The sequence below is a fragment of the Rhinoraja longicauda genome, chromosome 1 (genome assembly GCF_053455715.1).
Source record: "Rhinoraja longicauda isolate Sanriku21f chromosome 1, sRhiLon1.1, whole genome shotgun sequence".
Lineage (NCBI taxonomy): Eukaryota > Metazoa > Chordata > Chondrichthyes > Rajiformes > Arhynchobatidae > Rhinoraja > Rhinoraja longicauda.
The window spans coordinates 96,599,966-96,721,861 of NC_135953.1; the positions used below are offsets into that span (position 1 = coordinate 96,599,966).

The 121,896-nt window shown below is 44.8% G+C and overlaps 3 protein-coding genes across 5 annotated transcripts; 2 read left to right on the forward strand and 1 right to left on the reverse strand.

The window, feature by feature from the left end:
* Window positions 1-8,972: 8,972 nt before the first annotated feature.
* On the forward strand, window positions 8,973-47,631 carry LOC144600068 (uncharacterized protein C4orf54 homolog). Of its 2 annotated transcripts, none has more exons than XM_078411442.1 (2): window positions 8,973-13,048; window positions 47,223-47,631. In XM_078411442.1, exon 1 carries the CDS (start codon window positions 8,973-8,975, stop codon window positions 13,026-13,028), a length of 4,056 nt encoding a protein of 1,351 aa, XP_078267568.1. In that variant the 3' UTR covers window positions 13,029-13,048; window positions 47,223-47,631. The 2 variants fall into 2 exon arrangements, with proteins under 2 accessions (XP_078267568.1, XP_078267575.1); XM_078411449.1 differs by lacking the exon at window positions 47,223-47,631 and adding an exon at window positions 41,896-41,946.
* Window positions 47,632-55,888: 8,257 nt separating this feature from the next.
* mttp (microsomal triglyceride transfer protein) lies at window positions 55,889-96,392 on the reverse strand. Its single transcript, XM_078411464.1, has 18 exons — window positions 96,231-96,392; window positions 91,768-91,955; window positions 89,606-89,749; window positions 79,797-79,904; window positions 78,384-78,500; window positions 77,554-77,693; window positions 76,570-76,720; window positions 76,244-76,401; window positions 73,409-73,577; window positions 71,120-71,227; window positions 69,419-69,631; window positions 68,125-68,336; window positions 66,775-66,872; window positions 65,870-65,991; window positions 64,771-64,998; window positions 62,942-63,066; window positions 58,038-58,208; window positions 55,889-56,063 (listed from the first exon to the last, which is right to left on the reverse strand). The coding sequence occupies exons 1-18, from the start codon at window positions 96,304-96,306 to the stop codon at window positions 55,898-55,900; spliced, it is 2,694 nt and encodes an 897-aa protein (XP_078267590.1). The 5' UTR covers window positions 96,307-96,392; the 3' UTR covers window positions 55,889-55,897.
* A 12,656-nt stretch (window positions 96,393-109,048) lies between these two features.
* On the forward strand, window positions 109,049-121,230 carry LOC144600085 (tRNA methyltransferase 10 homolog A-like). 2 transcript variants are annotated; one of them, XM_078411476.1, is made up of 9 exons: window positions 109,049-109,286; window positions 111,084-111,346; window positions 112,937-113,099; window positions 114,347-114,418; window positions 116,517-116,591; window positions 117,133-117,282; window positions 117,463-117,568; window positions 119,389-119,622; window positions 120,091-121,230. In XM_078411476.1, exons 1-9 carry the CDS (start codon window positions 109,260-109,262, stop codon window positions 120,162-120,164), a joined length of 1,164 nt encoding a protein of 387 aa, XP_078267602.1. In that variant the 5' UTR covers window positions 109,049-109,259; the 3' UTR covers window positions 120,165-121,230. The 2 variants fall into 2 exon arrangements, with proteins under 2 accessions (XP_078267602.1, XP_078267610.1); XM_078411484.1 differs by lacking the exon at window positions 109,049-109,286 and adding an exon at window positions 110,026-110,338.
* Window positions 121,231-121,896: the final 666 nt, after the last annotated feature.

The following is a 121,896-nucleotide window of genomic DNA, read 5'->3' on the forward strand; positions in this document are numbered from 1 at the left end:
CTGAAGCACCATAGAAACTGCTTTATCCAGCTGCATCACAGCTTGGTATGGCTACCACTCTGTCCAAGACCACTAGAGAATGCAAAGAGTTGTGGATGAATCCCAGTCTATCACACAAACCAGCTTCACCAGACCACCATCCCAACCCCCCCCCACCTTGTCGATTCCATCTGTACTTCACGCTGCCTTGAGAAAGCAGGCAACCTAATCAAGGACCCATGCCCAGTCACTCTCAGTTCTCCCCTCTCCCATCAGACAGAAGATGCAAAAACGTTAAACTTTTAGAGATAAACGTGGAAACAGGCCATTTGGCCCACCGAGTTCATGCCGACCAGAAATCCTACACACTAGGGACAATCTTTTTTTTTTTTTACCGTAGCCAATTAACCTACAAACTTGTACTTCTTTGGAGTGTGGGAAGAAACCAGAGCACCCGGGGAAAACCCACGTGGTCACAGGGAGAACGTGGAAACTCCGTACAGACAGCATCCCCTGACCTTCTCTGCAATTTACTTGCTTTTTCACTTTCCCAATTCTGATGATGGATCTTATACCTGAATCATTAACTATTTTTCTCTCTTTCCAGATGCTGCCTAGCCTGCTGCCTAGTCTTTCCAGCTTTTAATGTGTTTTTATTTTAAATTACAAATTTTAACCTTTGTTAACAACTGTTTTCAATATTTGACATTTGGAAAGCTTCTTTTCTGGAGTTGAGATGATTTAGTTTGATTTTAGAATAACCCAGCTTTTGCGCTCAATACTTCAGGTTCATCAATTCCTGAACTCCCCAACCAGTTCCAACTCTTCTCTACCCTTCAAGCACCCTCTCCTACCCTTTCCCTCACCTTGCCCTCATCCACGACACCCTTCCTCACCTCCTCCGTACCCCCTCAAGCCACATCCTTCCTCAACCCCTCCCTCACCCCACTGCCTTCCTCTCCCTCCCTTACCACAATGCCCCAACTTTCCCCCCAAATTCCTTACCCTCCTTCCGATTCCATCCCAGGTTTTTGTTAAACTGACAGAACATTTTTCGCCCGTTCTATTTCGATGTTATTAATATATTCGGCTGCCCAGTTGGGCACTCAGAAATACTGGTTGCTGGTGGGAAGAGTCGGGTTGTGCTCCTATGGGAAAAAAACACACCTGTTGTCAGCCTTGTCACTAACCCATCATGTAACTAGCAAAAAAAACTAACTTGCAATCCACATCCACCCACACTGATACTGAGGATTGGGACTACACAGTTAGCGCAGATCCTTATCCAGGTCAGATTTCTCCCTCATAACTACGGCCCATATTTTTATCTGGTATGACGATTATGCGTCTGCAAATGCATCTATTGCTAGAGAAGGGATCACTGTACTTGTTTAACTGTGGGTCTCACTGACTTTACCGATGAGAGTGGACGAGGTTATATTCTTGGCACCCGACTGTCTCTGTTCCCCATAAAACTGATCCTCAACCCTGTTAAATTATTTCTAATTTATCTATTTTGGGAAATGATGAAGTTAATGCTGAAATTACATCGCCTAGTGCCCAAAAAAATACCTCAGATCTGCAGACTTCCCAAGTGACACGTTCTCTAACATCAGGGGACAACTGCATATGTTTAGAAAAATAATATTAGTATGATTAACAAGTATATATCAGATATTTTATGTATATATATAGAGGCTGCCTGACCCGCAGAGTTACTCCACTGCTATTGTGTTTTTGCAGTAGTGATCAAATAAATGCATGCTAATTTATAAGCAATGAATGGCGGTGCTAGCTCGAAGGGTCAAATGGCCTCCTCCTGCACCTATTTTATATGTCTGTCTATATGTGGTCTATGATATGTGTGTGTGTGTGTGTGTGTGTCTATATGTCTATGATATGTGTGTGTGCGTGTGTCTGTGTGTGTGGGTGTTGTGTGTCTGTGCTTATTATAAATTAGCATGCATATATTTGATTACTGCTGCAAAAACATAATAGCAATAGAGTAACTCTGCGGGTCAGGCAGCGTCTCTGGAGAACATGGATAGGCAAAGTAGTATAAGAAAATAACTGCAGATGCTGGTACAAATCGAAGGTATTTATTCACAAAATGCTGGAGTAACTCAGCAGGTCAGGCAGCATCTCGGGAGAGAAGGAATGGGTAATGTTTTGGGTCGAGACCCTTCTTCAGACCGAAGAAGGGTCTTGACCCGAAACGTCACCCATTCCTTCTCTCCCGAGATGCTGCCTGACCTGCTGAGTTACTCCAGCATTTTGTGAATGGATAGGCAAAGTTTCAGGTCAGGACCCTCCTTTGGACTTCAATTACTGCTTCCAACTAATTTTAATCGCACATATAATGTAAAATGTCTGGATATTTGCTAACAAAATTTAAGGTGAGAGGGGCAAAGTTTAATGGAAATGTGCAGGGCATTTTTTTACACAAAGGGTGATGGGTGCCTGGAATGCGCTGCCAGGGGTGGTGGTGGAGGCAGATACAATAGTGGCATTTAAAAGACTTTTAGATATCCACATGGATATGTAGGGAATGGTGGGATATGGATCACATGCAGGCAGAGGATATTCGTTTAACTTGGCAGCATCTTCTTACACAGAGAACGTGGGCTGAAGGACCAGTTCCTGTGTATTGTCCTGTACTTTATATTACTTTGCTGCAATAGGCATTCCAGTTCTGTAGTTGAATTATACAGAGCAACCACGCAAAAGAAAGGTTTTATTTATATTGAACATTAACTGTGGCACTGGAATAATCCCTTGGTCACAGAACTCAAAGTCCAGTGGCATGACTGGTGACTTTTTTGGCTGCAATGGATAACGAGGTCTTCTATTCTGGCCATTTGGTCCACCTGCCTTGTGCAAAGGTTTCTGCTTGATGGGAATTCTACCCCTGTGTACTTCTCTCCACCTGTGCTTATCCAGCTTATTCTAAAGTCCATCTTTCCTGTTCACATCGACCTCTCCCAATGGGAGTTAGTCCTACATTTCCTCCACTCTCTGGCGGAAAGGGGTTCTTCCAAATTCCCTGCAATATTCATTAGTGACCATCTGATATTAGTGGTCCCAGATTCAGAAGAACCCGGGGACATTGGTTTAAGGTAAGAAGAGAACCCGAGGGGTAACATTTTCACACAGAGGGTGGTAGGTATATGGAATGATCTGCCAGAGGAGATGGTTCAAGCAGGTACAATAATAACATTGAAAAGACATTTCGACAGGTAAATGAAAGGGAAGTTTTTTGGGGAATGCAGTTACAGGTACTACCATGATGTTTAAGAGGCATCTGGATAGGGACATGGATCGGATAGGTTTAGAAGATTAGTAGGCAGGTGGGACTAGTGTAGTTGGGGATGTTTCGTGGGCAAGTTGGGTCGAACGGCCTGTTTCCACGCTGTATGACACTATGAATTGTGGCCGAACATGGGCAAATGGGACTAGCTTAGATGGAGCATCTTGGTCAGCATAGACAAATTAGGCCAAAGGTCTGTGCTCTGACTTTCTCTCTTTGACACGCCCTACGCATTCCTCAGTGCACAGCTGAATAGCCTTCCTGGATGTCGAGCAAAACACAAAGTGCTGGAGGAATTTAGCAGGTCTGGCATCTGTGGAGGGAAATGGACAGACCACATTTTAGGTCTGGACCTTTCTTCAAATTCCTGGTTGTTGAATCACGCTGTTGATTTCCTCCATCTAGCCCAACAGAACATTCTTTGTACATTAGGGTGAACAAGCCCGTATCTTACTGAGGGTCGGAGATTCGTGGGTGACTCTCACCACGATTAGCCAACCTGGTACATGATGCTGGCTAACACAAGAATGCTGAAAATCAAATGGGGACCTATAATGGACAAGCAGCCTGACAGGGACTTGTCAAGTACCCCTCCCCTACCAGAGATAGTACCTTGAGAAGATTGGGTAGCTTGCAACCCAATGGTATGAACATTGAAAGACACAAAGTGCTGGAGTAACTCAGCGGGTCAGGCAGAATGAGATGGTCTTGAGATCGTGGATAGGTGACGTTTTCGATCGGGACCCTTCTTCAGATTGATTGTGAGGTGGGGGGAGAAAGCGGGAAGAAATGAGTAGCAGGGCCAAGCCTGGCAGGTTATAGGTGGAAGATAGACACAAAAAGCTGGAATAACAGCAGGATAGGCAGCATCTCTGCAAAGAAGGAATGGGGTGACGTTTCGGGTTGAGACCCTTCTGGATACAGGTGAAGGTGGGTTTTGTCAGGCAGATGGTTAGACAAAGGCCAGAGGTGAAAATCATATTCTCCAATATTTGGTAAATTAAACCTTCCCCCACATCCCCGTACCCCACCTGACTGCATCTATTTCTCCCTCCCGCTCCCCTTACATTCCTTTCACTAGCTTCATAATTTGCAACTCTGTAATCCTTTCTCCTTTCGCCTTGTTTTCATCTCTGGTCTTTATCAAATTACCTGTCTATCAAAAGAGCCCCTTCACCTATTACCTGGCAGCTTTGTTGTGCCTCCCTCCCCACAGTTAATCTGCAGAAGGGTCCTAAGCAGAACTATCACCTATCAATGTTGTTCGGAGGTGCTGCCTGAGTTACTCCAGCATTTTATTTCCTTTTACGATGCCAAGGCTGGCTATTGGACATAATCCATATGCCACCTTATCCACACGTCTCAGGCATGCTAATTGGCCACTGTGAAATTTTACCTCGTGCAGGGAGTAGATGAGAAAGTGGGATAACATAGAACTAGTGTGAAAGGGTGATCAATGGTTGGCGTGGATTCAATGGGCCGAAGGGCTTGTTTCCATGCTGTATCTCTAAACTTCATTGGTTCTTTAGTGCTTTGGGGTGTCCTCTGTTAAGATGGGAACACAAGGTTGCCAATTTCAAAACAAAACCTAGTTATCTGAAGAAGGATCTTAACTCTAAATGTCTCTCCATGTTCTCCAGAAATGCTGCCCGCACTGAGTTACCAATGTATGAGAAGCTTTTGAAGACTCTGGGTCTGTACTCACTGGAGTTTAGAGAATGAGGGGGGGATATCATTGAAACCCAGGGAATAATGAAGACCTGACATGGATAGAAAATTGGTTGACAGACAGAAAGCAAAGAGTGGGGATAAATGGGTCCCTTTCAGAATGGCAGGCAGTAACTAGTGGGGTACCGCAAGGCTCGGTGCTGGGACCGCAGCTATTTACAATACACATTAATGACTTGGATGAAGGGATTAAAAGTACCATTAGCAAATTTGCAGATGATACAAAGCTGGGTGGTAGTGTGAACTGTGAGGAAGATGCTATGAGGTTGCAGGGTGACTTGGACAGGTTGTGTGAGTGGGCGGATGCATGGCAGATGCAGTTTAATGTGGATAAGTGTGAGGTTATCCACTTTGGTGGTTAGAATAGGAAGGCAGAGTATTATCTGAATGGTGTCAAGTTAGGAACAGGGGACGTACAACGAGATCTGGGTGTCCTAGTGTATCAGTCACTGAAAGGATGCATGCAGGTACAGCCTCAGAATACCTTCAAAATGGAGATGAGGAAGAATTTATTTGACCAAAACTGGTGAAACTGTGGAATTCATTACCACAGATGGCTGTGGAGGCTAAGACATTGGGTATTTTAAGGCAGGGATTGATAGGTTCTTGATTAGGAAAGGCGTGAAAGGTTACGGGGAGAAGGCAGGAGAATGGGGTTGAAAGGGATAGACCAGCCATGATTGAATGGACAGAATGGCCTAATTCTGCTACTGTGTTTTATGGTCTTACTCTAGCAGTTTGTGCCTTTGCTGGTCATTCCTCCCCTGGTTGCTTTCCCGTGTATTGTTGCGGAGTTTCAGATGTCTATATACTAAAACTCTCGTTTGCCATCTTGTTTGTGACTGAACTTCAGCCAAAACGGTACACGATAGCGCGACAATTTTAGGCCCACCTCACTTTAGTGATAATACAAGTAGTTTCATTGAAATCCGTGTTATATATTTAAAGTTATTCACATTTTAAAGTTTAAAAGAAGGGGAGGGGAGGGGAGGGGCGGGGCCTTCCATCGCCCGGCTCGGCCGCGGGATGTTTCAGCGCCCGGTGCGACTCGGCCGCGGGGACTTCCATCCTCTTGCGGGGACTGTGGGGGTCGGTCGGGGACGAGCTGTCTGTCCGTGGGCGTGGGGAAGAGAGCAGAAGTTTTGTTGCCTCCATCACAGTGAGGGGGTGTTTGGAATCACTGTGATGGATGTTTGTGTTGGGGTTGTGTGTCTTGTGTTCTTTTTTTTTGTGTGACTGCTGGAAATGTAATTTCGTTCGGTACCTCGGTACCGAATGACAAATAAAGCTCTATATTCTGTATAGAAGGGGGTGGGGGAGAAGGGAGTTGTGGAAAGAGGGGAGGGGGTTGAGGAGAGAGGGGAGGGGGTTGAGGAGAGAGGGGAGGGGGGGGGTGACGACAGGGTGCTGCAGGAGAGGTTTGGGCCCAACGGGTCCACTTGGTCTAGTCAGATGTTAAAAGTCGGCTTCATCCGTGACTTCCGTTTCTCATTGGCCGCGACCCTCCTCGGCGACCCCTCCCTTCCCGATCTCATTCTCATAATGAGCGAGTGTAGTGGCCAGTTTAAAATAGTACTTTATTCAATCGGCATAACTGACGCATAGCCTATGAATAGTTATAGTTCTGACCCAGTGAGGCTTGTTCAATGAAGCGCCGCGAACAAAAAGCAAGCGAAACTCCAAGTGCAATTTATTTGACTACCCACCTCAACCCGCATCCGCCGGAGTCAATGGATTCACACCCAACCACAAGCGAACGGCGCTCGGTTTTGGCATTGTGAGTTTGTTTCTCCCTCGATCAGCAATGGTGTGTATCTCTGGTTATGTGTATCTGATTGGTGTCCATCCAGAATAGCAGTCCGTTACTGCTGTTAATCGAAGGTAAAACACCTCTTGCTGTACACAATTAAATATTAATCGGGGTTAAATTAATCATTTGCACTGTTCCATTAATGCACTGCAGGATTTAGATTATTGTAGGTTACTGTATATTGCAATTGGAAACTTTGAATTAAAATCGCATCAACGCCTTTGAGATGGTATCGACAATAAACGTTTGAATAGGCATGTAGAAGTGCAGGGAACGGCGGATGGTAGGTTATATGCAGGTAGATATGTGATGGTCTTGGTATCATGTTCGGCACAGACATCGTGGGCCGAAAGGCCTGTTCTTGTACTGTACTGATCTATTAACTCATCAGTCGGAAGGGCTCCGACCCGAGATGTCGTCTGTCCATTTTCTCCACAAATGCTGCCTGACCCGCAGAGCTCCTCCAGCACTTTGTGTTTTGATCATGATTCCAGCATCTGCAGTTTTTTGTATCTGCAAAAGATAAATTGCTTAGGCTACAGACCCCGCGGGTGGTATAGTGGAGGCACAAGGAACTGCAGATGCTGGAATCGTAAGCAATACGCAAAGTGCTGGAGGAACTCAGCGGGTCAAGCAGCATCTGTGGACTGAATGGACAGGCGATGTCTCGGACAGGACCCTAACTTTCAGGGTCAGATTGATCAGTCTGAAGAAGGGTCCCGGCCAGAAACATTGTCCATTCCCTGCATAGACGCTGCTTGACCCGCTGAATTCCTCCACCACGTTGTGTTCTGTTGGTTAGTGGTATAATTTAGTTCTAACATACTGCGAATCAAAACTTAATCGTTAAATGCCCGCCACAGCTTTGATTACCCATGTTTAAAAAGTGGTAATCAAACAGGTTTACTTTGTATAAGCGGCTCTTCTATAATTCCGCTCATTCGGTTGGCGAAAGGCTTTCTTTCGGGCGCTCCTACACTCTCCCCTTTGAAAGTGCAGGGAAAACGTAATAAAACTCTGGAATCTGTTCCCAATGGATTCAATCAGTGCAGACCGAAGTCTGAAGAAGGGTCTCGACCCGAAACGTCACTCATTCCTTCTCTCCAGAGATGCTGCCTGTCCAGCTGAGTTACTCCAGCATGTTGTGTCTAGGTACATGGATAGAACAGGTTTGGAGGGATATGGACCAAAAGCGGGCAGGTGGGACTAGCGTAGGAGGGACATGTTGGCCGGTGTGGGCAAGTTGGGCTGAAGGGCTTGTTTCCACACTGTATCACTGTCTGACTTTAATGGGAGCAGCTGCAAAACTTTGGAGACACACGAAACAGAAGATGTTAGACTCTTGAGCAAAAGGCCAAGTGCTGGAGGAACCCAGCGGACCAGGCAGTATCTGTGGAGGAAAATAGACAGACCACGTTTCGAGTCGGGTCCCTTCCGACTGCTGTGGTGGGGATGGGGCGGAGGGCGGGGGCTGGAAAAGAGAGATGGGCGGGACAAACCCTGGCAAGTGATAGGTCAATGCAGGTAAGGTGTGTGTGTGTGTGGTGTGGAGGGGGGCTGACTAACTGATAGGTGGACAAAGGCCAGAGACGAAAAGCAGACTAAAGGGTGACAATGAAATGTAAAGCCAGATGAAGGGATATAGGTGGAGGGGGCGGGGTGAAATGGGGGGGGGTGGGTAGATGGGCATGGGGTAGGAAGGACGTGAAGATAGGGGTGGGGAGGGAACTAGAATGGGGTGGGGATTGGGGTACGGAAGGATGATTGCTGGAGGAACTCAGCTGATCGAGCAGCAACTGTGGTGGGAATAGATCGGCGTTGATTCGAATCGGGACCCCCCCCCCCCCCCCCCCCGACTGGTTCAAAATCACAAAGCTTTCTGTATACCGACTCCCCAAAATTGTGTTTTGTAAATGTACGGTTGAGATTTTTTTTTAAAGTTCTTCTAAACAATGCATGTAGGACTTTAACATAAAATATCTGGTGAGTTGTTTGTGACAAGGGGTTCATCCCTATTCTTACATTCTCCTTCCACGGCCCGCAGGGAGTGGTGCGTTGGCTGGGATGTCGGCTCGGGGTGTGGACACATTTGACCAAATGTTTGGGCTGTGACCCGACTGTTGGAACCGTGCAGCCCACGACTGCCTCATGCTCCGCCTTCACTTGTCGCTGGCGGCGGCTCGGAGCGCCGCTGGGAATGCCTCGATGCCTGGCACTGCCGAGAATTTGCCCGGGGCACCGGGTGATCCGCCGCCCGCCCGGGTCAATCCGACTTCTGACCGTCTGAGCACAAACGGTGGCGGCCAACCAAGGTTACGGCGAGGGTCTCGGAGCGGTGAACCAGCGGGGGAGTGTGTGCGAAACGGCGGAGAGGGCTTGGTCCCCAGGGCAAAGAGTGAAGCGGACAGCATGGTGAAGAAGGAGCAAAGCCGCAGCTGCGCCGTCGCTGCAGAAACCCAGGCTGACGAGAGTGACCATTCGGGTTACGACACCGCCGCCGGTTACTCGGATTTTTACGAGAGCTTCGGGGAGTGTGCGGATTCACCGCCCAGTAACGGCGATGCAGGTGCCGGTGATTTGCGCCCTAGCCTGCGAGCACAAGTGGGGCGTGAGGAGCCGGCGTTGTGCTCGGAGCGAGGTGCCAGCTCCTCCTCCAGCGTGTTGTTGTGGGATCGCTCGCCTTGTGGAGACGACGAAGCGCATTATATCACCACCCATGAGATCCAACTCTACGAATTGGATAACGATGGCGAACGCGAACTGGACGCCGGATGGGACGCCGAGGAGAGCAGCGCCAGTTATTCCTGCAGGGATAGCAGCTCTTTGGGGAGCGATGCATCCGAGGGAAATTCCCGGACTCCTCTGGGCATAAGTTACGCCGGAGATCCGCCGCCGGCTGTCTGCACTGCCATCAATCCGCTGGAGAACCTACCTGAGAACGGAAATTCTGGCGGTCAGCCACAACTGTCCAGCGAAGGAAGCAGCGCCCAGGAACCGCGAAACCCGCCCACCGCCAATTCCCAGGGGTCGGGGAACCAGGGAGATATGACCAAACTGGCGGGAGACGTTTGCAAGGATGCAAAATCTCGCCGCAATATCCCTCTTTGCGCTGTGGCTAAATACAAATGGAAAGCTTTCGGAAATTCCAGCGGGACTTCGAGCGCTGTCAGCGAGTTGGACGACGCCGATAAGGAAGTGCGCTCGTTGACCGCTCGGACTTTCCGCAGCCTGGCTTGTGCCGGTGACGAATATTTGGACACTTTCAGTGTAGGTTGCAGGACCTCAACCGACCTGTCGGCGGATGAGACGGTTGCGCTGAACCGCTGCGCCACTTACATCGACCTCAAGTGCCACAATACCACGGGCAAGAGTGGGCAGATCGGATTTCCAACCAAAAGTGGAAAATCAGGCGCTGGGCAAGGCGCGGAATCCACACAAAAGAGGCAACAACTCCCGGTGGATAAGCAAACGGCCAAAAGGCAACTCCATCTGTCTGGGAAATTTGAACAGAGTGGGTCCAGGGTTATAACTTTAACTGAGACCTTAAACTTCAGATACGATATCAGGGAACAGCTCTCGGCCAGGCGAGAGGGCGAAAGGCGAGCGCAGTTGGCCCGAGGTGCGGTCGGATCGCGTTGCACCGATGAGGTTACGGAGCCAAGGGAGCAGGGAGGGGAGAACTGCAGAGAGATCGGCAGGACGGCTGAGGCCATGGATGGCGTGCAGAAAAAATCCAAATTCGCCTCCAATCTTTTGCAAAATGTTATCTGGAAGAAAATGCAGTTCGAGCAGGAGTTGAAGATGGAGCGTGGGGAGATCAGCGACACCACCTTCGCCGCAGCCCCCACCAGCCCTCCCGCCGCCGCCACCACCACCACCGACTCGCCCAAGGGGCGTGATGTACTGGAACCGAATTGCAACAGGCTTTCCGGCGGAAGCCCGGACACTTCCCCCCTCCCCGGGGAAGCCGCGCCCTGCCAGACCCTCCCGGCGAGCAGCAACGCCCGGGCGGCAGCGGCGGGAGAGCCGCCCAGCGACGGGTGCAAGGGCACCCTGCCCCGCAGTCAGCGCAGTGCCTTCCGCTCCTGGAAGGACAACGTCAACGAGCCCCCGCAGACGGACAGCAAGCGGGCGCAGAGGGTCCGGGCTGACATCGGCGGGCACCCGCTTTGCAAAGAGACCAAGATGTCTCAGCTCTTCGTGCCCGGCATCCAGAAGGCGCCTGGAAAGAAGAAGCACGCCCAGGAGGAGAGGGAAGGAGGAGCCAGGGCGCCTTCCAAGCCGAGCGACCGGACGGCAACGATACAGGGTGAGCGGGCAGCCTCCAAACCAGGAGTCCCAGCGACGTCCTGCTCCCCCGAGATACAGATCCGGCTGCAGGGCGGCCTGCCCAGCCCGTTCAGCATCGCGAAGTTGTTGACTCCTAATATAAGCGGCGGCCCGGGCAAGGGTGCGGCGGGAGAGGGCAGTGGCGGGCCCGGGGCGGGCCAGGAAGTGGGCGGTCGGGCCCGGGCTCCCCCCTTCGCCGTGCGCGATGTCCGCGACAACATGCAGCGGCTGCAGGCGCCCATCCACCAGGTGAGGGACGTGAGGAAGTTGGTCAAGAGCTCTTACCATGTGCTGACGGTGGAGGGCGGCCCCAGGCCGGGGCCGGGCGTCGAGCAGCCGGGCGGCAGAGGCTCGGTGCAGCCCATCGTCATCAAGTGCCAGGCGGTGAGTCGCAAGGAGGCGAGGCCGGGGGAGGAGCGGGTCTCGGCCTTGGCGCAGCGGGCGTCGGGCCGCTCCCCGGCCAGAGTGCCGGGCAACGAGGCCGAGCAGCGAGGCAACCGGCTGGCGCTGGAGAAGCTGACGGCGGCGGTCAAAACGATGGAGCAGCTCTACGTCTTCGACAACCACGAGTGGCGGAGGAGAAGCGACGCCAGCGCGGAGGCGGCTGCGACGACGGCAGCCGCCCGGTCGGGCCCGAGTCCGGGCCTCGGGCCGCTGGCGGGCAGCCGGCTTCTGTCGCTGATCGCCAGCGAGGAGGCCTCCGGCGGCAGCGCCAGGGTTGCGGGCGGCGGCGACGGGCGGCAGCTTCAGGAGGCGGGGGAGGGGCGGGCGGTCCCCGCCAGGGAGAGCGCACGCGCCGGGGCCCGACTCCTGCCCCCCGGGCCCGCGCACGTTCACGCGCTGCTGCCGCCGCGCGCGCCCCCCGCTCACAAACCGCCGGCGGCGGCGGGCGGAGCGGCCCCCGCGGCCCCCCCACTCTTCGCCGTCGCCCCGCAGCCCTCGGCCATCGTCCCCGCCATCAGGACGACGCCCGCCGCCGCCGTAGGAGGAGGACGAAGATCTCCTCAGCAGCCACCTCCGCCACCGCCCGATCTCCGCCCGTTCCGCAGCCAGACGGAGGAGAGCAACGAGAAGCAGGCGGCGGCGGCAACAGCAGGGTGGCAGCAGAAGCCTCCGCCCGCCCCCGCTCCTCCTCCGCCCTTCGAGCATGAGAATTACCTGACCATCCCGGTGAAGAGGCTCCCCGCCGCCCCCCGGGACCCGACGCCACCAGTCGTCTACCAGCACCAGCAGGCTCAGCTCATCCGCCTGACTCCGCCCGCCATGGACCCCTTCAGCCCGGGCAGGGTGCAGCCGGTGCCGCCTGTGATGGTGGACAGCCCATCCGTGCCTTGTTCCCCGATGCCTTTTTACCCGGTGCCCCAGACCCAGCGGAGGATGTTAATGGACCCCGCCACCGGCCAATGTTATCTGGTGGACACGCCCGTTCAGCCCGCCCGAAGGCGGCTCTATGACCCCGAGACCGGACAGTATGTTGACGTCCCGGTGCCTCAGCAACCGATGGCCCCCATGCCGGTGCCAATGTCGCCCATTGCTATCAACCCTGCTGGCGCATACGGCCACACCTACATGATCTACCCGGGATTCATGCCGCCACCGACCATGCTACCGACTCTGCCGCCCGCTCCGGATCCGGAATACAGCGACTCGGGCAAAGGCAGCATCGTTGCCAGATTACATCCCGAGCCGCAGTACCTGGAGAGTTCCTATAACTTCTCAACCGGGACCGTCGGCCAGACCACGACAAGCAGGCTGGGCAAAGGGCTGTCGGAGGGGAAGCCCATCATCAGCATCACATCCCAGCAGGGACCTCGAATCATCGCCCCTCCATCCTTTGACGGAACCACCATGAGTTTTGTGGTCGAGCACAGATGAGAACCTTTCTCACGCCACATGTAAGTAGGCAGTTGTGGACAGCCGTTAGGGATGGGTACCTTGCTCCAGCTTTCGTTATACAGTGTGTTTTGTTCTGTGGTCAGGGTGTTTTAGCTTCAAAAAAGCATCAAATTAAATTTAAAAATCTGTGTATAATCACGGGAGAAATTTATACCGCGAGAGTAAATTTTAAAATAAATGTGCTCCCGTGTAAGTTTATGTTATATTCAACATGTTTACCATTAGAATTGCAAGTTCAGATATAAAAAAACCCATGGAACCACCATGAGTTTTATGGTGTAGCACAAATTAGAATTCCTACCATATGTAAATGGACAGATGTGGACAGCTATGTAGGAAGGAACTGCAGATGCTGGTTTAAACCGAACATAAACACAAAAAGCTGAACTCAGCAGGTCAGACAGCATGATGTTTTGGGTCAAGACCCTTCTTTAGACTGATAGTCAGGGGAAAGGGAAACCAGAGATATAGACGGTGATGTCGAGAGATATAGAATGAAAGATATATGCAAAAAAATAACGACCATAAAGGAAAAAGGCCATTGTTGGCAGTGTGCTACGTGTGAACGAGTTCAGACAATGAGACTTAACAAGACGATTTTGAAGCTGGTACGACTTGGAAGGGGGAGGGGTGTAGAGAGAGGGAATGCAGGGGTTATTTGAAATCAGAAAAATCAATATTCACACCACTGGGTTGTAAGCTACCCAAGCAAAATATGAGCTGTTGTTCCTCCAATTTCCATTTAGCCTCACTCTGACAATGGAGGAGGCCTAGGACCGAAAGGTCAGTGTGGGAACGGGAATGGGGAATTAAAGTGTTTGGCAACCGGGAGATCAGGTAGATCCAGGCAAACTGAGTAAAGATGATCAGGTAGGTAGGTCTGCAACTCCCCGATTAACTCATCCCTTCCCAAACCACCCACTACCCAGGTACTTTCCACTGCAACCGCAGGAGACGCAGCACCTGTCCCTATACCTCCTCCCTTGACTCTGTCCAGGGACCCCAACATTCCTTTCAGGTTAGGCAGAGGTTCACTTGTACCTCCTCCAACCTTGTCTATTGCATTCGTTATTCAAGATGTGGACTCTTGTACATCGGCGAGACCAAACGTAGAATGGGCGATAGTTTCACTGAACATCTTACCTCAGTCCGCCTGGACCTACCTGATCTCCCAGTAGGCAATGGGGATAGTCAGCATGTTTTGTACATGGGAGGTCGTGTCTCACAAATCTGATTGAGTTTTTTGAAGACGTGACCAATAAGTTGATGAGGGCAGAGCTGCAGATGTATATATGGACTTCAGCAAACCATTTGATAAGATTCCGCATGGTAGGCTGCTCTGAAAGGTTAGATTGCATGGGATCAAAGGAGAGATAGCTGAATGGATAGAAAATTGGCTTCATGGAAGGAAGCAGAGGATGATGGAAGGTTCCTTCTTGGACTGGAGGCCTGTGACTAGTGATGTGCCTTTGGGTTCGATATTGGGCCCGTTACTGTTTGTCATCTGTATCAATGATTTGGATGAGAATATACATGGCAAGATTAGTAAATTTACAGGTGATACAAAAGTGGGTGGTTTTGGAGATAGTGAAGATGGTTGTGATAAATTGCAGCAGGATCTTGATCGATTGGCCAGGTGGGCTGAGGGATGGTTGTTGGAATTTAATACAGGGAAATGTGAGGTGTTGCATTTTGGGAAGTCTAACATGGGCAGGGCCTACACAGTGAATGGTAAGGCTCTGGGGAGTGTTGTAGAGCAGAGGGATCCAGGAGTACAGGTACAAGGTTCCTTGAAGATGGAGTCAGGGAGAAAGGATAGTCAAAAAGGGTGTTGGCACATTGGCCTTCATCTGTCAGAATATTGCGTATAGAAGTTGGGAGTTTAGGTTGCAGTTGTATAAGACGTTGGTGAGGCCGCATTTAGAGTATTGTGTGCAGTTCAGGGGCACCATGTTATAGGAAAGATGTTGACAAGCTGGAAAGGGTATAGAGAAGATTTACAAGGATGTTTCCAGGACTAGCGGTTCTGAGCTAAAGGGAGAGGTTGAGTAGGCTGGCACTCTATTCCTTGGAGTGCGTGAGGATGAGTGGTGATCTTATAATAATAATAATAATAATGCATTACATTTATATAGCGCTTTTCATACACTCAGACGCTTTACAGGGATTTAAAGAACATAGGGAAGTGAATAAATAGATAAATAAGTAAACGAATAGAGAAAGGAGACAGAAGGTGAGGTGACCTTCAGTGGTTGAAGGCAGTACTGAACAGGTGAGACTTCAGTGATGTTTTGAATGTGGTGAGTGAGGAGGAGTCTCTGACGGTTTGGGGTAGTGAGTTCCATAGGGTGGGAGCAGCGATGGAGAAAGCCCTGTCCCCCCAGGATCTGAGTTTGGTCCGGATGGGGGGGGGGGGGGGGGGATAGGAGATTGGCAGCAGCCGAGCGGAGGGTGCAGGTGGGAGTGTGCCTGTGGAGGAGGTCAGTCAGGTAGGATGGGGCCAGGTTATGGAGGGCTTTGTAGGTCATGAGGAGGATTTTGTACTGGATTCTCTGGGGGATGGGGAGCCAGTGGAGTTTGTAAAGGACGGGGGTGATATGGTCACGGATCGGGGTGTGGGTGAGTAGACGGGCAGCGGAGTTTTGAATGTATTGAAGTTTACTGATGATTTTTGAGGGTGCACCATAGAGGAGGCTGTTGCAGTAGTCCAGACGGGAGGTGATGAAGGCATGGATGAGGGTTTCTGCAGCTGTGGAGGAGAGGGATGGACGGAGACGGGCAATGTTTTTGAGGTGGAAGAAGGCTGTCTTTGTGATGTGTTTGTCGAAGGAGAGGATTTGATTAAAGATGATTCCAAGATTCCGGATGTGAGGGGAGGTGGATACTGGGAGACCATCAATATTGAGGATGAAGTTTTGGGTGGATTTAATGAGCGTTTTTGGACCAATGATGATGATTTCAGATTTGTTGCAGTTGAGTTTGAGGAAATTTGATTGAAGCCAAGATTTATTTTTCAGTGATGCAGTTTGTCAGTGTAGAGTGTGTGGTGGTGGAGATTGACTTGGTGGAGATAAGGAGCTGGATATCATCGGCGAAGCAGTGGAAGTTGAGACCATGACGGCGGATTAATTGACCAAGGGGGAACAGGTAGAGGATGAAGAGGAGGGGGCCAAGGACTGAGCCTTGGGGGACACCTTGGGGGAGGGGAGCGGTGGGGGATTTACAGTTGTTAATGGAGATGAACTGGTGCCTGTCAGAGAGGTAAGATTTGAACCAGGATAGGGCTGTGCCGGTGATGTTAAAGGAGGTTTCAAGTCGGTTGAGAAGAATGGAGTGATTTATGGTGTCAAAGGCGGCGCTGAGGTCAAGTAAGATGAGGATGTTGAGGTTGCCAGCGTCGGAGGAGAGGAAAAGGTCGTTTGTGATTTTGAGGAGCGCAGTTTCAGTACAGTGGTTGGAGCGGAATCCGGATTGGAAAGTTTCATACAGGTTATTGGTAGAGAGGTGGTTTTTGATTTGGGAAGCTACAGCACGTAACAAAACTTTGGACAGAAAGGGTAGGTTGGAGATTGGTCTGAAGTTGTTTGGGGTGTCAGGGTTGAGACCAGGTTTTTTCAGAATGGGGGTGACAGCAGCGATTTTGAGGGATGGCGGGACGATGCCAGTGGACAGGGAGGAGTTTATAGAGGTATATAAAATCATGAGAGGAATAGATCGGGTAGATGCATAGAATCTCTTGCCCAGAATAGGTGAATTGAGGACCAGAGGACATAGGTTAACAGTGACGGGGAAAAGATTTAATAAGAATCTGAGGGCTAACTTTTTCACACAAAGGGTTTTGGGTGTATGGAGCAAGCTGCCAGAGGTAGTTGAGGCAGGGAGCATCCCAACGTTTAAGAAACAGTTATACAAGTACATGGATAGGACATGGTTTGGAAGGATATTGCCAAACGCAGGTAGGTGGGATGAGTGTAGCTGGGATATGTTGGCCGGTGTGGACACATTGGGCCAAAGGGCCTGTTTCCTTGCTGTATTACTCTGACTATTTCACGCTAAATTAACCAGGAGAATTGCAAGTTTAGTTATCAAAAATATTCAGGGAACCACCATGAGGTTTGTGGTCCAGCACAAATTAGAATTCTTCCCATGCCACATGTAAGTAGACAGATGTGGGGGGCTGTTGGGATGGGCTCCTTGCCCCAGCCTTTATTATGCAGAATGACACAAAGTGCTGGAATAACTTAGCAGGTTAGACAGTATCTCAGGAGAACATGGGTAGGTTACACTTTCGACCGAGACCCTTCTTCAGACAATTCAACCAGAAACGTCACCTATTCATGTTCTCCAAAGATGCTGTCTGACCTGCTGAGTTACTCCAGCACTTTGTGTCCTTTAGTATATTAACCTCACCTACAGTTTCTGGTGTCTTCATTATGCAGAGTGTTTTGTTCTCTGGTGTCCTGAGTCAGAATGTTTTGGCTTCTAACAACTTCAAAGTGAAATAAAGTGAGAAAAACAAATCTCAGAGTGCATCACTGATTTACCATTAGATTTGCAGGTCTAATCCATAAACCGATGGAACTGCCATACATTTTGTGGTTGAGCACAGATAACAACTCTTCTCACTCCACGTGCAAGTCGGCAGATATGGACGGCTGTTGGGATGGGCTCCAAGCTCCAGCTTTCGTTGTATAAAATGCAGAGTGATTTGTTCTGTCGAGTCTTGAATCAGAATGTTTTGGCTACAATGGTTCAATTATGGTCACATCTTCCGAGGTACAGTGTAAATTCTTTTTGTGCATACAGTTCAGTAAAATAAGTGTAAGAATAGCATATCACACTGAGGCAATACAGAAGAGTCTCCATGATTCCGCACCATCATGTACCCTTCAGGTTCAAAGTTGTTAAACATGTAGAATCTTAATGGCCAAAAGGGGCCATTTTCCATCTTTGAATGAAATAATATCTTTAATGTGGCAAAAATAAATCTTCAGCTAAATCACAGAGGTGTTATCAAAATAAATTTGCCATTAGACACCAGGCAACCTTACTGAGGTATTAATAAGCTATTTTGCTGATTTGTTGGAACCCAGGGTCCAATACTGAAGTTTATGAATTGGCCTGTTAATTTTTTTTTTAATTGTCAGGGAGAGGACTAGAGCTGGTAGCTAAGGAACAGAGTTTGCAACCAACGCCATGAACAATGAATTTAGTCTCCCCAATGTTTAAGTGGAACATTTTTTTCCGCACACAGTCAAGATATTAGACTAATGGTCTGAGATTTTAGAGACAACGGAAGGGATCTAGAATTATAGACAATAGACAATAGGAATGTACTCCTGTAGGCCATTCAGCCCTTCGAGCCAGCACCGCCATTTAATGCGATCATGGCTGATCACTCTCAATCAGTACCCCGTTCCTGCCTTCTCCCCATACCCCCTCACTCCGCTATCCTTAAGAGCTCTATCTAGCTCTCTCTTGAAAGCATCCAACGAACTGGCCTCCACTGCCTTCTGAGGCAGAGAATTCCACACCTTCACCACTCTGACTGAAAAAGTTCTTCCTCATCTCCGTTCTAAATGGCCTACCCCTTATTCTTAAACTGTGGCCCCTTGTTCTGGACTCCCCCAACATTGGGAACATGTTTCCTGCCTCTAATGTGTCCAATCCCCTAATTTCATATTTTTATATTTCAGATACAGCGCGGAAACAGGCCTTTTCGGCCCACCGAGTCCGCACCGCCCAGTGATCCCCGCACATTAACACTATCCTGCACACACTAGGGACAATTTTTAACATTTACTCAGTCAATTAACCTACATACCTGTACGTCTTTGGAGTGTGGGAGGAAACCGAAGATCTCGGAGAAAACCCACGCAGGTCACGGGGAGAACGTACAAACTCCTTACAGCACCCGTAGTCAGGATCGAACCTGAGTCTCCGGCGCTGCATTCGCTGTAAAGCAGCAACTCTACCGCTGCGCTACCGTGCCGCCCATCTTATCTTATCTTATATGTTTCAATAAGATCCCCCCTCATCCTTCTAAATTCCAGTGTATACAAGCCTAATTGCTCCAGCCTTTCAACATACGACAGTCCCGCCATTCCGGGAATTAACCTAGTGAACCTACGCTGCACGCCCTCAATAGCAAGAATATCCTTCCTCAAATTTGGAGACCAAAACTGCACACAGTACTCCAGGTGCGGTCTCACCAGGGCCCGGTACAACTGTAGAAGGACCTCTTTGCTCCTATACTCAACTCCTCTTGTTATGAAGGCCAACATTCCATTGGCTTTCTTCACTGCCTGCTGTACCTGCATGCTTCCTTTCAGTGACTGATGCACTAGGACACCCAGATCTCGTTGAACATCCCCTCTTCCTAACTTGACACCATTCAGATAATAATCTGCCTTTCTATTCTTACTTCCAAAGTGAATAACCTCACACTTATCTACATTAAACTGCATCTGCCATGTATCTGCCCACTCACACAACCTGTCCAAGTCACCCTGCAGCCTTATTGCATCTTCCTCACAATTCACACTACCCCCCAGCTTAGTATCATCTGCAAATTTGCTAATGGTACTTTTAATCCCTTCATCTAAGTCATTAATGTATATCGTAAATAGCTGGGGTCCCAGCACCGAACCTTGCGGTGCCCCACTGGTCACTGCCTGCCATTCCGAAAGGGACCCATTTATCCCCACTCTTTGCTTTCTGTCTGTCAACCAATTTTCTATCCATGTCAGTACCCTACCCCCAATACCATGTGCTCTAATTTTGCCCACTAATCTCCTATGTGGGACCTTGTCGAAGGCTTTCTGAAAGTCGAGGTACACCACATCCACCGACTCTCCCCTGTCAATTTTCCTAGTTACATCCTCAAAAGATTCCAGTAGATTTGTCAAGCATGATTTCCCCTTCGTAAATTCATGCTGACTCGGAATGATTCTGTTACTGCTATCCAAATGCTCAGCAATTTCGTCTTTTATAATTGACTGCAGCATCTTCCCCACCACTGATGTCAGACTAACTGGTCTATAATTACCTGTTTTCTCTCTCCCTCCTTTCTTAAAAAGTGGGATAACATTTGCTATCCTCCAATCCACAGGAACTGATCCTGAATCTATAAAACATTGAAAAATGATCTCCAATGCTTCCACTATTTCTAGAGCCACCTCCTTAAGTACTCTGGGATGCAGACCATCAGGCCCTGGGGATTTATCAGCCTTCAGTCCCATCAGTCTACCCAAAACCATTTCCTGCCTAATGTGGATTTCCTTCAGTTCCTCCATCACCCTAGGTTCTCCGGCCCCTAGAACATTTGGGAGATTGTGTGTATCTTCCTCAGTGAAGACAGATCCAAAGTAACGGTTTAACTCGTCTGCCATTTCTTTGTTCCCCATAATAAATTCCCCTGCTTCTGTCTTCAAGGGACCCACATTTGCCTTGACTATTTTTTTCCTCTTCACGTACCTAAAAAAACTTTTGCTATCCTCCTTTATATTATTGGCTACAGAGTTCAACAGAGTGTCAACATACACGCAATAACCGACCTTGTGTTTTGGGGTGACGTCAAAAGCCTGCATCTGGGGCTGACACAGGCGAGGCCAATGGTTCTTTATTATCATATACCAAGGTTTAGTCAAAAAAAATTGTTGTTGCATATAGTTCAGTGAATTATTATTGTACAGAAGCACAATCCCTGATTAATTACAGTGTATAGAAATGGCCCATTGAGACCTTATCCAAGTTGCCAGGTGTTGACACCATTTTCAAAGTCCCAGCTACAGATGGCCATAAAGGCCTATTGCAGCCTATGCTTCCATCCGATTGTCCAGCGAACCGTCGTCCCTCTCCTCGCCTAGCCACTATTAAGCCTTTGTGCCCCGGGGGTATCTCCCGCAGTCGACCTTGATGGCGCGGAAGGTAAGACCCTGGTTCTTCTTACTGGCCCTTTGTTCTTGTGTCTGCCCCCATTGCCAACTCCCTCCACCCTCCACTCTGGTTCTCGGGAGCGAGCAGGGGCCGGGCCCGGCGGCTTCCCTCTTCAGTCATCCCTCTTCACGGTTACCTGGTTCTGCAACGGGTGAGCCAAGCCTGCGGCGCAGCTGGAAAGTCCTTGTGCCCTGTGGTGCGACTGTCCTTCGCGGCCACCGTGACCACTTTGTGAAAGTGTTGCTCCAGGATGGGTGTATCACTCTAGGCGGATGCTCTTGCACTGAGGGAGTGTGACATTGCCACAGGTGCAACCATTATGGCTGAGGCATTAAACCACGGCCTTGTTTATTGTTTAGAGATACAGCATGGAAACAGGTCCTTCGGCCCATCAAGACTATGCTGACCATCGAGGGATTCCTGACAAAACTCAGATCAGTCTCTAATTTTAAATGGTTTTCCCCTCCAATCTGCCCCTCTGAAGAAATATTTTCTTCATATTGCTATCAATTTTTTTTAAAGCCACTTAAACATATCAATCAAATTATTATTGCCTTCTCAAGGGAACACCATAACATTTATAGGGAAATAATGCTTGATCATCATTGCTGTTCATCCAGTCCACAAGCTTGGTATCATTGGTGAACGTAAAGGTTGAGCTGGTGTTGTACTATGCCACACAGTCATGGGTGCAGAAGGGTGTAACGGAATGAGCACATAACCTTCTGGGGCACTACTGTTGAACGTTAGGGTGGAGGAGATGATATGACCAAATCTAATCGACTGAGAAGCCGTTCAAGAAGTCCAGAAGCCAGTTGCAGATTGAGGCTTCAATCGCATGGCCCAGAAGTTTAGGGGTGAGCTTATACAATATTGAAATAGTCACTGGGTAGCATCTTGACCTAAACATTCTTAGAGTCAAGCTGATCCAGAGCCGAATGTAGGCAGGTGAGATGGCACTTTCCATAGACCTATTCTTGTGTGCAAATTGCTGTGGACTAGATTGTCTGGAAATGTGGCCCATTACCTGTCTTTGAAAGCATTTCATTGTGCTGGATGTTAGAGCTACTGGATGGTAGTTATTCAGACAGGTCACTTTAATTTTCTTGGAGATTGGAATGATGGAGGTTTTCTTGAAGTAGATGGGAACAGTAGACTGTTAAAGTGAGCAGTTGTAGATGTCAATGATGAGAGTGGCCATTTTATTGGTGCATAATTTCAGCTACCAAGATGTACAGAACAGAGCTGCTGGGGGAGGGTGGCACTTTGCCTGTTCAAGCAGCCATAAAGGGCATTGAACTCATCCAGTGGAGATGCATTGTTGCTAGTGATTACCCCCAATTTCGGCTTATAACCTATGATGGTATTTGTGCCCTGCCACAGTTGCCTGGCATCTGAGTCTCCAGTTTGTTTTTTGAATTCTCTCTTAGTTTATTTAGTTTAGTTTATTGTACTAAGGTACAGTGAAAAGCTTTTGTTGTGTGCTAACCAGCCAGCGGAAAGACAGTACATGATTACAATCGAGCCATCCACAGTGTACAGTGTCACGATAAAGGGAATAACATTTAATGTAAGATAATGTTTGAATAAAGATAGTCCGAGGGTCTCCAATGTGGTAGATGGTAGCTAAGGACCGCTCTCTAGTTGTTGATGGAATGGTTCAGTTGCCTGATAATAGCTGGGAAGAAACTGTTCCTGAATCTCTAAATCTAAAAAAAAAATCTAAATCTAAAAATCTGGAGGTGTGCGTTTTTCACACATTTTTGCCTGATGGGAGAGGGGAGAAGAGGGGGTGACTGGAGTGAAATGCATCCTTGATTATGCTGGTGGCCTTGCCAAGGCTGTATGAGGTGTAAATGGAGTAAATGGAAAGGAGGTTGACTTGGGTGCTGGTCTGGGCTGTGTCCACAATTCTCTGCAATTTCCTGCGGTCTTGGAGGAGCTGTTCCCAAACCTTGCAGTGATGCATCCTAATAAAATGCTTTCTACAGCACATCTGTAGAAATTGATGAGAGTTGTTGAGGACATGCTGAATTTCCTAAGCCTTCTAATGAAGTAGAGGCATTGGTATGCTTTCTTGGCCATTGCTTTGTAATGTGTGGTCCACGTTCCACGTCAGGTTGCTGGAGATATTTACTGCTAGGAATTTGAAGCTTTCAACCATCTCTACTTTGATGTTGTCGAAGCATATGTACCGCTTTGCATCCTGAAGTCGATCACTATTTCCTATGTCTTGCTGACATTGAGAGATACCTCCTCCCTCGACTCTGTCCAAAGACCCCGACTGTCCATTCAGTTCACTTGCACCTCCTCCAACCTCATCTACTGGTGCTGTTCCTGGTGTGGACTCCTTTATATTGGCGAGGCAAAGTGCAGACTCGGCGATCGTTTCACTGAACACTTCCGTTCTGTCCGCCTAGGCCTACGCAATCTCCTGGTTGCTAAATACTTTACCTCCCCCTCCCATTCCCATACTGATCTTTCTGTCCTGGGTCTCCTTCACTGTCAGAATGAGGTAAAAACCAAATTGGAGGAACAGCACCTCGTATTTCACTTGAGCATCTTACAACCCAGTGTTTTGAATATTGCTTCTCTAACATCAAGTAACCCTTGCTTTCCCTCTCTCTCCGTCCCTCCCTATCCTAGTTCTCCGACTAATTTCACTGTCCTTCTGATTAAATTTACTGTTTGTATGCCTCATTGTCATCTTCCCCTCAGCCAACAATGAACCATTCTATATTTCCTTGATCATCATCTGTTGTTTTCACACTTTCCATATCTGTAGTTTCCCTCTCCCCTGACTCTCAGTCTGAAGAAAGGTCTCGACCCGAAACATCACCAATTCCATCTCTCCAGAGATGCTGCCTGTCCCGTTGAGTTACTCCAGCATTTTGTGTCTATCTTCGGTGTAAACCAACACCTGCAGTTCTTTCCTACGCATTGAGAGAGGGTTGTTGTCTTAAGAAGAGGTTCTCAATCTCCTTCCTGTACTCCCGTCTCGTCATTATTTGATATTCGGCCTACGACTGTGGAGTCGTCCATAAATTTGTACATTGAATTGGATTTGTACATGGCCGCACAGTCGTGGGTGTACAAGAAGTAAAGAAGGGGGCTGAGAAACACATTCTTGTAGAGCACCAGTGTTGAGGATAATCGTAGAGGATGATTTGTCCCTTATCCTGACAGATTTGGATGTGTTGGTCAGGAGGTTGAGGATCCAGTTGCAGAGATGAGTGCTGACTCCAAGTTCCATGAGTTTGGTGATGAGCTTGGATGGGATAATGGTGTTAAAAGCAGAGCTGTCGTCTATGAATAGAAGCCTGATGTAGGTGTCACTCCTATCCAGATGTTCCAGGGATGAGTATACGGCCAGGGACCTGGCATCAGCTGTGAACCTGTTGTGGCGGTAGTCGAACTGCTGCTTGGTAGCCTGAATTTAATGTGTTCCATTAGTAGCCTCTCAAAGCATTTCATGATGGTCGATGTCAAGTCCACTGGATGGTAGTTGTTAAGCTATGAGATCTTGCTTCACTTTGGCATCGGAATGATAGTGGTCTTCTTGAAGATGGGGTACCTCAGAATGGAGTTGGGGGAGATAAAGATGTCCATGAATACTCCCGCTAGTTGGTCCATGCAGCTTCCAAGGATACAGCTAGGGTGTCTGTCTGGGACAGTTACTTTCCGTGAGTTCATCATCAGGCAGGCCAAACTAACTTCAGCTTCTTCTTAGAGGTGCTTTTTACGTAATGCAATGCATTTGTAATTCAATGCATTTGGGACTTTTGAAAGATGGCAAGATTGTACAGCTAAAATGGTTGAATTGGAATTGAGGTATGATGTATCTCAGTGTGTAGAACTTAGCGCTGATACAGATATAATCAGAGAAAAATACAACACGTTGAATAGATCTCTATCAAATTATGGCTGTTCCAATGTTCACATCTTTCAATCAGGTGATTTTGATCCTTCAGCCTCAAACAAAAATCAAGCAGCCTCCATTTTAAAATTGCCCCCACCATCAACAGGTTTTGGGAGCAGAGTGGCACAGAGTAGAAACAGAATCTTTGACTTTAATCCAAGAGGCATGGAATTTAAAAGCAAATTAGGTAACATCACATTGAGGTGAAAGCAAAACATTGAGGATGTTGGAAATAAGAAATTAAAAACAAAAACTGCTGGAATCTCAGCAGATCAGGTAGCACCCATGGAGAGGGAAATGTTTCAGGCTAATGACTACCATCAGAATATTGCTCACATTTAGATCTTCAAAATTATTGGGGGATTCGATAAGGTAGAAATAAAGATTTTTTTTCCCTATTGTGGGAGAGATTGAAACCATAAGACCATTAAAATAAAACAGTCACTGACAAATCCAATTGGCAATTAAGGGGAAACCTCTCAAACCAGAGAATAGGAAGAATGTAAAATTTGCTACCCAATGGAATATCGTGGACAAAGGTGCCTTTAAGGGGAATCTGGATATTAAAATGTGGTGGGAATGCAAAAATATGCTGAGAGAGTGAGATGAGAAAGTGAGGAGAATAGGCACCAGCATAGCATGTTTGCATTGAAACAAACTAGATGGGAATGTAATTATTTAGCAGAATGTAAAGACAGAGATATACAGCACAGAAGCAGTCTCTTCAGCTCAACTTGTCCATGCCAAACAAAATGCCTAACCTATTCAATGGGATATGGACAAGCGGAATGAGTCAAGTCAAGTCAAGTCAATTTATTTGTATAGCACATTTAAAAACAACCCACGTTGACCAAAGTGCTGCACATCTGACCAGGAAAAAAAAAGAAACATACAGTGGCAGGCAGCCAAACAAAACGGCGTGGCCATCTTGAACAAAATGTTAATTCAATGGTTGTAGCAAATAGAAGAACAGAGCACAGGCACTCACTGACTTATGCAAAAGGTGACTTATGTTAGCTCACATGTACGTAAGCAATTCGTTGAGCCCACTACCACCCACACGGTCTCCGCCTCGGAGCTGTCCCGTGGTCTCCGCCTCGGAGCTGCCCCGTGGTCTCCGCCTCGGAGCTGCCCCGTGGTCTCCGCCTCGGAGCTGCCCCGTGGTCTCCGCCTCGGAGCTGCCCCGTGGTCTCCGCCTCGGAGCTGCCCCGTGGTCTCCGCCTCGGAGCTGCCCCGTGGTCTCCGCCTCGGAGCTCCCGTGTGGTATCCCACGATTGGTACTATACCTAGAGTGTCGAAGAATGTGGGGAGATCTGACTAAAACATAGAAAACTCTTGAAGAGATTCACAGGCTAGATGCTGAAGAATGTTTGCAAGGTTGTGGAGTCTAAAACCAGGGACACCATTTTAATCAGGTGGCTGACCTTTTAGATTAAAGAAAGGAGAAACCTCTTTATCCAGAGACTGGTGAACCTTTGAAATTTTCTACCCCAGAAATCAATTGATGTGTTGTGTTCATACAAAATAGAAATCTATGTGTGTCTGGAAATTGAGGGTAATGGAGTTAGAACAGGAAAATAGAGCCAGCTAGAAGATCAGCTGTGATCTTAAATAAATAAAGTTCATTAACAAATGAATAAAGGGCTGGATGGCTTACTTCTTCTTCTATGAGTTCTTCTTTTATGAGTTTCTGATTAGAATTGTATATAACGTGTAGTTTGAGGCCTCCTATGCTAGGGGCAGAAAGATAATAGGAAAGGTGAAGGCTAGCAGTGAAATAAAATCATACAGCTATACAGTGTGGAAATAGATCATTTGGCTCACCTTGTCCATGCCGACCAAGTTTGCATACTGGGCTGGTCTCATTTAGAGTCATAGAGTGATACTGCGTGGAAAAAGGCCCTTTGACCCAACTTGCCCACACAGGCCAACATGTCCCAGCTACACTCGTCCCACCTGCCCGCAGTTGGTCCATATCCCTCCAAACCTGTCCTATCCATGTACTTGTCCAACTGTTTCTTAACTGTTGGGATAGTCCCAGCCTCAACTATGTCCTCTGGCAGCTTGTTTCATACACCCACTACTCTGTGTAGAAAAAGTTACCTCAGATTCCTATTAAATCCTTTCACCTTCACCTTAAACCTATGTCCTCTGGTACTCAATTCACCTACTCTTACACAGAGATGCAAAAGACTCGGTGCATCTACCCGATCTATTCTTCTCATGATTTCATACACCTCCATAAGATCATTCCTCATCCTCCTGCTCTCCAAGGAATAGAGTCCCAGCCTACTCAGCCTCTCCCTTTAGACCTTCTAGTCCTGGCAACATCCTCGTAAATCTTCTCTATACCCTTTCCTCTGGTCCTCAATTCACCTCAGGGCAAGAGACTCTGTGCATCCATCCAATCTATTCCTCACATGATGCAGGCAACAAAAGCTTTTCACTGTAACTCTGTACAAGTGACAATAACTAAACTGAAACCTAATTATTGTAAATAAGCAATTGGCTGCAGTAAGGGGGCTTAACGTGCTACAGATGAGAATAGTTTACGTAGCAATAATGTGTGATAGTGTATTTCAAGGAAGAGAGCACAACACTGGCACCACCTAACACCACTGACGAGTGAAAATGGAGGCCTGTAAGCTTACAGATCAAAAGTCAAGAACAGCTGAGAATTGCTCTTTGACAGAAACTTATACATGGGCAGCACGAATATGTAATGACTCGCCTTTCTAATTTTTCTTTGTTTTTATTCACCATTTGAGTAGTGACATTTGAAGATTGCCCCTTTCAAAACCTCTATTTTCACAAATAATGAAATGGAACAGATTTATTCGTTGTTATGAGGGCTAGTTTAGTGGTAGTTTAGTTTGTCCGTTACAATTGTGGTGCTCCAGGAAATATATCAGAGAATTTTGTTTTTGTGTAATTTAAGCAGTAAGTTTATTGTAAATAATCTAAAGGGAAAGTCATATTTAGGGCCGTTGTGTTGCTATAAATAACTACAAGCTATTTGCCCTTTTGAATATCATGTGCATTGGAATATGTGCCAAGTATCCAGTTGTTGACATTTGAAATAAAGTTGTTGATCACGTGTGAATCACAAAGTATTTACTGCAAAGAAGCAGGCCATTCAGCCTGTTGCGCTTGTACTGTATAAGGAGATGTCAGTCATTTTCCATGCGAGTTGTCTGGTCTTTTGGCATGACGTGTTGGCACAGAAGCAGGCCATTCTGCTTGAAGGACCCGTTCAATCTGTAAACATAGAAACATAGAAAATAGGTGCAGGAGGAGGCCCTTCGAGCCAGCACCGCCATTCATTGTGATCATGGCTGATCGTCCCCAATCAATAACCCGTGCCTGCCTTTTCCCCATATCCCTTGATTCTATCTAACTCCCTCTTAAATCAATCCAGCGATTTGGCTTCTACTGCCCTCTGTGGCAGAGAATTCCACAAATTCACAACTCTCTGGGTGAAAAGGTTTTTTTCTCACCTCAGTTTTAAATGGCCTCCCCTTTATTCGACAAGGTCCCACATAGGAGATTGGTGGGCAAAATTCGAGCACATGGTATTGGAGGTAGGGTACTGACATGGATAGAAAGTTGGTTGACGGACAGAAAGCAAAGAGTGGGGATACAATATACATCAATGACTTGGATGAAGGGATTAAAAGTACCATTAGCAAATTTGCCGATGATACAAAGCTAGGTGGCAGTGTGAACTGTGAGGAAGATGCTATGAGGTTGCAGGGTGACTTGGACAGGTTGTGTGAGTGGGCGGATGCATGGCAGATGCAGTTTAATGTAGATAAGTGTGAGGTTATCCACTTTGGTGGTAAGAATAGGAAGGCAGATTATTATCTGAATGGTGTCAAGTTAGGAAAAGGGGAGGTACAACGTGATCTGGGTGTCTTAGTGCATCAGTCACTGAAAGGAAGCATGCAGGTACAGCAGGCAGTGAAGAAAGCCAATGGAATGTTGGCCATCATAACAAGAGGAGTTGAGTATAGGAGCAAAGAGGTCCTGCTGCAGTTGTACAGGGCCCTAGTGAGACCGCACCTGGAGTACTGTGTGCAGTTTTGGTCTCCAAATTTGAGGAAGGATATTCTTGCTATTGAGGGCGTGCAGCGTAGGTTTACTAGGTTAATTCCCGGAATGGCGGGACTGTCATATGTTGAAAGACTGGAGCGACTAGGTTTGTATAGACTGGAATTTAGAAGGATGAGAGGGGATCTTATCGAAACGTATAAAATTATTAAGGGGTTGGACACGTTGGAGGCAGGAAACATGTTCCCAATGTTGGGGGAGTCCAGAACCAGGGGCTACAGTTTAAGAATAAGGGGTAGGCCATTTAGAACAGAGATGAGGAAAAACTTTTTTAATCAGAGAGTTGTGAATCTGTGGAATTCTCTGCCTCAGAGGGCAGTGGAGGCCAATTCTCTGAATACATTCACGAGAGAGCTAGATAGAGCTCTTAAGGATAGCGGAGTCAGGGGGAATGGGGAAAAAGCAGGAACGGGGTACTGATTGAGAATGATCAGCCATGATCACATTGAATGGCGGTGCTGGCTCGAAGGGCCGAATGGCCTTCTCCTGCACCTATTTTCTATTGTCTATTGCCCCTGGTTCTGGACTCGCCCAACATTGGGAACATTTTTCCTGCATCTAGCTTGTCCAGTCCTTTTATAATTTTATATGTTTCTATAACATCCCCTCTCATCCTTCTAAACTCCAGTGAATACAAGCCTAGTCTTTTCAATCTTTCCTCATATGTAAGTCCCGCCATCCCAGGGATCAATCTCGTGAACCTACGCTGTACTGCCTCAATTACAAGGATGTCCTTCCTCAAATTAGGAGACCAAAACTGTACACAATACTCCAGATGTGGTCTTACCAGCGCCCTATGCAACTGCAGAAGAACCTCTTTACTCCTATATTGAAATCCTCTTGTTATAAATGCCAACATTCCATCAGCTTTCTTCACTGCCTGCTGTACCTGCACGCCAACTTTCAGTGACTGGTGTACAAGGACACCCAGGTCTCGCTGCACCTCCCCCTTGCCCAACCTAACTCCATTGAGATAATAATCTGCCTCCTTGTTTCTGCTGCCAAAGTGGATAACCTATCATTTATCTATATTATACTGCATCTGCCACGCATCTGCCCACTCACTCAACCTGTCCAGGTCACCCTGCAACCTCCTAACATCCTCTTCACAGTTTACAATGCCACCCAACATTGTGCCATCCACAAACTTGCTAGTGTTGCTTCTAATTCCCTCTTCCAAATCATTAATATTGTAGTTAGATCGTTGCCAGTTATTCATTATCACTGGGTCAAAATCGTGAAATCTACACCCTCAACAGCATTATGGAAGCAACTTAACCAGAAAGACTGCAGTGGTTCAAGCGGTTCTCAAAAGGCAGGTAGGAACGGGCAATAAAAGCCCAGCCTTGTCAATCACATCAAAACAAAAGAAATAATAAAACTAATGATAGAGAGGTGGTTTGATAGATGTTACAAGCTAGGTCCCATAATTTCTGGTAATCCAGAACTCTACTGCATAACAAATCCAGAAAGAAAAGACTCAGTTCCATAATCAGGCCATTCATAGGCTGTGGCCATGTACCAACAGGATGGAGGGTAGAGGGGCAGGCAATGGGGGAAGAGGCTGGTCTGTGTCATACATCTACAACTCTGCAATTTCCTACGGTCTTGAGCAGAGACATTGTCAAACTAAGCTGCAATGCATCTCAATTGGATACTTTCTGAAGTGCAACTTAGAAGTTTATAAGAGTTGTTGGAGAGATGTGAACTTCCTAGGTTTTCTAAGAAAGTAAATTGTAGTGATATCTGCTGCTGAAGATGAATGTTCAGTGTCTGATGGATGGCCGGTTTTGAATTGGCAAATCTGCTCTGAGTCTCTCCCATTTAGTACAATGGTAACACGCCACACAACGGAAAAAGTCCTTGGTGTGAAGATAGCACCATTACTCCACAGGACTGTTCTGTGATTGTTTTAGTAGTGTATATCTGGAACAGTTGCATTTGGCACAGAGAGATTGGTGAGGAGCAGGTCAGTTAAGGTCTCGTCTCTGTCCTCTCACTACAACTTGCATTAAATCCAAACCAATTGCTCTGTCCTTCAGCTTGCCAACTGGTGATGCTGCCAAGCATGTTGGCCCCAACCACACTACATTCTGTGTCTTTGCTACTTCCAGTGCTTAGCCAAGTGTTTTTAAATATAGAGTCCAGCCCAGGGAGGACAGTAGTTGGAGATCATGACAAAGGTTCCTTGCCCACTTTTGACCCAATTCCAAGAGATATCATTGAAACTGGAGTCTTACTCTCCATTCAACTACAGATGACTCCCTCCCATTGTCCTGCCCGTCACTGGGTTGTCAGATTTACTGGTTGGACAAGGCACACCCAGGGATTATGATGGAAAAGTATGGCACACCGTCTGTGAGGTGAGATTTAATGAGCATCACCATGTCAGACTGTTGCAATGACTAGGCTGTGGACAGCTCTCCCCATCTTGGGGGGGGAGGGGGATTGGGAGGTGGAATGTGGGAGTGGGAGGGTTGATTGAGTTAGCTCTCCAATGTTCCAACCATTTTTATCCTTCTGCTTTTGTATCCCATTCGTGACTCAACTGGCTGTTTTGCTGTGCCCATGTAGAGGTATTTAATAGTCTGAAGAAGGGTCTCGACCCGAAACGGCCCTATTCCTTCTCTCCCGAGATGCTGCCTGACCTGCTAAGTTACTCCAGCATTTTGTGAATAAATACCTTCAATTTGTACCAGCATCTGCAGTTATCTTCTTATACTATTTAACAGTCAGGCCAGTCTGGCTTGTAGATGACTCCAGACCTGCAACCATTGGTGAAGTTCTGGAGTAATATACCAGCCAGACCAGGAAACGACAGCAGGTTTCCCTGACAGCAACCTGATCAATTTTTTAGTTCAGTTTAGTTTATTGTCACATGTGCCGAGGTGCAGTGAAAAACATTTGTTGCATGCTATTCAGTCAGCAGAAAGACAATACATGATTATAATCGAGCCATTTACAGTATATAGATACACGTTAAGGGAATAACGTTTGGTGCAAGGTAAAGGCAGTAAAGTCCGATCAAAGGTAGCCTGAGGGTCACCAATGAGGTAGATAGTAGTTCAGGACTGCTCTCTAGTTGTGGTAGGATGATTCAGTTACCTGATAATAACTGGGAAGAAACTGTCCCTGAATCTGGAGGTGTGCGTTTTCATAAATCTATGCCATCTGCCCGATGGGGGAATGGAAAAGAAGGAGTAGCCAGGGTGCGACATGTCCTTGATATTTATTTTTAATTGTGTACTTTGAATGCCCCTCCCAGTTCTGCAGTAGTTATTCCCACAATAATCTTAGTGGTCAAAGGTGAAGACAGGTGAGGAGAGGACATGCATTGGTTTGTAATGCCCTGGATCTAATGGAACGGATTGGGATGTATCCAGATGAGTGGGGAAGTTAATTTGTCATCTCTGACTGGATATATATTGTTCTATACAAATTGTACATTGCATATAAACCCTCAAACATGTGCATTAATGCACACTCCAACATGTGGTTAAAAAAGGAAAGGTGGTAATATGTGTACATGTAAAAGTTGGAGTTGTTTTCTTTGTGGCTAAGGAGGTGACAGCTCTCACTGATGACTGGGAGGGATAAATCAAGGTAAGCTGCTCCTAATCAATGACCAAAGGACAAGCTTTTCACTGTACCTCGGTACACATGACAATAAACTAAACTATCAGATTAAAAGTCCTGGATAGAAGGCACAGGAGAAATATGAGAAAGAACATGTTTACACAGCCAGTGCTTTTGAGGTGGTAGAAACAGTCTTCAAAAGAAGAGGAACTTGAGAGGAAAATAATACCAGAAAAAACTGCTGTGGGGAACACAGCAGATCAGGCAGCATCTGTGGAGAGAAATGTATAGAAGGTATTTCGAGTTGGGACTTCTTTAGACTGATGGAGGTGAGAGGTGAGGGGAAGGATTGGGACAAGAATTGGCAAGTGATAGTTGGATCCAGGGAAGGAGGGGTTGATTGGCAGATGTGTCAGGTGGGTAGAGAAGGATGGAGATAGTGACCATGGCTGTAGGTAATAAGTAGAGAAGACAAGAGGGTGCTGATGATGGAATCTGCTAAGAAAGGAAGATGGGAGTAAAATGGGGAGGGGAAGACATGACAGGTGTGGGATCATGTTGAAGCTGGTGGAAATATCAGAGAATTATGCTGTTGGATACAGAGGCTGATGGGGTGAAAGGTAAGGACCAGGGGTACCCTATTCATGTTCTGCCTGGGGAAAGAGGATTGAGAGCAGAACTATGGAGAATGGAGGAGACATGGAATGGAATGGAATACTTTATTGTCACATGTGACAAGGCACAGTGAAATTATTTGCTTGCATACCCAATGTATACAAGGCCACCTACGGCACAGACAAAGTTATAAAGTACGCCGGCTCCACCTTTGTTTCCCCCCCACAGGTTCCCCCACGCGGGGTCCCCATTGTCCTTTGTTCTCCCCCTCCCCCCATTGTCCGGTGAGAGCTCCATTCACAACCACAATGCGGGGGGGGGTGGGGGTAGGGTAGGTGAGATGAAGCTATGTTTCCTGAAGAAAGAGAACATCTCGGATGTCCTGCAGTGGAAAGCCTCATCTTGAGAGGAATGGCTTTCTTGTAAGAGACAGAGTGGGAGGAGTTACAGTCCAGCTAACAGTGAGAGTCAGTGGGTTTGTAGTACCAAGGCAATCCTGTTTGTGGATCTTGGTTAGAAGACGGAAATGGGCAGAATTTGGATTGGGGATCAGGTTGGAGGGACATATTGTCGGATGTGATGAGATCGAAGATGTTTTGGGAGACAGTGACCTGGTGTTCATTTGTGGGGTCATGGTTGAGGGGTAGGTACAAGGAGGTGTCTGAGAGCTGTCTGAATAGATGTTTCTCCAAAGAGTCGGTATTGTACCGATGGGCCAAAAGGCCTCTATCCATGCTGTTGTGATTCTCTGCAGTTCCATAGCTAACCATCGTACCTGTGAGTTGGATCCAGTGACTGTTCCTGCAATAGGATTAGGATAAACTGCAATACTGATTTGGGTCGGCACAGTGGCGCAGCGGGTAGAGCTACTACCTCACAGCGCCAGAGACCAAGATTTGATCCTCACCTCCAGTGCTGTCTGTGGAGTTTTCACATTCTTCTGTAACCACATGGGTTTCCTCCTGGTGCTTTGGTTTCATCCTACATCCAAAAGACATATGGGTTTGTCGGATAATTGATCTCTGTAAATTGCCTTGAGTGGATGAGAAAGTGGGATAACATAGAGTTTGTGTGAATGGGTGATCAATGATTGGCGTGGACTTAGTGAGCCGTAGGGCCTGTCTCCCTGCTGTATCTCTGTGGCTCTTGGGCGCAACAGTGGCGCTGCGGTAGAGTTGCTGCATTACAGCACCAGAGACCTGGGTTTGATTCTGACCTCGGTTGCTACCTGTATGGATTTTGTACGTTCTCCCTGTGGCTGCGTGGGTTTTCTCCGGGTGTTCCAGTTTCCTGCAACACTCCAAAGACATACAAGTATGTAGGTTAATTTGCTTCTGTAAATTGTTCCTGGTGTGTAGAATAGTGCTAGTGTACGGGGTGATCGATGGTCTGCGTGTGCTTGGTTGGCTGAAGGGCCTGTTTCCACGTTGTATCTCTAAAGTCTAAAGTCTATTCTGGTAACATTGGGGCGAGGAGCCACGTGGACATGCAGCTATCAGGAGTAGTAGTTAAGAACCACAAACAAAAAAGTTTTATTTAGTCCCTTTCATGGATGTACCCAGCTGGATTTACAGTCAGTAATGTTCTGCTTCAGCTCCAGACGCTCTACTAATGTTGGACATGGATGGCCAATTTAAGCATAGCAAGATATCATAAACATTGTGGTAATTGAAAGATAATCTGTTTTAATAATATTGGCTGAGAGATAAACATTTGTCAAGTACACTGGGGAGGAACTGTTCTTGTTTATTCATCCAAGCAACCCAGCGTCACTGGCAAAGTCAGCGTTCAATGCCCATTCATAGTAGCATTGAGAAAAGTTGAGAGATATGAGCCACACATGGTAAAATGGGACTAGTTTAGATGGGGCATCTTGGTCGACATGGACAAATTGGGTCGAAGGGACAGTGTTTGTGCTGTATAACTATGACTCTATCCTTAATTGGCTATGAGAAAGCAGTCGAGATTTCCACCTGTTGTTCTAATGAAGGTGCTCCCACAGCGGTGTTAGGAATTCCAGGATTGAATCAGCAACAATTAAGGAATTTCCTAGTCAGGATAATATGCGAGACGTTGTAATGTTCTCTGGCACCAGCTGCTCTTGTCCTCACCAGGTGGAAGGTGCTATTGGAGTGACTACAGTACATCTTATAGACTGCACATACTGCAGCCACTGCTTTATTTTAAAACCACACCACCATGATACAAGTCAAACAGATATACTAAATAAACTATTATACAACTACACCACCATCCTTATTAATACCTAATAGATGATATAAAGGCTTTGGGGTATCAACTGATAAAGCTGAAAGCTCTTGAATTCTCTGCCAAATCTCTCCTCTGTAAACCTTCCAATCTTTCATAATCTGAATCAACATCTCCTTTTGAGGATCTTCCTACTGACCCCTGTTGAAAAGTCCTGGGATTGCTTGCTCTATTAGTGGCACTGTGTTACTGTTATCTTTGTCTGAATGCTAAGCAAAGCTATCTTTATCTGCTCTCAGTGACAAAGTGAGGTTTGTTTACTTTACCATGGAAACCCGTGCCTCTGGCAAAGTGCTTGCTGACGATCATTCAATATTTAATGGACTTACTCAGCTTCCGAGTAAAGCAGATGAAGGTCACTGTGGCGATCATAGTCAAAGATAGCAGCAACCCCAGGTCTCTACATAACACTGGTCACTGTCAAAAAGTTCAAAATCAACAAAGGGGAAAGGGCAGTCAGAAAAGGTTGGCCCTGGTAAATGAACAAATAAAAAAAATATCGAATTACAGACAGGTGGCTGGACAAGTTGGTGAGGCTTTGTGTTTTAAGCCCATTGTGGATTCTGAACTTTATAAATAGACTACAAGTAGGTTGCTCTAAACCTTTATATATCAGTAGTTTGGCTCTGGCAGGGTCATCGCATCCAATTAGTTATGAATCTCATCAAGGTTTTCGAGAGGGTGTGATGGAGATTGACTGCAATGGACCCATGGATATTCGATTTCCTGACGGGCAGGCCCCAGGTGGTAAGAATTGGCAGCCACACCTCTTCCTCACTGATCCTCAACACAGGCGCACCACAGGGCTGTGTGCTCAGTCCTCTCCTGTACTCCCTGTTCACGCACGACTACTGCTAAGCACAGCTCAAACAGCATCCTAAAGTTTGCTGACGACACGACCATCTTGGGCCTCATCACAGACAACAATGAGACGGCTTACAGAGAGGAGGTAAAGGCACTAAACAGCTGGTGCCAGGAAAATAACCTCTACCTCAATGTCAGCAAAACTAAAGAGATGATCGTGGACTACAGGAGACAGCGGGGGAGTGGACACCTCCCCATCCACATCGGTGATGCTGAGCTTGAAAGGGTCAGCAGCTTTAAGTTCCTCGGTGTGCACATCACTGAGGACCTTTCCTGGACACTGCACACGGACACAATAACAAAGAAGGCTCTTTTTCCTGAGAAGACTGAGGAAGTTTGGCATGAACGCCACAATCCTCACAAACTTCTACAGATGCACCATCGAGAGCCTGCTGACAGGCTGCATTACAGTCTGGTACGGGAACTGTTCTGCCCACAACCACAAATCACTACAGAGAGTGGTGAAGACGGCACAGTACATCACTGGCAACTGTCTCCCGGCCATTCAGGACACTTTCTACCGGCGGTACCTGTGGAAGGCACGCAGCATCATCAAGGACCACAGCCACCCAGCACGCAGGATGTTCTCCTTGTTACCGTCAGGCAGACGATACAGGAGTATGGCTGCGTGTGCCACCAGACTTAAGAACAGTTTCTACCATCAGGCCATCAGGCTTCTGAACTCATAAACACATTTCAAATCATATATGTTGATTTTTTTAATATTGTCTTTTTACCTTACTAATGTCATTTTTAAAATCTTATTTATCCTTAGAATATTACTGCTGAGGTGACCCGTTGTCTTGTCAAATACATTTCATTGTACCGTTGACCCTGTGCCAACCTACATATGACAAATAAAATTTATTATTATTAAGTTAATGGGAAGTGCATGGAGAAGTCGGAGTTGTACTCCTTGGTGCAGAGAAGGTCAAGGTGAGATTTAGTGTAGGTGTACAAAATAATGAGGTTTTACTAAATAGGGAGAGTGCTTCTTCATTGAACATCAAAAACCAGATGCTGCAAATCTGAAATAAAAACAAAATGCAGGAACCACTCAGCAGGTCAAGCAGCATCTTTGGAAAGAGAATCCAAGTTAGTGTTTCAAGTTGGAGACTGTAGTCAGAACTGGCCTTTCACCTGAAACTTTAATATTATTTCTCTTACCACATAGGCTGCTTGCCCTGCTAAGTTTTAAAAACATTTTGTTTTTATCAGTTGGAAAGCCTGAGAGAGATGTAAAATAAATTTAAAACTTTTTTGAAGAAAAAGAAATTGAATTTGAGGGATATTTGAGGAATTTGAGATATATCAATCATTAGTCTCACATGAGGTGCTGGATGACTGGAAGGTGGCAGATAAGACCAGAAGAGAGGTAGAATTAGGCCATTCGGCCCATCATGTTTGCACCACCCTTCGATCCATCAAGTCGTCTCTGCCATCCGATCATGGACGATATATTTTTCCCTCTCAACCCCGTTCTCCTGCCTTCTCCTCATCACCTTTGACTTGGCCTCCACCACTGTCTGTGGCAATGAATTCTACAGATTCACCACCCTCTGGTTAAATAGATTCCTCCCCATCTCCATTCTAAAGGTAAGTCCTTTTATTTTGAGGCGATGCCTTCTGGTCCTAGACTCTCCAATAACTGGAGCTGTACACTCCATACCCAAATCCACATCAAAACTCCCTACAACCAAATGTTATGCCTCTATTTAAGACGGGTTGCAAGAAAAAGACTAGGAACTATACACCAGTGAGGCAAACATCCAAGGTAGATAAGTTACTGAAGAGGATGCAAAGGGATAAAATATAAATGCATTTAAATGCATAAGAGACAGAGGCTGATTAGGGGTAGTTAGCATGGTTTTTTATGTGGGAGATTGTGTCTTAAGAATTTGTTTGAGTTACAGTGCATAATGTTGTGATAATAATAATTATGAGTTACATAATGTTTGGGACAAAGACCCATCATTTATTTATTTGCCTCTGTACTCCACAATTTGAGATTTGTCATAGAAAAAATCACATTTGGTTAAAGTGCACATTGTCAGATTTTATTAAAGGGTATTTTGATATATTTTGGTTTCACCATGTAGAAATTATAGCTGTGTTTCTACATGGTCCCCCCATTTCAGGGCACCATAATGTTTGGGACACATGGCTTCACAGGCATTTGTAAATGCTCAGGTGTGTTTAATTGTCTCATTGCAGGTATAAGAGAGCTTATTAATTAAGACCTCCTTAATGTAGGTATAAGAGTGCTCTCAGCACCCAGTGTTTCCTCCAGTCTTTCCATCACCTTTGGAAACCTTTATTGCTGTCTATCAACATGAGGACCAAAGTTGTGCCAATGAAAGTTAAAGAAGCCATTATGAGACTGAGAAACAAGAATAAAACTGTTAGACATCAGCCAAACCTGAGCCTTACCAAAATCAACTGTTTGGAACATCATTAAGAAGAAAGAGAGCACTGGTGAGCTTACTAATCGCAAAGGGATTGACAGGCCAAGGAAGACCTCCACAGCTGATGACAGAAGAATTCTCTCTACAATAAAGAAAAAACCCCAAACACCTGTCCAACAGATCAGAAACACTCTTCAGCAGTCAGGTGTGGATTTGTCAATGACCACTGTCCGCAGAAGACTTCATGACCAGAAATACAGAGGCTACACTGCAAGATGCAAACCACTGGTTAGCCGCAAAAATAGGATGGCCGGGTTACAGTTTGCCAAGAAGCACTTAAAAGAGCAACAACAGTTCTGGAAAAAGGTCTTGTGGACAGATGAGACAAAGATTAATTTATATCAGAGTGATGGCAAGAGCAAAGTATAGAGGAGAGAAGGAACTGCCCAAGATCCAAACCATACCACCTCATCTGTGAAACACGGTGGTGGGGGTGTTATGGCCTTGGCATGTATGGCTGCTGAAGGTACTGGCTCACTTATCTTCATTGATGATACAACTGCTGATGGTAGTAGCATAATGAATTCTGAAGTGTATAGACACATTCTATCTGCGCAAGTTCAAACAAATGCCTCAAAACTTATTGGCCGGCGGTTCATTTTACAGCAAGACCATGATCCCAAACATACTGCTAAAGCAACAAAGGAGTTTTTCAAAGCTAAAAATGGCCAATTCTTGAGTGGCCAAGTCAATCACCTGATCTGAACTCAATTGAGCATGTCTTTTATATGCTGAAGAGAAAACTGAAAGGGACTAGCCCCCAAAATAAGCATAAGCTAAAGATGGCTGCAATACAGGCCTGGCAGAGCATCACTAGAGAAGACACCCAGCCACTGGTGATGTCCTTGAATCGCAAACTTCAAGCAGTCATTGCATGCAAAGGATATGCAACAAAATACTAAACATGACTACTTTCATTTACATGACATTGCTGTGTCCCAAACATTATGGTGTCCTGAAATGGGGGGACAATGTATAAACGCTGCTATGGTTTCTACATGGTGAAACCAAAATGTATAAAAATGGCCTTTATTAAAATCTGACAATGAGCACTTTAACCACATGTGATTTTTTCTATAACAAATCTCAAATTGTGGAGTACAGAAGCAAATAAATAAATGATGGGTCTTTGTCCCAAACATGGAGGGCGCTGTATTTGAAGATGTGTCTATATGTTGCTTGTATGGACTTTAGTAAAACCTTTAATAATATTATGGATAATCCCAAGAGATTTTATAACTACATTAAGGGAAAATGGTAACCAGAGAGAGAATGTGCCCCTCAGGAATCAAAACAGTCAACTCTGTGTGGAGCGTCAGGAGATGGGCAAGGTCCTCAATGTGTATTATTCCTCTTTTTACTGTGGAGAGAGACACGAGGACCAGGGAACTTGGGACAGTCAATGGAAGTATTGTTTTTCGACCTGGTGGCCTGTAACTAGTGGTGTACCTCAGGGATTGGTGCTGGGCCAATTGCTGTTTGCGGTTTATGTCAACAATTTAGATGAGAATGTTCAAGGCATGACTAGTAAGTTTGCAGATGACACAAAAAAGGTGGTATCGTAGATAGTGAAGATGGCTTTCAAAAATTACAGCAGGCTCTTGATCAGTTGGGCAGTGGGTTGAGAAATGGTTAATGGAGTTTAGTGCATATATGTGAGATCTTGCATTTTGGGAAGTCAATCCAGGGCAGGACTTTTACAGTGAATGGTAGGGCCATGGGGGGTGTTGTAGAACAAAGGAATCTAGGGGTGCAGGTACATAGTTCTCTGAATGTGGAGTCACAGGAAGATAGGGTGGGAAATAAGGCTTTTGGTGCATTGGGCTTTATCAGTCAAGGTATTGTGTTGAGACGTTATGTTACAGTTGTATAACATGTTGGTGAGGCTGTACTTGGAGTATTGCAATCAGTTTTTGTCACTTTCTAGGAAGGATATTATTTAAGTTGGAAAGTGTGCAGAGAAGATTTTTGAGACTATTGCTAGGACTCAAGGACCTGAACTATAAGGAGAGACTGGGCAAGTTAGGACTTTATTCCTTGGAGCAGAGGAGGAGGGGTGATCTTAGAGATGTATAAAACGATGAGGAGAATTGATAGGATGATTGCACATAGTCTTTTACCCAGAGTAGGAGAATCAAGTACCAGAGGACGTAGGTTTAAGGCGTGAGGCGAAAGATTTAATAGGAACCTGAGGGGCAACCTTTCCACAAAGAGGGTGGTGGATGTATGAAACCAGTTGCAGAAGATGTAGTTAAGGCAGGTACTATAACGTAACAACAATTAAAAGACACTTGAACAGGTAGAAGGAAGGGATTGGAGGGATCCGAGCTAAGTGTAGACAAATGGAGCTAGCTTAGATGGGGCATCTTGCTCAGCATTGATTAGATGGGCTGAAGGGCATGTTTCCATGCTCCATGACCAGATTTGGTGAACACATTTTTCTTCACACACAAAGTCTTTGGTAGACAGTCAAAACCTTTATCCCCCAGGGTGAAAATGTCAAAGACGAGAAGGCATAGCTGTAACGTCAGAGGGACAAAGTTGAAAGGATATGTGTGGGACAGGTTTTTTACACAAAGAATGGTGGGTGTCTGGAACACGCTAGTGATGGAGGAAGTAGGGCTGGTGGTGAAGGAAGTAAATCCAATCATGATGTTTAAAAGGCTTTTGGAAAGACATGTGGATTTGCAGGGAATGGAGGGATATGGATCACATGCAGGCAGAGGAGATTTGCCTGTTCCTGTGCTGAACTATTGTACTATGTTAGTACTTCCTGTGCTTTGTTGTACTGTTTTATGTCCAATGGAACTTGCTGCTAGAAAGGCCAGTGGGATTAGATTAAATTACAACTTTCAAATCAGTATTGGATAAAAATATGAAATGAGTGCAAGACCATGAGGAATTTGTTGAATTACTTGCTCAAAGAGCTGACCCAGGTGTAGGGTGCTGCATGTTCTCCTTTAGTGGTAGAATAATCTATAGCATTTATCAGCGGATAGTTTCTATCTATAAGGTTTAAATGGAATGGCAGATTATACATGTCGCCATGCAATCTTTGAGACTAATTATGGTATTATCTATGTTTATCCAGGAGAAGATATGGAAGAAGAAAGTTGTCAGAAGACTGCTTTACAAAGCAAGAAAACTATTTAAACCTTCCTTAGATTTTCCTACTCTAAAATGTAGTAATGTGTGTTTACTATAATTGCATTATTGTTCAGAATAAAATTAAGTACCATGCTTTTTGGAAGTATATACAAGTATTATTTTATGCCAGAGTATCGATGCCCTGTTATTAATTACAACCAACACGGTCTACATCTGTGTTTTTGCTCAACATTACAAATGGTTGTTAATGTAGTAACCTTGTGCATGACAGCACTTGGCTTGGATGATGCAATGAGCCCTCGATAAGCCACTATCCTGCTTGTGATACTGAATGATCCTAGCCAAATGTGTGCTTGTTTTATATTTGTAATGTCAGAACGCTGAAGAAGATTTTTCATTTTCTCTGGGATTAACTGTGAGAAACAAAAAAGTAAAGGACAAAATTCCCCAGGAGTATCCCTCAACCAGGAAAGCTTTTATGAAGGTTTCAAAGCTTCAACTAGCTTTTTATTAATAGTACTCCATATCTATAGAGCTCCATATCTATCTTTAGATTTTAAACAAAATGTTTGATCCAAGTTCTCTAGATTTTAAAAAAAAGAACTAGATGCCTACCTGCTCATTCTGCCACCATTTGGGGATTACTTCACTTCATTGTCCGATAGTATTTTGTTTGAAGCTGCTTAATTTTATTTTAAACAAAAATATTCATTGATTACAGCGTTTGATTTCCTTGAACAAATCAGTGTTAATTTTCCAGCACTTAAACAGTCCGTAAAATGCACGGGTCCCTAGCAGAGATGATAATACGGTGGAACACATTAATCACGATCATAGTACTGATAGAAAATTGTAGACCTTGCTGTTTTAGTGTGTACTCTTCTCTCCCTTGCATTGTGCTATTTAAGTGTTATAGAATTAGTTTTACAGCTTGCTTTCTCACGAGGGAACCACTCCTCTGGGTGCACATAGACATTGTGATGAACTGTGCTGGAAGTGTAAATTAATTCTCATTTATACATATGCCTTTACCAAGCTGCATTGTTTTCAATCAGATTTGGATACAAATCACAGTCACAACTTAGTGGTATGCCGTTCAGTTTAAAATGTCAAATTACCTTGTGACTGTGCTCTGCGTGGAGTGTTGCTCCTGGTCCAGAGCAGTATTGATGTGCACGGCGATCCTTTTAGCTTATCAGGGAAAGTGTGGGTGCTACGTCAGATTCAGAGCCTTTCTGTTTACACGTTTTCCAACATTTCTCAGGGTTTCTATCAATATCGTTTGCACTACTGTAGTATCAGGTGAGAAACATTGGTTACATACTGTGTCACCCATTAGGCAATAGCATGCTTATTTTTTTGACAAATATTGGAAATACTCAGCTGCATTGCCTGGCTAGGATCCTCCTTATTGTAGCTGCAGGTTCTCCTGCAGACGTTCCACTTGCCTCCATGGTGGGGTTAGGGACAGTCAGTGCGAGGCAGAGGTTGCGTTGGGATGTTACCTTGGAACAGACGCACCAGTTTCACTGCACGCTTTATGGTGATGCAGAGCAGGATGGTATGTAACATGGGGCTTGCCCTCCCAGGCAGGCATTCCCAACAATCTGAGGGTTTGCCTCACAGCCTCGGCTCACAGTTGGGTGATTTCTAATTTGTTTTTTGAGACGATTCCCAACAACCCTTCCCAGAAGCATCAACATTTCTGCAGGAGAAACCCATTATTGTTGAATACAACATATTTTTTTAAAAGCTTTTGGGTAACTCATAAAATTGCTTTGGCCATTCAGTCCAATGAACCTGTGCCAGCTCGAAGTGAAACTTCCAGCCTGTACATCTCATTCACCTTTACTGTAGCCCTGAGAATTATTCCCTGTAAAATATATACCTTAGTCTAGAGACAACATTTAGTAAAGGTGCAAGAGAGATGAACATGCTTTGTGCAGGTGGTGGGTATATGGAACAAGCTTCCAGAAGATAGACACAAAAAGCTAGAGTAACTCAGAAGATCAGGTGGCATCGCTGGAGAAAAAAAAATAGGTGATGTTTCAGGTTAAGACCCTTCCTCAGAACGCAAGAAGGGTTTCTACCCAAAATATCACCTATTCATTTTCTCCAGAGATGCTACCTGACCCGCTGAGTTACTCTGGCTTTTATCTTCAGTTTAAACCAGCATCTCCAGTTCCTTCCTACACATTTTGCAAGCTACCAGAAGAGGTAGTTGAGGCAGGTACTGTAACAGAATTTAAAAGGCATTTGGGCAGATACATGAATAGGAAAGGTTCAGAGGGCTATGGGCCAAACACAGGCAAATGGGACGAGCTTAGGTGGGGCATTTTGGCAGGCATGGATTCAGTGGGCCGAAGGGCCTGTTTCCATGCTGTACCTCTAACTAAAACAGACCTGAAAGACAAATGCAGAGAACCCGGAGTGCTACACGGGTTTATACCGGTTCCATGTCATCCCCCTTTCACATCCACTCCCTACACACTAACATTTAAGAGACATTTGGACAGGTACATGGTTCAGAGGGTTATGGGCCAAGCATGAGCAGGTAGACGTGTAGATGGGGCATGTTGGTTGGCGTGGGCAAGTTGGGCCGAAGGGCCTGTTTCCACGCTGTATGGTTCTATGACTAGGAGGCAATTTGCAGAGTACCAAATAACCCACAAACCCGCATGTGTTTGGGATGTGGGAGGAAGCCCATGCAGTTACAGAGAGAACGTACAAAATCAACATAGACAGCACCCTAGGTCAGAATTGAACCCTGATGCTGTGAGGCAGCAGTTCTACCAGCTGCACTACTCTGCCACCTGTTGGTTATCTCTGATTTTAAATTCCTAACCACTGATGAACTTCAGTTGTCAAGTCCTAAGCTGTGGAATTTCCTCCCTAACATCTCTGCTCTTTCCAGATGCTATTTTAATGCCCCTCTCTGACCTAGTTCCTCAGCACTTGTCTCCTTGTCTCTCCTTATGTCTATGTTGGGCTTTGTTTAATCAAGATCGAACAGGACATTTTATTTTTTCAGAGGTGTTTTTGAGTACGTTGTTCCAAAATGTGTGCATTTTCAGATTACGAGTTCATAAGCAACTCAGATGACAAAAACTAACTTTTGCATATTCGAACACCAAATTCAATATTGCACCCCACTCAGCTAATATAAACCACAGTGCTGCAAAGTTACAACAAAGCATCTGGGAGTGAAGTCAGGAAATTCTATGCAAAAGGGCCAGTAAAGATTCAGAGCTGTCATTGGAAAATCTTATTTGGCTGCAGTGGTTTCTTCGGTATAGGATTTGGTCAGTCTTAAAGTGTTTACTGTCAAACAGTGACCAGGGTAGATTCCTACTAAAGTTTGACTGTAACTCGACAATCTGATATTTTCGCTCCTTTTCACACGCAAAGAGAATGAAAGGTGGATAATGGTCGGCTTTTGTGGTGCTTGGTAGAGATCATTCATCATTGGATACCCACCTCAGGCCAGGTCCTATACCCATGGTACTTGGTGGCTGCTTCAGTTAATTCTCTGGTTAATAGTGATGTCTAGGACATAGATGGTTGCGGATTGGGTGATCGTACTGTTGTTGAATGTCAAGGGTTGGTATTTAGATTTTTGTCTCCTACCACAATACATTTCCTTTGTAAAAATCGTCATGGCTCAGGACAAGATGCTTTAAGCCTAGCAGGGTGAAGTTAAACATTCATGGAGACACAAGAGACTGCAGATGTTGGAATCTTGAGCAAAACACAAAATGATGGGGGAACTCAGCGGGTCAGGCAGCATCTGTGGAGGGAAATGGATAAGCAATGTTTTGGGTCGGGACCCTTCTTAAGACTTTTTGGGTTGGGCTTCACACTCGAGTCTGAAGAAGGGTCTTGACCCAAAACATCATCTGTCCATTCCCTCCACAGACGTTGCATGGCCTGCTGAGTTCCTGAAGCACTTTGTTTTGTTAAACGTTCATGCTATGTATCTACATTAATTACTATAATTCATTTTGGATAATAGCATTGTGCTTCAACATGTTTAAATACAACTCAGTAATTGTGTTTTTGAAAAAGATGGAAGGAAAGAGAATAAGTTTGGGTTTATTTTTGTCACGTGCACCGAGGTCCAATGAAAAGTTTTGTTTTGCATGCTATTCAGTCGGATGAGATAATATACATAAATGCAATCAAGCCAAACTCTAGTGCTGTAGATAGAGTAATAACAATAGGAAGATACAGAGTGCTGAATATAGTTCTCAGCATTGTAGCGCACCAGTTCTAGAGACAATGTCCGCATTGAGGTAGAGGTGAATCGGACGGTACCCTAGCTTATGGATGTCAGTTACATTCACTTTATCTGTTTTTTGGGGAGTCCAAAGAGAGGCAAACTGGTTGAAGGTTACTGACCCACAGTCATCAGCTCTGTTTGTCTCTCCACAGGTGCCGCCTGAGTATTTCCAACGTTCTCAATTCTATATTCACATTTCCAGCATCTGCCGCGTTCCTTATGCTTTTTATGTCCACAAAATTAAAGCAGGGCTGTTTAAAGAGAGTTCCCATAAGGATGGGGCCTCATCTTGTTTCCCATCCCCTCTCCCCTCCCCCCCCCCCCCCCCCATAATTATTAGTGATTCATGTGTGTGTATGTGTATAATACATGTTTAAAGCACCTCTCCAAAAGTAGCAAAATTTACAAACATACTCATGTCTGCTTCATAGAAAATATGGAAAGGGTTTCATTAGAGTTGATGTCCTGACGCTCCTGGCAGTCCAGAAAGCCGTAACGGAGGGCCAGGAAAAATCCCCTTGATGTTTTTGTGACTAAAAGGGTTATGGAAGTGTACATGGGGGTGAAGGTTTACAGGGTTACAACTTCAGGAAAAAGATCTAAACTGTATATTTTAAAAAACACATTGTTTTGGCCACAGCATTGGAGCATTCCTTTCCACATTTGTTGACACCACTGAGGTATTTGTAAAATGATCGGACAAGCAGCTCGAATGCCAGTGGTGTCAGTTGAGTAAGGAGGGGGTTCCAGTCTGCACTGTTCATGTCTGATTTAAGATGTTACATTATTTGTCTGGAATGTGTCCTGTTCACAACTGTTGTCAAATTTCAGAACCTGCTGCAAACTGTAAAAGCTGCCAGTTTTTTCTTTTTGTTTTAATTATTTTCTTCCTTTCTATCACATTGGTTGGTGCTTTCATTGACTAGAGAGAAATTACTTAAAAATATTGTCAAGTATGATAAGATGCCCTGGGTGGGCTGTGATCCCTTTCCCACCGTCCACCCAGCTGACTTTTGTCTTGAATGTTTCAGTACACGGAGTGTTTGGAGCTTGTCATTGTCTAGAATGTACACTGTTTACACATGCCAAGTGTGCAGTGGCAGAGAGAAGAATGTGAAAGCATGTGCGAAGATTGTATGAGGTGCAAGGTGGATGGACTGCACTGACTGAAGTCACGATAGTTTCACCGGGGTTGGTGGAAGATGGAAGTTGACCGATTGGTTGAGAGCAAGGATCAGGAGGTGACATTGAAGAGGAATTTAACAGCACTAATGAACAGAGAGAAATCAACTTGAAAAGTTCTCATAGTTAAAGATGAAGCAATGTAAAGACATTGTTACAAATTTGGAAATTGCACTTGTCCGGTATTGCACAAACGGAAAGTATTTTTTAGTGTTAATAGATGGATTGTTTCTTATTTCTTTATAAAAAATAAATAATATGTGAGCCAATGATTTGTATGTATTGGATTTGCCTAATAAAGATCATGTCATTTTCCAATGACTACTTTAGTTTGTTTTTTCTCTCCACAGGTTTTGGTTGATAGATGGAATATTGAAATCAGTTCTACTAACTTGTACTCGTATAGAAAAACGTGTGGGTTTGTAGGTTAATTGGCCTCTGTAAAATTGTCAATAGTGTGTAAGGAGTGGATGTGGAAGTGGGGTAACATAGAAGTAATGTAAACGTGTGATCAATGGTTGACATGGACTCAGTGGGCTGTAGGGCCTGTTTCAAAGCTATATCTCTAAACTAAACTAAAAAAACCTTTGAGCAGTTTACAACCCAGCAGCATGGACATTGATTCATCTAATTTCAAGTAACCCCTACATTTCCTCTCTCCTCTCCCCTTCCCCACCCTAGTCATCCTACTAGTTCCACTGTTTGCATCTGTATATCCCTTCGTTATCACCTCTTCCCCAGCCAACAATGGACCATTATGGGCCCTTCCTTGGTCATCTAGTGCTGGCCCTGATTTGTGCTGGTCTTTTCCTACCTCCAGTTCCCCCACTCTAATTTCAGTCTGAAGAAGGGTTCGACCCAAAACGTCACCCGTCCTTTTTCTTCAGAGATGCTGCCTAACACACTGAGTTGCTCCAGCACTTTGTGTTTATTTTCGGTAAAAAACCTCACTACATTTCTTTAAGTTATAATAATGACTTGTGTTAGACATAGTGTTTGCATTAAAATTTGTCCTCAGACGAATTACACAGGAAGTGTAGGAAAGAACTGCAGATGCTGGTTTAAATCGAAGGTAGACACAAAATGCTGGAGCAACTCTCCAGAGATTTGTGAATTACACAGGAATTTGGTTTTGCACTAATTACAAATTAAATATTCAAAATGAATATTCATAATTTAATGCTGAAATATTGTTTAAATTACTTAACAATAAATTAAAATTTAAAGTAAAATTAAAAGTATTGAATTATTAAATAATTTGTTTGGAACTTCTCATGAACAGATAAAAGTTATGCATTCCTGTTACATATCATGATTTTCCAAAGCACTTGACAATAAAGTAATGGTGAAGTCAGTCACTGATGCTGCTGTACTGTGTTCTTCTAGCTTTTTAACCCACTGATGATTATTCTTAACATGGGCTCTCCATCAATACCATGCGGTCATAGTGAGAACGTACAAACTCTGTACAGACAGCACCTGTAGTCAGCTTAGTTGAGTTTTAATTTTTTTTCACTTCATCCTATCTTACATTTCTTTGTCAAGATGTTTCGTGACAGATGCCAACAAGTTGACCTAATTACAGTCGGTTCAACAAGGTTGACTTGTCTTTAAGCTTTTGATCCAAAGCAGAAACAGAATGATGTAATCACAGTGCACTGCAGGACAAGCCAGCTTGTGGCTGCAGGCTTCACTTCAGCAGTAATACCATAGCCACGCACTCTTTCGAGTGAAGCTAAATGAATTACGGGAAGAATGTGGGTGACAGTCTAGGCAGACTGAAAATGATATTTAAGGTACCGAGCCATGCTGCCAGGGACCGTCAGCAGTCAAAGCCTGAGCAGGTGCTTGTGGAATTGGCATGTAAACTGAAAGAGAGCGACAGGAGGCAAGTTGAAATCTGAACTCGCTGAACTACGATTTCTTCCTTGCAGTGGGTCTGCAGAACAAGCAGATGGAAATAAATGGTCGATGAAGAGAAATGACCACCTTTCTCTCCCATCTTCCACATCCATTTCAGGACCTTACAAAGTGCTTTACAGCCAAAATCAGCCTTCACTAGTACCTCTAGTGGTCCCTTCCAATGTAGAACATAACCAGTTGTTACGTTAAAAAAATTATTCATTCAACTTCGGCACTGTGGCGCAGCTGGTAGAACTGCTGCCCTACAGCAGCAGAGACCCGGGTTCGATCGTGATCTCGGGAGCTGGCCGTGTGGAGTTTGCACGCTCTCCCTGTGTGTTTCCTCTGGGTGCCACGGTTTCCTCCCACATCCCAAAGACGTGCAGGTTTGTAGGTTAATTGGCCTCTGTAAATTGCCCCCTGGAGTGTAGGGAGTCGGTGAGAAAGTGGGATAACCTAGAACTGGTGTGAACGGCGAATCAGTGGTCAGTATGGGCAGAAAGGCCTGTTTCCATGTTGTATCGCCAAACTGAGCTTTCTTTTGGAATAGAACGAAGAACAGCACATGAACATGTTGGTTCTTGAACCGTCCTCGAATGGGAACAGCGTAACTCTATATACTCTGAACAATTCATGACTTTATGTACCCCCATTGGATCATGCTCCAATCTCCTTTGTTTTTGAAGAACAACTAGCTTCAGTTTATTCACAACTAGTGAACATCTAAGTAAATTTCTCTTAAACCCTCTCGAAGTTTGCTCCCAGAGTGGGTCACAATATCTCACATGCAGCAGGTGCATGATAACGGTTAATCATGAATTATTGTTCTTGATTTCTACTGCAAAACACAATGTGCTGGAAGAACTCAGCAAGTCAGGCAACATCTGTGGAGGGAATGGCAGACGATGGTCTGTTCATTCAGGTCAAGAGTTTAGAAGGATGACAGGGGGATCTCATTGGAACATCAGATAATGAAAGGCCTCGACAGTGGATGTGGAAAGGATGTTTCCACAAATGGGAGAGTCTAGAACCAGAGGACACAGCCTCAAAATAAAAGGATGACGTACCTTCAAAATAGGAGGATTTTCTATAGTCAGAGGGTGATGAATATATCGAATTCATTGCCACAGGCAACTGTGGAGGCCAAGACATTGAGTATTTTTAAGTTGAAGATTGATAGGTCTTGATCAAAGAGGGAAAATTAGATCAGCCATGATTGAATGGTGGAGTAGTCTCGATGGGATGAATGGCCTAATTCTGCTCCTATGTCTTGTGGACCCTTCATCAGTGTAAGAAGGATCTCAACCTCAATCATCATCTATCCATTGCCCCCACAAATGCTGCCTAACCCACTGAGTTCCTCCAGCACTTTGTATTTTGCCCAAGATTCCAGCATTTGCCGTTTCTAGTAAACCACATTGTCAAGTTTTCAAGTACAATTGTGCAAAGGTGGGAGTTCCAGGATTTACACGAGGGTCTGAGCTACAGGGAGAATTTGGGCAGGCTAGGACTTTATTCCTTGGAGTGCTGGAGGCTGAGGGGTGATCTTATAGAGGTGTATAAGATTATGAGGGGAATAGATAGGATGAATGTACAGTGTAGGGGTATCAAGAGGGTATATGTTTAAGGTGAGAGGGAAAAAATTTAATAGACACCTGAGAAGCAACTTTCCCACACAGTGGGTATATGGAAGGAAATGCCAGAGGAAGTAGTTGAGGCAGCTACATAACGACATTTAAACGACATTTGGACAGGTATATAAGGTTTAGAGGGATATGGGCTAAACGAGGGCAAATGCGACAAGCTTTGATGGGGCATGTTGATTGGCATGGATGAGTTGGGCCGAAGGGCCTGTTTCCATGCTGTATGACTGAGTCAATCGATGGTAATAAGATAGCAATGTGTTTACAAGTCACCACACCATGCAACTTTCAGAGGAACCTGCAGATGTCAGTGTGTCAACTACCATTGATCTTGCCAACAAAGGTTGCAAGTTTGGGAGAAACTACCAATTATGAGAGCCATACGTATCTTCTATTGAACCCTTGTCTTTAATCCCTGGGAGAATTGCAGCAAATAGCTCAATGGCAACCTGCGACAGTGATTAATACCAACAAGGAAAAGAAAATGGGATATTGTAAAACTTCCGGATCCGCTGATTAACAAATCATTGGTTTCTGCTCAGTCTGAAGAAGGATCTCTAATCTGAAATGTCATCAGTTCATTCCCTTCACAGAGGCTGCCTGATCTGATTTCCTCCAGCATTTTGTTTTTTTACTCGGGATTCCAGCATCTGCAGTCTCTTGTGTCTCCAGGTGTTGTATCTGTTGCGGTTACAGGGGAGAGTGGTGAGAGAAGAGGAGTTGTTGTTGCAGATGGAAGAATGGGACCAGGAGATCACAAAGGCAATGTCCCAAGGCAGGCCTTGCTCACTGCTGTGAAGGACCCGGCAGGCCACTGCCTGCAGGGGGGGGGGCTCGGAAGCCGCTGAGCTCAGCCTTGAAGACTAGATAGTAGAGGAGGAGGGAGCCGGTAATAATGATGGACACGAGGAGTGGGCCGGTAGGATAGGGACCGGGGATTGGCTCCAGCACCTTCAAGGTCGGCTGCAGGACACAGAGGCGGTCGGCTGAGGACAGGAACATTGGTTCATGGGCCGAGCCGGTCAAGGGCAACGGAGGCCCTGCAGCAGCCTGGGCCTTACCTGGATCGGGAGCCGCTCCAGTACATTGAGCGCCTGGACTGAACTGTGTACTCTAGTAAATGAAAATATGGCGACCTGTGCATATGTGAGCTATGCAAAAAGAATTTCACCTGGCAGTTTGTACGTGACAAGAAAGAACCATTGGACCGTTGAAACTGTGGGAAATTACAAAAATGATCCATTGAAAATGAAGGCTGGTAGGGTACAAGCTGAGGATCAAAGGAGCTCTGTATTTACCATAACCTATGAAAGGAGATTCACTATTGACCATCAGTCTGAGGAGAGGTCCCGACCTTGTTTGTCCATTCCCTTCATAGATGCCTCCTGACCCGCTGAGTTCCTCCAGCAGTTTGTGTTTTGCTCATTCATGTCCCCAGATGGCCAGAGGCAACAAGGATATTTAATGCAATGGTATCTGTGTCAAAGATGCTGGCACAACCCTGCAGCAGGAAACTTTCCACTGACTGCCACTGAAATCATCTGGGTTAGCTATGCCAAAATGCTAAATGATTTTCCTGAACTCCCTTTTCCAATCAACTCTTTGTTCCAAGAATAAGACTGAAGATGAGGGGTGATCTTATTGAGTTTTTAGTGTGCACAACTATAATTCCTGATAACTTCAGGTGACAAATTGCTGGAGGTTGCCAATGCCTCCAGGAACTAAAGATGTATTTACAGGCCTCTATTGGAACAGAAAACATACAGAGAACAGACAAGCGTTATTCTTATTTTCATTGATTTCTTTTTATTATTAGTCGTTATAAAAATATTGATGATGGGCTGCATGATTGAGAATCACCCAATTGGATAACAAATTGGATTAGTTTCAGTGGAACCCTTTGGCTGTGGGTGGTGGGTCATCGATGGAAGAGCAGAGGTGAGAATGTGAGCTTGGAGGTTATATGAATATGCCTGGCCACAATTAGCCACATCAAACCAGATGCCCAAATGGCTGGTTGTGTCGGTTCTGTGTCTTGGTGCGGAAATGTTCGCAGGAACTCCTGGCTCAGAAAGCACAGACTCACAGTTGTGATCTTTTAAAAAATGATATTCCAGTAAATGTCACAGGACAATTGTAAACAACACTTTTCACAAACATCACTATGGTACAAGAGCCCAAATATTGCTGAAAAATTACCTCTCTGTACAAACCATGCTCTTTCCCCAACTTATTTTATTTTCAATTACATAATTGGCTGTGTCTGAATTTACAACAGTTTTAACCCCTGAATTGGAAGCTGTTCAATTTCCACCTACATTAAAAAAACTTTAAATACACAATAAAAAAGTAAACATCACAAAAGTATTAAATTAACACATACAGCCTTGAAGGGAAAGTGAATTCATCCAAATTGAAAAATAATTCTAAACGTCAGCCTGGGAGTTATAAGACGATTCTCCTCTGAAGAAGGGTCTTGACTTGAAACGTCATCTGTCTATTCCTTGCATAGTTGTTGCCTGACCAGCTGAGTTCCTTCAGCACTTTGTGTCTTGCAGGGAGGTACAAGTATGGTGAGTTAATTTTCTATTTAAATCTTCGTCTATGTTGGATCTTGATTACCATGGCTCAGAGACCCTTTCCATCCAAAGAGAAACCCAGAGTCATCATCCATAATGCTGTGCTGCATGTGGCTGGAGAGAGTCTGGAAAAGTTCACCCCATTACCCGACTGGTGTTAGTTTTTAGTTTTAGAGATACAGCGTGGAAACAGGCTCTTCAGCCCACCAAGTCCATGCCACCCATCGCTCACCACGTGCAGTGGTTCTATCCAACACATTAGGGACAATTTACAGAAGCAAATTAAACCTGCGTTTGTTTGGAACGTGGGAGGCAACTGTAGTACCCGGAGAAGACCCATGCGGTCACAGGAAGAAAGTACAAATTCCGCACAGACAGCACCCGTAGTCAAGATCAAACCCGGGTCTTTGGTACCATAAGGCAGCAACTCTACTGCTGCGCCACCGTGCCGCCCTGTTGCTGCCCATCTTTCAGTAACACGTTCCCTGGAACCCTGGGCATTTCTCCAGATGACTGACCCTCGGCCGTAGCCTCTGGCTGGCGCATGCCCGTACTCAACTTCAGGTGGACAGGTGTGGGAGGAGACACCAGGAACTGCAGGTGCTGGAATCTTGAGCAAAACATAAAGTGCTGGAGGAACTCAACAGGTTTGTGGTAGGAATGGACAGACTAGTTTCTGTCTGGAACTCTTCTTCAGACTCTTTAGAAGGGGAAGACCTTCCTTTCTTCAGAACAGAGTTTTGGCAGTGTTCACTCTTTGCAAAAGACTCTTGGATCAACTCTACACAGTTCCCAGGGTTGTGAAACCAGCCCTGAAAAGGAAATGGAAGCTCGTTGCTCTGGAAGGCACATCACTCATTCAGCATGTGTAAACCGATGTGTTCCTTCTGTGCCATGTTTTCATGATTCCATGGTCCAGAAAGGGTTCCACTGAAACTAATTAAACATCATTTCTGGCAAAACACAATGTTCTGGAGGAACTCAGCAGGCCTGTAGAGGGAATGGACAAGCGATATTTTGGGTCGGGATCCTTTCTCAGACGATTCAATCCGAATTAGGGTCCACAACAAAAATGCCACCTGAAAACCAGACTGAAGGGTCCCGACCAGAAACGTAGTCCTCCACAGATGCTGCCTGACTCGCTGAGTTCCTCCACCAATTTGTGTTATGCTCACGGTTCCAGCATCTGCAGTTCTTTGTGCTCCATTTCCAACATTCTCGTTTCAGCAAGATTTGACCAGCATTTCACAGCTTTTGCCCTTCCCTCACTTGTTTCCTAGCTCTCTAGCTGCTCGTATTAATGTATTGCTGAATAGCTCTGTAAACGTTGAGATTACCTTAGCAACCAAGACCCAACCTATCAGAGAGGCTTCCTTTCTCAGCTCCCACCCTCTAAATTAAGACTAACTACCAGTTCTACTGAAGATCTCTAACCAGAAGCATCCAACTTTTTCTCCCTCCACCGGTGCTGCAGGACCTGCTGAGTGTTCCTGCCATGATCTGTTCTTGCTCTACTCAAACTAATTGCTATACTGCTCTCTTGACAGTCTGCTGGTGGTAGGGAAGGAGGGGGAGAAGAGAGGAACAATGGGCAAAAGATTTAACAGCAAATAAATCCACGTGAAGTGTAAAAGAAACAAAATCTTGGACATCATCTGGCCAATAGTTTTTTTAGTTTTAGTGAGACACGTGCCTTCGGACCACTAAGTCCACTCCGACCATTGTTCACCTGTTCACACTAGGCCTATGTTATTCTATTTTCATCCACTTCCTACACACTAGAGACGATTTTAGAGGCCAATTAACCTACAAACCCACCCGTCTTTGGGATGAGGAGAAAACACGCACGGTCACAGGGAGAACATGCAATCTTAACACAGACAGCATCCAAGGTAACAATTGACCCAGGTCTTTGGCGCTGTGACCAGTTCAACCAGCTGTACCTCGCCTTCAACATTACTAAAGCAGGCTATCACGGGGTTACCTCAGCGCTTGTTTGTGGGAACTTGCTATGGACAAATTGGCTGTTGTGTTACCTACATTACAAGGATTCATTTAACTGCAAACCACTTTTGAATTCTGTGAAAGAGATACGAAATGCACAATAAAAATGCAAGTGTTTCTTGTTTTGACTGTTTCCTACAGTCAGCTTTGATTAAAATTATTCATTTCATAAGGGCTTCAAAAATCGCAGCAACAGACAGGCAGACAGAGAGACCACTTTTCACATTTAGAATGATTCCCCTAGTTACTGGGTATCTGATGCCAGCTTCTTCTAATCTCTGGTTTAGTTTTATTTCTGCATCTTCCCTTTGCAGCATTTGTGTTGAGTGACAGATTGCTTCCTTTTATCACCCCCTCCCCCCCCCCACATCCATCCCCCTTCTCACAAATCACATCTCAGAACCATTCTGATGAGTCCGACTCTGTTGCAAACACCCTTCTGCACATGTCCGAGTTTTCCTGGTGGAGAGGGAATTCTGATCCAGGTATCACCGATTTCCTGCCTTTCCGAGAGGTGTAGGATTTTCCTGATGATAAGCTTTCATACTTGGTCACAAATTGCCTGTAAAAGTCAAAAGTACATTAGCAGAGTTCCCTGGCGTCCACATTTCAGAAGTGCATCAACACCCGCTTGCTTCAAAATATTCAATCAAGACCTGTATTCTGGAATTCTAAAAGATCCATACAGCATTGAAACAGGCCCTTCGGCCCAACGTGTCCATGCCAACCGAGGTACTCCATCTAAGCTGGTCAAACCCATGTTTGGCCCATATGTTCTAAACCTTTCCTAACCATGTACCTGTCCAAATGTCTTACATATTGTTATAATACCTGCCTCAACTTGTTCCATATATCCAACCCCCTCTGAATGAAAAGTTCTTATTAAATCTCATAGAGAACTATGCCCTCTAGTTCTTGATTCCCCTACTCTGGAGGAAAAAAAGAGTCTGTGCAAACACCCTGTCTAATCCCCTCATGATTTTATACACCACTATAAGATCACCCCTCAGCCTCCTGCATACCAAGGAATATAGTCATATCTGTCCAACTTCTCCCTGTAACTTAAACCCTTGAGTCCTGGCAGCATCCCTATAAATTTTCTCTGCACCTTTTCCATCCTATTTAATCCTTCCTAGAGAAACATAGAAAATAGGTGCAGGAGGAGGCCATTCGGCCCTTCGAGCCAGCACCGCCATTCATCGTGATCATGGCTGAACGTCCCTAATCAGTAACCCGTGCCTGCCTTCTCCCCATATCCCTTGATTCCACTAGCCCCTAGAGCTCTATCTAACTCTCTCTTAAATCCACCCAGTGATGTGGCTTCCACTGCCCTCTGTGGCAGAGAATTCCACAAATTCACAACTCTCTGGGTGAAATTTTTTTTTCTCACCTCAGTTTTAAATGGCCTCCCCTTTATTCTAAGACTGTGACCCCTGGTTCTGGACTCGCCCAACATTGGGAACATTTTTCCTGCATCTAGCTTGTCCAGTCCTTTTATAATTTTATATGTTTCTATAACATCCCCTCTCATCCTTCTAAACTCCAGTGAATACAAGCCTAGTCTTTTCAATCTTTCCTCATATGTAAGTCCCGCCATCCCAGGGATCAATCTCGTGAACCTACGCTGTACTGCTTCAATTACAAGGATGTCCTTCCTCAAATTACGAGACCAAAACTGTACACAATACTCCAGATGTGGTCTTACCAGGGCCCTATACAACTGCAGAAGAACCTCTTTACTCCTAAACTGAAATCCTCTTGTTATGAAGGCCAACATTCCATTAGCTTTCTTCACTGCCTGCTGTACCTGCACACCAACCTTCAGTGACTGGTGTACAAAGACACCCAGGTCTCGCTGCACCTCCCCCTTACCTAACCTAACTCCATTGAGATAATAATCTGCCTCCTTGTTTCTGCCGCCAAAGTGGATAACCTCACATTTATCTATATTATACTGCATCTGCCACGCATCTGCCCACTCACACAACCTGTCCAGGTCACCCTGCAACCTCCTAACATCCTCTTCACAGTTTACATTGCCACCCAGCTTTGTGTCATCCGCAAACTTGCTAGTGTTGCTTCTAATTCCCTCTTCCAAATCATTAAAATATATGGTAAACAGTTGCGGCCCCAACACCGAGCCTTGCGGCACTCCACTCGCCACTGCCTGCCATTCTGAAAAGGACCCATCAACTCCTACTCTTTGCTTCCTGTCTGCCAACCAATTTTCTGTCCATGTCAACACCCTACCCCCAATACCATGTGCTCTAATTTTAGTCACCAATCTCCTGTTCTCATCCAAAACAAAGCTTTTCACTGTACCTCGCTCGGTACACGTGACAGTAATAAACCTAAACTGCTGGAAAATAATTTCGTATGCATTCACTTTTGGATTTACTTGATTTTAAGTTCGTAGCTCCAGTCCCATCAACAAGTTTAAAGACAGTTTTCCCTCGAGCTACCCGACTGAACCTCTTCGTAACTTTAAAATGTTCCTCTTCATTCATTGACAAAATGGAATTAACTTGCTTCGCACCTGAAAGGAAACTGATCTTTGACCATCTGCATACAGACAAGGAACGGGTACTCAGAGAACTTCACGGTGGAGACAAAATCGAGCAAAGCCTCCGTTTCCACACTCACTTCCAGCCCGCTCTGTACAAACAATGAGTCCACCGTGACGTTGCCAACTACAACCATTGCACCCCTTGAGAGAAAATAGAAAAATAAAAGTTACTCCCTGAACAATGGAACATTATGCTCATTAACATCTTATTCATTTATATTTTATGCTGGATTCATAAGATCATAAGACATGGGTGCTGAATTCGGCCATTCGGCCCATCAATTCTGCTCTACCATTCGATCATGGCTGATCTATTTTTCTCCCTCAACCCTGTTCTCCTGCTTTCTTCCCACGATCTTTGATGCCCTTGCTAAACAAGAACCTGTCAATCTCCATTTTAAAAATACCCAATGACAGATTCACCCACCCTCTAGCTAAAGAAATTCCTCCTCATCTCCATTCTAAAATGATGTCATTGTGTTCTTTTATGTTAACATCGAAGCTTCTCATGTTTCTGAGCTGAAGAGGTGTTTCCTGATGTATAAAGAATTGCAAGATGGTAGAAAGAGGTAGAACCATGAGAATGTTGAAATCGGCTTTGATCTCGTAAAAATTTGCAAACATGGGGCTCAATGTCGGCTCGAGTGGGATTTGAGTGAGGTTGGAAACTGACCGGTGGAGTTTGAATTAAATTAATGAAGGATTGAAGATTAAAGAAAGGCTGGAGGAGAATGTTACGGTGGCCAGGGATAACAAAATCAAGGATGAAGGTTTCAGCAGATGGGCAGAGGAAGTCCCGGTTGTAGAGATGAGTTTGGTCTTAGCAATGGGGACGCTGAACTGAAGCTCATCTCTAGTCAAAGAGAGTACTGGCATTGCAGCCAACTGCATTGCAAGAAGGCAGATTATTATCTGAATGGTGTTGGATTAGGAAAAGGGGAGGTGCAACGGGACCTGGGTGTGCTTGTACATCAGTCACCGAAAGTAAGCATGCAGGTACAGCAGGCAGTGAAGAAAGCAAATGGCATGTTGACCTTCATAGCGAGAGGATTTGAGTAAAGGAGCAAGGAGCTCCTACTGCAGTTGTACAGGGTCCTGGTGAGATCACACCTGGAGTATTGTGTGCAGTTTTGGTCTCCTAATTTGAGGAAGGACATTCTTGCTATTGAGGGAGTGCAGCGTAGGTTCACCAGGTTAATTCCCGGGATAGCTAGACTGACGTATGATGAAAGAATAGATCGACTGGGCTTATATTCACTGGAATTTAGAAGGATGAGAGGGGATCTTATAAAACATTAAAAATTCTTAAGGGATTGGACAGGCTAGATGCATGAAAAATGTTCCTGATGTTGGGGGAGTCCAGAACCAGAGGTCACAGAATAAGGGATAGGTCATTTAGGACTGAGATGCGGAAAAACGTTTTCACCCAGAGAGTTGTGAATCTGTTGAATTCTCTACCACAGGCGGCCGTGGGGGCCAATTCACTGGATGTTTTCAAGAGAGAGTTAGATATAGCTCTTTGGGCTAACGGAATCAAGGATATGGGGAGAAAGCAGGAACAGGGTACTGATTTAGGATGATCAGCCATGATCATATTGAATGGTGGTGCTTGCTCGAAGGGCTGAATGGCCTACTCCTGCACCTATTTTTTGTGTTTCTATGTTTACATCCCTATTGTGTTGATTGCCACATTTTGAGTATTGTGCCCTGTTATGGTTCATCCATCACAGGAAGGACATAGAGGCTTTGGAGAGGGTGCAGAGGAGGTTTACCAGAATGCTGCCTGGATTAGGGGTACTGGGAGAGCATGGATAGCCTTGGAGTGTTTTTCTCGAAGGCCGGAGGGTGCGCGGAGACCTGGTAGAAGTATATATAATTATGGGAGGCATAGATTGGGTAGACAGTAAGAACCTTTCTCCGAGGATGGAAATATCAAATACGAGAGTGCATAGCTTTAAGGTGAGAGAGACGAAATTTAAAGATGCGCGGGGCAAGTTTTTTTACACAAAGGTTAATGCGCTGCCAGGGGTGGTGGTGGAGGCAGGTACATGAGTGGCATTTACTTTTAGATAGGCACATGGATAAGCAGGGAATGGAGGATATGGGTTATGTGCAGGAACATAAGTTATGGTCTTGGCATTATGTTCAGCACATTATTGTGGGCCAAAGGGCCTGTTCTTGTGCTGTAATGTTCTATGTTCTAAGGAATTTGGTGCTCTCAATGTGGCCTCTACACCAGCGAGACCAGAGTTGGCAAATGCTTTGCCAAGTAACTGTACTAGCCACTGTAACCATCTGAATCTCCTGGTTCCCAGCCATTTTAATTCATCTCTCCCTTCCTACACCACCCTGTCTGTCCTCTGCCTCTTCCACGTCAAGGTGAGGCAAAACTAGAGGAACAGTACCTCATATGCCACCTAGTAGTCTACAACCCAACAGCATGTACATTATATTCTCCAATTTCAAATAATCCACACCCCCTCTGTCCTTTTCTCTCTCTTTTCCCTGTTCCTTTTTTACATACCTTTCTTCCCGTCTTACTATCATCCTGCCCCTGCCCCACACACTCCTCCCACTGGATCCCCTTCCTTCCCTATGACTCAGCACTCCCTCTGTTGGTCCCACCTGTCGCAACCCCTCATTCAGTTCCATTCATCATCTTCCCTTCCTATCATATTCCAAACTCTGCAGCCTTTTGTCCTCCCCTTATCACTTCCAGCCTCTGGAGCTATCTGCACCCTTCCCTCCCACACCTCACCGTTCTCTGCCAATCAATCTCCTCTATCGCTTGCTTGTTCTTGCACCATCTCTCTTCACCCCTTTGCCCTGGCTACTTCCCTGCTCATTCATCCTGAATGAAGGGTCTTGTCCCAAAATGTTGACTGTCCACTTCCCTCCGCAGTTGCTGAGTGACCTGCTGAGTGCCTCCAGCTGCTCTCCTGTTTGTGCTGCATTACATCCCTCGCAAGTTAGACTGACATCAGTGCAGATTCCGATGGAAAGTAAACCGAGAAACACTGATAGTACGTAGCAACCATTGTACAGCTGCTTTAAAATGCATCAGTTACCTGTCTCACCAAGCAAGCATACACACCAAGAACAAACAAGTGTGGAGCACAGGTTCCAAGTATTCTCTCTATTCCAAGCACATTTACTAAATATACCAACATCTACAGCTTGCCCCTCTCTTCATCTTGAGTGTTGGAGGTTGAGGGGTATCCTGAGGAAGTTTCTAAAATTATGAGAGGCATTGATCGGGTAGACGATCAGAACTTTTTTATCCAGGGTGGAAATGTCAAAGACTAGGTGGCATGGCTTTAAGGTCAGAGGAAAGAAGTTTAAAGGCGATGTGTGGAATGTGTTGCCTAGGGCGGTGGTGGAGGCAGATGCAATAGCGGTATTTAAATGGTTTTTAGATGGGCACATGAACATGTAGGGAACGGAGTGTTATGGATCACATGCAGGTAGAGATTAGTTGAATTTAGCATCATGTTCAGCATGGATTCGTGGGCCGAAGGGCCTGTTCGTGCTGTACTGTTTCATGTTCTATGTTCCACAGGGTTAGATTATGAGAACAAGGTGGATAAACTAAACTGGCATTTGTCTGAGTGTACATTAAGATATAATCCAATAAAAACGATGAAGTTATTTGATACGCTAGATATAACTTCTTTCCTCTGGTGGTGCGGACGGAGTCTGCATAGAACAGGACGTAGACGCTCAAAATGGGAGCAATGTCATTTGGGGATGATGTTGGGAACCTCTCTAACACAAGGGCAGTGGGAGTTAAATGTAAATACATCGGTGAGCTTAATATCCCTCTGAACCTTTCTTATCCATGTACCTGTCCAAGTGTTCAAACAATGAAATTCTTACTTGCAGCAGCAGCAGCACAACAGGTGTGTAAACACAGTACTCAATAGATAATATAATAGTGCCTGCCTCAACTACCTCATCTGGTGGCTCATTCTATATACTCATCATGTGGAAAAGTTGTCCCTCAGATTTGTATTAAATCTTGTCCCACTCACCTTATGTCAAGGGTTCCCAACCTGGGGTAAATCTACCCCCAAGAGGGTATCTTTTGCCTACCCAGGAAGTGGATTTGTACATATTGACTGACTGTGTGTGGTTCTGGTGTACCGGTATCTGTTCATCATTAGTTGTTCATAAATAAGTGAAATAACATTGTTATGTGCTATTATTATTGATATTTGAACTTAAAATAATAATGTTAAAAACAGTATTTTAAAATTTCCCCTTTGTCGGTTGCTTTATTATGGTAGAAGTGTAAACTCAAATTACTGAACAAAACAGGATGGGGGTAAATTTACTTTCGAAAAGTTCCAAAGGGGTAAAAAGGGACGAAAAAGGTTGGGAACCCCTGCCTTATGTCCTCTCATTTTTGATTCCCCTGCCCTGGGTAACAGACTCTGTGCATTCATCCTATCTGTTCCCCTCATGATTTTATATACCTCTATAAGATCACCCATCAGCCTCCCGTGCTCAAAGGAATAACGTCCTAGCTTGCCCAAGCTCTCCCTATAGCTCAGTCCCCCGAGTCCTGGCAACATCCTTGTAAATCTTCTCTGCATTCTTTCCAGCTTAATGTCATGTTTCTTATAGATGACCAAAACTGAACAGAGTACTCCAAGTGTAGCCTTACCAATATCATGTGCAAATGTAACATAATGTCCTGGTGGGCCAAAGGGCCTGTTTCCACGCTGTATCCCTAAAGTCTAAAGTCTAGATATGAACTGCTTAAAAGGTAGAACAGATTGGAGGGAGCCACACAACTGCCTTCTGTTCCTGTACTATTCCAATAAGCACCACCTGATGTTAAGCAGGCCACAGGGAGGAGTGAAGCCTCGTACCTGTTGCTGACGGTGGTTTTAGACTCTCGGTACCATAGGCTGAACTCCATTCCACCTGAGATATCAATGGCCAAACCCCCTTGGAAATCCACGGCTGCTCTCAGTCCTGACTGTAATGGAAGGACCTGAAACAAAAAGAAATTGAGCCTTTACTTTAGATTTTAGAGATACAGCGTGAAGACAGGCCCTTCGGCCCACCGAGTCCATGGCCAGCGATCACACCGTGCACTATCCCACACACCAGGGACAATTTACAATTTTACCAAAGCCAATTAATCTAGAAACCTGTACATCTTAGAAGTGTGGAAAGAAACTGGAGCATCCAGAGAAAACCCATGGCCTAACGGACAGCACCCATAGTCAGAATCAAACCCAGGTCTCTGGTGCTGCAAGGCAGTAACTCTACCACTGTGCCACCCGGGGTTCAATTTTGCCTCAAATCTGTCAAAACTAACTTGACACCAATGATGGTGACTCCAGGGACTGCAGGTGATGTAATCTAGAGGGAAAGATTAACTGCTGGAGAAACCAGCAGGTTGGGCAGCATCTGTGAAGGCAAAGAGTCAAGAATCAAGAGAGTCTAGAGTGTTTTATTGTCGTATGTCCTGAAATTGAACAATTAAATTCTTACTTGCAGCAGCAGCAGGAGCACTACAGGTTTGTAAACACAGTGCTCAATAGATAATATAATGAACAAAACCAAAAAAAGTTTGATAAATAAAAAACCCAATATCATGTCAAATCAAAACAAAGCCCAAAAACCTTAATGCAACCCAGGCAGTTTGTAGTTTGGAGTTTAGTTGGACTTTGTAGTGTTCAATATGGTTGTTGGGAAGAAGCTGTTCCTGAACCTGGACATCACAGTTTTCAGACTCCTGAAACGTCATCGTTTTCAGGGTCCTGAGGTTGAGTCTTGACTAAGACAGCAACGATCCCTTTGCTTCCTCAGATGGATTCCTTTGGACCAAGCTGCCAGAGAAAGTGGTAGAGGAGTCAAGCTTCCTTGTGATTTTCTCTGGTCTTTCAAAGTCAGAGGGGAGACCTGATAGACATTTAAGACATATTTGATTGGAATTGTTTAGATGGATATGGACAGGTAAATTGATCTAACCTGGGTGGATATTCCTTTATGTGGGTGATTGTTATGGGAAGAGTCACATAGAGTCTTTTTGCCACGAGCCAACGTTAATTAAAAAATATATATATACAGATTAAGATCTATATTAAAAGAAAGTATTGTGGATATTTCTTGATAATTAAAACAGAACCTTAGTTTAGTTTAGAGGTACAGCATGGAAGAATAAAGAATAAAGAGTGAAGAAGATTGGACTTTATTGCCATCCATCACAGTGAGGAATGTGGGGATCCGTTGTGGTGGATGTTTATGTTGACTTTTATGTAGTTGTGTGCTTTGTTGCTTTTTCTGATATGACTATTGTAAATCGAGTTTCACTGTACCTTAATTGGAACACGTGACAATAAAATACCTTTGAACCTTTGAAGCAGGCCCTTCGGCCCACCAAGTCCATGCCGACCAATGATCATCTGTTCACACTAGTTCCATGTTATTCCACTTTCATCCACTCCCCACACATTCAGAGCAATTTACAGAGGACAACTAACTTACAAACCTGTATATCTTTGGGATGTGGGAGGAAACTGGAACACCCAAAGGAAACCCACGCATTCACAGGGAACATGCAAACTCCACACAGTCAGTACGTGAGGTGAGGATCGAACCTCAGTCTCTGATGCTGTGAGGCAGCGGCTGTACCAGGTGCACCAGTGTGTCGCCCTAAAATGAAAGACTTTGTGAGACAGACAGATACCTGGGAATGATCGATGAGCAGGATGAGCCCTTTGACCACACTCATTGGCTCACCGGTCGTGGTGAACATCTTGGCCATTAAGTCACTGTAGCCTCGAAAGAAGTTGACAGGCCTGAGCTGGACATCAAACAGCACAGCAGACATACCGGCCAGGGACTCGAGATTCTCCTCCCCTTCATCTGGGGCGGCAGCTATTAAACTCTCTAATCCCTGAGCTTCAATCACAACCTGGGGAAGAAAATCACAGTAAATCATCACTGGATAACTCACACCGTTTGAATGGAATGACGACAAAGTTTATCACCGCATGAACTCCGTTTAACTTGGCATCATGTTCAGCACAAACATTATGGGCCGTAGGGCTGTGCTGTGCTGTACTGTTCTACGTAGAAACAAATAACTGCCAATGCTTCTTAATACACAAAAGGACACAAAGTGCTGGAGGAATTCAATGGCTCAGAATGAGGCCGCACATAAACTGAAGGAATAGCACCTCATATTCTGCTTGGGTAGTTGAATTCTCCAATTTTAAAGAACCTCTAACTAACACTCCCCCCCCCCCCCACGTTCTCCCCCAAACAGCCCCCCCCCCCCCCCCCCCACCCCTTTCCCTCCCGTGCCCCACCTGGACTCACACTTATTTCTCCCCTCCACCTCCCTCCCTGTTACTTTCCTCTCTCCGGCATTACAATCTGCAACTCTTCAATCCTGTCTCATACCTTTTCCTGCCCTTTGTTCCAACCATCTGCCTATCAACACGCCTCCCCTCCCCCTCGTCTATATCCACCTATTATTTGCCATTCTTTGTCCTGCCTCTCCACTTTTCCAGCTTTCTTCTCCCCCTCCCCCCCTACAATCAGTCTGTCGAAGGGTCCCGACCTGAAACGTCACCTCTCCATGTTCTCCACAGATGCTGCCTGACCTGCTGAGTGACTCCAGCACTTTGTGGCCTGTGCTGTTCTAGGTTCTCTGTGCAGGCTTCCAATTCCTCGGCCACCCCATGGGAGGACTGCCTTGTCCCCGGTCAACAAAAGGGGTTCCAGCCATTATGGGTGAACAACTCCACCCAGTGAGAACCAGAGCGTGCAGTTCCACGTACCTGGGTAGCATGCAGTTGTGATTCCTGGCTGAGGACAAAGATGTTCATGTTGCTCTTTCTCAGGATGCCCGAGCCCGAGTACAAGATGTCCAGGCTGTAGGTGGATGCAGAGTCAGTGCCCTCTGAAACACAAGGAATCCCCAGTGAATCATCCCACAGACAATGTGCAAACTGCCATGGAACAGTTATGCAACATGATACCATGACATGCAACATGATACCATGCAACATGACATGCAACAGACATGCAACATGATACCATGCTTCCAGAAGCTAATGGATTTTCTCTTAAGGAGTTCACTCGGTCTTTAGTTTTCTTGCGTTGCTGACTTATGTTGCTCCAAGGGTGACAGCATAAGAGTCCCGCCCTCTCGCCCTCCCATCCCAACCTGCTCATACTCTTGTGTGGGACCTAATGCAGCGCAGGCAGGAGCTGTGATGTTGTCCAGTGCGAGTGAATCACCTCAATTTGCTGATTGATTCTTCTGACCATACTTTAACTCGCCTCCAACCGTGCCTGCCGACTTCCCTCTTTCTGGCCTGGCCAGAAGCCAACTAAAATATTCTCACCCTCCCAACTTGTCCCTCTGTATCATCACAATTTCCTTGATCCCATAACTCAACAAGATCTCCATTCTCCTCTGGCTCTGGTCTCTTTGTATCCTAAATTTAATCGATCCAACTACAATGGACAGGCCTTCAAGTGCCAAAGCCATTGTCTCTAAATTACCCTCTTAAACCCCACCATCTTCATTTATTGCTGTCCTCCTTTAAGGTGATCTTTGAACCCTTTCAGACAGGCTAAACTCTTCGTCATTTGTATGAATTTCAGTACCAAATGGACAATGATCCTGTCAGGCATCAATGGATGTTTTATTATGCCAGCAATAGAAGGCTTAACATACGTTTCATGTATCCCGAGTAGGCTGATGAGGAACCAATCTTGGAGAAACGGTCGTAGTTGTGGACAACGGTGTCTTTCAGAACCTTCCACACCATGTCACTGCAAACAATAGAGTAAGAAACAGGTAGTCTTTACATTTTAGCCGAATGCAAGATCTCGAGAGGCCTCCAGAATTAGTTCTACTGACCATACTCAAAAACAAACTTTGAGCTAAAGAAAAGTAAAAATAAACTATGATAAGTTTTAAGGTAACCTGTATAGTTTTCGAGCACGTAATCCTCATGATTTTCTTTTGTCTGAATGGACTCAAGGAAATGATCACAGCCTAATCACATGAAGTCTAGAAATTGTGGACGCATTGGTGATCATTTTCCAATGTTCTATAGATTCAGGATCAGTTCCTGTGGATTGGAGGGTAGCTAATGTTGTCCCACTTTTTAAGAAAGGAGAGAGAGAGAAAACGGAATTCTCTGAATGCATTCAAGAGAGAGCTAGATAGAGCTCTTAAGGATAGTGGAGTCAGGGGGTATGGGGAGAAGGTAGGAACGGGGTACTGATTGAGAATGATCAGCCATGATCACATTGAATGGCGGTGCTGGCTCGAAGGACCGAATGGCCTACTCCTGCACCTATTGTCTATTGTCTATAAGTCTCCAGCTTAGCTTCCTCCTTAGATCTTATTTACCGTATAAGGAAGGATCCTGACATCAACTCTGAGGAGAATCCCACCACTAATGAGAAAGAAGGCAGTGGGTGATCCATGATGACGAGGCGTGCTTTAAAGTGTCAAGGTACTGGCAACTTTAATAGCAGCCTCAGAAAAGTGTTACTAAATTAATTTAGACATGATATTCCTTTGTAGAGTCGTTAATATACAAAAGTGTCCCAAGTTGTTCATGGAGATATAATAGAGTTATATAGGAATGGCACAGTGGCATAGTGGTGGAGTTGCTGCCTTACAGCACCAGAGACCTGGGTTCAATCTTTTTCTCAAATATTTGCTCATCTCAGGCGCCAGTTCGCTGATGGAGAGGAGAATGTCCATTCCATTGACGTACAAATTTGTAGGTTAATTGGCTTCGGTAAAATTGTAAATTGTCCCTAGTGTTTAGGATAGTGCAAGTGTAGAGGGTGATCATTGGTCGGCACGGACGCAAAAGGTCTGTTTCCACACTATATCTCTAAAGTAAACAAAGGAGGCCAGTGTCATGTTCCTGTCCTTTGGAGAGCTTGTCAATTAATCCTTTCTACAGGTCCCCCCAATCCTCCCTTTAAGTGTTGAATCTGTTTCTGCCAAGCTTTCATATCACAAAAACTCACTGCTATGTTAAAACACAAAATTTCCATTTACCTGCCCGGAAGTTTAAAGCGGAGAATGTCCTGAATCTTTGCGAGTAAATATTTGCTCATCTCAGGCGCCAGTTCGCTGATGGAGAGGAGAATGTTTTTAACCTCCATGTACGAGGGGTTGTTGTTGAAGATGACATCTGCAGCAGCCACACGCACTGTCTTCTCATGGATCCCCTGGGTTTGATGGTAGATCCTGTTCATTACCTTTTTCACCTGGTCAGAAACAAAACATGACTGAGAGTTCCTCCAACAACACCTTCTAAGCACACGACACCCGATACCAAAAAGGTGTATAAAAATCATGAGAGGATTTGTGAGGATTTTGCCAGGACCTGTGGGCCTAAGCTATCGGGAGAGGCTATTCCTTGGAGATCAGGCGGCTGAGGGGTAATCTTATAGAGATGTACAAAATCATCATGAAGGGAACAGTCAATGAGAATGCACAGAGTCTTTTATCCAGCGCAGGGGAATCAAGAATTTGAGGATATAGGTTTAAGGTGAAGAGGGGAAAGATTTAACAGGAACCTTAGAGACAACTTTTTCCACTCAGAAGGTGGTGGGTATGAGCTGCCAGCAGATAGTTGAGCCAGGTACTATAACAACATTTAAAAGACTTGGATAGGTACATGGGTAGGAAAGGTTCAGACGGATATGGGCCTAACGCAAGCAAATAAGACTATCTGAGATGTGGCATCTTGGTCAGCATGGATGGGTCAGGCCGAGGGGTCTATTCCCTTGCTGTAGGACTCTGAAAAAGGACAAGAACAGCAAGTGTACGCAAGGACCACAAAAGTGCAAATTAATCTTGACTTGGAAATATATCACTATTCTTTCAATGTCAACAGATCAAATTTCGAGATTGATCTAATTGGCAATTCTTCACTGGAAAGATTCAAGTTGTTCAAGACAAGGACAGGTCACCACCCTCCCATGGGCAAATCTATCCCCCTCACCTTAGACCTATGTCCTCTGGTTCTCGATCCCCCTACTCTAGGCATAAGACTGTGCATTTACCCAATCCTTTCCCCCCCATGATTTTATATCCCTCACCTTCCTGCCCTCCAAGGAATAAAGTCAGAGCCTGCCCTCTTCCTACAGCTTAGCCCCTTGAGTCCTGGCAACATCCTCATAAATCTTCTCTGCATCCTTTCCAGCTTAACATCTTTCCTATAACATGGTGACCAAAACTGAACAAGATTCTAAATGTGGCCTCACCAACGTCTGTAACTAATGGTCCACCAATGGTCTTCTTAGTGTTAAAATTCGATGAGCGTGATAGTGATGTGGAATCTCACCTCATCTGTGATGAATTGCTGCTCATATATCTGGATAGCAGAGACTGCAATGTTACTGTCAGGTCCAGAGCCAGCCTCTGCATGTTTCAGTAAAATGGGAACTGCGTTAGGAAGGAGGGCGTTCTTCAAAGCAAGAAGGTACATCAGAATCTCAGATTCCTTTGTCGCTGCTTTTGCCCCTTCCAGTATCATTTCCTTTGCTTTAATCACTATCTGAAATGAAAAAAGTTACAATGTCAGATACTGAAATTTAAAATACATTATGCAATATAAGTTCCATTTGCTTAAGAAAGGTCATGTGATAAGAGCAGAATTAGGCCATTTGGCCCATCAAGTCTACTCCGTCATTCAATCATGGCTGATCTATCTCTTTCTCGTAACCCCATTCTCCTGCCTTGTCCCCATTACCCTTGACATCCATACTAATCAAGAATCTATCTATCTCTGCCTTAAAAAAATCCATTGACTTGGTCTCCACAGGTTTCTGTGGCAGAATTCCACGGATTCACCACCCTCTGACTAAAGAAATTCCTCCTCATCTCTTTCTTAAAGGAAACTCCTTTTAATTTTGCAACTATTACCTCTAGTCCTAGACTCTCCCACTAGTGGAAACATCCTCTCCACATCCATTCTATCCAAGCCTTTCACTATTCGAAAAGTTCCAATTAGGTCCCCCCTCATCCTTCTAAACTCCAGCTAGTACAGGCCCAGTGCCGTCAAACGCTCATCATATGTTAACCCACTCATTTCTGGGATCATTCTTGTAAACCTCCTTTGGACCCTCTCCAGAGCCAGCACATCCTTCCTCAGATATGGTGCCCAAAATTGCTCACAATACTCCAAATGTGGCCTGACCAGCGCCTTACAGAGCATCAGCATTACATCCCTGTTTTTATATTCTAGTATTCTAGCCCTCTTGAAATCAATGCAAGCATTGTGTTTGCCTTCCTTACTACTGATTCGACTTGCAAATTAACTTTTTGAGAGGACTGGTTAACTCCCTAAACTCTCTACTCCTCCTTTCCTACAAGGTGGAACTTCAATCTTACCCCTTAGACAGTCATATTGATCATTTCCCAATCAATAGTTTAGTTTTTTTGTCACGTGTACCGATGTACAGTGAAAAGCTTTATTGTTGTCGGCAGAAAGACTATACATGATTGCAACAAGTTGACCATAGTGTACAGATACAGGATAAAGGGAATAACATTCAGTGCAAGATAAAGTCCAGTAAAGTCTGATTAAAGATAGTCCGAGGGTCTCCAATGAGCTAGATGATAATCCTTTATGCTGTTGATCGTGTTTCGGTAGAACCACTTGTGATTTTCACTGTTTAAATGCCCTTTGTTGGGTTGTGCTCATCCAGAGATGGCAAAGATTGTGAAAGAACAGATGCTTATTAGGAAAAGCTAAGTAAACATGTAGAAGAAAAGAAAGGATATTTTCTCAATGGCTTAAAATGGCTGGGAAAAGATTCACGGAGGGACATAAACATCAATATAGATTTGTTCACAAAATGCTGGAGTAACTCAGCAGGTCAGGCAGCATCTCAGGAGAGAAGGAATGGGTGATGTTTCGGGTCGAGACCCTTCTTCAGACAAATATAGATTTGTTGATCACATAGATTGGCTTTCTGCTACCTGATGTAATTCTCTCTCTAAAGAAAACCACAGCCACACCTGAGTAATTCTCTGTACTCACCGGTAATTCACACTGTCCTCTCTTGCAGAATTTTCTGACAAGGGCCCCGATGATAATAACAACAGTTTCTCGGATATCGTTACTCCCAATTTTTCCATTAAGTATTCCCTGTGAAAAAAATAATTGACAAAAAACTCAAATATTAAAAGTGAACGCAGTTACTACACAATAGTAGAAACAAGGAATTGCAGATACTGTTTTACAAAATGCAAAATATGACACAAAGTGCTGGAGTAACTCAGTGGGTCAGGCAGCATCTCTGGGGAACATGGAAAGGTGATGATTCAAGTCTGCACCATCTGAAGAGAGATCTTAACCCAATATGCCATGTATTCATGTTCCCCAGGGATGCTACCTAACCCGCTGAGTTATTCCAGCACTTTGTACCTTTATTTGTATTTAATAGTGACTGGGTTAGAAAACAGCACATTGACTAGTGAAAGTGTAACATTAGAACAATTATTTGACTGAAACTTGGACATCAGGAGGGGGTCATGTTGTTTATAACTTCAAGTTTTATTTGGTCAAATAGTACAATGAACCTCTGTCTCTCAGGTGGAAGTCCCCAGAGTCCACATTTAATCCTCAAAAAAAACATTCACAATGGTTTACCCGATCATTTTCTGGTCAGTGATCACACTGCTGCCCGGTGACTCCAGAACCGCCCTGAGCTCGTACCTGCTTTCTGACCTGATTGAACAAACCACTGAGTTCAAGAGGTGCTCGGGAATGCCAATAAATGTCAGGCTTGTCTGAAGCGATCCATGTATCCCATGAACAGGTGAAGATCTGCATCTAATTTTCTTTTTAACAGGAAACCCTTAATATTTAAAAAAACTCACATTTCTACTCTCAAGTGTATGTAGCTTTAATACCTGATTAGGCCTAGTGTTATACAGTGTGGTAACAGACCCTTCGGCCCAACTTGCTCATGCTGACCAACATCTACACTAGTCCCACCTGCATTTGGTCTGTATCACACTAAACCTATCCAATCCATGTACCTGTCTAAATGTTTCTGCTTCAACTACCTTCTCTGGCAGCTTGTTTCATATACCTCCCAACATTTGTGTAAAAAAGTTGCCCCTCAGGTCCCTATTAAATCTTTCCCCCCTCACCTTAAAATATGTTGTTTTAAGGTGAAATTGTTAAAAGATTGTTCTTTGGTAACATCAATAATCCGGTTAATAAGAAGAAGCAAGAGAATTTTATTGTCATACTAGACCAAGTGGACCCGTTGGGCCCAAACCTCTCTTGCATTGGTGCAGCACCCTCTCCTACCCCCCTCCCTCCCCTCCCCCTCCCCCTCCCCTCCCCACTTCTCCTTCCCCCTCTCCATCCCCCTCAACCCCCCTTATCCACCTTCCTCTCCTCTCCCCTCCCTCCCTCTCCCCCACCTCCCTCCCCCTCCCTCCCTAGGAGATAGATTTAAACTTTAAAATGTGAATAACTTAAAAAATATAACACCGATTTCAATAAAACTACTTGCTTTGCCAGTAAAGCGCTGACAGTGAGTAAGGTGGGCCTAAAATTGTCAAGCTATCGTGTACCGTTTTGGATGTAGTTTGATCACAAATAAACAAACAAACGAGAGTTTTAGTATATAGATGTCCCAAAACAAAACAATAACATTTTTACATGCAGCAGCACAGCAGATATGTAACCATAGTACTCAGAATGTGAGTTTAGTTTAGTTTCTTATTGTCAGGTGTACCAAGGTACAGTGAAAAGCATTTTCGATGCTATCTAGTCAAAGAAAAGACTAAAGGGAGCACCATTTTGTGCAAGATAACGTCTGATTAAAGATAATTTAAAGGTCTCCAATTAGGTAAATGGGAGGTCAGGACCCCTCTCTAGTTGTAGATATGATGGTTCAGTTGCCTGATAACAGCTGGGAAGACACTGTCCCTGAATCTGGAGGTGTGCGTTTTCAAAGTTTTGTACCTCTTGTCTGAAGGGAAAGGGGAGAAGAGAGAGTGAGGAGTGTTCACTGAGGAGAGAGTATGCAATTATTTTGGTGCTTTGTGATGGTGGGAAGGAGATCGGAAGGGGCACTTTCTGAGCCTGCAATATCAAATCAAAAAAATCAAACTGATCGATGGCAAGATCCTAAACTTTGGTTAGCCTTACTGTCCAATTGGACAAAGGACATGACTCCAGGCACCCACATGCCATAAACCTTTGGTACCAAGCGGAAGGCGATAATTAGAAGGTAAATTTAAAAGACCGTTAATGCTGATACGTTGACAAATCTGGCTGTGAACCAATTGTAGAACTAAAAATACTAACCATTAAGGCTTTGAGCGATTCTTCTGTGGGATGAGAGGCAAAGCCAGAGGCATACAGGAACCTCTCCTGCAGGATGAAGCTGCTGTCATTTCGGAAATCAAGGAACTCCAGCATCGCTGCCAAAGAAGCAGCAGTGTGAGCAGAGGTTACAGCATCGACTAGCGGGGGGCTGTAAGGGAGAGAGGCAGCAGGTGAGTGGAAATGTTTATAGACCTTCGCAAGAAGAGGTAAGTATAGTAGGTCTTCCTAGCAAATTCTCTTTCTGACAGATTTTAATAAATACTATGATAGGTACTAATTTATTTTTTGAGATACAGCGTGGAAACAGGCCTTTCGGTCCACCAAGTCCATGCCGATCAGCGATCACCTGTGCACTACTTCTACCCTACACAGTAGGAACAATTTACAGAAGCCAATTAACCTACACGGCTTTGGAATGTGGGAGGAAACCAGAGCACCCAGAGAAATCTCACATGGTCACAAGAAAGACATACAGTGCCCTCCAAAATGTTTGGGACAAAGACCCATCATTTATTTATTTGCCTCTGTACTCCACAATTTGAGAGTTGTAGTGGAAAAAAAAATCACAAGTGGTTAAAGTGCACATTGTCAGATTTTGTTAAAGGGTATTTTTATACATTTTGGTTTCAGCTGTGTTTATACATAGTCCCCCCATTTCAGGGCACCATAATGTTTGGGACACATGGCTTCACAGGCATTTGTAATTGCTCAGGTGTGTTTAATTGCCTCCTTAATGTAGGTATAAGAGTGCTCTCAGCACCTAGTCTTTCCTCCAGTCTTTCCATCACCTTTGGAAACTTTTATTGCTGTTTATCAACATGAGGACCAAAGTTGTGCCAATGAAAGTCGAAGAAGCCATTATGAGACTGAGAAACAAGAATAAAACTGTTAGACATCAGCCAAACCTGAGGCTTACCAAAATCAACTGTTTGGAACATCATTAAGAAGAAAGAGAGCACTGGTGTGCTTACTAATCGCAAAGGGATTGACAGGCCAAGGAAGACCTCCACAACTGATGACAGAAGAATTCTCTCTATAATAAAGAAAAACCCCAAACACCTGCCCGACAGATCAGAAACACTCTTCGGGAGTCAGGTGTGGATTTGTCAATGACCACTGTCCGCAGAAGACTTCATGAACAGAAATACAGAGGCTACACTGCAAGATGCAAACCACTGGTTAGTCGCAAAAATAGAATGGCCAGGTTACAGTTTGCCAAGAAGTACTTAAAAAAGCAACCACAGTTCTGGAAAAAGGTCTTGTGGACAGATGAGACGAAGATTAACTTATATCAGAGTGATGGCAAGAGCAAAGTTTGGAGGAGAGAAGGAACTGCCCAAGATCCAAGAAGGTACTGGCTCACTTATCTTCATTGATGATACAACTGCTGATGGTAATAGCATAATGAATTCTGAAATGTATAGACACATCCTATCTGCTCAAGTTCAAACAAATGACTCCAAAACTCATTGGCCGGCTGTTCATTCTACAGCAAGACCATGATCCCAAACATATTGCTAAACAAAATCTGGTACAGAATAAGGAGGCTAGGTGACACGTGTCCCATAGCTCAGTTGCAGAGGTTGCATTTAAGGAAAGTTTTAAAAGACTGAGTGGTGGTAAGGTTTAGGAAACACCAAAGTCTAGAATGTAGAACACAGAACATTTCAATACAGGAACAGGCCTTTCCGCTCAACAGTATTAGCGCTGAACATGATGCCAAGACCAACTCTTATCTGCCTACACATGATTTAGTACCTACTGAAGTCACAGGAGGTAAGTCACTGACCAGCAGGGCAAGTGAGCTGAGGAATAGTTAATGGAGTTTAATGCAGAAACGTGCACATGTTGCAGTTTTGGGAAGTTAAAACAAACCAGGTTTGCATTTTGGGAAATCAGACTAGACCACCATTCACAGTGAACATCAGGATCTAGGAACGCAGGTATGTAGTTCCTTGAAAGTGGTGTCACAAGTAGATAGGGTGGTCAAGAGGGTTTTTGGCACGTTAGCATTCATCAGTCAGGGTATTAATTATAGAAGTTGGCATGTTGTGTTACAGTTGTACAAGACGTTGATAAAGTCACTTTTAGAGAATTGTGTTCAATTTTGGTCACCCTGCTTTAAAAAGGATGTTGTTAAGCTGGAAAGAGTGCAGAGACAATTATAAAGATGTTCCCAGGACTTGAGGACCTGAGCTCTAGGGAGAGGTTGTGAAGGCTAGGACTTTATTCCTTGGAGCGCAGGGAATGAGGGGTGAGCTTATAGAGGTCTATAAAATCATGAGGGGAATAGATGGGATAAGTGCACAAAGTCTTTTACCCAGAGAAAGGGAATCAAGCAACTGGGGATATAGGTTTAAGGTGACAGGGGAATGATTTAATAGGAACCTGAGGGGCAACTATTCACACAGAGGGTGATGGATATATGAAACAAGCTGCCAGAAGAAGTAGTTGAGGCAGGTACTATAATAACATTTAAAAGACATTTGGACAGGTGCATGGATATCAAAGGTTTAGAGGGATATGGGCAAAAAACTGGCAGGTGAGACGAGTGGAGATGGGGGACCTTGGTCAACATGGGCAAGGTTGAGTCGAAGGGCCTGTTTCGGTGGTATAAAGCTTGGAAGGGATTTGAAAACAACAATTGAAAACAAACATCTTGAGAAGGCTGCACAACATTCGCATTGACCTGTATGCTCAGGATTTATCATCTGAAACGGCATCATTCTGCAAATGAAGCACCTGTTCCTCACAATGTGTTTTGTTCTCATAAGAACAGTTACATATGCATTTGCAGAAATATGTGCAACTCACAGTCTGCTATCACTCTCATTTCTCAGGATTTGCAGGATCTCTTCCTTCTTAGCTTTTTTCAGAGCCTGAATCAAAGTTAAGAAGTTCCTTGAGGCAGATGCTTTGGTGAGTTTCTCCGGCTCCAACTGATTACGAATAGACTGCCAGTATTCAACAAGCTGCAAAGGCAAAGAGAAATTGATTGAACCTTTTCAAGGGATTACTATATGAATTTGACCGGCTGAAAAAGATTGAAAAAATATATCTTTGGCAAATTCCATTCCAAACATAACATACTGGTGAAAGCAAGAGGAATTTTAAAATATAATAACAGTTTGAGTACTTACTGAAGGACATCCTTTGCATCCTGCTTTGACGACTCCAGAAATCAGAGAGATGGGGACATACTTGGGATTCACCGAATTAATAATACTGTTAATCAGATCTCCATGGATTTCTTTCTGTCCAGGTTCTATCATTAGAAACTCCAACTTCTGTCTAAAAGAAGAAAGAAATTGTTTCACTGCAAGTATCACTGCAGTCCATGCTGACTGCAGTACATGAATGGAATTGAAAAGAATACTAGAAATACTCATCAGGCCAGATAGTACCTGTGAAGAAAGAAGCAGAAAGATCTTAGACTCTTTCTACTTCTACAGATGCTGCCTGACCTGATGACTACCTCCAGCTTTCTGTTTTTATTTCAGATTTCCATCCACTGCTGGTTTCTGTTTTAGAGATATAGCGCAGAAACAGGCCCTTTGGCCCGCCAAGTCTGTGCTGACCAGCAATCACCCTCACCACCAGCGCTATCCTACATACCAGGGACAATTTACAATTTACAGAAGCCAATTAACCTACAAACCTGCACGTCTTTGGGATATGGGAGGAAACCGAAGCGATCACAGTCTGTACAGACAGCACCCCTAATCAGGATCGAACCTGGGTCTCTGGCGCTGTAAGGCAGTAAGTCTACAGCTGCACCATTGTGCTGTAATGCCCAATATTCCACACTTTCAAGGTGTAAAGATGATTTAGACATGACTATTTATTTACCACAAGTGAGAATGTCTAGCAAAATGTCTACTAATCTGAACCTAATTTTGTAAACTTTTTTTACTAAGTTTTGTAAAACTTTTATGGTACACGAACCTCAGTTCTGACATATTGTGAACAATAACAGTGACAATACAGAAGCCATGGCATTGATTGTAGAGGCCTTTGGAACATCCCTTGATCATCACAGAAGCTGCAGAAAGTAACTCTTTGCTTTTTGCATTACCTATTTTTAGTCTCAGTTCCCTGTCCAAATATTAATATCGAGTGCTTACATTGATACAATTTTAACCGCAAGTTCTTGTCGGAGATTGAGAGATATCAGATAACGCTCCTCTGATAATACTGAATGGATTAAATTCTCCTCCAATACATAAATGCTCACTGATAGTGACGTGGTATTAACTCCTAAAACCTGAAAAACAAAATCAGTGCATGCAGTAAAATCTTGAAAGTTCTTCAGATTATTGTCAAAGGTTTTCATTTTAAAATAACTATAATAGAGCTTTGAATCCCTGTATTTAATCTCATCTTTTCTTTCTTTGATCCAAGCTTCTTGCTTTTAGTCTTGTACGACACGTTTAGGTTTAGATTTATTGTTGTCACGTGTACTGAGGTATAGTGAAAAGCTTCATTTTGAATACTATCCACACGATCAGATGAGGATTTTTTTTTTACTGCCAGATGCGTGGACAAAGGCTCGAGGTGAAAAAGAGCCAAAAGGGTGACTAAAGGAGACAAAAGGGTGTTTCTCGCAACGAAGAGGAGTGAACTGAGGGAAGGGTACAGATGGAAGGGGATGGGGGGGGGGAGGGGTTTTGACAATGAAGAGGAGGTGGAATATTGGGAGAAGTCAGAAAAATTAGGTGGGGAGAGGAAATGGGTGGAGTGTTCTCTAAAATTGGAGAATTCAATGTTTATCACCAATAAAGAGAGGGATCAGGAAAGAATGAGAATGAGTTTGTCTAAAGAATGTTTGTGTTCTAAATTGAACATCATTCTTTGTAAATCAACCCAGCTTCCCAAATGTTTACATACACCTGTGTATTATATTTAGACATCAAATGCCAGAAAGCCAGCAGAAAGATGTCCTTTAGACACTGACCTTGGTGTGACTGTTGAACCCTCTCCTTGCCATCTTGCAGCTGTCCAGCTTCTTCACTTTGGTCAGCTGGTGGCGGTGTTCCTGGTAGTTAACCTTGCACTTCCCAGAGACGTCAACCTACAGATCATGAGAGGAAGAGTGAGCAGAGTGAGAACAACTGAAATGTGGATGAGAGAAAAAACAAAAAGGAGAACGTAAGGGAAAATGAGTAGAAGCTGAACATTTTTTTTAAATGAGCAAGAGATTTAGAGACGAAACAAAGAGGGAGCAAACTTGATTCCACACAAGAGTGCCAACTCCAGTTGTAAATATTCCTCGAGGTTTCATCAAAACCTCTTGTCTCTCAACGACCCAACCAGACTGTCATTGGTCAGCTAGCGTATAATACCAGTATCCTGAATACTTATAGCCAATAGAAAGTGAACACATTTCATGAGGTCAATGGAATTGAGGTGTGGAAACAGATTGCAATTGGTAACTGGTATCCTTAAACCTCCACCCTCAACTCCATGGTCCCAGACAGTTCTTTCAGGTTAGACAGAGGTTCATGTGTACCTCCTCTAACCTCGTCTACTGCATCCAATGTTCCCGATGTGGGCTCCTGTTCATCGGCGAGACCAAACGTTGACTCAGTGACCGTTTCGCTGAACACCTACGGTTAGTCCGCCTTGGCCGACAGGATCTTCCGGTTGCCAACCATTTGAACTCCCCTTTCCATTCCCATACTGATCTTACTGATCGCACTGACCTGGTCCTCCTCCACTGTCAGAATGAAGTCACACGCAAACTGGAGGAATAGCACCTCATATTTTGCTTGGGTAGCTTACAACCCAGCGGTATGAATATTGAATTCTCTAATTTTAAGTAAATTCATCTCATACTCCCCTCCCCCCTCCCTCGCCATTCCAAATTTTCCACATTGTTTTTCTTGAGATCATACCTTCCCTACCCAACAATGGACCTGCCAGGCAAAGCCCTGCCTGAGGTTATTTGTGGTTGGCCCTGATTGTTCATGGTCTTTGCCCGCCTCTAGCTCTTCACCTCCTCCCCGACCCCCCTACCCCCTACTTTCATTCTGAAGACAGGTCCCGACCCTAAATGTCACACATCCAGTAGAATGTGACCTTTCGGATCGGGACCCTTCTTCAGACTGATTGTACACCCTCCAACTCTGCTGAATTACTGCAGCACTTTGTGTTTTGCTCAAGATTCCAGCATCTGCAGTTCCTTGCGTCTCCCTGTCTGGCTGCCTAATCAGTTAGATTATGAACTAGGTTAGTTAATTCCAGGGACTCAGACATATTCAGTGGTAAATTCACATTTATTTTGTCCTCTCGTTAACCCCTATTCACAAAAAGTTAACCCCTATTCACAAAATCCTCAGATACACAGAGCACTTCATCAAATATTTACCTCAGTGGCAGTTGTGGATTTGAGTTGTACTTGGAACAAGCTGGCAAGGCCTCTTTTGATATTCTGAAGCACCACTGGCTCATTTGAAAATGAGTAAAAGGTCTTCACCTGGAGAATGAGAAAATTAAGAAGCAGAAACAATGAAGAACCATCCAACAAAAGACCATTTATATGGTAATAACATCTAACATTGTTTCACCCAAGATGGTGCCTACCTAGTTGACGTCAAGCTACGGCAAGCTACCGACAACTGGCGACCCAATCATCGCGACTAAGGACGTCCACCTACAACCGTGCCTACGACAACCTACGACCATGCAGGCAACAATCTACAACAACTGAAGTCAACCTACGTCTACCCGCGACCGTGTCGGCGACAACTGAAGACAATTCACATCATTTTGGCCTCCGGTTTTGACGCCGGTACCTGTCATCGGTTGACGTAGGTAGTCGCCAATGGAATTCACCAAAGTCAGCACCGGCAACAACCTACGTCACCTGGCGACAACCTACGACAGCACCTACGTCAGGAGACGTGAAGCTACGATCATTGGCGCCAAACTAACAGTCGCCGAAATTTTTTAAACATCTCAAAATCCAGCGACGACCAGAAAAACGCTAAAAACTCTTTGGCGACTACTCACACCCATACAGGAGACACCCCGGCGACCGTGTGGCGATAGCCTAGACGCCTGTAGTCGCCTAAAAAATCACCTAAGTAGGACAGGCCCTTATCTATGGATGGCTCGATTTTAATCGTGTATAGTCTGTCCGCTGACAAAAAAACAGAACAAAAGCTTTTCACTGTACCTCGGTACATGTAACAATGAACTAAACTAAACTGAAGTTAACAAAACAAAAATTGACACAAAGCCAACATAAGGACATATTCTGACAGGTGATCTTAAACTTGATTTTAAAAGGTTTTAAACAAGGAAAAAAAAAAGATAATTCGAGAACTTCAGGCCAGGCAGTTAAAAACCATGACTGCTGTTGGTGGGGTGTAAAAACTGAGGCTGCTCAAAAGGTTATGTTTGGAAAACAGGAGAAATCTTAGTATTTTTGGCTGGAGAAGATGTTAAAAAAGAAGAGAATTACACAATGATTTGAAAATAGCAAAAAGTATTTTTAAACCGGTGCTCTGGACTGAAAGTTTAGGTCGTCAAGCAAAGCGTGTGATGGGTGAACAGGTTAATGCAAGTTAGGCAAAGTACCAGAGAAGTTTGGATCACATCATTTTATGAATGAGGGATGTTTGCCAAAACTCTGATGGAATAAAGGCATGAATCCTGGCCTCTGGCTTGTAAAGGATTCAAAAAGTTAAGAACATCCTAGATGCAGCAATTCTATCCTGACCAGCCACCGGGAAGAATGGGGTGTAGCTTGTCCCAATTAATCTCTATTGGAATTAAGGTAGGAGTTTGCTAGAGGACCACTCGTAAAGAGAATAGTTAAACCACAGATCCATTTTCTTTTACAATTAGTGCTACAGGTCGAAGTATATTCTAATAGAAGTATATAACATTATGAGAGGCATAGATAGGGTAGACAGTCAGGGCGTGTCCCAGGATGGAAAAAAATCAATTACTAGAGGGCATAGCTTTAAGGTGAGAGAGGGCAAAGTTTAAACAAGATGTGCGGGACAAGTTTTGTTACACAGAGGGTACTGAGTGCCAGGAATGTGCTATGCTGCCAGGAGTACTGGTTGAGGCTGATAAGATAGTGGCATTTAAGAAACTTTTGGATAGGCACATGGATATGGAGGTAATGGGGGGATATGGATTATGTGCAGGCAGAGAAGATTTGGTCTAGGCATCATGTTCAGCACAGATATTGTGGGGTGAAGGGCCTGTTTCTATGCTGTATTGTTCTACGTTCAATGTCTATGTGAAGCATTGGGGTAGCATAGTGATTGATGCAGGTAGTAGAGCATCTGCCACACAGCTCCAACAATCTGGGTCCAATCCTAACCTCTGATACTGTTCACGTGGACTTTGCATATTCTCTCTGTGACTGTATGCATTTCCTCTAAATGCTCTGGTTTCCTTGCATCCCAAGGACATCATAGGTTAACTGGCCACAATACATTGTCCCTAGTATAGTAGTATCTGTGGGAGATTGACAGGATTGTGGGGAGAATAGGTCCCAGTGAAAATATGTGAGAGAATAGGATCGTTCAGTGAGCTAGTGGAATTGTAAAAGGGTTGAATGACCTCCTTTTATGTTGTATGGCAATATGGCAGAAGGACATATGTCTTTTGAACTTCCATGTTAGTTATCTGATATTTGCATGCTCTGGGAGCCAAGACTTGGACTTTTAACCAATAATTCAGCTGAACTTTGCTCAGGGTGCAATTAACATCTTATCGTGCATTGCAAAACTGTGCTAGAGTACACCCTACAGGTGCTGAGATAGCAACCCAGCACAGCAACGAAGTTTGTAAAACTCAGTCTTTCATTTACAACACAGTCGGAGCTCTGCAACACAGAAACAGGCCCTTCAGCCCAAATCGTCCATGCTGACCAAGTTGCCTGATTGAGCTAGCCCTACTTGCCTGCGCCTGGCCAATTGGCCCAATCATCCTAAAAGTTATTGCAGAATCATTTACAATTCCGAACATAGAACTGTACAACACAGGAATGGGCCAGCCCACAAGGTTTGTGCTGAACATGATGTCAAGTTAAATTGATCTCATCTGCCTCTACATGATCCATATCCCTTTATTCCCTGCACTTCCATGTGTCCATCTAAAAGCATCTTAAACGCCACTATCGTATCTGCCTCCACCACCACCCCTGGCAGTGCATTCCGGGCCCCCACCACTCTTGTGTACCAAAACGTAGCCTGCACATTGTCATTAAACTTTCCCCCTCTCACCTTGTAGCCATGCCCTCTCGTCTTGGACATTTCCACCCTGGGAAAACCCTATATATGCTAGAAGGATATTATTACATAGAGACACAAAAAATTAAAAGTGGAAAAGGTAACACAGGCCCTAGAATTTGCTCTGCACAAGTGATACTGTACCTGCCAAGTCCCCTGGGATCATGTTGCCAGGTAAAAGGTAATGACACTGGACTTAGCATCAGCATCAAGCAGTTATACCTTGTTGTGGTTGATGCAATAAGTCAAGGTGAATTTGGAGTCTTCATTTGTCCGGGGACTGGAGTGTGAGTCCTTGGATGTTGTATGCCGTGGTTGGTCAGACCCACTCGTGTGCCTCTCCATGTGATTAATGCAACGGCAAACTGAACATTTTATGCCAGTGTTAATCAGGTTTCCAACTCTGGTTGGTCATATTCCTGATGGTTTTAGCAGGGGAATAATGAATAATTAACTACCCCAGCATTCAGAGGCCTTAATCCTTGGTTGGAAAGCACGTTAAAATCAAATCAGAGCAACTGGAGAATTTAATTCCAACTGGGCGACCTCACTGGAGCAGCTGGGAGAGCTGCTGCCTCACTGGAGCAGCTGGTAGAGCCACTGCCCCACTGGAGAGGCTGGTAGAGCTGCGGCCTCTGGAGCAGCTGGTAGAGCTGCTGCCTCACTGGAGAGGCTGGTAGAGCCGCTGCCACTGGAGAGGCTGGTAGAGCCGCTGCCCCACTGGAGAGGCTGGTAGAGCCACTGCCCCACTGGAGAGGCTGGTAGAGCCACTGCCTCACTGGAGAGGCTGGTAGAGCCACTGCCCCACTGGTGCAGCTGGTAGAGCCACTGCCCCACTGGAGAGGCTGGTAGAGCCACTGCCCCACTGGAGCAGCTGGTAGAGCCACTGCCCCACTGGAGAGGCTGGTAGAGCCGCTGCCACTGGAGAGGCTGGTAGAGCCACTGCCCCACTGGTGCAGCTGGTAGAGCCACTGCCCCACTGGAGAGGCTGGTAGAGCCACTGCCCCACTGGAGCAGCTGGTAGAGCCACTGCCCCACTGGAGAGGCTGGTAGAGCCGCTGCCACTGGAGAGGCTGGTAGAGCTGCTGCCTCACGAGCAGCTGGTAGAGCCGCTGCCTTACTGGAGAGGCTGGTAGAGCTGCGGCCTCACAGCACCAGAGAACCGGGTTCCATCCTGACCTTGGATGCTGACTGCGTGCAGTTTGCACATTCTCTCTGTGACTGTGTGGGTTTTCTCCGGGTACTCCGGTATTCCTCCCATTTCCCAAAGACTTGAGGGTTTGTAGGTTAAATGTCCTCTGTAAATTGGCCCTGGTGTGTAGGAAGTGGATGAGTAACTGGGATAACAGAGAACTAGTCTACTCTTCGAACCAGTGCTCTTGCACTCGTGTACTGCGCCGCTGAGTACGCCGCCCCAGCATGGTGCCGCAGCGCTCATACTAGCAAGCTAGACGCCACCCTCAACGACACCATGCGGATCATCACTGGCTGCCTACGCCCTACTCTGACGGATCTCCTGCCGGTGCTCGCAGGTATCGCACCCACCAAGCTTCGCAGAGAGTTCTTCACTCATAGGCTGGTGTGCAAGGCCCCATCGGATGCCAAACATCCTTTGCACCACCTCGCCCAGGATTCACAGCAACTGGGACCTCAACGCCTGTCATCTCGTCACCCTTTCTCCCGTCATGCAGCGACCCTCTGTGGCTCCGGTTTCAACATACTAGGAGCATGGAGAACCAGCTGGGAACAGACTTTGCGACCTCCTCAATTCACTGTCGCACCGAACACCACAGCCCCACCCGGCTCAGACATGCCCCGCAAAGAGTGGGTCGCCCTGAACCGGCTCCGCACAGGGGTCGGCCGGTTCAACGCCAATATGCATCGTTGGGGGCTGCGTTCATCAGCAGCCTGCGTGTGTGGAGCAGACCAGCAAACAGCGCAGCACGTCATTTTCGACTGCGCTGTCCTCCGTTCCCCTGGTGGAGGGGTAGACCTCACGGCCCTCGACAACAGCACATTGCACTGGCTACAGCGCCTGGAGGGCGTTACATAATTTCTGCTGCCTCAAACGCAAGAAGAAGAAGCGGGTGATCAATGGTCAGCATGGACTCGGTGGGCTGAATGGCCTGCTTCCATGCTGTATCTTTCAAACAATCAATTTATTAAATAAAGCTGGAATAAAAAGTAAAAATTAATAATGCTGACTGTGAAACTGCGAGATTACCAGAAAAAAACCTGCTTACTGAATCCTTCAGGGAAGAAAATGTGTCATCCCGACCCACCCAGGACCATAGGTGACTCCACATACATTCATGTAGTTGACACTTAACTGTCTCTTCAGTTCAGTAGCAACCAGGGACAATAAATGTGCATATTATCAGCCAATGCCACCCTCCAAAGAGTAATTCGGCACAGAAACAAGCCGACAGCCCATCTTGCTGCACCGACCAAGATATCTACACATCCCACCTCACTGCATTTGGCGCATGTGACTCTTAAACCTTTCCTCTCCATGTACCTTTCCAAATGTCTTTTAAATATAGCTATAGTACCTGCCTTAACTACTTCCTCTGGCAGCTCGTTCCATATGCACCCCCCACCCTCTGTGTAAAAAAGTTGCCCCTCAGGTTCCTATTAAATCTTTCCCCTCTCACCTTAAACCTATGTTCTCAGGTTCTTGATTTCCCTACTCTGGGGAAAAAGACTCTGTCACATCTTGCACATCGGCATTAAACTTCACTCACCATTCTTCAGCTCATTTGCCCAATTGATCAAGATCCCGCTATTATTTTTGATAACCATCTTTGCTATTTACGATATCACCCACTTTAGTGTCATTTGCAAACTAACTAATCATGCCTTCTCCATTCTCAATCAGAATAAATAAAAAATATGTCCCGTGGCCCCACCACACCAGCGGTCATCTGACATATTAATCAGGTCAAAACTCCTCTTCCCATGCCAGCAGAGAAGTGAACAAAATCCTCACTACCTGATTTTTCCGGTCCAATGGCCCTTTCTACATCTTCACTGTTAATATTGGACCAGTCTCACCCCGGTCACTCTCCCTTCTCCCCTCTCCATCAGGCAAGAGGTGCAGAAGTGTGAAAACGCACACCTCCAGATTCAGGGACAGTCTCTTCCCAGTTGTTATCAGGGAACTGAACTGTCCTCTCACCAACTAGGGTGTGGTCCTGACCTCCTATCTACCTCATTGGAGACCTTCAAACTATCTTTAATCAGACTTTATCTTGCCCTAAACATTTTTCCCTTTATCCTGTATCTGTGCACTGTAGAAGGCTTGCTTGTAATCATCTTTAGCCTTTTCACTAACTGGATAGCACACAATAAAAAGTTTTTCACTGTACCTCTGTACACATGACAATAATAAACTAAACTGAAAATTAAACTTATGTAACTGATGTGAAAGTTTACTTGAGAGTTTAGAGATACAATGCGGAAACAACCCCTTCAGCCCACCGAATCCGTGCCAGCCAACAATCACACAGTACATTAACACTATGCTACACACCAGGGAAATTTCACAATTTTTACTGAAGCAAATTAACCTACAAAAGTCTCTTTGGAGACGTACATCACCTGTAGTCAGAATCGAACCCGGGTCCCTGACGCTGTAAGGCAGCAACTCTACCGCTGTGCCCGAGTGCCGCCCCCCACATTTGTACATTATACAAAAAAGCTTGTTTTTTAACTAATCGGAACAGTGCACAGTAGTAATCTTTCTACACCAGTAAACCCAGGGCAATCATGAAGATTTAGCATCAGTAAATACTGAAAAACTGGGGCTGATGTAGAAAATAACCTTTAACACCAATAATTGTATAGCTCCTCCTTCACTGGTCATTGAAGGTAATTCCTAGAGTGAACTTTGAATACGTGTCTGCCAAATTCCTGCAAACAAGCAGCTTTTCTCTGCTTATTGAGCTCATGTGTCACAGTCTCATTGGTTTATTCCAAAACGAGACATTACTGGATCAACTCCCTGATCAGATTGGTGATGTAATGACCAGGAGATCAAGGTACTACTGGTTACCAAACAACAGTCAACTGCTGACAGACTTCTTTTGAAACTGGTGGAAAAATTGATTCAACATATGCACTAGATCATGGCATAGGAGAGGAAACAGATCCGATCCTCTGCTGCCCCTTTGCCCAGACAAGCAGCCTGCTCCCTCTCCTGTGGCACGAGCCAATTAACCCTTCTCTCCATCAGTGGTTCGGATGTCTACTCTCCTTTGGAAACCATTATATGTCGTCATCACTCCAGATGACCTAACAGTCTGAAGAAGGGTCTTGACCACAAATGTTATCTGTCCATTTCCCTCCACAGATGCTGACTTCCTTTAGCAGTTCATTTTTCTGCTCAAGTTCCAGCATCTGCAGTTTCTTGAATCTCCATCATGATGTTCATCCTGTTACTGATTAAACTCTCCCTTTTTCATTCTAAATCAGATACCGTGGTATGTTCTCTTGTGGTATGTAGATGTTTTCTATATTCCTAAGAATAGCATAAAATTCCTTAACCACATTGTTTTTTTTTCATCCTGCATAATTCTGCAAGCTTTCCCTGGCTCCTTCTTAGATCCTGATTTAGCAATCCCAATACCTGCTCTACATTTAGTTCTCTCACCATACTAAATTCAAAGCTTTTAACAATGATTCAGCACTTGGAATAAAATTTAAAGGAAAAAGGCACAATTCAACACCCCAATTAATTCCCACAGAATAGTTCAGAACAAAAAGACAGCAGAGGGGCATTGCAGGTAATGATAGGTTTGATTCTGACCTGTCTGTGTGGAGTTTGCAATTCTCCCTATGACTATGTCGGTGCTTTGGTTTCTTCCTCCCTCCCTTTAATGGGCACGTGTGAAAGAGTAGTTTGAAGGGAGGTAAGGAAAGGAATGGGATTTATAGTGGAAAGAATGCAGAGAAGATTTACGAGGATGTTGGCAGGATTCAAGGACCTGAGCTATAAGGAGAGAATGAGCATGCTAAGACTTTATTCCTTGGAGCGCCGGAGGCTGAGGGGTGATTTTATAAAGATGTACAAAATCAAAAGTGGCAAAGATAGGGCGAATATACAGTGTCTTACCCACAGTGGGGGATTTAAGAACCAGGGGACATAGGTTTAAGGTGAGTGGGGAAAGATTTAATGGGAACCCGAGAGGCAACCTTTTCACACAAAGGGTGGTAGGTAGAAAGGAACTGCAGTTGCTGGTTTATACCAAAGGTAGATGCAAAGTGCTGGAGTAACTCAGCAGGTCAGGTAACATCTCTGGAGCAAAAAAGATCCAGAGATGCCTGCCCTGCAGAGTTACTCCAGCACTTTGTGTCTATTAAGGGTGGTGGGTATATGGAACGAGCTGCTGGAGGAGGTAGTTGAGGCAGGTACTATCATGACATTTAAAAAACATGTGGACAAATACATGGATAGGATAGGTTTAGAGGGATGTGGGCCAAACGCTGGCAGGTGGGACTAGTGCAGATGGGGCATGTTGGTCGGCATGGTCAAGTTGGGCCGAAGGGCCTGTTTCCACACTATGACTATGAGACGGGAAATATTTAATAGGAACCTAAGGGGAACCTAAGTTTTTGAGTAAAAAGGCTGGTGGGTGTATGGAACATGGTCCCAGAGGAAATAGTTGAAGCAGGTACTGTAACATTCAAAAGGCACTTAGACAGGTACATAGATGGGAGAGGTTTTGAAGGATAAAAGTCCCCTCAGATCCCCTCTAAAAATCTCTTGCCTCTGCATTCTACAATGTTCATCCCCCTCAATTTTATATACATCAATCTCGTTCCCTCTTAACCACCTCTGCTCCAGCGAACAAAGAACTACCTTCTCCAGTCTCTCTCAAAGAGTACACCTGCCACCCTGAAATAAGTGCTCTCAATGCAGAAAATTAGGTTTGATTAATAAAAATGGCCATAAGGTTGCGTCATAAAAATTACAGATTGGCAAGAAGCCTGAAATAGAGTCACAAAGCCCAACTTGTCCATTTCGACCAAGATGCCCCATCTAAGCTAGTTCCATTTGCCTGCATTTGGCCTATATCCCTCCAAACATTTCCTCTCCATGTACCTGTCCAAGTGTGTTTTAAATGTTGTTATTGTACCTGCCTCAGCTACCTTCTCTGGTAGCTCATTCCATATAGCCACCCCCATATACCCCCCCCCCCCCCAACTGTGGGGAAATTGTTACCCCCAGGTTCCTATTAAATATTTCCCTTCTCACTTGAACCTTTGTCCTCTAGTTCTTGATTCTTGGAGAAAATAATTTGCATTCACCCTTATTTATTCCCCTTGTGATTCTATACACCTCTATAAGATCATCCTCAGCCTCCTGTGCTCCAGGGAATAACATCCTAGCCTGTCCAACCTCTCCCTATAGCTCAGGTCCTCGAGTCCTGGCAATATCCTTGTAAATCTTCTCTGCACTCTTTTCAGCTTAAAGACATCCTTCATATAGCAGAGTGACCAAAACTTAACACGATATTCCAAATGCAGCATCACCAATGTCTTGTACACTGTAACATAACGTCCCAACCTCTATACAATATCCTGACTGATGAAGGCCAATGCACTAGAAGCACTTTATCTACCCCTGACGCCACTTTAAGGGAACTGTGTACCTGAACTTTTAGATCCTTCTGTTCTCTGGCACTCCCCAAGTCCCTATAATGTTGTGAAGGTCCTGGTTGAGTGATAAAAATAAAAGTTGGCAAGAGACCCGAAATACTAAATTGATCTTAGTATAATGAAATAAAGTAAGTAATGTATGTAAAGCCTTGCTAATTCAGACCCCAATGTGGACAATTAGATTGTCGCCTACACTTGCAGAGCCTTCTGCCTGAGTATTCTATCAGCTCAGGAGGATTGCAGAAGAATGTGATAGTGATGGTACCTTCCCATTGATCCAGTGGATGAGGACTGGATTCTTCAAGGTTGCCAGATTCCGTTTTCCCAGGATTCCTTCTCCGTTGGTGTCTTTAAAGATGTTTTTGTCATCTGTTCGTTCACTCACATTTTCAAGTTTGACATCAGTTATCTGGGAAAGGAGGCTTCAAATCAATGAAATGCAAAAGGACAAAGGGAATAAAAACACGTCAGTCCCTGCAGTAGCTCCAACAATCTAATACCGGTCCACCACCGATTTCCCAGCAACTGGTGGTCCAGCACCTCCTTTAATCCAGACAAAATTATGAGCGCGCACTTGAAATCCCCCCAGAAGTCCCCCCAAAGGTGTGGCACCTAGGCTGGGTGAGGTGGCTGATTTCGACCTCATCGGGACTTCTGCGGCCAATGGACGGTTTGAATTTGCTCCCTGCGGCTGGGGCTCTGGAACTCCGGCCCAGCCGCAGCCGGCAGATCTGTTATCATAGCCGACTTTGCAGCTGGCATCTTGGTATCTTGGCCCCTGGACCATTCTAGTACAGTTGGACTCCTCTTGGAGGCCCTGACTTCTGTTGATCCAAAACGGATAATCCAGAAAGGCTCTGGATCCAAAGGTGCTGGAAAATTGGTGGTGGGCCTGTATTAATATAGATATTGGTTTGTTATTGCCATGTGTGCCGAGATACTGTGGAATGCTTTGTTTTGCGTGCCTTTCGGGCAAGTCCTACGATGCATGGGACATCAAGCAGTGCAAAAGAGAAAATAAACAAAGTGCAGAATATAGTGTGTTACAGCTGCAAAGAAAGTGCAGATTAAAAAAGTGCAAGGGCCGCAATGAGGTAGATTGGAATTTACCACACAGCTGGTCCACTGTCTTCAAAGTTGATACACCCGCACGCATCATAAGAAACAAAAGGCAATTATCTCTTCAAAACAGAGCAATGAAAATCCAAATTTAAATAATACATGTAATCTTTGTGTTCCTACAAATGCAAGCGTTGATGGAGATAGGCCCTTTGTAAAGGAACTCGGGTTTGCCTTGAAGGGGAAACATGTTAGGACAGTGAGGAAAGAGCAGCAAGTGCAACAGAATTGGTAGAACTGCCACTATGTAGACAATATAGAACCTTGATTCCCGACCCTTTCCGGGAAGTGAATTGTGTCCTATTTTATGAAGGCAGAATCAAAGTATTTGTTTGATGCTCTGACATTTATCGGTTCCCAATTATAAATTCTCCCATGTCTGATTGTGACAGACCTACATTGGACCTTTTCACTTACAATGAAAAAGAGTAATAAGGGCATTTGAAGCCAATAAATCCTTGGGGCCTAATAATGCACGTCCCAGAGGGTTAAAGAAGTAAACAGTTGATGCATTGATAGTCATCTTCAGAATGGAATGGTTCCTGCAGATTGGAAAGTGGAAAATGGTGCCCCCGCTATTTAAAAATGGAAGAGAACTACAAACCTATGGAGGATGTTGGTGTCATTAGCAAGAAGGCATTCATTGTCTGTTCCTGAGGGCCCATGAACTGAATGATTGACTGAGCCAATTGTAGGGCAGTTATGATTTAAACATATTGATGTGGATCTTAATCATGTCACAAATCTCAAGAACATTAACAAACCCAATTTGGATGTGTCATGGCCGCCATTATGATAAGAACTTTCGAGTTCCAAGTTCATTTGTACAACTGGAATTGAGTTCCCTTTTGAACTTATGTCTCCAGTTCATTGTTCTCGGACTGTGGATTAATGCACTAAAATGCAAGGGAAACTTAAGGGTCAATCTAACATAAATCGAAGCTATGTCAAACTTAGAACTATGGTCAAATTAACAAATAAAGGGTATTTTCCCTCAGTTACATAAATTGGCGTCACCAGATCATCTGGTGAAGAAAATAAGAGTACATCAGCGTAGGTGAGTGAAAGATGATGCCCTGGAAAATGTCTGTTAATGGAATATTTCCATTATTCATGATAGGGGTAAATTGTTCCAAGAAGTAGTTAGAAAGGGAAAGTGAAAGGTGTTCAGATTTCAATATTCGTTGCTCTCTCTCTCACAGCTGCCACCTCTCCGATCCACAGCCAATTTTAAAAATTGGCAAGTTGGACTGAATGGACTATTTCAGATCACTTTAATTAAAATAGTTACCAGCAAATGAAACATACCGCTATTCGAATAAGTTGGTCATCTTCATTGCTTGAGTTTCTCCACAACAAGTTAACATGGACGTTGGACTCAATTTTAAATCCGGCACTTTCTTCAACAGACGTTTCTCCTTTGTCTAACTGGAGTTGCACGGTGTAACTGTATTCGTACGTCGTCTCTGCGCTAAACCTTGGTCCACCTCGCCACGCTGATTAAAATAGAAACATAAATAAATTATATTAGATGACGGGATTCTTCACAGCAGTGAAAGGCCAGTGGAAGCAGATTCAATGCTAAGGGCAGCGGCATTGCATTTGATCATTAATGACTTGCTGATTCCAGCATCTACAAGGCCACCAGCATAATCACAGAGGAGTCTCACCCTGGTCATTCCCTCTTCTCCCCCCTCTCATCAGGCAAGAGTTACAGAAGTGTGAAAATGCACACCTCCAGATTCAGGGACAGTTTCTTCCCAGCCGTTATCAGGCAACTGAAACACTCTACAACTAGTCCTGAGCTACTATCTCGCTTATTGGAGACCCTCAGACTATTTTTAATCAGACTTTATCTTGCACTAAACATTATTCCCTTTATCATGTATATGTACACGTTGTTTGTAATCATGTGTTGTCATTCCGCTGACTGGTTAGCACGCAACAAAAGCTTTTCACTGTACCTTGGTACACATGACAATAAAGTAAACTAGTCTACAGTTTCTTTGAATCTCCTATCTGATTCAGATCTCCTATTTGCTCCACATCAGCTCCAGATTACCAACACTGAATTTGGAATTCTGTTCCTTATTTTCAAACTCCTTGCCCGTATCCCTCATGAACTCTGCAGATTACTCCACCCCCTCAGCCCTGTGAGGCTATTGTGATGTTGCCTTCTTGCACATCTTGTGCTCTTACCCTCTTGTTCCACCATTGGTAGCCTGGTTCCTAACTGCTAGAATTTGCTTCTTTAAAATATTTGGATCACTTTATCTCTGCTTAAGTCCCTACCTCTTTGGCCAAGCTTTTGATCCACTGGTCCATTTCCCATACCCAAACCTAGTAAATTTACATATATATGTGTTAAAGGTGCCATATAAATGTGAATTTCTCTATATTTGAGGTCACCTCCAGTAACTCTTGCACAAATTCCATTGCAGAATCCATGCCTGAGAGCCACATTGATCACATTATAGTACATTGCACATAGGGAAGATGTTTGATTTCCTGGATAGGCACTCCACTATAAAATCTCACGAGCACTCTACTTACTGGTGACTGTACAAATCTGTTGTTTCATGTGGAGCACCATGCCTGTGATACTGTGAAATACCTATTCATTCAAATAAAACTGATTACATTTAAAGCTAAAGTCTTCAGAGTGAACAATTGCCCCAATCAGTCGCTTATCAAAATGTCATGTTGTCACATGCCATAAAAACTAGATGCAAAGTTCAAACTCTTATACAAGATTAAAATCTTGGGGTGAAATTTAACAGCACAGACTCAAAGTTACATGTACAAATCCACGTTTCAATGGACAAACTGAAGTCCTTACTCTTCTGATTGGGGATGTTTTACTACTTTAATTGTCTGCATCAAATCAAAACTACTTTGAACTGAAAAAAAAAATCAAGATCAATCAGTGAACCACAGATTTATACAGACCAAATGACCTATTTGTTTGCATTAAATAATTTTTCCAGCCCATGACTAAAATAAAACTAAAATTAATGTTCTGATCAAAGTCGTAAGTTTTGATGTTGATTTACAAAAATGATAGAACGTGGGTCAACGTTACTTCAGTCCCACTGTCTACCATGAAGCCACAATCACTACCATCCACAACAAATAAAACGATGAGAGAATGATGAGAGTCCAGCAACATTTGTGGAGGCAAGAGGTGTATCATGACAGTTTGGTAAAAAATCCTGGATCAGGATACAGAGGGACGAGGAAGAGTCACCAGTATGTAGCAGCACAAGGGAGAGGGGTGGGACAAATACTGGTCGGTGATTGATGGAACCAGATATGGAGAGGCTAAGGAGCAGAAGGACCAGGTGAGTAGGAGTGGGAATGGGAAAACTGAACTGAAAGAAGGAAGAAAACTAATTGGACAGATGAGTGGTACAATAACAACATTTAAAATACATTCGGACAGGTACGTGGACAAATAGCTTAGACAGGCATCTTGGTCAGCATGGACGAATTGAGCTGAAGGGCCTGTTTCTGTGCTGTTTGACTCTATGACTATGAGTGCTTGTGAGAAATAGCACTGGGGGCAAGGGCAATGTGATATTGGAAAATGCAATGTTCATACCATTGGGCTATAAACTACCACATGTACACGTTGTGGGTTTGTAATCTCAGCCTTGATGACTGTATTGAGAGGTCAAGGGTTGAGTGTGTTTAAATGACATACTACTGACAATGGAACAATTAAATACTTGCTGCAACTTAATGGGCAATAAATAGAACAACGCACAGATAATACATAATAATCAAAAATACACTAAAATAATAACCGTATTAACATGTAGTCATAATAATGCAAAAACCGAAATCTGTAGTGCAGCCAAAGACACAGTCTGAAGGAGATCACAGTTGCTGATGTTAGTTTTGTATAGTATTCAAGAGCCTGGCGGTTGCAGGGATTAAGCAGTTCTTGAAGCTGATGGGGTGAGGGTGGAAATTAGATGGTTAGAGCAACACTGGCTGGAAGCCAACCATGTTTGGTAGAGGGAGAATAGAGGAGAATGGCAAATAGTCCCAACACCACACCTAAAGTGGTTGCATTGGCATCAGCATTAGTATATGTCTAATATGTGTTTTACAATGCACGTGTTCATAGGAAAGGACATGACCAGTACATTGTCAATACACCACAACTGGCCCCTCCACTGAGGTCGCTCCATAAGCTGTTCATTCCTAAATTCATTGCCTTCTGTGTAGACGGCACGGTAGCGCAGCGGTAGAGTTGCTGCTTTACAGCGAATGCAGCGCCGGAGACTCAGGTTCGATCCTGACTACGGGTGCTGTACTGTAAGGAGTTTGTACGTTCTCCCCGTGACCTGCGTGGGTTTTCTCCGAGATCTTCGGTTTCCTCCCACACTCCAAAGACGTACAGGTATGTAGGTTAATTGGCTTGGTAAATGTAAAAAAAATTGTCCCTAGTGGGTGTAGGATAGTGTTAATGTGCGGGGATCGCTGGGCGGCACGGACTTGGAGGGCCGAAAAGGCCTGTTTCCGGCTGTATATATATGATATGATATGATATGATAGACACTACGGAGATTGTTAACAAATTTGTCATTTATTTTCAAGAATCTTTTCCATTTAAGTCATTGAACTATCTCTTAACCAGAACCATCCCAACCTAACATACTTCAACCTTTTCTGCAGATCAGTCTTATGTTATGTTTTAAATTAGTGACACTCATAGTAACATATTCGAAAACCTGAATAACCTAAATGACATATAAATAATGTGCCCAGTTTTTAACACTGCAATCTGATGTTAATTACAATTTGACAGCAGTGTTCACTTTGCCTTTGACTACAATTGATTCTAGTCTTAATTTAGAAGGAATAAAAATTAAAAACATAATAAAGACAATTTATCCCACGTAGAACTTTCACAGATATTATGTTAAAAAAAATAGCATAGAACATAGAAAACCAAAAAGTACACAAAAAGGAACAGGCACTAAGCCCACAACGTCTATGCTGAACAGGATGCCAAATTAAACTAATCTCATCTGTCTGCATATCATCCAAACCCCTCCCTTCCCTGTGCCTATCTAAAAGCCTCTTAAATGCCACTATTATATCTGCCTCCACCACCACCCCAGGCAGTGCATTCCAGGCACTCACCACCCTCTGCGTAAAAAAAAACGCCCCACATATCTCCTTTAAACTTTGCCCCCCTCACCATAAAAAGCTATGCCCTCTAATATTTGACATTTCCACCCTGAGGTGGAAATCCAATCTATGCCTCTGATAATTTTATATATTTCTATCAGATCTTAATTTACAGTCTAAAACTGTCCATTTAGCCCAACTTGTTCCTTCTGACATGGACCCCCCCCCCCGCCTTCAAACCCCCACAATTACCATATTGTTTGATTTTCTCTCCTCTACCGTGTGTTTATCCAACTTTCCCTTAAATACATCTCGGGCGTTTGCCTCAACCATGTGAGCATGAGTCCACATTCCTAACTATCTCTAGACAAAGCCGTCCCTGAAATTCCCTTGTCGATTCATTGACCATTTCTGGTTCAAAGCCAATTACTTTTAGTTATTCCAAACTACTGATGGACACAGAATGAGCAAATTGTTTAACAGAGCCAAAAAATCGCTTCATTTAAATCAATAAATTATTATTTGAGCAAATTGCCCCTTTGACCATTACTGAATACACTACTACATTCAGTATGAGTGCTGAGGAAATGAACAGAGCCTCGTTATCGGCGTGGCAGGCACGTACTTACTTTTTGCAGAGGTTGAAGAGGAAGAGACAATTAGGGTCAACAGCACCCAAAGTATTGACATCTTTTGACACACCATATCCTAGTCAACAGGAATAAGTAGAATTTTCAACTTTAAATAACCACAAATATATAAAAAGGAGAGAAGGCGAGGTGGGTCCGACAGACAGGGTTGCCAGATGTAAAGTGTGTAAAGACAGGTTTAACATTTATCTAGATCGAAGGGAGGTCAGATTCCACACTCCACACAGTGCTTCTGAATGCCTGAGTTAAATATTAAACAGCCGTGATTTACAATAATCCTGTCAGAGGAATCAGCTGAGACCAAAAAAGGACCAATCGCAGATAAAAGGAACATGATGCCTCACAATCACTCCAGAAGAGCCTTTTATTCTCAAATCAATTCAGTCTACAGTATTATTTTGTCTAGTTTTAAATAATGAGGAAATTAACTAATGGGAAGACTGAACATTATTGACCTCAATTCCCATCACAAATTCTAGCTTCTCACAATTCCTCACCATGAAACCTTTGTAAATTAGCAAGTTTATAAACAGGCTCAAATACATATGTGACCTCAAGATACAGTTTTAATCACATAGCTGCACCATCACTGGGAATCCTATTTCCACCTTCATACCATCGAACACCACTCCTTCATTTTTTTTAAATGACACAATGTGTTGGAGTAACTCAACGGATCAGGCAGCATCTCTGCAGGACATGGATTGGTGACGTCCTTCATTAATCCATCTTCACCGATCATTTTCTTACTTTTAGCCATGATTATTTTTACCTCTGCAAATGTGAGGTTGACAAGGTTTGCTGCTCAACTCCTAACTTGTCGCATGCCCTGTTCATCAATCATTCCTGACTTCGGTGATCTACATTATTTTACTCCACTACATAAGAAGGTAGGCGTCTAAAAGCTTGGTCAAAGAAGTGGGCTTCAAGGAGTATCTTAAATGAGGAAACCAAGACAAATAAATTCATGAAAAGATCAGCCTTCAATAACTGAATGGCCACAAATGATACTGAAACATTAGAATTTTTGATAGTTGAAAGACATTCAACTCCGCATTCCTCCGTCACAAGAATATATTTCCTTACGTAGGGAGATATGTCCACAGTATTCTAAGGGCAGTATTAGAGCCCTACTTCCAATAGGAAGACTTTACTCTTCAACTTACAAAATAAAAGGCCAACAAACTATGCCTTCTGAATTTCCTGATGTATCGATGTTTTAACTTTTAATCAAACCTAGCCAACATCCCTCAGAACACCAAATCCTTTCAATCTTTCACTTCTAGTCTTTCCAGCACACTAGGTGATTTCATATTCATCCACATTGTATTACATTCATAATTTCTTTGCTCATTCATTTAGCCAGGGAAATTAAGGGATTGTAGTGACATGTTAGAAAATGGCAGTGAGATAGAAGATCAACTTTGATCTGAATGAATAGTGGAGCAGGCTAAATTGTCACCTTGGTTGAGCTTGGTACAGCCTAACCTGGAGGAGATACTGGACAGGTGACAACCTGAAGCATGTCAATAACAAGAAACAATTAGAAGCAATTTGAACAATCTGACAAGGCTGAAGTTTTATGATCTCTCAAGGGAAAGAGTTAAACAGCAAGGAAAATGGTATTTTGGCCAACATGTCCATGGTGACCAAGGTGCTTTCATGAGCCAGTCCCATTTGCCTAAATCCCTTTAAACCTGTCCTTATCTGCGAACCTGTCCAAATGTCTTTTTAAACATTGCAATTGTATCCGCTCGTTCCATATACCCACTACTCCCAATGCAAAACATCGCCCCTCAGGGCCCCTTTTAATCTTTCCGCTCTCACCGTAATCCTAAAGATGTTTTGGACTCCCGTACCATGGGACAAAGGCTATCTAGTGTGTAGAGAGGAACTGCAGATGTTGGTTTATACCAAAGATAGACACAAAGGGCTGGAGGAACTCAACAGGTCAAGCAGCATCTCTGGACAAAAAGGAAGGGTGATGTTTCCGGTGGAAACCCTTTTTTTCAGACTCGGTTCAGACCCTTCTTCATACGTCTAAAGATGTTCTACTTTATCTATGGCCCTCATGATGTTATAACTTCTATAAGGTCACCTATCAGCCCTCTTCACTCCAGGGAAAACAGTTCCAGCCTACCCAGCCTCTCCTTATAACTCAAGACCTCCAGTCCCAGCAACAACCTCATGAATCTTTTCTGCACCCACTTCAGCTTAATCACATCCTTCCTGTAGTATAGTGACCAGAACTGCACACAGGCACAGTCTCACCAACGTCCTATACAGCTGTCCCAACCTATACAGTCGTCCCAACCTATGTATTAAAACCAACATCCAACGAATGCAAGCATGCCATACACCTTCACCACCTTGGAGACACAAGAGACTTAGGTGGTGCAATTTAGAGCAAAATATAAATGTTGGAGGAACTCAGTGGATCGGAGAGAATCTGTAGAGGGAAATGAACAAGCGACATTTCGGGTCGGGGCCTTTCTTCAATCCCAATGTGTAACACCTCACACATTACATTATACATTACATTAAGCCTTTATTGTCATTGTACTTAGAGATACAACGAAATTAGGAGAGATACTCCTGATCAGTGCAACCAAAACAAGTTAAAACAAGTTAAAAACACATCCATCCAATACGTCATTTAAATGCTTAAAGTAGTAAATGAATATATATTTATCACACCTAGGTAGAATATTGCACTTGGGAGAATATTGCACTTTAAAATGTAATAAATACTTTAAAATAAATGAAAAAAATAATATTTGCTGAGTGCTCTGTTTTGAAAGCGGAATGGATGACAGCATTTCTCATGTCGTGTGAATATTTGAGGAATTTAGAGTTCTGATGACCCAGGGAAAGAAACTGTTCTTGAGTCTGTTTGTCCGGCCTTTGATGCACCTGTACCGCCTACCAGAGGGCAGGAGATTGAACAGGAACTGTCCAGGATGGGAGGGGTCTTTGATTATTTTCCTGGCTCTGCAGAGGCATCGAGAGCTGGAGATGTCTTCCAGGGAAGGCAGGGGGCAGCCGATGATTTTCTGGGCAGTTATGCTAACTGTGCAGAGCTCTCCTGTATGCTGCTGAGCACCCGGCATACTACGCTGTGATGCAATATGCCAGCGCACTCTCGATAGTGGAGCGGTAGAAGACCACCAGCAGCTTCTCCTGCAGACTGTTCTTCCTTAGCACTCTCAGGAAGTGCAATCGCTGCTGGGTCTATTTTACCACCGCTGAAGTGTTGGCAGACCAGGGGATGTCCTCCACGTTGTGTGTTCCCAGGAATTTGAAGGTGGAAACCCTCTCGACACTGTCCCTGTGCCTCCTGTAGCCGATGACCATTTCCTTTGTTTTGCTGGTATTGAGTGCCAGGTTGTTCGCAGAACACCACTCTGACAGCTTCAGGACCTCATCTCTGTACGCTGCCTCGCCTCCTCCCGATATGAGTCCGACCATCCAGATTAAACTCCATCTGCCATAACTCAACTAATCTATATCCTGCCCAATCCTTTGACAACCTTATTCACTATGCACAACACTGCCATTTTGTTGTGTCACCTACAAACTTACTGATCAGCGTATTTACAGATACATTGAAATCATATGTATCATAAACAACAGAAGTACCGGAACTTGTACATTTTGGGAGGAAATAATATTGAAAAGCACATTTTCTAAACCGTAAGTGATTGCAGGGTTCTGAGTTTGGGTTAGTTTAAAGATACAGCATGGAAACAGGCCCTTCGGCTCATCGGGTCCACGCTGACCATTAATCGCCCATTCACACTAGATCTATATTATCTTACTTTCACATCCACCCCCTACACACTTAAGGGCTGTTTACAGAAGCCAATTAACACACAAACTCACACGTCTTTGGGATGTGGGAGGAAACTGGAGCACCTGGAGCTTACTGCGCTGATAACTATCCCCAATAAACCACATTGACTGATCCCATCAAAGTCATTCCCTTTGTTGCAGAGACACAAGAGATTGCAGATGCTAAAATCTGGAGCAAAACGACAAACTGCTGGAGGAACTCAGCATGATAGGCAGCATCCGTGGAAGGAGAGGAATTTGTTCTATGCATCCCTTCCCTCCGGATGAAAACCTGACGGCATCTCACTCTTTCCCAATTCTGATTAAGGGTTGCAGATCCAAAATGTTGACTGTTTCTTTTCCCACAGACTTACTGAGTTTTGTCGATATTTGTACGGGTGTTTCGATAATAACGCGAGAGTTGCATTCCTGAGAATCCTCTCATCACCTGTAAACAAAGCATGTTATAAGAACAGTTCTGTCAATGGAGAAAAGGGAGAGTTTCAAATGCACAATAACAAAGTTTGCCCCTCCACCCCACAGGATTTTCAAAAATAAACATTTTAAGCGGTGTATTTTTGTTACTGCTAATTAAAAAAACTAAAGGCACTACGTTACATTACTTAATAGGGTATCATTGCATAAGTGTCAGCAGAAGCAAATGCTTGTCAATTTATATGAACACCCGCAGTGACAGACCGGCGGGATGTATTTTTGCTTAGACTGTTTTTATTTCAAGACTGCTTTTTTTTCTGTTTGTCGATATCCAAAGTAACTTTTTAGTGCTGCACTAAATCCCAATCAAAATTGCAATATAACCAATTCAGCCCACACCATACCATGCATTGTCTAATCTCTAATTCATCACAGCATTATATCCAATTCCCTGTATGGAAACATGCATTTGTTGCAGAACTACGTGTACCAAGTACAGTATGATCTCTATATTTAAGGAAGCATATTAAAGCATTGGAAGCAATTCAGAGAACATTTAAAATACCCCCCCCCCCCTAATTCCTTGAATTGGGGGGTTATTTTACAAGGAAAGATTGTAAAAGCTAGTCGTGCATCAACAAGAGTTTAGAAGAGAATGGCTTGATTGAAGGCAGCATCTGACAGGGTGGACGTGGACAAGAAGCTTTCTCATGGTAGAATCTGGCTCGAGGTCATTGCTATTTTAAAAAAATGAGTCATCCCCCATGGACAGATGTCAAAATTCTCGCAGGAGGGTCATGAATCTTGGGCTTTCATTGTGGGATGGTGGAATTACAGACTGCATATTTTTAAGCAAAGAAAACTGTTGGAAGAACTCAGCAGGTCAAGTAACATTTGTGGAGAGAAGTGGTCAGACATTTCTGGACCTTCAGTAGTTTATTTTTGGCTAAATCTTCCTCCAGCATTTGCAGTCCCTTGTGTCTCCATTGCATATTTTTAAGGCCAATATAGACAGATTCTTGATCAGCGCTTTGAAGGTCACTGCAGGAATACAAAGATGAGGTGACAATCAGATCAAAGATGATATTGTTAATTGCAACAGAATGCTTGAGATGGCCGAATGGCTTACAAAAGGAGTGAGTGAAAGACGCAAAAGCTAGCATTCAGATGCAAAAGAAGCTAGTGAAAGATGCAAAAGCTAGCATTCAGATGCAAAAGAAGCTAGTGAAAAGAAGAGGTTAGGTTAAGCAGGTAAAATAAAGTGGCCTCTCTTGGCTGTAAATGCTGCAAAATATATTTTCTATGTGAAATTTCTGGGAATAGATTTTTGAGGATTGAAAGTAACGTTGCTGCAAGAAGCGTAACGAGCGATGCTCCCTGTCGCTTACACGTTATGTGGTTACATGGGCGGTCACTGGCTTGACTGGAGGCGCTCAGCTTGCATCGAGAGGTCCCCGGAAGGTGGCTGTGCGATCGTTACCCCGGGGCGATGACATGCAAAGAGCTGTGCCCCGTGGAGGAGGAGGAGGGCAAACCTCACACCCCCACCCCACTGCCCACACCCTGATGAAGGCGAGCACAGCCCATGGACTCGCTCCCACCGGCATAACCACCGCTCTCCCGCCGACGACCATTTAACCCTCGGTACACAGAGTCCATGCCGACCATCGATCACAGCTCTATGTTTATCCCACTTTCTCATCCATCCACTACCTACGCACTATGGGGGTGCAATATACAGAGGGGCAATTAACCTACAAGCCCGCATGTCTTTAGGATGAGAGGAATAGATTGGGTAGATGCACAGAGTCTCTTGTCCAGAGTAGAAGAAACTAGGAAAGAAAAAAGGACATAGGTTCAAGGTGAAGGGGGAAAGATTTAATAGGAATCTGAGGGGTAACTTTTTCACACAAAGGTTGGTGGGTGTATGGAACAAGCTGCCAGATGAGGTAGTTGAGGCTGGGACTATCCCAATGTTTAAGAAACAGACAGGTGGATGGATCGGACTGGTTTGGAGGGATATGAACCAAGCGCAGGCAGGTGAGACTAGTGGAGCTGGGACATGTTGGCTGGTGTGTGGGCAAGTTGGGCCAAAGGGCCTGTTTTCACACTGCATCAATTGACTCTACGTGCGCGGAACCCATGCGGTCAAGGCAAAATGTGCAAACACCACACAGATAGCACCTAAGGTCAGGTTCGAACCCGGGCCTCTGGCGCCTGGTCTACCCACTTGCTTCCTTCTTCTTTTACTACTTTATCGCTCCACACCATCGCTTCAAGGCATCAATGGTTACGGACCAAGTACTGGTAAATGGGTACTTGATATTGGTTTGTTAATGTCAATTGTACCGAGATACATTGTAAAACATTGCGCAATATCCTCAAATCACACTGAACACGAGTAGATCAGGTAGTGTAAAGAGAAAAATACCAGTTGCAGAATATAGTCTTGGAACTATAGAGTGTGGAAACGGGCCCTTCGGCCAAACTTGCCCACACTTACCAAGATGTCCAATCTACAATAGTCCCACCTGCCCATATCTTTCTAAACCTATCCTATCCTATCCATATATCTGTCTAAATGTCTCTTAAAAGTTATGATTCTACCTGCCTCACTGACCTCCTCCAGCAGTTCATTCCACATACCCATCACCCTTTGTGTAAAAAAGTCACCCCTCAGATTCCTATTAAATGTTCTCAATTCTCGATTCCCTTACTCAGGGTAAAGACTCTTTGTATTCATCTAATCTATTCCTGATTTCATACACCTCTATTAGATTGCCCCTCATCCTCCTGCACTCCAAGGAATAAAGTCCTAGTGTTCCAGCATTACAACGTTACAATTACAGAGAGTGCACATTGAAAAATGGACGGCACGGTGGCACAGCGTTAGAGTTGCTGCCTTACAGCGAATGCAGCGCCGGAGACTCAGGTTCGATCCTGGCTATGGGCGCCGTCTGTACGGAGTTTCTACGTTCTCCCCGTGACCTGCATGGGTTGTCCCCGAGATCTTCGGTTTCTTCCCACACTCCAAAGACGTACAGGTATGTAGGTTAATTGACTGGGTAAATGTAAAAATTGCCCCTAGTGTAGGATAGTGTTAATGTGCGGGGATCGCTGGGAGGCGCCGACTCGGTGGGCCGAAGGGCCTGTTTCCGCGCTGTATCTCTAAATCTAAAAATAAAATCTAAAATCTAAAGAGTGCAAAGCTTCTTAATGAGGTAGGTTGGAAGATTGAGACTATACTCTTAGCTTATGGGAGGTTTGTGATAGTCAGTGTGACAAAGTGGTGGGACAAAGGGTCTGTTAGTATGTTGGCATTACTGGAGTTATACAGCAAGGAAACAGGCCCTTTGGCCCAACTTGTCCATGCCTACCAATAGACAATAGACAATAGGTGCAGGAGGAGGCCATTCGGCCCCTCGAGCCAGCACCGCCATTCAATGTGATCATGGCTGATCATTCTCAATCATTACCCCGTTCCTGCTTTCTCCCCATACCCCCTGACTCCGCTATCCTTAAGAGCTTTATCTAGCTCTCTCTTGAATGTATTCAGAGAATTGGCCTCCACTGCCCTCTGAGGCAGAGAATTCCACAGATTCACAACTCTCTGACTAAAAAAGTTTTTCCTCATCTCTGTTCTAAATGGCCTACCCCTTATTCTTAAACTGTGGCCCCTGGTTCTGGACTCCCCCAACATTGGGAACATGTTTCCTGCCTCTAACATGTCCAACCCCTTAATAATCTTATACGTTTCGATAAGATCCCCTCTCATCCTTCTAAATTCCAGTGTATACAAACCTAGTTGCTCCAGTCTTTCAACATATGACAGTCCCGCCATTCCCGGGAATTAACCTAGTAAACCTACGCTGCACGCCCTCAATAGCAAGTTGAGCTAGACTTATATGCCTGTGTTTGGCCCATATCCCTCTCCAGCTTTCCTATCTATATACTTGTTCAAATGTATTTAAATCTCTGTAATTGTACCTGCTTCTACCACCTCCTCTGGCAGTCGACATACCCACTAACCTTTGTGTGCAAAATGTGCCGGTTGGGTTCCCCCTTTAATCTTTCCCCTCTCATCTTAAGCCTATGCCATCTAATTTTGGACTCCCGTACCAAGGAAAAATGCCACCTGTCTGGTAATATAGTGTGAAAAGTAAAACTTTATGGCATTTAGGTTTACGGGAGAATGGAAGATCAAAAAATATCAAATCATTAGCAGCCTTTGTGAAAGGTGCAGGAGGTTGAAAGTTGAAAATTGTGTTAGAGATGCAGCATGGACCCACATGCACGTGAAAAATTTAGAGAATTCTTCGCACTTAGCAGGGGACCCAACTAAGCTGGTACTGGGGGCGGGACATATGACAGAGGTAATAGTGCTAAATAGGACCTTGGAATTATGAGAGTTTTAGGAGATAAGGTCGGAAAAGTATTGTGCTCTCGCAGACTTTACTGCTTCCTGGTATTTGAGAAGATCGTTTCTCAGAATTTCGAAGGAAATTTGAAGCTTATCATATTTCCACCTCCGTTCTGATTTTCTGCACTCCCTTCTTAGGGCTCTGGTGGTGTCATTGAGCCAAGGCCGACCTTTGGGCTTAGGCTTTTTCATTTTAAGAGGAGCAACAGAATCCAGGATGGAAGAGCAAGTGGTATTAAATAAAGAGATGAGATCCTCAGTGCTGAGATGAGGGGGATAAGCCGCAATAGTGCAGATGTTGGGGGCAGCTATGAGAGCCTCGGAGAACTTACTGGCAGTCAATGAGTTCATGTGGAGTTTGCATGTTCTTCCTGTGACCACGTAGGTTTCCTCCAGCTGCTCTGGTTTCATCTCATATCCAAAATGAGTCCATGTGGAGTTTGCATGCTCTTCCTGTGACCACGTGGGTTTCCTCCAGCTGCTCTGGTTTCATCTCATATCCAAAAGAAGTATGGGTTTCTAAGTTAATTGGTCTCTGTAAATTGGCTCTAGTGGTTTAGGTGGTTGATGCAAAAGTGGGATAACATAGAACTAATGTGAATGGGTGATCGTTGGTCGGTGTGGATTCAATAGGCCAATGGGCTTGTTTCCATGCTTGTTTCAATGCTGAAGCTCAAAACTAAACAAAACAATGGGCTGCATAGTTTGCACGGTATACTTTGCACAGCTACCATCTGGTTTATTATTGTCATGTGTTCCATGTATAGCAAACAGCTTTGTTTCGCATGTTATGCTATCAGATCAGATAATACTACACAGAAATCCAATCAAGTCAAACTTAAGTACAATAGGTAGAGCAAAGGGGAAGATGCGGAGTGCAGAATATTGTTCTCAGCATTGCAACGTATCAGTTCCATTGATCTAGTTCCGTATCCAATGTCCGCAATAGGGGAGAGGTGAATCAGACAGTACCCTAGCTTATGGAAGGACTGTCCAGAAGCCTGATAACATAGAGGAATAATTTGTTCCTGAGTCTGGTGGTGCGCACTTTCAAGCTCCTGGATCTTCTGGCTGATGGGAGCGGGGAGAAGAAGGAATGACCTTTGATTATATTGGCTGCTTTTCTAAGGCAGTGTGAGATGTAAAGCAGTGTGAGACGCCTCCCAGCAGGCCACAGCGACAGACGCCTCCCGGCCGCACATGGAGAAGCCGCGGCCGGAGCCTCGCAGGTTGATGCCCGCGGCTGATGGAGTACACGAGCCCACGTCGACGGGGAGCCCGTGGGTCGGAGCCCGCACTCAACGGAGTCCAGGGAGCCTGGGTTGACGGAGCCTGAGGCCGGCCCTTGGGTTGACGGAGCCTGTGGGTCAGAGCCCATGGCCGACGGTGAAGCCGAGGCCGGAGCCTTGTGGATCGGAGCCCACGGCCGACACCACGGAGGTCGGTGCCACGGAGGCATCCGGAGAGGACCCGGCAGTGATATTTGAGAGGTCGTTGGGGCGGCCAATGATGGCAACGACGTACGAGGACGGACCATGTGGAAGTGAGGACACTGTTGCCGGGGGAAGGGACAACGGAGGACCCAGTGTGGGGGGACTGCCGTGAGAGAGGGGGAAGAACAGTGGAGGACCTGCTGTGGGGGGGACCGCCGTGAGGGAGGGGGGAAAACAATGAACAATGGAGGACCCGGCGTGGGGGGACCGCCGTGAAGTGGGGGGGGGGGGGGGTGGAGAACAAAAGGGGACCTGGCGCGGGAGTACTTTGTAAGCGCCCTCTATGTGGCGACTATTTGCAGACCTTGGGAATGCAAGCAAAGAATTGAAATGTGACTTGTCACATGAGACAATAAAGCCTTCATTCAAATGGAGTCAACGATGGGGAGTCTAGTCTATGTTGGGTGGACAGTACATCTGCAACTCTGCAATTTCTTGGACTTCTAGTATTTAGACAAAAGGGCAAAGAAATATCACAACAAGAGACATGGTTTTTCTTTCTAATTATGCATTTTGTACTATTGCCTTGTTTTTTTGTAATATTCTTTCAATTTGTGCGCAATTTGTTTTTGTATGTTTGTCTGAGTCTATGTGCGTGTGATGCTGCTGTAATTACACATTTTCACTGTACCTGTACACTCATGTATATGACAATAAACTCAACTTGACTTGAATATATTTTCCACGTACATCATTATCCTTCCAGGTGATAGAGATTAGAGGTTTGTGAGGCCCTGTTAGAATAGTCATGCGATTCACTATGGAACTTTTTGTAGATAGTGTGGTGGCAGTGAGGGAAGGAACAAATGTTTAGTTGGTGGATGGGGGGTACGAATGGAGCAGATTGTTATGTCCTAGTTTGTGTTGAGCTTCTTGAGTGTTATTGTAGCTGTAGTAGTCAAGTAAAGTTGAGAGTATTTCTGACTTGTGTCTCATAGATGGTGCAAGGGGATTATTTGGGTCAGGGTGTGTGTTAATCAATACAGGAAAATAGGGAGTCCTAAGTAGGGAATGGGTGGAAAGAGGAGGGAAAAGGAACAGGATGATGGGTTAGTGAAAGAAAGATGTGTACGCAGTGATGCAGTGGTAGAGCTGCTGCCTTACAGCACCAGAGACCCGGGATCGATCCTGACTACAGGTACTGTTTGTATAGGGATTTTTATTTTGCAGATGCTGGTTTAAATTGAAGGGAGACCCAAAATGCAGTAGTTACTCAGCAGATCAGGCAGCATCTCGGGAGAGAAGAAATGGGTGACGTTTCGAGTGGAGACCCTTCTTCAGACTGATGTTAGGGGAGGGGGCGGGCAAAAATAGAATGTAGTCGCAGACAGGAAGATTAGTGGGAGAACTGGATTAGTGGGAGAAGTTGGAGAAGTCAATGTTCATACCGCTGGGGTGTAAACTACCCAAGCGAAATATGAGGTGCTGTTCCTCCAATTTGCACTGGGCCTCACTCTGACAATGGAGGAGGCCCAGGACAGAAAGGTCAGATTGGGAATGGGAGGGAGAGTTGAAGTGCTGAGCCACCGGGAGATCAAGTAGGTTAAGACGGACTGAGCGGAGGTGTTCAACGAAATGATCGCCGAGCCTGCGCTTGGTCTCGTCGATGTAGAGAAGTTGACACCTGGAACATCAGGTACAGTAGATGAGGTTGGAGGAAGTGCAGGTGAACTTCTGCCTCACCTGGAAAGACTGTTTGGGTCCTTGGATGGAGTCGAGGGGGGAGGTAAAGGGACAGGTGTTGCATCTCCTGCGGTTGCTGGGGAAAGTACCTGGGGAAGGGGTGGTTTGGGTGGGAAGGGACGAGTTGACCAGGGAGTTTCAGAGGGAACGTTCTCTGCGGAAAGCAGAAAGGGGTGGAGATGGGAAGATGTGGCCAGTAGTGAGATCCTGTTGGAGGTGGCAAAAATGTTGGAGGATTATATGTTTTATGTGTCAGCTGATGGGGTGGAAGGTGAGGACAAGGGGGATTCTGTCCTTGTTACGAATGGGGTAGGAGGAGCAAGAGCGGAGCTGCGGGAGACCCTCGTAAGAACCTCATCTATAATGGAAGAGGGGAACCCCCGTTCCCTAAAGAATGAAAGACATCTACTACAAACCTACTGACTCCCATAGCTATCTTGACTACACTTCTTCCCACCCTGTTTCCTGTAGACTCTATCCAATTCCTCTGTCTAAGCCGCATCTGTGCCCAGGATGAGGTGTTCCATACCAGGGCATCGGAGATGTCCTCATTCTTTAGGGAACGGGGGTTCCACGCTTCAATTATAGATGAAGGTCTCGATATCCCGCAGCTCCGCTCTTGCTCCCCCTCCCCTCATTCGTAACAAGGACAGAGTCCCCTTTGTCCTCACCTTTGACATGGGATAGAAGCACCTTGTGTCTTGATTCAATACAATTTTCTTACTTGATCTATCATTTTGAGTGATTCGATTTTTTTTGTTAATGCTGCTGAGATTTCCCTTGGGAATATTTTTAGTCTTAAATGCAAAACGTTATAAGCCCAGAAACTCTTTCCATTTACACCAGCTTCACTGTCTGACCTGAATAATAAGCCTTCAAATTGTGGATCTCTGACTCCCCCATGTGGTTTGGAGTGTGTGACACAAGACATCAGGCAGCTCCCTGACCCGCTGAATTATTCAAGCATACTCAGGAATCCAGCATCTGCAGTTCCCTGTTTCTGCGTAAGAAATTATTTGATCAAAAAACAAAGTGCTGAAAGAACTCAGCAGGTCAGGCAGCAACTGTGGAGGGAAATGGACAGAAGTCATTTCGGGTTCGGGACCTTTCACCAGACAGTGCTGGATTAGGAGACGGTGATCTAGCATGCATATGTCCCATCATGGTCAAGAGGTAGGTATGAGGAAGTGTCCAAGAGCTGACTCCTGGCCTGGATTAGAGGGTTTCAGCTAGTGTGAGGTTGGACAGATTTGGATTGTTTTCTCAGGGACGTTGGAGGTTGAGAGGAGACGTCAGAGAACTATATAACATTATGAGAGGCATAGATAGGATAGACAGTCACAACCTTTTTCCTAGGGTGAAAATGTCCAACGTTATAGGGTACAGCTACAAGGTGACAGACGGAAAGTTCAATGGAGATGTGCGGGGCAAGTGTGATGGGAGTCTAGAATGTACTGCCAATGGTGATGGTGGAGGCAGATAGTGGCATTTAAAAGGCTTTTAGATAGGGACATGGATCATGTACAGGCAGATGATATCAGTTTATCTTGGCATAGTGTTCGGCTCAAACATTGTGGGCCAAAGGACTTGTTCTAGTGCTGTTCTATGAGATGTTCTGGCCTCAGCGAGGTGAGTCCACAAGACCACAATGGCTTTGCCCTTGACAGCAGTTTTGATGACAATTTTGAGGTTGGAATGGAGTGTGTGCAGGGCCACGTGTTGGGGACTGGAGTGGGTGAGAGCAGTGCAGACGTTGCGATGTGTTGAAAGGGACTGCTGGTTTACACTGAAGTTACCCGCGTGAGGCTGGACTAGGGTAGCGTGGCGGGTGGCGGGGGCTCCGGGCGATGACGCTGCTGGTGGGCGCAGGCAGATGACGCTGCTGGTGGGCGCAGGCAGATGACGCTACTGGTGCCGGCCTGCTGCTGGCAGATCCACGCGCGGTCGCCGGGGGCACCGGTTACTCGGGGTGACCGTGACCATTACCGGCGGCTCCCGTTGCTCGGGGTGACCGTGACCTCTGGCTCCCGTTGCTCGGGGTGACCGTGACCTCCGGCTCCCGTTGCTCGGGGTGACCGTTACCGGCGGCTCCCGTTGCTCGGGGTGATCGTGACCGGCGACTCCGGCTCCCGTTGCTCGGGGTGACCGATACCGGCGGCTCCCGTTGCCCGGGGTGACCGTCGCCGCGTCCCCACTGCTCCCGCCGCCGCCTCGTGGTCAAGCCGGTAATCCGCAAGTGCTGCCTGCCCCCTGAGCTTTGTTTTTCATCATATGGATCATAAAATAGATGGTTGTGTTGTGGCTACCACATTTGAAGAGTTTCTCGGAAATTTACTAGTGATTTTTTTTCCATCATAGAGTCCTACAGCAGGGAAATAGGCCCTTTGGCCCAACTAGCTCATATAGCTCATATAGCCCCATCTACACTAGTCCCAGCTGCCCACATTTGGCCACTATCCCTCTAAACCTTACCTATCCGTGTACCTGTCCAAATGTCTTTTAAATGTTGTTATAGTACCTGCCTGGACTACATCATCTGGAAACTCATAGACACAAAATGCTGGAGTAACTCAGCGGGACAGGCAGCATCTCTGGAGAGAAGGAATGAGTGATGTTTTGGGTTGAGACCGTTTTTCAAAACGTCACCCATTCCTTCTCTCCAGAGATGCTGCCTGTCTCGCTGAGTTACTCCAGCGTTTTGTGTCTATCTTCGGTATAAACCAGCATCCGCAGTTCCTTCCTGCACATCTGGAAACTCATTCAATATACTTTGTGTGAAAAGTTGCCACTCACGTTCCTATTAATCTTCTGTCTGCAGTATATTGAATATCTCCCCGGGTGTGGGAAAAGCGTAGATGGGGCATGCAGAGTTGGGTCAAAGGGCCTGTTTCTGTGTTCTGTGACTCAGATTTTTTAAAATAATTTCATTATTATAATGTATTAATTTTCACTTTTATTTTGATGAGGTAGCATACTGCTTTTGAAGTCCTGTCCACGATGGGATCTCAAGCACATGACAAAGGCGTAGAACCTTCTGCAACCTTGATGGAAGATGAGAATTCGAAGGATTGCAAAGTGGAACAGAATGGAATCGGTGACTGCAAATCTATGGACGAGAAAAATCAACTGAAGGAGAATGAATGGAGCATTAGCAGAGGCGATCCCATGTCAAAAAGACAGATGAAGAAGTTAATGAGGGAGAAACGATGGCATGACCAAAGAGAGCAACGCAAGTATGTGTTATCAGACAAATATGTCTCCATTTCACTTTCAGGAATCAAGAGTGTTTAATTGCCTTATGTACCAAAACGGAACATTGAAATTCTTGCATGTGACAGCACAACGGGTTTGCAAGCACAGTACTCAATAAATAATATAATAAACAAATATTTAAAAAGTTCAAAACATAAAGAAAAACCCAATTTGTGCAAAACAAATGTCCTTGGTGCAATCCAGGCAATTCGGAGTTTAGTTGGAGTGCATAGTGTTCAATAACCTGATGGTTGTTGGGGACAAGCTGTTCCTGAACCTGGATGTTACAGCTTTCAGACTCCTATACCGTCCCGGTGGCAGGAGAGCAATGAAAGCGTGGCCAGGGTCATGCGAGTCCCAGATGATGCTGGCTGCCTTTTTGTGGCAGCGCCTCCTGTAGATCCCCTCGTTGATGGAGAGGTCAGTACCTGTGATAGACCAGGCAGTTTTTGCCTCAGGCCCACACAATTTTATCATAAATAAACCAAATGGACCCATTGGGCCCAAACGTCTAATGCATTGGTCTAGCACCCTCTCCTCCCCCACTCCCCCTGCCCCACCCCCCCACTCCCCTCCCTCCTCCCCCCAATTACCCATCCCCCCACTCCATACACCCTCAACCCCCCCTTATCCTCCCCTCCCCCCCACTCTCACCCACTTGATCCCCCCTGAACCCCACTCATCCACTCCATCCTCCCTCAACCCCTCTCCTCCACTCACACACTCCATCCCCCTCAACCCTGCCTTATCCCCCCCTCACCCACTCCATTCCCCCCCACTCACCCACTCCATCCCCCCTCCTCCCCATTACCCACACACACACTCCACCCCCCCCAACCACCCTTATCTCCCCTCCTCCCCCCGTCACCCACTCCAACCCCCCTTATCCCCCTCACCTCCCCCTCCCTCACCCATTCAACCACTCCATCCCCTCCTCATGTGGCTGGAAGTGTGCTGCGGCTCGCTATGATTGACGGGCCCCCAACCGCGCACGCGCGGACTAACGTCGAAAACACAACTCGTTCTCCTGGCGGGAGGTGAGGAGGATCGCATTTATTAAAGTTAGCGGCAGCTCGTCGGCTCAGCAGCCCCCCCCCTCCTTGGCCGCCATTCTGGCGGGTCCCATTGGGTGGTGAATCTATGGAATCCATTGCCACAGAGACTGGAGGCCAAGTCAATGGATATTTTTACGGCGGAGATTGACAGGTTCTTGATTAGTACAGATGTCAGGAGTTATGGGGAGAAGGCAGGCGGATTGGGTTGAGGGGGAAAGATAGATCAGCCATGATTGAATGGTGGAGTAAACTTGATGGGCAGAATTAACTAATTCTGCACGTAGAACTTATGAACAAGGAACTGCAGATGCCTGAATCTTAACCAAACAATTTATGTGCAGGGGGACCTGTATTTTACTCTGTTCACTATTGTATAATTTACTTCATAGTAACAATGGGGTCTTTTATATTGAATAGCAACAAATTAACTAAACGTCTTTCCTCTCACTCGCTAACTAGAATTCCAGGTTTAAACTCATCACTGTTGACTGATTTTTATTCTTCCTCTGGAGTTAGGCAGAGGCGAAAAGAAAAGAAACTTCAGAAGAGGCTCGAACGTCAAAATAGGAGCGAGGATGGAATTGAAGAATCTGCTGTAAAACGCCTCAAGAGGGATGTGACTCCAAGTGATATCCGTGTGGCACTGGACTGCAGCTTTGACAGTCTAATGGTGTTAAAGGTGAGGAAGAATGAAAATAGCACAGTTAGAATTCACAGCTCTCCCCGGCCTGGAGAGTTTACCATTGTAACATGCAGCTGTGTAAGACATTGGTTTGGCTGCATTTGGGGTATTGCATGCATTTCTGGATCTCCCCCATTCCAGGAAGGATGTCGAGGCTTTGGAGAGGGTGCAAAAGAGGTTTACCAGACTGTTGCTTGGATTCATGTTCATAAGTTCTAGGAGCAGAATTAAGCCATTCAGCCCATCACATCTACTCTGCCATTCAACTATGGATGATCTATCTTTTCCTCTGAACCCCATTCTTCTGCCATCTCCCCATAACCCCTGACATCCTTACTAATCAAGAACCTGTCAATCTCCACCTTAAAAATATCCATTGACTTGGGCTCCACATCCGTCTGTGACAATGAATTCCACAGATTCAGCACCCGCTGACTAAATAAATCCTCCTTGTCTCCTTTCTAAATGTATGTCCTTTTATTCTGAGATTTGAATTGTTTTCTCTGGAATGTCCAAGGTTGAGGTGTATAAAATTATGAGAGGCATAGATAGGGTAGACAGTCAGAACCTTTTTCCCCATGGTGGAAATGTCAAAGACTAGAGGGCATAGCTTTAATGTGAGAGGGGCAAAGTTTAAAGATGTGCCGGGCAAGTTTTTTACACAGAGGGTGATGGATGCCAGGAACACGCTGCCAGGGGTGGTGGTGGAGGCAGATGTAATTGTGGTGTTTAAGAACTTTAGAACTTAAGAACTTTAGATAGGCACATTGAGTTATTTGAACAGTCAGAAGAAGTATCCCAACCCAAAACGTCAGCTATCAATGTTCCTTCTTTTCAAAAAAATGTTTGATGTCTTGTGAAAGGATTAGTCAGAAATTAAAAAATATCACTCTCTGCTCTTTTTCTCTTGCTCTTCATAATTCCACTGTATCCTATTCTCCATTGAAAGGGTAATTTCTCAGTGTTGCCTTTTGTCTGTGTTTAAAAACAGTGAAGTCAGCAGATGATTTTCATAAATGCACTTCACATCTGTCCCTGAGTGTGCTGTGTCATCTCATTCTGTTCTTCCAGTATTGAATTAGCTTTGTGCAATGTATTGATGAAGAATGCTGGTTGAACTAATAATGTGATGTGATCTTTTAGTGATTGCCATATTTGTCTTATATTGATCCCTGGATCTATTTTATAATTCACGTAAAGGTAAAGTGTGTGCACAATGGTTAAAATTGTTTTATTTAATTTAGGATGTCAAAAAGCTGCATAATCAGATTCAGAGGTGCTATGCAGAAAATCGAAAAGCAATACATCCTGTAAAGGTAAGATTCTGTAATCAATTTCCATTACTTCTCTGGAGATCAGGGAAATGCCAAGTTGAATCTCACTAATGGCTAACTAACTAGGGCGGCGTGGTGGCGGCATAGCGGTAGAGCTTGTACATTCTCCCCGTGACCTGCGTGAGTTTTCCCAAGATCTTTGGTTTCCTCCCACACTCCAAAGGTTTGTAGGTTAAGTGGCTTGGTATAAATGTAAAATTGTCCCTACTGTGTGTAGGGTAGTGTTAATGTTCGGGGATCACTGGTCGGTGCAGACTCGGTAGGCCGAAGGGCCTGTTTCCGCGCTGTATCTCTAAACTAAACTAAAGCATCCAATTGTTTCCAGTACTTGGTAACCTCTACAGTTAATCTTACCTAACACAGATGAGGTTATGAAAGCATTTACAAATCAGTCTGAAGAAGGGTCTCGACCCGAAACGTCACCCATTCCCTCACTCCTAGATGCTGCCTGACCTGCTGAGTTACTCCAGCATTTTGTGATACCTAGACAATAGACAATAGGTGCAGGAGTAGGCCATTCAGCCCTTCGAGCCAGCACCGCCATTCAATGCGATCATGGCTGATCACTCTCAATCAGTACCCCGTTCCTGCCTTCTCCCCATACCCCCTCACTCCGCTATCCTTAAGAGCTCTATCCAGCTCTCTCTTGAAAGCATCCAACGAACTGGCCTCCACTGCCTTCTGAGGCAGAGAATTCCACACCTCCACCACTCTCTGACTGAAAAAGTTCTTCCTCATCTCCGTTCTAAATGGCCCACCCCTTATTCTTAAACTGTGGCCCCTTGTTCTGGACTCCCCCAACATAGGGAACATGTTTCCTGCCTCTAATGTGTCCAATCCCCTAATTATCTTATATGTTTCAATAAGATCCCCCCTCATCCTTCTAAATTCCAGTGTATACAAGCCCAATCGCTCCAGCCTTTCAACAAATAGTAACATCATATCCCAAACATTAGCAATTAAACAGTAATTACTGTTGCAATGTAAGTAAATCAGAAGCCAATTAAGCATGTAGGTTGGACCCACAAACAGTAATATGAAAACGATTTTAATCTGCCTTCATGAGGTTGATAAACATCCTGATACCAGAGAGACTATTTCACTGTCTTTCGCTGTCAACAGTTGAGCAGTTCATTCTTACAAACCAAAAGAAACAATCAGTGATTTTAACTAACCCTATTCTTCAAAGTGCAAAATAAAGATTAGAACAAGCACAAAATTAGGATATAAGCTAATATAAAAACATTTTCTTTGAAAAGTAATTAAAAAATAAGGGGTGCATAATGTCCGCACAGTACATAGTACAACTTTAGAGTCGATACATTATTTCTAAGTTATTTTTCTCGAGATAGTGGTTAATAGCAGGGTTGTGGAGTTGGAGTCGAAGCAATTTTGGTGCCGCTGAAATTGGAGTCGGAGTGGGATACATAAGAAATCAAGAAGTCCGAGTCGGGTGTTTTGGGTATCGACTCCACAGCTGTGGTTAATAGCCACCAAGTTTTAATCAATGCACTGATTTCTAAAGATTGGTCGGGAGATGTTGCACAGGTAATGTCTGCAGCACCACATAACCAGTTACTTCTGTAGAAGCAAGGAACTGCACATGCTGGTTAATACATAATTGGACGCAGAGAGTCAGTTAGCATCTCTGGAGAACATTGATAGGTAATATTTCAGGTCGGGACCATTCTTTCGACTGATTGTGGGGGCGGAAAGAAAGCTAGAAGTGGAGAGATGCAGGACTAAGCGTGGCAGGTAATACATGGAAGCAGGCCTGGCGGGGGGGGGGGGGGGAGCCCAGAGATAAAAGTAGATGGTGTGAAGCAGGTTTGCAAAGTTGCGAAATGTGAGTCCAGGAGAAGGAAAGAACCAGGAAGAGAGCAGGGGGGAGGGGGGCAGAAATAGTTCTCCCCTATTCCTTCATGCTTCTGGATTTTCAGACATGACTATGTATTAGTGATCTCCAGAAGTTGGTGTGAGTTCCACAGTGTAGCCGCTACTGCAAATGTTGACTTTGTAATTCTCAGGATTTCTGAACCTTGTCGGTAGGTATTCATTCTGATTTTTCCTTTTTCACTAGATGTATTTGACCAGTCATTGTGGACAGCTGAAGAAAAATATGGATGAGAATGACAAAGGATGGGTCAACTGGAAGGTATAAAGACAGTACATATGGGAAAAGGTGTGATTGATTGGTCTGATGACCATGAGTCACAGTTTCTATTGGACTGTGACCGGACTCCCCACCATTGCCTCATCTACACTTCACGCTGCCTCGGAAAAGCAGCCAATGTAATCAAGAGTTGTCCCCACCCTCTGCTCCAGTCTGGCAGAAGTTACAGAAGCTTGAAAGCGCACACCCACCAGACTCAGGAAGAGGTTCTTCCCCTCTGTTATCAGACAACTGAATAAGTCCTTCCTTGAGTTAGGTTACTGTCCAATTCACCTCGACCCCATTGCAGACATTGGACTTTGTCTATGGAACTGATGCACTACAATGCTGAGAATTATATTCTGTACTCTGTATCTTCCCCTTTGCTATTGTATTTATGTATGGTATTATCTGGGCAGGTGGGACTAGTGTAGATGGGCATCTTCTTTGGCATGTTAGGCTCTAGTGCCTGTTTCCGCTGCAAATTGACGATGATGAATTACGCACAGTAATGACTTGCTTTGCAATTTAATATTTTTTTTAGGGAATCACTGTTACTCCGAAACATTTCAGTGAAGTAATGCAGAAGGAAGATTTGATTTATCTAACCTCTGATTCCCCTAACGTGCTAAATGAGCTGGATGCAAGCAAAGCTTATGTCATTGGTGGCTTGGTGGACCATAATCACCACAAGGTAATCTGCACCTTCCATAACCTGAAAGCTAGCATTCTTTGAGATTGGGAGACCTTTGCAGTACCTTTTAAAGTGGCATGATATAAATGTTTAAATTTATTCTTAATGTTACAACATTATATGGTTTGAGCCAAACAAAGTTAAATGATCCTTATTGGGTTTACATGACTGCCATTTCAGGGTTTAACATATGAGAATGCACTGAAATTGGAAATTGCACATGCCCAGCTTCCCCTTGGAAATTATGTGAAGATGAATAGTCGCAAAGTCTTGACGGTTAATCATGGTGAGTAATATAATGGGTCTGTGACAAAGACACGACATAGAAAAATAAATAGTTGATCTTAGAGGTGTACAAAATCATGAGAGGAATACTTTGGGTAAACACACAGTCTCTTGCCCAGAATAAGGGAATCGAGAACCAGAGGACATAGGTTCAAGGTGAGGGGGGAAGGATTTAATAGGAACCTTTTTTCACAAAGGGTGGTGGATATATGTCACGAGCTGCTGGAGGAAGTAGTTGAGGCAGGTACTACCACAAAGTTAAAGAAAGATTTTGACAGGTACATGGATGGGATAGGTTTAGAGGGATATGGGTCAAATGCAGGCAGGTGGGACTATTGTAGATAGGGCCTGTTGGTCGGTGTGGGCAAGTTGGGCCGAAGGGCCTGTTTCCATGTTGTATGACTATGACTCTCCAGCACAGGAACAGGTCCTTCAGCACACAATGTTTGCGTTGAACATGATGCCAAGATAAACTCATATCATCTGCTTGTGCGTGATCCATACCCTTCCCCCCCCCCCCCCATTCCCTGCTTATCCATGTCTGCCATTTGGCCACCCTTGTGGCATGTTCCAGGCACCCTTCGCGCTCTGCTTTTTTTTAAAGGAAGCCTCGAACATCTTTAAATTTTGTCCCTCTCCAATTAAAGCAATGCCCTCGAGTCTTGGATATTTTGACCCTGAGGTAAAGGTTCTGACTATCTATCCTTCTTGTATTTTTATATACTTCTATCAGGTCCCCCCTGCACTCCAGAGGAAACAATCTAAGTTTGTCCAACCTCTCCCTGTAGCTGTAGCTGTTACACTTTAATCCAGGCAGCCTTCCGGTAAACCTCTTCTGCACCCTCTCCAAAGCATCCACATCTTTCTGTAATGATACGGCCAGTTATACACGCAATACTCCATGTGCAACCTACCCAAAGTCCTATCGAAGTACATCACAATTTTTGGCTATATATACTGAATGCCCTGACCAATGAAGACAAGTCTGAAGAAGGATCTCGACCCGAAACGTCACCCATTCCTTCTCTCCCGAGATGCTGCCTGACCTGCTGAGTTACTCCAGCATTTTGTGAATGAAGACAAGCATTCCATAAGCCTTCTTTTCCACTCTATCTACTTGTGTTGCACTTTTTCAGACATAGCCTATGTACTACAAATGATTTTCAATAATATGTAGAACATAAGGTGCTGTAGTATCTCAGTGGATTGGGTAGCAACTCTGCAGGACATGGATGGGGAATGATTTGAGTTCACTTGAGTTTTTCCAGCACTTTGTGTTCTATGCAAGATTTCAGCATCTGCTGTTCCTTGTCTCAAACTTCAATAAAATGGTAAATTGTGTGGCTCAGTGAGATAACAAAGGGACATGATTGATGGTTTGCAATAGCAATAGTCACTTGTAGAAAAAAAGAACTGCAGATGCTCATTTATAAAAAAATTCACAAAGTTCTAAAGTAATTCAGCAGGTCAGGCAACATCCCTGAAGAACATGGATCGGTGAGGTCTCTGGTCAACCTGAAGGATGGTTCCGACCCAAAACATCCATGTTCTCCAGGGATGCTGCCTTTTCCAGGGATACAACAGAGTTACTCCAGTATTTTGTGTCTTTGTTTGGTATAAACCAGCATCTGCAGTTTCTTATTAGTACATGGTGCCTGACCTGCCGAATAACTCCAGTACTTTGTCTTTTATATGAAACAATAGTAATTTGGTGTTTTAAACTCCCTCCAACAGGTGTAAATAGCTTGAAAAGTAGACAAGAATAAAAGTTGACCATCCATTTGCCCGATTGTGAAATGAGAATTATTTTTGTCTTTGCAGTGTTTGAAATAATCCTTGCGTACTTGGATAAGCAAGATTGGGATAAAGCCTTTTTCACAATCCTGCCACAGCGCAAAGGAGCAGTCCCTGCAGGAGATGGCACTGAACAACACGGTGTCGGTGCTGACTCAGATACTTGTGACTCCTCAGAAACCAGGACTGCTGCATCAGAGACTTGTCCACAAGAAGACAGAAATCCCATTGACTTAAATTGCGAAGAAAAAAGCACAGCAAGTAAGGAAGATCAGTATGGTGAAATGTAGACCTTTCCCAAGTTGCTTCTATATTTGACAATTGCTTTGTAATTTTATTTATTTGTGAACATTTGTATGGCTTAATGATGCAAAGCAAGTCTTTCCATTTGGCTTCCTAATCTTATTATCACATGTGATGTTTAAATCACAGTGAATTCGGAGAAATATTTTTGGTAAACAAATTAAATGAATCTGAAGTATGTAGTCAAGATTCCTCGTTGTTTCTTTGAGTCCCCACTGAAGCCTGTATTTCAGAACAGTACATCACAGCAACTGGAATGCATTGAGTTCATCAGAGGGACTCGCTGTTGCCAGCAATACTGTGTGCCTTTGCATTGTAGCCTATTGTAGAGTGTAAGCCTTGTCTACAGGTATCTGTGTCATAGGCTCAAGACCGAGCACCATTCTCTTGGCATTCTTAATCGAATTATTGAATTTACCTCGATAGATTTTTTGCATTATTTGGGACCATTTGACTTGAATGTTGCAGTCCTGGACTTCACCCGGGAATGGAGCTCATAGTTCATCCATGGTTTCTCGTTGAGGAATACACACATCGTCTTCTTTGGTACACAGTCCTCTGCACACGTGCCGATAAAGTTTGTGACAGCAGTGGACCCTATCTGAAGAAGGGTCCCAACTAGAAATGTCACCTATCCATGTTCTCCAGGAATGCCGCCTGACCCGCTGAGTTACTCCAGCACTTTGGGTCCTCTTGTGTAAACCAGCATCTGCAATTCCTTATTTCCACAGGAGTGGTTTATTCATTTAGGTTAGCCACAAATTCCTTTAATATTAAACCAGTCCACCGACACAAAGCAGGCGCGGAGGATGTCCTCTGTTTCCCCGGATCAGCGCTGCACTGCACAGCTCTCCCCAACAGCACAAGGGAAACTTCCATGCAACAATGCTGGACCCATTCCAGTTCAAAAGTTCACCTTTCCCAGTAACTTTACTGGTCCCTCTATCTCATTGGCCACACATTTTCCTGTTCAGTCCCACGTGGCACTAGAAGTATTCCAGAGATTGAAATCATGGAGGTCCTAATCATGGTGGAGCTCCCGACAGGCGGCAGGCGGCAGAAGGACTCCCGATGGGCCACTGCCATACCCCAGCAACAGGCCTGGCTCGTCCGCCGCGGAACGGGGAACCCTGCCTGGAGTGGGAGCTTCATCTGAGGTTCTCCCCCAGGGATCGGGAACCAAAGAGGAGAGTGGAGCGAGTGGGCAATGGCGGTGGACACTGGACAAAGGGCCGGTAGGAAGAACTGAGGATCTTACCTTCCGTGCCTTCAAGGTCGGCTGTGGGAGGCAACCCCTAGGGCACAAAGGCTGAACGATGGCCGGGCAAAAAGAGGGATGATGGTTCGCAGGATGATCCAAATGGAGGTGACCCCTGCAAAGGGCCTTTGTGACGAGCTGCAGCTAGGACTGAAAATGGTGCCAAAACCTGCCGACTCTTGCATATGGACTCTGGGCTGTTTCTATGCATTCTGTACTTAATTGGGGATTGTACTTACCTATGGTAATAATCTTACAGATCTGCAAAACAAGAATTTCACTGTACCTTGTTACATGTAATTATATTAAAGAACCATTGAACCAGTTGTCCTGAATTCCAAAGTCCTCCATCCGTCTCCATAGCCACACATTCTCCTCGTCTTCTGCTCAGTCCCGCACGACACTAGAAGTATTCCAGAAATTAAAAACCATGGAAGTCCTACCCTTTAATTTGCTGGAGACACAAGGACCTGTAGATGTTAGAATCTTGAGCAAAACACAAAGTGGCTGGAGGAACTCAGTGGGTCAGACAACATCTGTGGAGGGAAATGATCAGTCTGAAAAAGGGTCCCTACCTGAAGTCTTGTCCGTCCATTCCCTCCGCAGAAAGTTCCTCGGGGATCCTGCTGGAAATGTCACCTTAGACAGCGAGAGTGGCTGGCCGAGAACTTGATGTAGAGTAGTGTGTTGCGGTGACATTGCTCATGGCTGTGCTAAAATTATGGCTAGCATCCGTGCTGAATTTAGTTTAGAGATACAGCATGGAAACAAGTCATTTGGCCCATTTAGTCCGTGCCGGTTAGCGATTACCCATACACTTGTGTTATCCTGCACACTAGGGACAATTTACGGCTGCACAATTAACCTACAAACCTGTATGTCTTTGGAATGTGGGAGGAAACTGAAGCACCTGGACAAAACCCACGTGGTTACAGGGAGAATGTACAAGCTCAGCTCTTTGTGAAAAATGCACT

Coding starts and splice junctions, on each gene's coding strand:
- mttp (XM_078411464.1), bottom strand. CDS start 96,306: ATGGTGTGTCAAAAGATGTCAATACTTTGGGTGCTGTTGACCCTAATT. Junction 76,721..77,553: donor GCGGTTAAAATTGTATCAAT/GTAAGCACTCGA, acceptor TTCTTCTTTTAG/ACAGAAGTTGGAGTTTCTAA. Junction 66,873..68,124: donor CGCTTTAAACTTCCGGGCAG/GTAAATGGAAAT, acceptor TATTGTTTGCAG/TGACATGGTGTGGAAGGTTC.
- LOC144600085 (XM_078411476.1), top strand. CDS start 109,260: ATGCATATGTCCCATCATGGTCAAGAG. Junction 117,283..117,462: donor TGGACCATAATCACCACAAG/GTAATCTGCACC, acceptor CTGCCATTTCAG/GGTTTAACATATGAGAATGC. Junction 117,569..119,388: donor AGTCTTGACGGTTAATCATG/GTGAGTAATATA, acceptor TTGTCTTTGCAG/TGTTTGAAATAATCCTTGCG.
- LOC144600068 (XM_078411442.1), top strand. CDS start 8,973: ATGCTCCGCCTTCACTTGTCGCTGGCGGCGGCTCGGAGCGCCGCTGGG.